We start from the raw sequence: 125,310 nt of genomic DNA, 5'->3' as shown, positions 1-125,310 counted from the left end.
GAATGAAAAAAAAATATTTTGTAATTAATTAATATGATTAATCTATTATTGACCTGTCTAGTTCCGGAAAGGAGGGGGCCTTTGAGAATTAGCTTTGGCATTTAGTGGCCTTGAAGTCAAAATGGTTGAGAACAACTGCTTTTTGTGTCCTACAAAAGTAAACAAATATGTCTTTAAAAACCAATGGGTGAAACTTACTAATACTACCTTGAATGGCATAGACCCAACAATATGCTAAGTTATTGAGTGTTTTAAAATGTCTCTTCAATTTCAATAGTGTCATGCTCTTGGCAGCCAAAAATTCATACAAAACATTGTGATTGGCACAAACTATGTTTACCCTGAACCGATCATTTTGTTAATGGTTTTTGAAGATGAGGTCTTGTCATGCAACCTGTCCATGTTGGCATCCAATTATCTGGCTAGCTCCTACAATGAGATGCATTTGGGCCAAGTTGATGATGAGGTTGATGCCAACAACAAAAGATTTATATGAAAAAAAGCATCCCTTTTAAAAGTTGATAGAAATGACAGTCAATAGTCGAAAAGTAGATATACAATGCATGATTAAAGGGTTAGTTGCATTTTACCACTGCTCTAATTTACATCCTCTAAAATCAGGAAGGTCCGGGCTTGCCTGTTCCCTGCAACTGGCATTGCAGGTGTGAATTATGTTTTTATTTATTTTTATTATTTAAACATCTTAGAACAACAAAAAGGTAAATTACTTTTGATCATATCTGTCAATACAGAATGAGAACACAATAAAACCTGTACACATATAACTTAAATAATAAACAAAATCACCAAAAATACAACAAAAACAACAAGATATAAAATAAAAAGTTGAAGGGGATTGTTATATAAATCCATATTTGTCTAATACAGAAAGTATTTTTTTGGATTTTCATACATTTCAGTGTATATAGATACACAGAAAGTTCCATTTTAAAAGACTACATATGGGGTGGTGTTATTAAAAATGTAAATTTATGTATAAATAATTTACAAAAGCAACAAATTATTTAGAACAAAAGATAACATTTTCTCATTAAAGGTGCACTCAGTATTTTTTCCCTATTAAAAAAGTTTTACTCCTAAAGAAATTAATTGTAATTTTGAGACATATGTATAAAATCATCACTCATATCAGTAACCTTATAAAAGCTGCTTTATTCTACATGTGGCAGGGGCACCCTCATGGGGGCTGCCATTTTATAATCACATGACCAGCTTAATACTACTCAATCTCAGTAACCGTCTTGTTATTGGACACTTTCACTTTTGGATTAAATTAATCATGGCTGATTGTGAATAGTGAATTTCAACAATGGCATCTGTAACTGAAAACTATTGATTTTGAATGATGCTGCACCCTCACCACTAGGTGTGTCCAAGTAGACAGACAAAATTTTGCTGAGTGCACCTTTAAGTGTGAGCAGAGGCAGCATGGTTAACTGTCTGACCAGCAGGGGCAGAACACAGTAGTGATACAGAAGCACTGAAAACTCTTCAGGTTCAGCTGAAGATGCACAGATGCACCCACAACACTGCCCAGAGCCCCAGCCATGCCAAGATGAAGCTTCAGACATGCAGATGTGGCTCAGCCATGAGTTCCAGCAGCTGTATGCCAACTTCACACTTACACCAATTACTAGCACTGCTATAACACACTGAACAAAGAAATATAGCCACAAAGCATATATTACCCCTGAGAAAGAGAGAGACTAAATTTTTTAAATGTTAAAAAGTTATGAAAACGAAAATGGTAAAAGACAATAGCAAAGACAATTAATTAGTTATTAAATGATTAGTGATCTAGTGACTTATGTCAATCATTTGGTTTGTACTCAAGAATGTAACCACATACTGTACTCGTGGGTGGGTGTTAAACACTACAAACTCATATTGGACAACCACTAATCTAAAACATGAGAAGGACTGTGTCGTCGTCTCTGGTGTTTATGTAGCAGTACAGCCACACGGTGGATGTGAGTTCAATGCAAATGCATGCCGTGGAAAAGCTTGAAAAGTCACGCACGCAGCTCCTGCTGATGTGACGAACTAATCACGTACTTGCCTCACTCACTCACTTTGACAGACAGGTTATTTCATTCTCTGCTCAGACAATGGGCAATACATAAAAAATAAAAAAAACATTGTAAAAAAAAATAGCTGTTAAAATGTACTCTGAAACGTTTCAATATGCCACCTGTCTCTTTATCATAATGAGTTTGACCTTTTCAGCAGCCACTGACAGTAATCAGTTCTAGAATGCCCATGAGTGCTTTAAAGCAATGAACAATGATTACGCAACCTCATAATCCACTGCTACTTACAAGCATGGGCAGAACCACTGGGTCTGCTCTTCTTTCATTGTTTTCCCCTCTCACACAAATTGATTAGCTGAAATAATTAATGGTGTAAAAGTTAGAAGTTGTCTCATTGTGCCGCTCCCATTGTAATTCTTCTACACTTCTGCACTTCAATCTCCACGCAATTAATTGCTACAGCTAATCAAATATGAGCTCAAACATACAATAAACACCAGCAGATTCATGGTCCTACTCAGACTAAAGAATTGGAAATGTGTTAATTAAAAAAGAAATACATGCACAATTGAGTAAATGGATGGAGAAACAACAATACCTTAATTAAATGAGAGGAATTTTTCAGTTTGATTTTTTTTTCTCCCATGATTAATCCTTCACTATTTGTCACTTTGTCAATTCTATCTCCATCACTTCCCCATATGCTTAGCAAATCTCATGTGCAGACTGCAGAGTGAACATATTTCTAAACTGTTTTTAGCACAACCCCTCCCCTCTCTAAGCAGTATGTGTAGGCTTATCAGTTAAGTCAATTGTGTGAGCAAAAGTGCCTTTTTCATTATACAAAGGGCAGCAATGCCACCATAAATAAGCATCAATTTAATTCAGGAACACATCAAGACACAAGCTTACACACATGCAAGGGAATGTGCACACACTGGTCTTAAAAGGGATAGTTCACTAAATATTTAAGCGTTGCACTATTAAATTGAGGTAGGACGTAACCCTAAATATTTATGGAAGACTCTGACCAGGCGTAATGGATGGAATAAAAAAGCAGACTCACTTAATGATGTAAATGAGCTCATGTTTTGGTTGACAGGCTTCAGTCCTTTAAACATATACAGTATTATGATGTTTGCATTTAAACTTGTTTACATTTACGGGAGAAAACATTATGTAAAAAACTTCAGCATGATTCATCCAATCTAATGTGCACTTTCCTGTGTGCGGTGTCTAGTTTCAACATATATGAAATATATAAAATATTCAAATGAATAAATGTCTATTTTTCCAGCCTGTTGTATTAGTATTTATTTTCCCTTTTTCATTTTTGATACAGTTATTGAATATTATTATTTACATAAGCTAATTAGCCTATATCATTAATGAATTTTTGTTTAATTACGTATTTGATAATGGGGGATATAACTTATTACAACTGAAAGTTATGTGAGCAAACCTGAACACCAACCGTAACAAGATCAAGCTGAAATACAGGTGAAACTCGAAAAATTAGAATATCGTGCAAAAGTTCATTAATTTCAGTAATTCAACTTAAAAGGTGAAACTAATATATTATATAGACTCATTACAAGCAAAGTAAGATATTTCAAGCCTTTATTTGATATAATTTTGATGATTATGGCTTACAGCTTATGAAAACCCCAAATTCAGAATCTCAGAAAATTAGAATATTGTGAAAAGGTTCAGTATTGTAGGCTCAAAGTGTCACACTCTAATCAGCTAAACACCTGCAAAGGGTTCCTGAGCCTTTAAATGGTCTCTCAGTCTTGTTCAGTTGAATTCACAATCATGGGGAAGACTGCTGACCTGACAGTTGTGCAGAAAACCATCATTGACACCCTCCACAAGGAGGGAAAGCCTCAAAAGGTAATTGCAAAAGAAGTTGGATGTTCTCAAAGTGCTGTATCAAAGCACATTAATAGAAAGTTAAGTGGAAGGGAAAAGTGTGGAAGAAAAAGGTGCACAAGCAGCAGGGATGTCCGTAGCCTGGAGAGGATTGTCAGGAAAAGGCCATTCAAATGTGTGGGGAGCTTCACAAGGAGTGGACTGAGGCTTCAAATGTCGTATTCCTCTTGTCAAGCCGCTCCTGAACAACAAACAACGTCAGAAGCATCTTACCTGGGCTAAAGAAAAAAAGAACTGGTCTGTTGCTCAGTGGTCCAAAGTCCTCTTTTCTGATGAGAGCAAATTTTGCATCTCATCTGGAAACCAAGGTCCCAGAGTCTGGAGGAAGAATGGAGAGGCACACAATCCAAGATGCTTGAAGTCCAGTGTGAAGTTTCCACAGTCTGTGTTGGTTTGGGGAGCCATGTCATCGGCTGGTGTTGGTCCACTGTGCTTTATTAAGTCCTGAGTCAACGCAGCCGTCTACCGGGACATTTTAAGCACTTCATGCTTCCTTCAGCAGACAAGCTTTATGGAGATGCTGACTTCATTTTCCAGCAGGACTTGGCACCTGCCCACACTGCCAAAAGTACCAAAACCTGGTTCAATGACCATGGTATTACTGTGCTTGATTGGCCAGCAAACTCGCCTGACCTGAACCCCTTAGAGAATCTATGGGGCATTGCCAAGAGAAAGATGAGAGACATGAGACCAAACAATGCAGAAGAGCTGAAGGCCGCTATTGAAGCATCTTGGTCTTCCATAACACCTCAGCAGTGCCACAGGCTGATAGCATCCATGCCACGCCGCATTGAGGCAGTAATTAATGCAAAAGGGGCCCAAACCAAGTACTGAGTACATATGCATGATTATACTTTTCAGAGGGCCGACATTTCTGTATTTAAAATCCTTTTTTTATTGATTTCATGTAATATTCTAATTTTCTGAGATTCTGAATTTGGGGTTTTCATAAGCTGTAAGCCATAATCATAAAAATTATATCAAATAAAGGCTTGAAATATCTTACTTTGCTTGTAATGAGTCTATATAATATATTAGTTTCACCTTTTAAGTTGAATTACTGAAATTAATGAACTTTTGCACGATATTCTAATTTTTCGAGTTTCACCTGTACATGGCTGTTTAACACTTCTGTGTACAAAAAAAGTTGGCTGTTTATAAATACAGGTAAACATCAAATTATGCGACTACGCATTACTTTACGGAGAGCTTACAACCTACTAGTTAAATTAAGCACTGAATTAGTTTACAAACTAACTAGTAGCTACTAAGCCCTTAGTGTGAACTTTACATCTCAACTTAAGTGAGACCTTAGGCACAGCTGGTGCAACCCTGCCCTGGTCATCATTCATTAGAATTTTATGGACCTACTAAGCTGAGATATTAAGTCTTCATTTATGTCCTGCAGTAGAGAGAAAGACAAACACATCTGAGTTGGCATGAGGATGTGTAAATAATTAGATAATTACATTTTTTGGTGAACTATACCTTTAAGTAAATTTATTTAACAATAAATCTCCACCTTTGACCAGCAGATGGTAATATGCATGAAGCATGCAAATCGTTTAAAACAAAAGAAGAATGTGGATGTGAAAGTGGACTAACTTATAGTAAAAAAAGGACTTAAATATTGATCTGTTTCTCACCTACACTTATCATATCACTTTTAAAGATATGTAGGCCTATTAAACCACTGGAGTCGTATTAATTACTTTTCTGCAGCATTTATGTGCTTTTTGGATCTTCAACGTTTTGGCCACCATTCACTTGCATATTGAGGACCAACAGAGTTGAAATATTCTTCTAAAAATCATTGTGTTCTAAAAATCATGTGTGCTCTGCAGAAGAATGGAAGTCATCTGGCATGGCATGAGGGTGAGTAAATAATGAGACTTTTCCATTTTTTGAGTAAACTATTCCTTAAACTGCCAAACACACTTTCAGGTATACATGGTCTTACACATACACCTGCAAATATTGTGCATACAAAGACTATTCTCTAAAGTAAACAGATTTGGCAGGAATGATGGGAGCAAGAAGAATGGGAGAAAGAAGAAAGCGCTTATCTGTTTGGGAGTTTAGGTGTCGACGCACACTAATTCTAAGCAGGATATGAAATGCTAGATTTCTGCCATGGTTCAATAAAGCTGCATTATTGCTTTTTTAAATATTTTGTAGCAACACATGAAATGGCTATTGAACTCCACCAGACAGTCTTAAACAAAATAAGGTCAAAATCACTCGTTTACATTTACGAGAGAGAAGAACGTACTTTTAAGCGACTCTTCAGCATGAAACCGATCTAACGGTGCAATTTTCAGTGTCAACACATTAAAAATATATCGATATTAAAATGAATAAATGTCAATGTATCAAATCTACTTTTATTACGTATCGTATTTTAATGGGGATATAATTTATTGCAGCTGACAGTTACGTGGGCAAACTTGAACATCAACCGTAACCAGATCAAACTGAATTCACGATTGTTTAACACTTCTGTGTACTAATTTGAAGGCTATTTATTGGATCAGTACAGGTAAAAGTCATATGCGACTACGCATTACTTACACGTCCTACTAGTTAAGTGTTGCCTTAAGAACAGGTGCAGTGTAAATTAAGCACTGACTAAGTTACAAACTAACTGTTACTAAGCCCTTAGTGTGAACTTTACGTCACAGCTTAAGTGAGACCTAACGCACAGCTAGTGCAACTCGTTCTTAATTCTTTTATTTTGTTGTTAATTCATTTTATTTACTTGTAATATTTTGTAATAATATTTTTGTTGTTTTTTATATACTGTTTTTGTTGCAATTATTGTTATCATTCTCTATTTAATTATTGTGTGATTTTGATACCAAATATATATATATTTTTTTAAACAGCTAGTGCAACCCCACTGAGCGCTTGCGCTCGCTTCCTCAAATGTCGCGATACCGAGCGTGATTCGCCCCTGTTAACACGCATAGGAAACCCTGCGCGGCCCTCTTCCTTTTGCTGTCCACAAGCAAGGTAATGTATTCTCGCTGTGTCTGTATGTTGTAAAGAGAATTTTAAGAGTCGTTTAGCTCTAGTTCTCTCCCAGATCCACGACGTGTGTGTGTTAAATGATATTCATATTTTAGCCGGTCTGTCATTAATTTGAAATGGAGATGTACAGTTTATTGAAAATAAAGATGAGATCGCATGCTTGTCAGGCGCGATGTTCAATGGCTGCGCCCATGCAAATGCATTGAGGCCTGGCCTCAACATGTCTCGTTTAACTTAAATCGTCAGTAGTCGATACGGAGTTGTTATAAACTGGTTGCATATGCTCTTTTAAGTTAATTGTTTGTAGTTAATAGATGTGGGCTGTGCCCTCTTGAATGTGTTTTTCCGCGTCGGTATGAACGTGGTCAGATTGCTAACACGCTAGTGTTAAGTCGTGTTAGACACGTATTATGTTTTTGTTTTTTTAATCAAGCAGATAATGTGGCACTGGCGCGTTTGAGTGCGTTTATTTTGAAAGTTTTGCTTGTTTTGGTCATATAAAATGTAATTCCTGGCTTAATTTGAATTTGCCCAATGTATATTTCGCATATTAGCTAGCGGAAACTTTATTTTGCATGTGGCTAGCTCTTTTTAAAGAACCGTTGAATCGGCGGCCAAAATTTATTTGTTGAATATATTTTGCCAGATGCCAGGTGGTGGTGTAACGGTGAAAGACGTCAACCAGCAGGAGTTTGTCCGGGCGCTGGCAGCCTTCCTCAAAAAGTTAGTTACCTCTTTGAATCTTGTTCATTTTGCCAGTGTCATAGCCCCACATTGACGCATTGATCCTCCATAGGCTTAGAAAGTATTTGGTTAAATGTATTACTGATCATTTTAAAACCCATTTGTGGATCCACAGGTCAGGGAAGCTGAAGGTGCCAGACTGGGTTGACATTGTTAAGCTGGCCAAGCATAAAGAGCTGGCTCCCTGCGATGACAACTGGTTCTACATCAGAGCTGGTGAGTGCTGTTCCACTCACAAAAATGTGTACCACCTTGTGACACCTGAAATTTTTGTCGGTCCTCTTGATATCATTCCTCAGTGTATGAGCCTATTTGGGCTGGAAGTATTCAATGTATAGCATTGCAAATAAGGCCAATGTAACCACTTTGCAAAAGCTCTGTCATTAGATTTCAGATGTGTTGTTACTAGAGGTTGCGCTAGAGTAACATTTTCTTCGTCACTCTGACAGACTGAGTTGTAAAATTCCCATCATGGTCTATTTTTATTCATCATACTAGTTTTAATTTTCAGGGGTGTAGCATCCACTATAATGACATATACCTGACAATCCCCAAGTGCAAGTCTGGAAAAGCCAAGGAGTGCTTGGATGAAATTTCTGTCAATCAACCACACTAAAACATGGGTTTTAAACTTTACAGGTTACGTGCAGCTATTAAAGGAAATAACTTTTTTTGGCCTGACTGCTTTCATAATAAATTTTCACATTTCTGAAGCTCTAATACAGGAGCTCTAAAATATCTGACAATTCTGTTCTAAATGTAATGCTTGTGCTTTGATGAAATGCATGTAATTTGCAGAAGTGGTGCACTGCCTTTTTCAGGCTTTCATTTTGTTAGAATAATTTTTGCATTTTATTATAATAAATTAACACACTGATCGTGCAGTAACACTAACGTATTGACTAGTATGCTGTCATTAATTCAGAAACTGTCCTTGAAATCCAAACATGATCAAAAGAACAGATATTACCAGGTGTTGGTGATTGTGCCTGTTAATATACATCTTAATACTACTAGGCAGTAAGGGCATGCACACAGATGCACTTGGTTAAAATTTTGTTTTCTTTTTTTTTTTCTGTGAAAATGACGCACAGCATTTGAAATATTCGGTCACTGTTTAAAACAATTATCAGTAAATGGAGAATTTTTGGTTCACACAACCCCTGATTGTTTACTAGAGATGTGTTACAGCCTCAGTTGAATTTACTAAGACCCCAGACACTGGACATCAAGGGTGCTGGATGTGCATCTGTAAATGTGGTCAATGCACCATGTTTGCGCTTTTTCTGAGAGCTTCGTAAAATATTGAACATTTTTATGATCAAAAAATTGTATCTCCCTCCAGCTCTCACTGCAACACAGAATGGCTGTTAGAGAGCATTTCCCACAGGTGTCAATTCTTAACATTCTCCGTCCCCTGGCCTCGATCTCCACAGGCACCACTTGGCAAACACCCACATCACCACAATAATCTGTCTTTTTAAAGACCGAAATCATTTTCATGGAAAACTGAGTTGCACTGTAGCACAGAATTTTGACACCGAGCATTAGTGGGGTGTGTGTGTGTGTGTGTGTGTGTGTGTGTGTGTGTGTGTGTGTGTGTGCGTTCATACTTTTATTTTAGAATGTCACCCCCCTTTAATTTATCCTGTTGCCCACACTTTACCGAAGTTGTGTTGATGTTTGAAAAGACAATTGAGCAATGCGCAGCCCTATTTATATCTGGAAAAAAATCCTGACATCATTATACATCTGGAAAATCTTCTGATTGATGCATGAAAAGGTATCAATCCCAAGCCTTAAATGCTATCTATCTGTTATGCAGTACATTTTTAATATTCTGATCCCTTAATTCACTAAAAGCATATAAAAGTCTGGATTATCTTAAGTTTAGTTTTGTTAGATAATTTCTTATAATGGGCAATGATTTGTAATACTGGCTGTTTAATCATTGATATTGACCATGATGGGAAAATATTGACCTTGTAATTATTATAGGCCACATTTTCCTTATGGTATTTTGATATTGGCAGCAAGGTTAACCCTGACGATGGAGGTGGGCTTATTCATATTTAGTGCGTTACATTAACACTGGTGTAAACCGTCTTTGTTAAACCTTTTTTCTGTTTGATCCTGTGTTGATCAATGATGATCCAGTGTAATGCTTTTTGGCTACTTTTTGGTTTTTTTTGGTCAAGGTGTAAGCATAAGTATGAAGTGTTAATGACAAAGAGTCTTTCAGAATCTGTTGGATTACATTGGTAAAAGTGAGCATTTGTGGCAGGCTTGGGGTAAATTGATTTTCTTGTTAGTGCATGTCAGCAGTTACTGTGTATACTGCCAAACTAATATTGAATTTTTAACTTCACAAAATACCCACTGGCACACTTAAGAAAATTGAGTCAAGTATAAGTCCACCCATGTCTCTATTCTCTCTCAGCTTCCACAGTGCGTCACCTGTACCTGCGTGGAGGTGTTGGTGTGGGCTCTATGACCAAGATCTATGGAGGGCGTAAGAGGAACGGTGTGTGCCCGTCTCACTTCAGTGTGGGCTCCAAAAATGTAGCCCGTAAAGTGCTCCAGGCCCTTGAAGGCCTTAAAATGGTAGAGAAAGACCCCAATGGGTGAGTATCCCCTAGCAATTTTCAGTTGTCTGACAATAAAGTTGACGTTGAGATTCTTCAGGATGTTTTAAGGTTTTTTTTAACCTTCAACTAATTTTCAATCATTGTCTCCCAGTGGGCGTAAACTGACCCCTCAGGGAACCAGAGACCTGGACAGAATCGCTGGGCAGGTGAAGACTTTTGTTTCATAATTATTTGGGAACATAAATTTGGTTCCTGCATGTGATTTAACCTATCCTTAGTTTAAAAAGCACTTCACTTAGCGTCTCAAGGGTTTGGTAGATGTTTTGACAGCCATTGCTTTATTTTGTATATGGACATGAAACTGTTAGCAAAAAACAAGCTCATGAACATCCTCCAAAAGCCTCAGCTTGTATATTGCCCATGTTGCTGCTCCACTCTCCCTGAAAGCTGCCGCTGTGCGCCAATCCAATGCTGGAAGTAAACAAGGCGATTGAATTTCATGTTCGCTGGGCTGCCGTATGGCAGCATTCTATTCTGCCTGATCCCCTTAATGAGCTCTATTTTGATGAGTTAATGTGATTTTTGTGGTGCTTGCCTTGGCTGTATCTTCTGCCATTTCACTCTTTCCAGAGCACTGTTGATATACATGGCTTCTTATTGATGGCTAGAGCAAAAACAATGTCAGTGTGGAACAGCATGTTTGCTCTAATTTCCTGGCTAAGATCAGGACCAGACCTGGAGAGCCTGCTTGTTGTTTTAAGCAGTTTGTTTTAAAATGTATTTGTATTTTTTTAAATGGAGGAATTGGAGGAAATATCCAGACTTGTTTTCCATTGTTTATACTTCTTGTTTTTTTGTTTTTTTTATAGGTTGCTGCTGCAAGCAAGAAATCTTGAAGTGTAAAATAAAATGGTCAGAAACCCACAACTGTGTTCGGCTTTTATTTTTGTATTACTTGCCTTCCATTGCAAAAGCCATGAACTATGTTGGAGTACTAAATCATTAGCTTAATGTGTATAAAAAAAAGGGTTTGGGGAAATATTTCATATTAAGCAAATGCTTGATGCCTTAAATGCGGCAGAGGCTTTTTTAATCATTTCACATTAATTCAGTTTTGTTGGTACATCAAATACTTACTGTTCATAAGACTAAGAACATGATGAAAGAATGGATTCATAACATCACTTTTTTTTGGTAAGTATGCTGATGGATATTTTCATTGGTATAAGTATCTTTATCTGCTGCTAATCCCAGCTAAAAAAAAAAAGAAACTTCCTCTAACTTTCAACTGCTTTTAATTTTCAGCAAACATGTATATATTTGTATGAAAATAAGATTAAACTAATAAAGAGACCAACTGAAGTTTCACAGACGTGACTGTGAATTAACAGTCAGTATCTGGTGTGGCTACCAGCTGCATTAAGTAATGCAGTACATCACCTCATGGACTGCACCAGATATGCTAGTTCTTGCTGTGAGATGTTACCCCACTCCTCCCTCCACCAAGGCACTTGCAAGTTCCTGAAGAGAGTTTATTTTGTCTACTGTTCTCAATGTTAGGGGTTTAAAATAAATAACATTTAAAAAAAAAAATGGCAAGTGTAAAGACAAAATACGTTCAACTCATTTATAGTAAACATGAGGTTAATGTAAAATCTCGACTAGTTCCTGAGTTCAAGACATTTTCCAACTCTAAAAAAGTAACAACATTTAACCTTTTCAGGGGTTCTCGGGAACTCTTCGTGGCCCTGGGTCAAAGATGTCCGTCTACATTGAGGCAGGGTCACCAAAAATCCAATTACATGATGATTGACTCATGAAATTATTTTCTGGTAATCCCGTTTTATAGATTCGCCATATGGAGGCCCCACAAAGTATTTGGACACTTAGGCTGAACTTGAAAATGCATCAATTCCTTTGCATTTGAGAAAACCTCAAACCAATTTGCACTTATTGAAAAGAAAGACAACATAAGCACACCTGTAGTAGACCAATTAACAAAAATAAGCTTGTTAGGTTTTAAAATGTACAATAGAGAGTTGGTTTCAAATTTAGACAAATTATTTGGTCGAATGATGATGGCATCATTAAAGATTTCCAGTGTTTCAGTTTTTAGCTTGCAATCCTTTTGTTCACAGAACGTCTCGACAACATCAAGGCATATCAACAAGTTTCTGTAAAAGCTGTGATGAAAGTTTCCTCTAGGTTTCAGCCACCAAAGCTTTTTGTTCATCCAAACTACTAACGTCGATCTGACGTTTTCTTTTCAATTGCATCCCATAGGTGCTCAAGGCTCAGGAAGGGCCATTCTAGGACATTCATTTCTTTTTGTGCAAAGTATAGTAGGTGGCTGGTATGCTTTGGATCATTATCCTGTGTCTTAAATAATTTCACCACTGATGTTTGCATTCAGAATTTCTCTGTACAATTCAGAGTTCATTTTTCCGTCAATGAACACAAGATCACTGACACCACTGTACGCGCAACACCCCAGACTGATGTTTCCACCTCTGTGCTTTACAGTAGGCTACCTTTTGTACCCTCTCCTTCTGTACCCATACTCATTGATTCTGTTTCGAATCGTCTGCAAACTATCTGGTTATTCTCATTGATGTGTGAGGCAATCCTTGCATCTGTTTCTTGCCATTTCTCTTGATTTTACTCACAATTATCCTGTCCAGTGCTGGCTGTCTTTCTGGGTCTGCCGGTGCACTTTGTGTTATCATTCACAAGTCCATCATTTATTAACTTTTTTGCAATATACTCAATTCCGGAGGATCATGGGAGATTTATCTGGCGAGAGCACCTATGTAGAAAACGTCAGATGTTCTTGTGAGGTGACTGAAACCTGGAGGAAACTTTCACCACAGCTTTTACAGAAACTTTTTGATTCTATGCCGTTGCCAGAGTTCTGCGAACGAAAGGATTACAAATTGAAAACTAAAATACTTGTAATCTTTAATGAAGCCATTATCAAGTGTCCAAATCAATTTGTCTTAATTTTAATTTTTATCATTTAAAATGTAACATGCTTCTTTTTGTTAAATGTTCTGATTGAAAAGTATACTTATGTTGTCTTTCTTTAAAATAAATGAAAATTGTATTTTTAAGTTCATCTTAAGCATCCAAATACTTTTTGGGGCCTGTGTGTGTTCTGTAGTCTTGGACTTACACTGTAGGATATGGATGCAGCATAATTTAAACACATTTTAAATTTTTAAAATACTATCTGACGGCTTTTGTGCTTTTTTTTTTTTTTTTTTTTTAAGTCTTTAAAGAACTGTTACCTGACAAAAATAGGAATATAGGCCTAATTAAAATGGGTCTCAGTAGTTTTGTTGTTGTAGAGAGACGTTTCATCGATAGACTGGCCAGTGTGGTGGTGAGTGAAATAATTATTTGTAGTTGGGACAGCAGATATTTTAATACAATACATAAGTACATAGTCAGAATGGAATATTGTGGCATGTACATTTTCTCGATTCAGCCATTACCAGGTGTGAGAAAAAAAATAGTTTTGGCAGGTCACTACTGTCGATGAACACCAGGGGGAAGCAAAGCTCATTATTTATGTGAACTGCTGATGATAATCAGAACTGCATCAAAATCAAAAATGTGTCCTGAGACCCACGCATCAAATAAATTGGTAGGTATTTAATTCAAATAAAATAAAAAAAATACCATGACTGATTATGGATGTGGTGCAATGCACAGAATCACCCTTGTCATTTAATAAAACAGAAAATTAACATGATACTCCTTTAATGTTAACTACACCTACAGAAAAGGAAAAACAAGAATGTATGTTTGCATTGTAGGGATTTTCCTTGGGACGATTTGTGCTTGAGAGAGCTGGTTTGTGTTGCTGTTTATTGCGCTTGCTTGACTGAATGTTTGTTTATATGATGGAAATATATCTGCAAATCAACGCTGCAGCATTGGTGTCATTCTCTGTCCACAGTGCTCAGTTTTATGCCAATTTATCTATGACTGTATGTACACAGAATCTCCTCTTTACTCAATCAGTCAGCATAGTGTCACAGAGCTCTTCATTCATCTCTCAATAGATATTCATCTGTTACCTTTTCATATTTATCCATCTCTCTCGCACCCACTCTGTTTTTTGGACACCAGCTGTTTTGGAACACTTGAACCCTTCCCTCCTTCACCTCCCCCTTCTTTCTTTCTGTCCTGTAATTTGGAAGCAAGGGCGAAAGATAAACATGTCTTCGAATGATAGAGCAGTATGTAAAGAATGCTGGCTGAGGTGTTGATGTTTGTTCAAATGCTACTGTGGGAGTGGGTTTTGTCTGAATGCAAGTTTGGCCTCCAACAACAGTGGCAACTCTGAGCCCTTGCAGCCAAGATGTTACTATTAACTTTACCAGGGCATTGTTTTCATAATGGAACCTGTGGGTGTATACAGAGCAGAATAAAAAATGTAATTACTGCAATTAAATCTTTGAGATTAGATAAATAATTATTGTGCTCCCAGGTAATGGAAAGCCTGTTAATCGCAGCAAAATTTTACATTGCCTAAAAGCTGCCTGCATATGCTCTAAAACCCAGACTGTCTGGTGTCTGCAATTTTTCTCTGTGGATGTGTTGAGCTGAGGATTGCAGGGCTGTTCCTGTAAAATAGCTGTATTATCAGTGAAGTCGCAAAGCCGCTCATCACCCTTCTTATCCTAACATTATAGACTTATCTCCACTGAACTGTTTTTCCTAGAGGATAAAAAAAATCTATGAGACAGGGTGGGTAAATACAAGGATGGAATGCGTAATACATTTACGCTTAAATCTGGTGTTCCTGTTAAACAAAGCATTTACACACTTCCTCCCTTGTGTGTACAAGCCACCCTTTAGATCTGATGTTACTTCCCGGATCCATTCATGCAGAGGTCGGTCTTTTCATATGTTGTTGATTTTTGTGTAATTTTTTGTATACTCCCTTCCTCCTTCCTCCATCCCTAATCTAATTTGACTGTCTACTAGTGAGCACAAAGTCATTGTTGTTGGTTTTGAATGGCTACATGTAGAGAGAAAAGCAAACCCTCTGAGTAGAAACACTCTTAGAACTCATTATCTAAACTAACACTGGCAGTGCCCTGAACTTCCTCATCTACTGGTCACCTCTGACCCCGAGTCTGTCTGCTTCATGGAGTTTCTTTTTCTCTCTGACTGTTTTGTCATCACTTTTTTATATCTCTCCTCTGGACTGTCCCAGAAAATCACAGAATATGTGTGGCGTCATTGCTAATCTACCCATCATATACTGTTTGTGTTTGGGGCAGGTGGTGTGGTAAGTCCTGGTGTACTTGTGCATTAATCATGTGTGTGTGTGTGTGTGTGTGTGTGTGTGTGTGTGTGTGTGTGTGTGTGTGTGTGCAAATGTGGCTATGATGATTTCTTGTGTGCATGTGGCACAGCCTCAGGGAAGACAAGCCTGTGTTGTCTTTACTTAACGGGCACATGGCAAGGTCTGTCCCTTGAACATAACACTTGTTTTGAGGTCAAAAGGTGAGCAGAGAACAGATGCGGGTTAGATAGACTGTGTGTGTGTGTGTCTGTCTGTCTGTCTGGCACTTGATCTGTGTTCATACAGTTTTAACACCTGTCAAAGTATGCAGGACTTCTTAAAAGAAGAAAAAAAAAATTAAAGACCCCATGATATTGCATTACGGGCATAGTGCTCTGTCCTGTGTTGATGTATTTCCTATTGAAACTGAAAGTTTGTTCGTCAAAGCCACGAAAAATGGTTAAAGGAAAAGGGTGTAATTTCTGTGCCACTAGCATCACCAAATGTAATTGTAAAAGTAATGAATGCTTTTTAATAGGTTTCCCAAACATTCTCCCATCCTTCATTAGTCAGACAAACTAGGGTGACCATACGTCCTCTTTTTCCCAAACATATCCTCTTTTTGGACTTGGACTAAATGGAATTTAAAAATTGACAAAAATGTCCTGGATTTGGTTTTGTATTCATAATGATGTGCTCTACAGCTTGTCTGGTCACACAATAAGAGTAAATGCTTTAGGTATCATGAACTAACAATAAGCAATATATTTTCTACAGCATTTATTCATCTTTGTCAATGTTAGTTAAAAAAAAACAATTGTTCATTATTAGTTCATGTTAGATAATAGTGCTTAAACTAATGTTAAATAAAACATTTTATTTGAATAATGTATTAGTACATGTTGAAATTAACATAAACTAAGATTAATAAATTCTGCAAAGGTACTGTTCATTGTTAACTAATGTTAACATACAGAACCTTATTGAATCGTGTTACTTCTAGGCCACATAGTCTGTGTGTTTGATACTGCGCATAGTTTTCATTTGTAACCATCATTACTTGCCATCTGATTTAGGATGGACCCCACCTCACCTTTGTCTATTGATGGACTACACTCTTGAAATGGAATACATTGACTATAATTTAATTGCCAACAAAAGCCTTCATCAGCCAACTAACAAAGGATGCATCAATGTGAATTTCTGCAGTTAATCCAGGATGGACTTCAAAGCTATTAGTCATTAATTTTAAAGTAAAATTTTTTTTTTTTTTTAACACGGGACCTTAACGCTTACTTAATTTACAAATTTAAAACCATGACTTGCACTGCACATAAATAACTATCATTGGCATTATATTCATGTTGTTTAGCATCCCACAGTGAGCCTGGTTTCTTCCAAGGTTCTTTATATCCATCAAAAAACATCTTATGGAGTTTTGTGTTCTTTGACACAGTCGCCTTCAGTTTTCTCACAGGGAACCTAAATACAATTATTATTGAATTTCTATACACAATTTTCAATCATATTTAATCAAACTACACAATGATCACGCAAGACTTTATAGATATTACAATTTCTTTTTTTGTTAATGCATGATTTCCTGTAAAGCTGCTTATGTGTGTTGTGAAAGCACTATACAAATAAAAATTCTTTGACTTTCAGCTGAAGAACTTTCAACTCACTGTCCCAGAATTCACAGTGAGGTCAGTCTGAATGCACAGCGAATCATACAGCAAGTTGTGAGATAACATCCAGTATGTATGCTTGTACACATCATTATTAGAAACATCTACAGTCTAAAGAATAATGTTTTCAAACCCACCTCTTTTTTGTTACTGTGAATACCCAAAAGTCACACAGGGTTATTGTAAGGAGTTGTATCTGTCTTTACTCCTGATTTAATCTCAAACACTGATAAATAAATAGTTCTGCTGTATTTCTCTCACCTGCACCCCCCTCCACCATCTCCCCATCCTTAGTTAGCTCTATATATCACTTCACCTCTCTTTCAACTCAAACCACTGTTGACTATAAGCTCTTGGCTGCTCTGATCCCAGAGTATGTGTGGTCTATCTTAACAGAGTGCGGTTTTATCTTAACAGAGTCTGACCCAGAGTCCTGCTCTCATTTACTCCTATCAGCCCATTCCTCTACCATTCAACCTGCAGACAATACATATCCACCTTCCCACTCCTACATGCAGGAATATGAATTTTACAACATCCCTGTATTAAATATTTACTCAAACATTGTCCAGAGGAATGTGAACATAAGCCATGCACATACCTGCAGTTATTTATTAAGTCCCTGTCCAGATCTCTGCAGTTGTTGAGGGCAACCCAAAACTGGCACGCATGAGTAAGGATTATTGGAGTGGGTGCACTCTCTAGAAATGCAGGAATGGTGGATTATTTATGGCAGTTGGAATGGTCAGCGCTAATGGTATGATATGTTTCAAGCAACCTTGAACTCTAGCTTTGTGTTGAAAACCAAAACCAATGTCTTCGACTTAAAGCAATGTTCTCCCACTTTTCTTGCCTCTCCTCTCCCCTTGTATCCCTCACAGTTCAAGCATGCTGCTTGTAAAGTAGTTGTGTCTTGATGTCGGGTGGTTGGAAAAGGTTGAATTGTCTGTGGGGTTTTTGTGGGTTGAGTGGTTTTTATATTTCTCCCCAAACATTGCCACATTCTCTATCTCTAAGGCTGTGTATACACGATGCGATTTCTGACACTCGGGAGGTCGTGAGCCCCTGCACACTTTATATTTATTTACACCACCACCACTCCATACTCAACTTTACGAGTCAGTTTATCTGATAATCATACAGATGCAGTGGTACATGACACGACTTAACGACTTGGCAATTTCAAAAGCAATCACGTAAATTTTCATGCTATTTAACATTAAAATACATATAAAGCCAGAGGAGGAGATTGCTTTAATGTAGCTTGCGATTTAAAAAAAAAAAGACTGGCATGGCCAGGGGCTGGGTCTGGCTGAAAACTCATCTGCCGATTAAAAAAATAAAAAATAAAAAATATATATATAATTATAATTGTTATTACAAATGCAGTACGACATTTGACAGATTCAGAGGGAGATTGTGTGATTTCACGACTGCATACATTAATCATAATGTCAGTGTGTTGCTGCCAGTTACTGCATGATAATAAATCACACAAAATATACAAGAATATAAAAGAAAGTGCGGAAAAGTTGTGCACCATTTCTGTCTATTCCTTGGATTTAATTTAAGTACAAACATGATGTTTAGTGCAGAATTCCGAGTAGGCTACCTGTTATTATTCAGCTAAAGATGCAGGCTACGTCTTTCTCAGCTGTTTCACTTGCATGTTGATAACAGACATTCTGAAGATGATCCATAAGTTCTTGCTCATGTGAAAGTTTAAAAATCTTGTTTTAGCACAGCGGTTGATTGATAGGTACAACATTCATCAACATTCAACATTCATTCAAGTCCTTGGTTTCACCAGACTCACGCTTGGGAAGTTTAAAAAAATATCATCATATCCTCTATAGTGTATATACAATTACTACAGATGCTACATACCCCCTAAATGTAGCCCTAGAACTTAAACGAATGCAAGTATGACGAATAAAAATAGACCATAATGGAAGTTTTACAACTCATCCATCAGAGTGATAAAGATTGTTTTATAGCGCAACACATATGGCAAATTATTTGTTTGAAGGCCTTTATGTAGAATCCTTCTCAGTGATGTGGTCGTGAATAATAGGGGAAAAACTGTTTTAACTACTATTTTCTCTAAATGTGTAAACACTTCATGTGCAACTCACCTTCATTGATCGTGTGAGTTGTAACACCTTTTCCTGATTGGCCAATTTCAGGTAGATTGCATAAATTGGCTTGTTCAACCGCACACACACTTCACGAATTCATGTCGACAGCGCACACATTTTTTAGACATTAAAAAAAAATATTGGGAGGTTGTGAGCTGTTCGTAAGCTGCTTAGCTCAGCTCGTTATTCCTTTCACACGATGTGAGCCGTGACCACATGAGCGTCAACGGTTGGGAGCTCGCACAACAGGCAAAAATTGCACTGTGTACACCTGCCCTAACTCTCTATCTCCACCTAGGTTAAATATTTTAAAGAAGCACGAAGAAGCAAACTTTTCAAGCCACAGGTTTTGCAGAGAGGAAAATGTTAGATTTAAAATGATAAAACATAGATTTTCTGTTCATAATTAAAACAAATATTTGGACACTATTTGGTTGTCAAACTTAGTGGGACATGCCCATTGTTAACATGATGAACTACAACTGTGGTCACTCTAGGATACCTGTGTGAACATGAGGTGAACTGACTTCACTAAAAAGTATATTGAGAATGGTTAGTGAAGTAAGAAAAAAAGTAATTGTCCCCAATGACTTGATACATAATTTCACTTCTTTAACACCTTCTCTAAAGAACACTCTACCCAGGCTTGCTAAAACCTGAAGTTGGGTTCGAGTCGACCTTTGTTGAGTTCGAGACTTTAAACAATCGAGTCCGAGTCCAAAAGGGGCCGAGTCGGACTCAAGACCGAGTCCATAACAGGCAGAGTCTGAGTTGAGTCAGAGTCCGAATTAATATGTTCAAGAACCTGAATTTAATTGTAACTGTAATCTCAACATGTATCAACATGTAACAATATTTTAAGCTCATTTTAACCTTCACAACTAAGAAAAACTATTTGTCAAAATAAATGCAGAAAAAAAACCTAGTATACTGCTGAACAAAATTCAAAGTTGTTTCAGAATGAAAGCATATACTTTTGGTGTTTGAAGACATAACTGTCCTTCAATACTCTTCTTATTGCATTCTGTTGACATTTAAATGATTTGTTGCTTTCCCATCCACACAAAAACACACGAAAGAAATTGAAAGCTGCATGAATCATGTGGAGTGGTGGTGGCGTTTTCTGTTGTTGTATTTAATTTCATGGGAATTATTAAATGTTTTAAAATTAACATTTTAGATAAAACTAAACCAAACTGAATGGGCAAAGTAAAAATGACGTAGAAATTAAAAACTAAATAAAAATGTGAAACTGGTTGTGATGATTATATACAGTACTACACTTCAAACTTTTCAGTCCTCCTGCTGTGTCCAGGTGTAGCCTACTTCCCTAAAGTCAAGATCATATTTTTGACAAACTCTTTTCTTTTCACATTATATTTAGTATGGATAATAGGTGAATATAGACTTCTTCCCTCACTTGTGTTCCTCATTGTATTTTATTACTTTTTTGCCATTGAAACGCAAGTGCCAGCTTTACAGGTAACACAGAGAGGTTGTGCTACAAATATGTGATGGACAGAGTTGTACAATTTCCATCATGGTCTTTTTCATCCATCATATTAGTATAAATGTACCTGATACATAGTACATTTTATTTTCAATTAAGTCAACATTTTCAGTTAGAAATTACTTTGCATAGGAAGCGTGAGTGATAAAACATATTCTATTTAATAATTTACAGAGTTGGGGAACATAATTTTTAAAGTCTACTTATGTTATTGATATTCCTGGATGAGAGCAGCAGAGCACGTCTGGCGAATGGCGATCTCTTTTCCGCATACACATACAGCATGGGCACGCGGGCGAGTGACCTAAAAAAGTACTTTGAAATAGAGCGTGCTGCTGCTCTCAGCCAGAATAATCACATATAAGCACATATTTGCATGAAAACTGATGTGCAGAATTAATGACACAGAATATATGATAGTACTAACTTTAGAGAGCACATCAATATGAAGACAAAGCCAAATCCCAGACATTTAGAGGCAAGTTTGAAATCCTGGCCGGACTCTTTTTTTCAGGTCTGAAAAAGAGGATGTATGGTCACCCTGTTACATTATTTTTTTGTTAGTTTGTTTGTTTGTTTTTCATTGCATCACAAATGTCATGAACTTGTCTGAACTCGTAAAAAAAATCCTATGTCCGAGAGGCTCGAGGTGAAGTCTGAGTAATAATGTCCAATAAAAATTGAAAAAGTCAGAACTCGAGTACTCCAACTCTACAGCATTGCATGCTGATTTTGGCTCTTGAAATAGGTTTGAGTGTATACCAGCATTCGCTCTTTTAGTTCTTCTTGGTGCTGGTACCGACACTCTAGGAGCCGTGCCTAGATTCATTGCTAGACTCAACTGTCTCTGGTACAGAACCTTGTTGTTTTGTGTTCCCTAAAATCAGTACAGGTTCACCTATAAGGGCTTCAGCAGCTGATAAAAGGTCTTCAGGGTTCATATTCTCTGTCTCTTGCAGACTAGGATATGTAACCTCTTCTAGTACAACAAAATCAGGATCATAATTCATAAAATCAACATGCTCAGAAACAGATTCTCGCCTCGATTGTGGTGTTGTGGGAGAACAGGTTTCAGTCACCTCTGTCTCAGGAACAGGGTTAACACAAGGGCGTAAGTCAACTCTATGGACTCTCTTTATAGGACCACCCTCAAGAGGCTCAATGGTATGTGTAGTACCCTGCACATCTATGACCCTGTATACAGCAGGACCCCATGAATCCTATATTTTAGAAGGTCTGTGGCGCAAGTATACCTGCTGACCCACATCAATCACAGGGCAATAGTCCTTGTCAGACAAAAGGGGCAAGTCACTCAGCAACCTTATGTTCCCTTGCTTTTTCATGAGCTTCTCTCAATCTGTATTGGTGAATCACTAACAAATCATGTTTCCTGTCCACAGTTTGCTTTTGACCTAGCAGTGCATCTACTGGAAGATGCGGGTTGACTCCAAACAGCAAGCGATGTGGTGAGAATCTAGTGGTTGCATGTGGTGTTAAACTTTTAACATTTCTGCCCTTATTAGAATGTTATCGTTCAGGCACACAATTTTTCATGAACCACTCTTCTAGAAGGATCTTGGCAGTGGATACAGCCCTCTGATCCTTGTTTAGAAAGGCCTGTGTGAACTTTGTGAAAACATCAGTCACAATTAACGTATTCTCACGGCCATCAAAGACAGGTAAAATCTACTGCCACTACAACAAGGGGCCTTGAAGCAAGAAATGGCTTCATAGGAGGATGTATCCTTGGCGGTGGCATCTTGGTTAAGATGCAACTTTGACACTTTTTGATCCACCACTCCACATTATTATACATGCCAACCCAGAAGCATTGTTGCCTCAACAGGTTTAGTGTGCGCTCAATGCCCTGATGTCCCATACTGTCATGAAGACTTTCCAGGACCTGTTCTTTTAGACATGAGGTAAGAGCAGCTTTCGATGTTCGTCATTTACAATGCGATAATGCAAGCCATCCAGCTCTCTAACACACTCCCACTGCTTTGTCAGTAACAGTACAGACTTTGATCTCTCGCGAGTGGTGGGCTTTTGTTCAAATTACCAAATGGTTCTGAAAGAACTGAGAGTGGGATCTTTTAATTGAAAATTCTTCAGTTCAGCTGTTGGATAACTCGGCAGATTACGCGTACTTCCGTGACGGTTACTGACTTTCTCTACTTTTTTCAGAGATAGCCAACTTCAGGGCGAATAGCTCAAGTTCCCTATCTGTCACTCAATCGATGTTGTGTCAATGTAGTAACACTAGGGGTTGCCTTTGGGAGCCCCACACACCGCTGATCTTTGAGAAAAAGCCAATGGGAATTGGAAAGTGTATAAAATTAGCTGGCTCTCAACCACTCATTCAGATTTTCTCTTCAAACCTGAGCGGTTGTGTTTCAGCACAATGGATTCCTCTGCCGATCCATTCACCTCTGCAAAGCTGTTGGATTTATGGCGCATTACAGTGGCTTCTCCCCGTCTTGCACTGGTGAAGTGCAGAGAATGCCCCTGGGTGCTTCAGCTGTCTAAAAGAGTGTATTTTTTCTCTAAAAGAGAAATTTCCTTCTAAAAGAGTGTTACTCACGGAGAGTGTCTTTTTAAAGATGCCTTTCCGTTGTGTATAATTCCTGGTTGCGGTTGTAACCGCTCCGCTTCCAACACCCAAGATCGCTGCCTCATTTGCTTGTGCGCTGCCCACGCGGTGACAACGTTCGTGGACGGGTCATGTTCTCACAGCGAGAGAATGACTATGGCAATATTGCAGTCATGGCTTTCCTTCCTCAGAGGGAAAGCCACCCAAGCGGCACCCTGCTGCAGTCCTTCTACTTACGGGTTTGAGGCACCTGGAGATGGTGAACAGACCCCTCCATCTCCTGGTGCAGGGCCGGGAGGAGAATCCTTTGTTGTCTTTTCTTTGATTTCGTTGCATGCCCGATGGGCTGCGGTAACCACATTTTCAGAAAAAGAGTGGTTCACTCATTCCCTCAGTCACACATCCGGTGTTCATGGCCGTCATTATCACGACCACTGGACACAAACTTTTTATGGCAGGTATGGTGCCGTGGAAGCGGGACTCCCACCCCTCCGCACCCAGCTGTGGCACAAACACTCCACACCAGGGTGGCTGTGAAGAACGGCGAGGATGGTTTCCCTACTCCCCTGTTGCTGACCAGTCCTATGGTCGGTACCCGGAGCCAGGTAAGTGTATCGACCTTGCGCTTCCAGCTCTGCCCCACCACGATGCCCTACCTGCCGGTACGTCTGACGAGATTGTTCCCTTGATCCCCGTAGCCCGGATCTTGGAGGCGTAACTTGCGCTCCCCAACCCGTTGCGATGGCTGACCAGGACTGTCCAACTCGGCTATGCGATTCAGTTCGCCAGGCAACCGCCCCGGTTAGCGGTGTCCGGCTTACCTCAGTGAAGGGTGAGAATGCCACTAACCAACATGCAAAGATCTCGACCCTTCTACGGAAGGATGCGATAAAGTATGTCCCTCCAGCCAAGATGAAGAAGGGGTTCTACACCCCCTACTTCATCATACCAAAGAAAGGCGGTGGGTTGTGGCCAATCTTGGACCTGCTAGTACTGAACCTGGCCTTGCACAGTCTCTCGTTCAAGATGCTAATGCAGAAATGCATTTTAGCGAGCGTTCAGCAAGATTGGTTCGCGGCGGTAGACCTGAAGGACGCATACTTCCACGTCTCAGTTTTACCTCGACACAGGCCCTTCCTGCGGTTTGCCTTCATATATATATTTGTATAACTCCTTTCTCCAAGACAAATTCCTTGTATACGTAAGCATACTTGGCAATAAAGCTGATTTTGATTCTGATTCTGAATGAACTCATCAACATGTCTCCCATCTTTGCTTAAATCACCACTAAATGGTGAATGTGATGTTCTCTTGACACCTAAACATAAGACCTGGTAGGCTCTCAACTCAAATCGGTGATAGCTGCCATGGTCATGCTTTCTGTTGAGTTCTTGAATCTGTCCCTGAACATCATGCATACTACTACCTGCACCATGGTCATCATCAGTGTTTTGTAATGCTGGACTATCATCATCTCAGTTCAACTCAGAAAAAAAAAAAAAGTGTCAGTTCACTTGTGGGCAAAACAATTAGTATCTTAATCAGTCTGTAAAGTTGAAACCAAAAGATATGTTGCTGAATATCTGTATAATATTTTTATGTTCTTTTGTAGACAGTCACTGGGTAGGTGTCTCATCAAACAGTACCCCCGTGGAATCAGCGGAAATCAGGTGCTCTCTTCTCTCATGCAGCAGTCTTGTCACCTTGCCCTGTCACCTCTGGCCAATATCTGTTCACTGGACAACTGCACCACTGAAGACCCCTCCACACTGTGTCCCACAGGCACCTATCTTCACCTCTATCTGAAGGCTGTTTATTAAAAGGATAAAAAATAAATAAAAAAAACAGCCATCAATGGGGCTGTATTATATATAAAAAGAATATTGAAAGAAAATATAGAAACTGAAATCCGGCAATGGAATCTAAAAGAAAATACGGTATTATGAAATACAGTGATGGTATACGGTACAAAGAAATACAGTAGAGGCTAACGTTAAAAAAAAATTATAAATAAGGAAACAGAGCATTATCACTTTGATACATGTTTATATAATTTATAGTATTATATGCATTCAAGTACTTGCTTAAATACTCACAGTATGCTATGCCTTAAGCACATGCTTAAATACTCAAAACATTTTATGCATTTTTAACTAGGCTTTAAGGACACGTGTTACAGTTTAAAACAATAGAATTCTCATTACAAGTGTTTTCAAATGTAACACTTATTACACTTATTGACGAAATTGGAAAACACTTTGGACTATAAATAATTAAATAAGATATAATTATTACTTAATTTACATACCCAGATATAACCCATAACAAACTGTCTGTCTATCATGGAACATGATAATAACAAATAAATAATAATAGCATAAGAGATGTACACAATTTTGCTGAAATTAACACATTTATAATATTTATGTAAAATTCAATCAAAATTTTGAAAATAGACAATAGGCATTATTTGTGATGAGGCTGTCCAAGTATTTTGGAACTGACACAACAGGGAATTACCACATATTTTGGCCAGTGGCAACTGAACTTCCTTATATACAGCCGATGTACACTATATATCACTAGTTTCTTCCTCTGCATTGCAATACCAGCACATCCATCCCCGACCTTCTTTCTCATCTGGCCTGCTACAACTTATTTGTGTCACCCCTTTCTCATCTTCATTACTTTTCCCAACCTGTGCTTTGGCATGTCCTGTTATTTCTTACCATCAGCTGATCCAATAATCTGGCAATTGGTCTGTTTACAGGTGAAACTCGAAAAATTAGAATATCGTGCAAAAGTTCATTAATTTCAGTAATTCATCTTAAAAGGTGAAACTAATATATTATATAGACTCATTACAAGCAAAGTAAGACATTTCAAGCCTTTATTTGATATAATTTTTATGATTATGACTTACAGCTTATGAAAACCCCAAATTCAGAATCTCAGAAAATTAGAATATTACATGAAATCAATAAAAAAAAGGATTTTAAATACAGAAATGTCGGCCCTCTGAAAAGTATAATCATGCATATGTACTCAGTACTTGGTTTGGGCCCCTTTTGCATTAATTACTGCCTCAATGTGGCGTGGCATGGATGCTATCAGCCTGTGGCACTGCTGAGGTGTTATGGAAGACCAAGATGCTTCAATAGCGGCCTTCAGCTCTTCTGCATTGTTTGGTCTCATGTCTCTCATCTTTCTCTTGGCAATGCCCCATAGATTCTCTATGGAGTTCAGGTCAGGCGAGTTTGCTGGCCAATCAAGCACAGTAATACCATGGTCATTGAACCAGGTTTTGGTACTTTTGGCAGTGTGGGCAGGTGCCAAGTCCTGCTGGAAAATGAAGTCAGCATCTCCATAAAGCTTGTCTGCTGAAGGAAGCAAGAAGTGCTTAAAATGTCATGGCTGCGTTGACTCTGGACTTAATAAAGCACAGTGGACCAACACCAGCTGATGACATGGCTCCCCAAACCAACACAGACTGTGGAAACTTCACACTGGACTTCAAGCATCTTGGATTGTGTGCCTCTCCATTCTTCCTCCAGACTCTGGGACCTTGGTTTCCAGATGAGATGCAAAATTTGCTCTCATCAGAAAAGAGGACTTTGGACCACTGAGCAACAGACCAGTTCTTTTTTTCTTTAGCCCAGGTAAGACGTTTGACATTTGAAGCCCATGTCCAGGACCCGTCTGTGTGTGGTGGCTCTTGATGCAATAACTCCAGCCTCAGTCCACTCCTTGTGAACCTCCCCCACACATTTGAATGGCCTTTTCCTGACAATCCTCTCCAGGCTACGGTCATCCCTGCTGCTTGTGCACCTTTTTCTTCCACACTTTTCCCTTCCACTTAACTTTCTATTAATGTGCTTTGATACAGCACTTTGAGAACATCCAACTTCTTTTGCAATTACCTTTTGAGGCTTTCCCTCCTTGTGGAGGGTGTCAATGATGGTTTTCTGCACAACTGTCAGGTCAGCAGTCTTCCCCATGATTGTGAATTCAACTGAACCAGACCGAGAGACCATTTAAAGGCTCAGGAACCCTTTGCAGGTGTTTAGCTGATTAGAGTGTGACACTTTGAGCCTACAATACTGAACCTTTTCACAATATTCTAATTTTCTGAGATTCTGAATTTGGGGTTTTCATAAGCTGTAAGCCATAATCATCAAAATTATATCAAATAAAGGCTTGAAATATCTTACTTTGCTTGTAATGAGTCTATATAATATATTAGTTTCACCTTTTAAGTTGAATTACTGAAATGAATGAACTTTTGCACGATATTCTAATTTTTCGAGTTTCACCTGTAAGTGCTTATAGTAAATGTGCATAGAGCTGGACAGAGCGTGACTTGGTATAAGAGCTTTTATGTTCCAGGTTCTGTTCTAGTGGTCATCTAAGGTACTCCAGAGCTCCACACTGGGGCACTGAGACTGCTGTCTGGATACAGAACACAGACTGTCCCTTGCTTTTTAAGTAGAACACTCAGGAGAGTACTCGCATGGAATGCTAATGCAACAGTCACAGATTATTAGGACAGTGACATTTCGGGACAGTACTCCAGAAAGGACACATTGTGTCACTGTTCTGAGATTCATTGCATGCCAAGCTGTATCCTGCAACACCCTATCCTGTTCTTTTAAAGGGACATAAAAGACTTTCAAACACTAAATAGTACTGTGAATTGGAAATTAGGTATCTGCTACAGGTTAGTTCTCCAGATTTTACATTGGACATCAAGTGGCAACCCAACATAATAAAATAGCTAATTGTGCAAAAGTAAACAATAATGTCCTTAAAATAAAATATTCAGATGTATTATATTGGTAATGTTAATATACTATTAAATCAATATAATAATTAAATAATTCAGTATTAATCTCAGCAACTAATAATTCACTGCATGAAACACATTGTGGTCAGCATGTTTATTTTGCAAGTAAACAAGTTTTTATTGTAGTCTGGGTCGTATTTTCTTTTAGCTGGCATAGATTTGTTCACGATTTTGTTCAGAAATCAAATAACCTGTCTATGTTGGCTTCTGTTTAATTTGGCGAGCTTCTTCCAAGTGATAGGTAAATTTCCACCAAAATGCAAAATTGTATTGGATACACTACCTTTAACGTCAACAATAAAGGATAAGGGAGGCATTTTCTCCATCCTTTTAAAAGCTGATGAGCATATTTGTTTTGTGGTTATTTGCATTTAACATTCTTTTTCTCTGCTGTCTAAGGCCCACAAAAGGACCCACAATTTGAGAACCACTGAGTGCAAAAACAAGGATTGGGTCACGATTGAGCAGCAAGGCAGACGAGGAGATGCGGATCTAAACGCAGTTACACTTTATTAAATAAACAAGCAAGAAAAAACACAAAGGAAAACCCTCAATGGAGAAATAAACATAAAACTAGAAAACACAGGCAGGGAACACACACCAGGCTAACAACATTCAACGAACGACAAGGAGTGAACAAAAAGCAGGGCTTAAATACACAGTGAGTGATGACAGATGAGACACAGGTGAAAACAATGAACAAAATGGCAGTGATGATGGCAGGTGGATTCTGGGAAGTGTAGTTCTAAACAATGACAAGTGAGACAGTGGAGCTAAACAAGGGACAAAATTGAAAACTATGGAATGCAAGGTGACAAAAATGAGGGCAACAGTGAAACAAGACAAGGAATTCCTAACAGATTGTTACACTTGGATTTAAAGTGGGCCTACATCATTTCTGTTCTTTCTACAGCAAGCCAAATTATAACTTAGTATCTCAGTTCATCCCATTGAGAAAGTCATATACATACTGTGTCATCAGAGACAGACGAAAGGTCTGAATCTGCTTTAGTGCTGCTCATATGTAACAGACAGACATTTAGTTTTTTTACATTATGCGTTTGCCTGGGGCTGTTCACCTCTACAGTAATAGGGGGTCTTGCTTTCCTGCCTTTTGATATACTGTATGAATGACCCTCTTTTTCATATTTCATCACAGCCACACTTTTTTCTTACAGCCGTGTCTCATGTCTTACTGTGTTTTAAATCTGAAGCACATCACACACAGCATATCATGAATAACAATGCACTGCTTCTTTTCATTGCCCTATGGGAGTAATGGTTGGGTAGGTACAAGCCTCTGCCCATTAAAGTGTCCTGCAACCTGCAAGCATAACTGCCACTCTGCTCTTCTTGCATACACACTCCATCTATCCCCTTTTTTTTATTTTATGCAACAGCATGTTTTATTCTTTTTGTTGGCCAGTTGTGCAGTTTCCAGGCTTGACTATGGAGCATGTTGTGTCTTAGAATGCAGATTATGTCAGTTAACACATTATGTCAGTTTGTCACAATTAACTAATTTGTTTGCTGTGTTTGTGTATATGTTTAGGTTTGAATGATGATTGTTAAAATCGAGAACTAGTGTTTTTAAAGGAATAGTTCACCCAAAAATGTAAATCTTTTCATTATTCACTTACCCTGATGCCATCCCAGATGTGTATGACTGTCTTTCTTCAGCAGAACACAAATTAAGATTTTTAGAGGAAGAGCTCTGTCAAGTCCTTATTATGCACGTAAACGGGTGCCAGCAATTTGATGGTCCAAAAGTCACATTTAGGCAGCATAAAAGTAATCCACACAATTCCAGTCAATCAATGAATGTCTTATGAAGCGAATCGATAGGTTTATGTAAGAAACAAGTTGATAATTTAAATGTTTTTAGCTTTAAATCAGCGGGCTCTGATGCTGTTTGAAATGGCTGAAATCTCACGTGATGCGAGTTCTTCTATTGTAAAGAAGCGCTGCTTCTGAATTCTCACATGAATTTGCCGACACGCTTACATCACGCGACAGCTACATGATGTGTGAACTGCTGGAAGAAAGTTTTAAAAGTAAAAAAAAAATGTATTATCTTTTTCTTTACACAAACATATCGATTTGCTTCAGAAGACACTCATTGATCGTCTGTAACATGGATTATTTTTATGCTGCCTAAATGTGACTTTTGGACCGTCAAAATGCTGGCACCCTTTTACATGCATTATAAGGAACCGACAGAGATCTATCTTCTTCTAAAAATCTTTGTTTGTGTTCTGCTGAAGAAAGACAGTCATACGCATCTGGGATGGCATCATGATAAATGAATAATGAGAGAATAAAAATGTTGGGGTGAACTATTCCTTTAAGCGCTAATATCAACACAGGTTCTCGGATGAACACGCAACCACAGTGAACAAGCTTCTCTCATGCACTCAAACATGCAACAGATGTCAGTTTTTTCACTAATATGACCTTCATTTTGGGTTCTTTCTCACCAAAATCTATTGTGCTTGGAATATTTGCATATATAGCATGAGTCGAATGAACCTTTATGTCCATTTTGAAGCTTGACAGTGAATAACTATCCACTGCCATTGTATTAAAAAGACGGACCGGAATATTCTTTACAATTTCTCCTTTTGTGTTCTGCAGGAGAAAAAAGTATTTTGTTACAGATACAGAGTATATTGTTACAGATTTTTTGTTTTTGTTTATGTTTAATATATTCCTTTAATAGGTTGGTGAGAGGTTAGCTAATTATTGTGGTGTATTTCTCAGCCATCTTGCCTTAGCTATGAAGTCTTCATTTTATATAATTGTATATAAAATGAATATATCCATAGTTGCATATTGCATGTTGCCATATTGCAACTATGGCAACATGCAATAGTTTATCCTTTTTTTTTTTGTTTTGCCTTTTTCTGGAAGTATTATTTTGTCTAGAAATGTTGTATGAAAGGAATATCACACTGGACATTATACTGAATACCAACATGACAGTAATTCAGCTGTAGACATGAGGCCACAACCATATCAGCACTTGTTTATGTGATATTGCTTAATTAAAACTCTTTCAAGACCTTTCTAATTACATTTAAACTACCATTCGGGTCATTCCTTTAATGCCTTCCATCCTTTAATACTTACCATCTGCCCTTAGCAGCTTCATTAATTAAAAAGTGCCCTCGTTAGTTCCCTTCCCACCTCTCAAACACTTGCATTGTGCCCTGCATTGTACCACTCTTCATAGTCCAGTTTTGACCTGCATTTAATACCCTTTTTGTCCTTGCACCTTTCCCCATGTCCCCTCTCCATCATTTCACCAGCCAAAAGGCAGATTGTGTTTTGGAAGAGTGTAATCTGCTCATTCTCTCTCCTCTATTTCCATTTAAATATGCTGTTCACAACTGAAACCCAGCCATTTTGCATGCTGATGAAGGACGGATTTACACGCTGTAGAAAAAATTGACTAACAGACAGGAGGAGGGGCGAGAGAAGAGGAGGGAACAGGGGAGGTAAAAAAAGAAGAAAAGGAGAGAGAATTGAGGAAAGAAAAAGAAAGTGTGTTTGTGTTTGTTTGCTTTTAAAAAGCACTCAGAGAAAATCTATTATTTCCACTTATATACAGATCGATTGTTCCTGCATTTTCATCCTTTCTCTTATATTTCTGTCAAGGGTAGAGCATGCTCTGCAGACTGCAGTGTGAAGTCATCTCTGTCCGGAAAGTCAGAGATGCTGAGTCAGATTGCTCATTACCACAGGGCATCAAACAGGATCTTTTTGCCAGAAAGCACTGACAGTGTCCTCTATGACAGAATAATCAAACTATTGTTAATAATGTCATATGATAATTTTTGAGGATGAGGATGTGACTTGGTAAGAAAGTGAGTCAGATTTTTTGGAGCCTTTGAACAGAGTGTGTGTGTAGAGAGAGAGAGAGAGAGAGAGAGAGAGAGAGAGATTGTGAGTGAGTGGGGGGCTGGCTCAGAAGCTTGGATTGTCCCTGGTTGCCAGATCAAAGGGACAGAAACATAACTCAAACCAGCCAAGCCTGATAAACATGCCCACAATAACAAACACTGTCCTGTGGGACGCTGCTCTCACCATATGCTGAATATTGATTATGATTTTATTGATTCATGCTCCCATGCATAAGCACTAAATTAAGTATCAATCCTTTTCAAGTAATTACTGCAGTGAGTGTACATTATGCTTTCCTTGGCTCTTGAAAACAGTGAAGAGTTAATAATAATAAGTCCAATAAAACCTCTTCTTTGAAAAAATAATATACCCCAAATTTTTAATTTGGTTAGAATTTACTCAACCTCTTTTCGTTCCAAATTTGTATGTCTTTCTTCTGCAGAACACAAAAGTAGATATTTTAATTAAAATCCTGGTCTTCATGAAATATAAAAACAATGCAAGAACTTGCTTTGTTTTTAGCGCCAAAACACATGAGCCACTGCGAACGAGCTTCTCTTATAGTGCTCATGAACATTATTGTATGCCTTCAGAAGACTTGGGCCATGATTCATGAATTGCATGGACCACTTTTATGTCACATTTAAGTCCTTTTTTAAACTTGAAAGTGAATCACTATCCACTACCATTGTACTGAAAAGACGAGGATATTCATTAAAATATCTGCTTTTGTGTTCCACAGAAGAAATGAGGTTATCTGAGTTCAGAACGACATGAGGGAAAGTGTAGTGCAACACATTCGGAATGCAGTAAAGCACTAGCTTGAGCTTGCGTAGTTAGAAGTGTCTACATTCACATACTTACGTAAAGTATGTTCCTTATGTTTTTTGACTGGAAAAGGGAACAGTGTTTGAGTAAAAGTTGCAAGACCACAGTTTTAAGAGTGAAGACCACGAGAAGGTAATTAAGGAGTTAAAAGCTCAAATTTTGTGTATATGAACCCTACAGAGCCATATAGTTGAGCATGAGAGTTTTAAAATCAACATGAAACTTGACAGGAAGTTCAATGTGAAAAATTTAGTTAGCTTTAATTATGAAATGTGTTGCTGATCTATGCAGCAGAGAAGTCCAAGTCAATCTATTTCTGCCGGCAGCTTGGGTGAATCAGCTGATTCGTTAATTAAAGGAGCATGTGCGCATTCCACTGCACTGCCACACTTATCCTGATGAGCGTGCACACCAGGAGCTTGGCAGCAGAGAACATAATGCTAAATCATGGGAGCATAGTTGCACCCTCCCGTATGACTGTTATAAGCTGGGATTTCCAACACTTTCACTGTTCTTTCTTGCTATTTCTCTTCCTAAAACAGAAAGTGGCATGAATTGGAGCATGAATTGGAGCTGGTTGAATTGATAAAGTGCTGAAGTTGCATGATGACTAAATGTGTGAGTGGTGTTTGGGGGTGAGTCTGGTGGTCCCCCTTAAGGGAAGAGACCACTCAGGGGAGGTGACATCAGTGGAGTTTGGCACTGAAATGGGCCTCACAGCACAGATGGGGCCCCACTAACCAACTAACTTACATGAACAGCGACACAGCCTAATGGACACACAGGTGGACAAAAACTGCTATGATCTGGCTCTAGAGAAGCCGACAAGGAATCTGAGCCCAGAGAGCGCTTGGCTAAAAATACACACTTATTTCTGCTGTTTATTGCACTTGTTTAATCGTTATATAGAACAGTGGCTGAATGTGTTGTTCAAATATTTGTGTGAATGTTTTTTTGGCCAGTTTGATATGTCCACAGATCAGATGGCATGTCTTTCTTTGTGCTAGGATTTTGAGAGATTGTGGCTGACATGGACATGTTGATACATACATTGGCTACATCATTAATACGCTTTCTAGGTATACAGTCATGCTTTGGTTCATCCACAATTACTTCTTAATTCATTGCATGGAACTTTATTATTTCTCTTGAGAGTGAATTGCAGAATATATTTCACAGAAGCAGCCTTAAGCTCAAACACCCCCATCTATTCTACCACACACTTCTTGACTCCATGATGAAACGCACCTCGGGCGTGTTGCAGGCGTATGTATGAGAAAAAGAGAGTGCTAAAAATGGATAAAGCTTTATATTCTCGAGGCACAGTGAGTAGGAATATTTCAATATTTTTTCAGTTAGAATTTTTTCATTTACCGTATAAAATTGCGTTTGAGAAGTTGTTTACTGTACAGTTTTTAGATTAGAGTGTAAGTTTCTATATGATGTTTTTTAGTTATTTTTTAAACATTGAGTCTAGACTTCTGAGAATTTTATTAATAAAATTATTTTCTTTTCTAAACTTTTTCCATATTATATCTCAAACTGACAACTAAACAAGTGTTTAGAAAGCAGGGAAGATTTAATAGCACACTATAAAACCATAAAGCCATAGAGCCATAAAGTACCCAAAACTCCACATCTGTCCATCAGCTGTGTATATTTAATGTAAACAAATAATAAAGTTTTATATTGTTTTTCATTCTTACATTAATAATGCAAAAACGTAATACACTGTACCTGTGTTTTGTGGAAAATTTTGCATGGAATACTATATTTACATTTAATTATATAAATACATTATTTAGCAGACACATTTATCCAAAGTGACAATTAATTTAACAATACAGTAGCAATACACTATGCAAATTTTGCTATACAATAACAATACATCATTTAACAATACAGTAACAGTAGTCATACTTTTCGAATTGCATAACAGTATATGCCACTATGGACAGTAACATCCTGATGTTGATATTCAAGCATTAAATGAAAGGATGCATCCATTTTCACATGTACAAAAAAACATTGCTCTAGACATTACAAACCATGTAAGTTTTAAACAAAAGGTTTTATTGAGTGAACTGTTTCACAGTTCATTTAAATGTGTCATGTAATTTAGATTTACAGTAAACTCAAGAATAATAGAGCACAGAGACAAAGACAAAGGCTGTTATCGAGTTTCCATTGTGAAATCTTTATCGGCACTGTTTACTGAGAGCATTAACAAGCTGCTTTTAGTTCACGTCTTTTTCTGTGCACTCTGACCTCTCTCATGAGTTGAGGTCAGCTCACACACATGCCGCTCTGATATGAGTGCTCTATAGTTTATGATAATCAGCTCTGTGTGAGGAGAAAGATGTTAAGTCAGGCTGTGGGCAGAAGGAATGATAGGCTCAATTGTTTCACTGAATGCCACCACGAAGAAGAACCCTGCAGCCGAAATATCAGCATGTTCGCCCACTTGCCATGACTGGCAAAAATACGCAAACTTTTAGGGTTGAATTCTGACACTATGCCACCATGATCAGCGACTGTAATGGCTAGATCTGAAGGCTCTGTATGTACAGCTTGAGGGTTTAGTGTGGTGACAGTCCTTCCTGGAAAGAGAGCAGAATGTGGATCTGTCCCATTTGTCTGTTGGGATACTCTCAGCCCCAAGGACCATATGCAGTATCCCCTTACATATGTGGATGTTAATTCCAGTGTAGGAACTTTAACATTAATTTTATAACATATCATAACTGTTCATTCCATTCCTTTAATCTGATTGGACAACAGCCATTCCATGAGTGCTGTAATTTAGGCTGTCCACAGTAGTATTTTCTAGTATTCGGTTGAAAATGCCTTGATTTTGCTACGTTTACACCTCTCATCCACACTGGAATGCCATGTCCTTCACCGAAAACAAAGGCAAAATGCTTTCTATTACCACATACTTTGGAAAACGATGGTGTGTGGACATGACATTAGTTTAACAGCACTACTTCAGCTTTGTTTGTTAGCAGAGCAAAAATAGTCTATATAACTAGTCTAATAAACTAATTAATCTTATTGTGTCTAAAATGTAAGTTGTTAAATATTAACGTGTTATTTACTACCTCATGCTCACATGCCGAATCACAGCTGTGCTGATATACAAAAGAACTCCTGCTGATATCATTTTGGAGACATTTCTAACTTTATATACATATCTTGACTGCTTTATCTACCCATTAATCGACAGTGGTGTTTAACCTGCACCATGGGCTTTAAATGTAATTCTGATATGAAAAACATTGTGCAATTTTCAATGAGTAAGAGCAATTTTTCACAGCAGTTTTGCATCGCTACATTGCAACCAAATATTATGATTCTCTGTATCGATTCAGCTCTTACTTTATTGTACTCTTGTTTATTTTTCTTGCTTCAATGCCAAGTTTGTCTACAAAAAGTGACTTTTTAATAAGCCATCTCTGTAGATAGAAGATTTTCCATCACACCATGTATTCAAGTGTAGAGTTGTACCAAAAATTGCAGCAATGCAACTTATAATAATAACTTAATAAAATGTAACACAATTATGATAAAATTGATTTGGAGTGTTAGCAAAATCCTGTGAAAAATGCGTCTTTGTGGAAAAGCAACCAATAAGAGGAGACAAAGACATTAAATAAAAGAGTATGTGTGTGTGGGGGGGGTAGTGCATTTACTGTATATAAATGCACATGAGCACATTTTCAAACAACCTATAATTTCAAAAATACTGTAAAAAGCACATCAAATTCAATCTTGCTCTGTCCATTATCCCCTCGGTCTGTCTTTGCTCATTCTCTGCTGATCTGCTTGCCTGGAGTGCAGTCCTCCTTCCTCTCTCTTAAGCCCCAATTTATTATTCTGTTTCTCTCTTCTCCGCTCCTCTGTTCTTGTATCCCTGTTGTTCCCTGAGGCTCCATGCTTGTCACACCCTGACACAAGAATCAAAGGGTGCTTCCAAACTCTGCTCTTTGCTTTTAATCATTTCATTATTACATCACTCTATCATCCCGCCATAAGTATAGATCAGATCATGTTGTTCCCAAAGCGTACAAATCATAAAATTAAGAAACAGGAGTCAGGATCAGAAAAATTTACCAGGGCTTGGGGCAAAAATTTCACCAAAAGTGATAAAAATGTCAGAGATATTAAAATTGTCCACTCCAAAAAATAAAAAAATTCTATTGATTCTATTGAAAATCAAAACTATTTCACCTAAATAAAAATTTACATTTTTGACACTGAGCACTTCAATTTTAGATAACTGCTACATTCTGGCTACTAAGGCACTGTTGTTTTCTAAGAGCAAAGTCTGTACTGTAGAAAGGTCACAGTGTGGGTTTCAATTACTAAAATGTTCTCCTGTCCTGGCTGAGACCAATAGTAAAAGTATGCCTCGCAACTCTATACCACCTACAACAGAGGCTTAACTGATATGAGTCTGCCTCATCTTTGGTGTTGTGATTACTCGTAAATATGCTATGTCGGGAAGAAGCAACCCCTTCACAATATCAGCATTGCTGTTTTCCTTGAAAACTGATTTAATACACTAAACAACAGGCTTATCTGATTGTATTTGCTGGTGTTATGGGATGAGCAGTTTAATACTTTGCTGTGCTGTCATGACCCTGGAATAGCTCAAAGTAATATTGATAAATGACACAGCTGAACATCACACTGTATGTCCTGTGCTAACCTTTATTTCTGAAGTAAATGGGTGGTTCAAACATAAAAGCACCACCTTCCTCTCTATCTCTCTCTCTCTCTCTCTCTCTCTCTCTCTACCTCTCTCTGTTTCTTTCATCACTTTGCCCTAATCCATTTCCAATAACCTCACCTCTTATTGCGTTTGATATCACAGGCTACTTGCTCTTGAGGACCCAACTCTCACCCTGAGAAAGCAGCTGTTTTGCACCAGTTATCCTAGGACAACACACATTAATCAACATACATGTATCTGTAAATGTGCCAGTATTAGCTGACTGGCTATTTTTCAACTGCAGTCCTTTGGCAAGATGTTATGAGAATCATTAAAGTGATAAACTTTACAAACATAGACAAAGCGCCTTAAAATACAGCTACAGCAATGAACAAGAATTGTAAAGACAGAAACACAAACCAAAAAAGCAAAAAAGCAGCAAAAACATTAGTACAAAAATACAGCAACAACAACACCATTTCTGCACATATAGTCATGCAAACATTTCGAACACAACAAAACATAGACAAGCAATACAAATCACAAGCATTTTTGTTACAAACTGACATGGTGCCAAAATAAACACTAGTTATACAACACTGATTTATAGGACACAATTATATTTGAACATTACGAATGGGATACAGAGATGTGTGGTTTAAACTGGTGGCAGGACTGGGATTACACTAACATATCGCTCTAGACACACTCTCATTCACAGGATATCTGAAACACAGCCCAAAACCTCAATGCTGTAGCCTATATTTACCTTTTTATTTTTATTAATTTATTTATTTTTAAGAAATTCCCACACATTTTGTGCTGTAATTTGCAAGTCATAACAGATTAAAAATGCTTGAAAATAATTTACTGTTTGTGTGAGTGCGTGTTCGCGCGGTCACAATAGGATGAATCTGTATTGTTTAAGGAATCATACTTCTTAATAATTTTACAATTATCCATTGAGATAACGTAAAAAAAGTACAAAAAACCTCTGCTGGCCGTGTACGTTTACTCCAGCAACACTTCACCCAGCTTGGTAAGCGAGAGAGGGGAGGGGCGGACGGTCACATTTTGTGCAAATATATCAACCGAAGTCTCTGCCACCCGCATCAAATTTCTTGCGGCAAGAAGGACAGGGGAGCGCACTGTTGTGTGTGAGAGAGTGATTGTGTGGGGCAGTTTGAACCAGAGGGTGAAGGATCTGTACCGACCTGAGACGGACTGAAAAGAGCGCGAAGAACTTAAGCTACGCTACGTGAAGGAAAGCCGCTAATTGAAGAGGCAACTATGGAGAGAACAATGTTGGGACATCTCGCGGTTTGCTGCACCTTGCTAGCCCTGCAAGGTAAGTTCAAATACAACCTGAATAATTATATAATAATAATAATAATAATAATAATAATAATAAATACAGCCAAGTTTGACCTGCTCAGTCTTTTTTACATGTAAATTCTAAGGAAATATATAATATTCCTGGTTAATTTGTGAGGCATTTTAAACGGCCTGTTTGAATGTGGAGTGGAGTAAATGTCTTGGTTAGGCGCAGGTTACCTACTTATTTTCGCAACAACCTGTTTCAACCTGGCCGCAAGCTACGTTGAGGTTAAAAGAGTTGCAAACAATATTACAACTTGGTCACGAACATGTGTAACATTTGCCCTTTTGAGAGAGAGAGCGAGAGAGAGGGAACTGACTATCTTCAAGGAAGCACATCTTAAGGGTCCGTTCACTTCGAAAGTGTCCTTGCGCCAAAAAGCAACCGTCAAAGACGTCCGTGTTGCCCATATTTGAAAACAATTAAAAAACTGTGGATGATGGACACATGACCCTAAGACTCTTTTCTAAATCAAAGAGGTTGTTGTCTTTTTTGTGTGTCTATTTTATGGGTTTGTGGACATTGAGGGTCTGTCAGGCTATGGTTCAAGGGTTAACGACCCGGACAAATCTTGGTCTTTGAGGAAGGGAGGGACGCTCCTGCTCAACAGTGCACTTGAGAGGGGCGAAAGAGTGCGCTGTCGCCAGACAGACGCGCTTTCTTTCATCAGGGTTCGTGTGCTTAGTACAGGCTGCCTCTCTCATATTGCATAGCCTATGGGCGGATGTGTTGATATATTATCACTTTTTAAGCCGCTCTGGGTAGTTTTTGAAGTCGCTATGTTGAACGACTTAAATGTAAACGTAATGTAGCGAACTGTGTAACATGTTGATAACTTTAACTGCATAACGTTACACTTTGACACTGCTGTCTCCAAATTTGCATTTATGATAAAATTAGGTTAAAATAGATCATTTCCATTTTAACATGAGCTTATGATTTAAAACACCCATATAAAGCGTTCTTTCTCTCTCCTCTTATCTGTATCCACCCCTCAAAAAACCCTCCCAGACAAGCATCTCTCCATCCCAGCGGTACCCGCATTTTATCTTCCAATCTCCTCTTAAGACTCTCTCACTCCCCTCCCCATTAAAGCATATGTGCTTTTTCTAGCATTCTCACCTTCTTTCAATAGGGCAGATATCTGCAGTCATTTTTTTTTTTTTAACCCAACTAGCTTTTCCCAGTGCACCATGCCATTCTTCCGTTGTTTGGGAGAAAAATATATTCTGGCTCTGCTCATGTCCAGAGTGTGAAAATATGTGTGGAGCAACAGAGAGAGATGAAGTGTTTCTTCTGATGAGCAAGCTCAGGTCTCCAGGGTGCTGCATGGGGTTTAATACTCTGATCAGTGTGAAGCCTCTGTTGCTTTTAAAACTGTCTGCCTCTAGTGAGAAGTCTGAAAAGCCGGTCTCGAAAGTTCTTTAGTTCTTTTTCTCTCTCTGTCAAACATAAATCATTTAAGTTTTATTTAATATTTATTTTGTGCAAACTTTAATTGGACACAGTTGTACATTATCCACTCTATTTTGCTGCCCTACTATTTTGCTATACTCAAAGGAATTCTATTCTCCAGCTCATGTTTGAGACGAATGTATTGCATGGGATCTGTCCAGCAGTTACAAGTATGCCAAATTGCCAATCAAGCCAAATGATGACATCTTAAAATCGGCAGAGTTAAAAATGGCTACATCTCCACAATCATTGAATGACATCTTATGTTCTTCCAGATTGGAATGCGTCAACAGGAAACCCAATTTTAATGATTTTATCCTCTTTCTGGGCATACATTTAAATTGATTTAGACTCTGTCACATTTAACTGCGAAACAGAAGCTGCTGGAATTCTGCCCGTTAATTTCAATTTGTTGCCAGCCCAGAGGGAACAGCCTCTGTTACCGCTCTCATATAATTTGTCTTATCTTTTCCATAATGGAAGGCTCAATGATTAGCATATAAAATGGTTCCTGACTGGCCTCATATTTTGGTCACATGACCTTTTTTCTGTAACCACCCTCACTGTCACTTTCAAAGCAATACCCTTTCAGATGGTATTTAGACAGTATTATTTGCTTTTTCGAGCCCCAAGTGTGTATCCTTAGGTGGTATCAGCACACCATCTCGCTGAGGTGTGGCAGTGTGTGTTTGAACGCAGTAGGATGTCACAAGGTGGCAGAAAAAAACTTCCAGACAGCTTGTCCGCTTTGGAGCAGCAAACAATGCACTTCCCCTCTTTGTCTATCACAAGCTTATTTCCCCCACTCATTTCTTTGCTTAAATTTCTCCTCAGTAGAGAAATCAGTAGAGCCTCCTCAACTACAGTGGCATCAAACGCGAGCACACACTCGCATCACCCCCTGCCGCCAGCAGTAATTATTATGGTATTAGGAGGCTTCAAATTAAAACCTGCTCTTTGTGCTGGGCCAGCAGATAAAAGCCAAACTTTTGTCTGAGGTGGCTTCTTGGAGCTCAAAGCTCCTATAGGTATCTATCAAACCCACACATGTACAGCTAGACTTGCATACCCATTTAAGGTTACACACACACACCTGTACACCAATGCAAGCCCACTGGCTAACACACATTGTGTAACTGTGCAAATCCAAGTTGCTACATTGTGCTAGTAATGATGGTGGGTAGAGCTGGTAGTGTATGATTCAGATCACTGCTGTGGGCCCCAGCCTCTGGAATCAGCTTTGTGATTCATGCCTGTAAGGAGGGGGAAGTCACTGCATGGAATGAGAGGCATTCAGCAGGGGACTGGTTACATCTCGCCCCTGTTAGGGGTATAACAGTTATGACCCGGACCAGATATGGAGAAAGAAGACCAGGAGTCGAGAAGTTCAATTAAAGAATCAAAAATTTACTGAAGTATAGTCTGCAGCGAAATTGGTAGAGCCAGCGGCAAAGTCTCACGAGGAGATCGAAAGCCAACTCGTACCTTACACAAAATCTTACATCAATTATACCATTTGCAAGGACGTACATTCCATTATTTTACTCCTGATTGGCTAAAAGACCATAAAGTCACAACATATAGACAGCTATGCGGCCTATCAACATTAATCAGCGCACTTGTCGTCCGAGGCCGAGATTTACATCTGAAGTGATCTCGCAGATGGTCGTGAGCGTCTTCGAGTCGGCCTGGTGTGCATCCCTGTGTTCAAAACCTGGGTAGAAAGTCAAACGCACACACAAAACACTGACGAACGACAGTTCTTCTCTGGGCACAAGATAGCCAGAGCACAACGTTATCAGGCCATTTAAACCAAAACAGAGAGATAAAATATTCACTCCTCGGGCAGAGGAGAGGGGTAGAAATAACATACATTTCTTCCCTAAAGAAATAATAAGAGAAAATCACACTTCTACTATTCAGGTATTATTACATAGGACTTTAAACCATATAATTAGTCATGGAAAGGTAACAATCAAACACAGAATACATCTGGAACCTATGTTTAACGCATTCTCCCTGCCCTGGTGTTTCCGCCCGGTTGGAGAGCATCACAGATAAGCTTATCCCCAAAAGACCTTCAGCCTACGTGCAGGACAGAGAGAAAGTCTCTGGAATGTTCCTAAAAGAGACTAGTTAGCATTCAACACACATATGATTCAAAGTATATTTCAGTTATGCATAAGAAAATAGAATTGATTATGTGATCATGCATATAGTTAATTCATCACTTTATTAAAGAAGTTAAGCAACAGAATACAGATAGATATTGATATAAAAGGATATATATATATATATATATATATATATATATATATATATATATATATATATATATTGATGTATCTGAAGAGACAAGGGATTTTGACCCTCACCCTTCACCCCCCTGACACTTCAACCCCCTAGATTCTGTCTCTTTCTCTCTCGTCTTTCTTTTGCCGCAGATGGACGCACAGGCTGCCAGTGGAAACTTGTCACGTAACCACAACACACTGGTTTTAGTCCAAAATCACAATATGGTACTTTGGTGCTAGACCATAAAGCACTTTTTACACTTAGGCTACATTTGAGCAGGTTAATAGCCCCAGTTTAAAAATTACCTCTAGCATGGAACTTTTAGTGTGCCAAAGATTGCTGTGTGCCATTTGTAGCTTATATAATTACTCAATCACTTTCTAACGTAACATGAGTTTTACACCTTAGAGCAGGGGTATCAAACTCCGTTCCTGTAGGGCCACAGCCCTGCAGAGTTTAGTTCCAGCCCTACTCCAAAATGCCACCTTGTAATCTTCAAGCACTCCTGAAGACCTTGATTAGCTGCTTCAGGTGTGTTTAATTAGGGTTGAAGCTAAACTCTGCTGGACTGTGGCCCTCCAGGAACTGAGTTTGATACCCCTGCCTTAGAGGAAAACCAGAGCCAACCTCAATGATTCTTCAAACACTATTAATAATCATCAAAACAGGTTTGGGCTTGTTTTAAATGCTTTGAAAGTCCTTCACGAAAGCTAAAAGTCTAACCAAGTTTTGGATGGTTAGACCCAATGGCGGCAGTCCTGTTGGCAGCAGGTTTCCAAAGTGCTCACTGGCACAAAGTAGCAGCAACCTCATGCTGTATTTCAACTTGAGGTGAGCTCATAAAAAGAGTAACAAAGCAGCCAGTCTTTTTATCTTAATATCAAAGCCACAACAGTTCAGACGGTGCTGCAGATGTTACGCACACAGACACAACAAACACAGACTTTTAATGGTATGGATTAGCTCTGTCTGACTCTTTCTCTGTCTCTCAGTTTCTCTTTGTTTTCAGTATGGTGGTGTTATTTACAGATCAGTGGGTGACCGCATTGATGTTTTTGGTGATTTACGAATTCCTCTATTGTGTTTAACATGCAGCTATTGTGCATGCTCCGGCATATATAACAGTCTCTTATATATATATATACATATACATATACATATACATACACAGAGGTTGACAGGGAGGGCAGATATCCGTGCATATAATCAGGTAGGGGATGGCAGGAAATAATTTATTCATACTGACTAAGTGAGCCCTTTCACTTTGAAATTGTAAACACCACTGCTGATTATTATTTCACTATTTCATTATTTCAAAAAAGGAAACAGGACCCCTCAGTCTCTCTTTTCGTCCTCTCTGCTGCACCCAAAAAACCCAACAGCCCTCCTGTCTTTAATGAAATCAGGGCCCTGCCCAGTCCTTCACCATTCAAACACTCTGCCCAGACTACAAAGCAACCGGGCAGGGCAGAGACAGAGATAGAAGAAGCCTGGTAGCCTGCTGCCCTTTGATTTTTCCAAGGCTGCAACTTTAAGGCTGTTATTTGTGGCATAGCAGAAACTCAGACAAACAAGAGCGTGTGTTGGCTATATTCTGTACAGGATGTTAAAGTGGGGAACAGAAGAATATGAGGGATAAGTCTTTGAAACATAGCCTTGAATGTGGGGCGATGTTGGTGAGAATGAGAGCATTAGGGGTCTTTGGGGAGACAAGGTTAAGTGCGGCTGATCTATTTGGCTGTAGAGATCGGCAGGGTGATTGGCCAACGCAAATGCTGAGGCCTCTCTCAGGCATTCCTGATGGATTCAGAGATGATGGGTTTCCTTCTGGGGAAAATATTGCTTTTTTCTGAGAGGAACTTAGGTCATGCTATAATATTGGCCATCTTGTAGTAGATTGCAGCATCTCCCTTAGCTCTATTAGACTCTTATCGATCTGGAGATGGGCATTAGCTGTTCTGAATTGATTTGTCTATCCTAACAGTGTTTGGGGATTTGGCTTATAAGAAATTTTTTCTGTTGATGTACTTTAACATCTTGTTGTCTTGTTTGTATCCCTTTAAAAAAAATGCATCTAAAACCAGTCTAAGCTGGTTTACTGTTCTCGCTCGCCACCCAGCCTGGTCTCTGGCCTGACCAGTGGAAAAGTACGCAAAAAACCTCTGAAACCAGGCAACCGACCACTCTGACCCAACCCAGTCTCTAAAGTTGTAATAATAATGAGAAATGACAAAATCCTAAGAAATGCTATGAGTTGGCTCTTGCAAAATGTACAAATGTTACTCCCATAGAGAAACGTTTTTTGACAAAGTTTAACAGCTAGCCCAAACTTAAAGCTTATCATATAGTCTAACCCTGGGGTTGGCAACCTTTTTGACATGGAGTGCTATTTTATTCCTGTTCAGTGGCTGTGCCCCCCACCCCCCTGCCCAAAAAAAAAAAATATGGTCATTTATCATCCGAAGTCCACTTGTGAAAACGTTTCTGTAACACAGTTAATGATGGGCAAGGAGGAGGCGAGAACCGGCTTGACGATATAAATAATTTAATGGTAAACTTAAAAGACAACATAAACACACATGACGGACATGTCCACTAACGATCTCTCTCTCCCGCACGGCCCTCTGCAGTCAGCCTTTAAACCTCAAAGATGCATAATTAGTCTAATACGAGACCGGGTGTGTAGTATCACGACCCGGCCCCGCCCTCCGCCCTGCCACAGTTTCTTTTCAGCAGTTAAAAATGTTTGCAAAGCCCAATGATTATGATATAATAATGATCCTGCATGTGAATTTTCACACAGCAACTTGTGAAAGTGCTTTAATGAAAGAAAACCTGTCCTTTTGTACAAAATGACTTAACACAGTTAACGTCACAAATTTGCTTATTTGATTACTCATCACTAAATTGTGTGGAATCTTAAATATTTCTTATATTAAGTCATCGTAATCATGTAATCACTAGCACGCAAGCAACAGTGAGAGGAGCAGGCTATTTTTTTATATAAATCTAGATGTTGATGTAATCCTACCTCATGATAATGCAGCGTGTTTTTATCAGCTGAATTGGAGGCTAAACACTTAAGTGTGAGGAGACTCGCGCTGCTTAAGCAATCCATTCACACAGCCAATCAAGTATTTAACTTTTTCATTGAATCGCACTTGCAAAATCCTAAAACTTTATTTCCAGGTTTAATTTATATAATTTATATTTTGAATAGAATTTTGAACCCAACGATGTGGGTTTATGTTTTCTCTTTTAATCGTTTAATGTAATTTTGAGTGTGACCATGGTTTAAGAAGGCAAAAAGAAACAAATGAAACACAGAATGCAGTCATATGAGCCTGACTGAAGCAAAGCAGTCTAGTTTACTCACGCGATTAACTGAAAGTGAATCGTCGCCGGCTCGTGATGCGTGAATAGATTGCACGCGCTGCACGAGTCTGTTGGGTATACTGCAGTCTCGTTAATTTTATCAAGATGTAGATTGAAATGCATGTATAGAATTTATATAAATAAAATAGTGTACTCCTCTCTCGCTGTTGCTGGCTTGCCACTGATTACCCCTCTGCATGCCAATGGTGGCACACGTGCCATAGGTTGCCGGCCTCTGGTCTAACCCTTTACTCAAATCCTAAACCTAACCATGATTTTAATATGAAAATTGCTGCTGAGTACCATGGAAGAAAGAGAAACATCGGGGGTTTTGAACAAGCATTCTTATGATTTTCCCTTAGTTTATCCTCTAACTCAAACCCCAAACCTACACCTAACCATAAAGTCCAACCTCTTAGCCAAACTTTAAACCTACCCATGATCTGAATTGGCAAATAATTTGTGTTTACCACAGAAGAAATAAAAAAAACGTTTATGATTTGGAATGAGACAAGGGAAGCATAGCTTATTACAGGTTATTGACATATATCACTCATTTGTTTTCCATAAATAAATATGGAAGGAATTACCAAATATATTCATAGATGTTTCCTTTCTCAAAATATAGTGGTGGATATTGGGCAGATAAAATTGTATGCTTATATTGTATCGATCTGAAATTCTGTTTGTTAATTGGTTGGTCTTTTGGGAATAAAAGTAATTCCTTTTCATACATCCTAAGATTTCACCATCTTTTATTTGAGTTGTCAAGAGACTATGTTGGTGTGGCCAGGCTGGGAGACCAGCTAATACAAGCAAACCAGCTTAGGCTGGTTTAAGATGTTTTATTCTCTAACATGGATTGATTTCATATGGCCTTTCCTTGAACCCCTAAAGCACATAACTCCTGGTTTAAACTTTGCCAGCTTCACCCGAAATTACTGAAGACACAGAGTCATGGTGAAACAGAACTCTTAAACATCCCTTTCCTCATGTAGACTGTGCCCATTGTCCTTATACTATCAGCTGGCAAACATTCCCTGAGGAACAGTCTTCTGACGCAGGGGAGAGAAATGCTTTTATAGCCCTCAGCTTACGGCTGTTTGGTTAGTCAAACGCACCCCCTGGCTGAGGTATTCACTGCCCCACACTCGAGAGACACTTCAAGATGTGCTCTAGCTGAGGATAACACACACTCACAAAATTTTTTTTGTGAAGCTTGATCTTTTTTTAACTCAATCCAACTAAAAATGCAGCAACAAGAAACACACAAAAACACATAGTTAGCTTGATTAAAAGGATGATTCACCTCTTGTTGTTCCATACCCATTCTTTCTGACATAGAACTCAAAAGGAGATGTTGGGTAAATGTTAACCTCAGTCACCAATCACTTTCACTGTATAGAAAACAGATGCAACGAAAGTGAATGGTGACCAAAGCCCAAGGTATGCTTTGGATAGACGTGAACGCTAGGTGTCTGCGAACAGGATGTGTGATGCAAATTTCGTCATCAGCAGAGCCTTGAGCACTGAACACATACAGCCTGATTTTTCTGACCGTGTGCACTCTGAATGCACAGTTTGTGCATGTGCCTGAAATTATTTGCACTAATTAGTGGGTTCAAAAGGTGGCAACACTTACAATTATGCCATTGATTTCACAAGGAACGCAAATGAAGACAAAGATAGAAACAGTGAATATAAATGCCAATAGCATGTATGTGATGAAGTCAGGAGATACCTGCATTTGTTTAACTCTTTTCTAAGAGAAATAGTCCAGTATCTCATTGTAGTCGTAGCACGCACTATACTTTAGGTTATAGATTGACATTCTGATTACCATCTTCTTTTGTGTTCCATGTAAGAAAGACAGTTATACAGGACAACAAGAGTTTGAGTAAATTAATATAGAATTGTAATTATTTGGGTGTCCTATTCCTTTAAGAAAATAATAAAAAATGGCTATGTTATTAGACAAATGTTGTTTGATCTTCCTTGAACATAACACAGATACACCCTCTCACTCAACTTTATGTATCCACAATTTAAATATATTGTTTTGGATATCTGGCTTGCAGATTAATTATAATTTAGTCGAAATGTTTCTCCGTGGCATGTGTCTAACATGAAGGACACATTTTTCTTGTGATACTATTTTGCTGTTTTTTAATCTGGTTAATGGTTAGCCGAGCATTGTTAACCTCTTCAGTGAAAATGGTCACTGTTTGACGAGCTGCCTTGTTGCTTTCACGGTGCTTGACTGACGGAACACTGCAGGGCCCTCCAGTGAATTTACTGTCCTCACAGGGAGGAGAGGAAGGAGAGTTCTGCCAAAAAGAGGAAAATAGATTAGTTTAGTGCATTTGTGAGTGTACATAAGACCATTTCATGATGAATGATGCTGCAAAAGAGCATAGTAGTTTCTCTTCATGTAAATCTGTTTATAAAATGACCACATTGCTGGATTTGAAAATAACATTGCATCGCCAGAGGGTTTGTGTATGTCAAAGAGTGGGAGGGGTTGGTGAATCTGCAAATTGTGGGTTCCTCAGACTTGGATTGGGTGACGGATTGCATTTCACTCAGGAGACACATGGTCAGGTGATTACCTGCAGGAGAAGAATGGTTTTCGTCTTAACAAACATCAGCCCCCATAACCTGCTCTGTGCATCTGTAACTTAAACTTTGCTTTCCCATTACTTTAAAATTGACCTGCACTAGAAGAAGTCTACATTTAACAAAAAGCTGGAAAGCCTCAAATAACAGATTTCTTTCTCTTTCTTCTACTTATTCCTTCCTCCTCTCCTACACTTATCCTGAAACCCTTCATCCCTTTGATTTAGATTGGTGAGTGTAGTGTTTGAGTTTGTGGTTAATGAGTGTCCCAGGCTGATAAACAGGACGGTGGTCTGACGGACCCTGAGGACCTCAGTGCCAACTCTAATTCTATTGCCTTTCTGATTGACACTCAGCTTGCTAATCATATTCAAGCCTGCAGGGCTTCAGTTCGCATTGGTTTGCCTCAACATAATCCTAACCAATCAGTGATTTCCCTGCACACTACTCCAGCATGACTGACAGTTAGCATGGCTAAATTTCATATCAAGTTTCAGGCTCTGTATCTGGTCATTTCATAAGTTGTATGAAATCCATATGCTCTGAAATGAAATCATATTACTAGCCAGTAATCAGTTTTGGATGTAATTTTAGTTTATAAAACAAGGCACGTGGGACATAGATGAAGTTTGTAAGACTCACTTTATGCTTCTACTCCAGTGGGAGTGATACGGTATTCTAGCAGAAGTTCATACTGTAATATACACGTCAATTGAGTTTGGAGGACTAAAATATAGCACAAATGAAAATCCAGATGAATATGTCATGTATTATCAAGAGAAATGGGCTTTGTGCAATCAAATTAGGCTTTTGTGAGGCCCAGTAATTCCTTTGCTTGCTTATCCTAGAAGAGTTGAAAATCTCTCTTAAAAGACAATTATATAGACAACAGTGGTATTTGGCTTATGGTTGATTAGTTCAGTTTATTAGAAAGACAGAAGATTATTAAATGATTCTGAAAAACACAGGACTTGAACTCTTTGAGACAGACTTAATTAGACAGTGATTTTGGGATAGAATCTGTTGGGCATATGTTTCAGGGACATTGTTGGGGTTGTTGGTGTTTGGGCCTCCTGGTCTGCCGTATGTGGTGTGGAATGCTTTTTGAGTGAGGGCAGTGGCGGCTGTCACTCCCCACCTCAGATGAAAATTTTTGGGACAGCGGTCAGTCTGACCCCCCATTCCCTGCCAAGTAACCATAGTGACGATCACGTGGAATTCCCTAGTCAGTTAACCGTTAGACTGGGAGTAGGGATGGGAGTGTGGGCGTATATTGACTGTGTGATGGGGAGGGCTAACAGAGGAAGGACAGAGGACATATGTTCATTAAAATTATCCACTCTGGATCAGATGGGAGATTTTTACCTTCCTCCCAGTCTCTTTGAAACAGTGCTTGTGTTTCTCTCTTGTGAGTGTGATACTGTATCTCATTCGGCTAAAGGCAACTTTCTCACACTACATGGCCTTTACCTTTTGTCCTTCATTCTTTCTCTCTTGCTTTGTTGATGCGACTCTTTTTCTTTTTGGAAAAGCCCCTTCCCTCTTTTCTCATCTTTCACACTCTTGAGCTGCTCAGTTACAATATTCTCTAAACAGTGACAACATACAACAATAAAGTAGTGAAAGTCATGAAGTACTGTAATAATCATTATTACACTATTCTCTGGAATACTTGATTCTGATTAGTCAATCAAATTATATATATATGTGTATACATACACAGTGCATTCATAAAGTATTCAGACCCCTTAATTTTTTTCATATTTTGTTATGTTGCAGCCTTATTCTAAAATGCTTTCAATAATGTTTTTCACATCAATCTACACTCCATACCCCATAATGGCAAAGCAAAAACCATATTTTTGATATGCCATAAAGCCCAGATTGGTGGAGTACTGCAGTGATGGTTGTACTTTTGCAAGTCGGGTTCTTGGTCACCGCTTACCAAAGCCCTTCTCCCTCGATTGCTCGGTTTGGCTGTGCGGCCAGCTCTAGGAAGATTCCTGGTTGTTCCAAACTTCCATTTAAAAATTATGGAGGCCACGGTGATCTTGGGAACCTTCAATTCAGCCAAAACATTTTTGTAGCCTTCCCCAGATCTGTGCCTCGACACAGTCCTGTCTCTGAGCTCTGCAGGCAGTTCTTTTTACCTCATGGCTTGGATTTTGCTCTGATATGCATTTTCAGCTGTGAGACCTTATATAGACAGGTGTGTGCCTTTCCAAATCATGTCCAATCAATTGAATTTGCCACTGGTGTACTCCAATCAAAGTGTAGACACACCTCAACGATGATCCAGAGAAATTGGATGAACCTGAGCTAAATTTCTAAAGTGTCAAATCAAGGGTCTGAATATTAATGTCAATGTAATATTTCAGTTTTGTCTTTTGAAAAAAATCTTTTTAAAAAAATTAAGGGATCTGAATACAGTCTCTCTCTGTGCCGGTGGTGTGGAAACAGATTGAAATCTCTTTAGTTAGATTACGTTATCATTCGAACTGTCTATGTTGATAAATAACTAGTCAGTCACTGTGATTTGACAATTTTGGAAGCTGGTCTGGTATAAATTGGCCATATTATAATTTTTTTTTATATATATATTTATTATAATTATATTATAATTTTTTTTATTATTATGATTTTTTTTTTCATAAATTTGCCATATTGACTGCAGACTGTTGTTGTTATGACATCACAACCAGCTCAGTTTGCTGCCATTCCACATTAAAACTTCGTTCCGGTGCAGGTGCAAGACCCCTTCGCTTTGTGCTAGGGTCCTACAATGTAAAAAATGGGAAGTTCCTTAGTTTCCTTAGAGCCATTTTTCTTGATCTTACTCTTCAAATTAATTTTGTTGGTGTATCCTAATGTAGTAATGTTGATTCAGACCTATCAAACAATTTAATTCAGATGTTACCACATTAGGTACATTTTTTTTGGTTAACATTTTTACAGTATGGCGCTGTGTTACAGAAGCATCTTATTTAAAGTCTTAGGAATTGCCAAGATAAATATAATATTTATCCTAGCTGAAATCACCATTGTTACTAACAGGTAGGATTCTAGATTTAAGGGGCAGCCACACTTGGCTTTGAGTAAGCACATTTGTTTTTTGGACAACACAACAGACCAGGATAATTAAATAATACATCACAATTAGCAAATAATATTACATTAAAAACGTTCAAATTAGAGCTCTCAGTAGATTCAAATTTGTAATCACAATTAATCTCAGATTTTGAAAGTGCTGAAATTTGACTGTATATATTGCATTCATTTCCATCTTTGGAAAGAACAACATAAAAGAACAAAACAATATTTCACAATAATGCTTTATTAACATTTTCCAAAATCCACAGTACAAAGACAGAAGTTCATTAAAATGGCACCAATATAAGTAACAAAACATTTAACAAATTATAAGTGGGATGTTCATTGCAACGTGCGTTAAATTTCTTAAACCCTCATCCTCGACAATATTGATTGTCATCAGGCTGTCTTTTCACTTTGAATATGGCATACACATATTTGTTTCAAGGCAGCAAACACCGCACTGAACTGCATAAGAAAAGCTTTTAGCGCTGCCACTGCGATACGCAGCATAGGAAGACATTTCTTTGCATGAGGTTGTGTTTCCGGTCACCCTTGTATGGGAGTGAATAGAGTGCAACGTATACTGTGACCGCCCCTTTTGGATGCTTCTGAAATACGACCTTCTGATCACCCATCTTCATTTATTTTACATTAAATGACCTTACTTATAATCTGAATCATTCAGTTTAATGGGCCCTCATTAATTCTTTATTTCAAACTTTTATGATCCAAACAATCAATCTGTCTCTTTATTTCTGTCTTGCATGTACACAGATTTACTTACACTTGGCCACAAGTACATGCTGGCTCCTGTACCTGTGCAGCAGTTAAATGACAGGGCTTCATTGTTAAAACATTCCTCGGGCTACTGGAATGCAGAGTTATTAGACACAGCGAGAGAGGGATTGCGGAGAGGAGGAGGAGGGATAGAAAGAAGAAAGAGGGACTGGATTGGGGAAAAATTAGATGAGAATGAAGTGATGGAGTGGGACAGATTGAGGTACAGAAAGGGAACATATTGCAGGTGGAGAAGAAGACATTGTTTTTCAGGGAGCAAGAGAGAATTCTGGGTGATTGAATGTCACAGGTCACTTTTATTTCCCATGTTTAAGTTTATGCTGACAATACAGCTGTTGGGAATAGCAAACTAACATACTATTCTTGATATTTCTGCAGTATGTGCAGTGTTGGGCAAGCTGCTCCAAAAATATAGCTAGCTAAGCTACCAACTACTCCAATAAAAATGTGTTAAGGTAAGCTAAAAGCTACACCTCAGAAGAAGTAGCAAGTTACACTTCAAGCTACATGCCAAAAGTACGGCATTTTTTCAACCAGATGGACAGTGCACACTGTCATAGACAAAGCATCTAAAATACTAATCATATTATGTTTAGCTAAGCCATGGTACAGTATAGTGCAATACAGTATGGTGCAATATGAAATGTATGTGCATGTAAAAACAACAAAACAAAAACATGTCAGTTCATAGTTATACATGCTACCTATACAAACCTATGTGGTCAAAATGGAAAAATCACAATTTTTACATTTTGGTTTTCATATTTATACTACTACCTCTACAAACCCATGTCCAATTGAACATAATTTCCTTTGCACATTCCTGTATAAAAATTCATACTATTCATCTTGTCCTGTAATTCTGTTTCTTTCTGTTGTATTTCTCTATGTACAAGATGCTTCTGATCAGAGGCCAAATTCTTTGTATGTGTGTGTGTGTGTGTGTGTGTGTGTGTGTGTGTGTGTGTGTGTGTGTGTGTGTGTGTGTGTGTGTGTGTGAGCACAACTAGGCAATAACGTGATATCTGATGGTATCAGATGGTAATACCATGATACTTTGAGATACAATTGCCATATTTATGTACTATTCTGTTTACATGGTGCTTCAAAGTACTTCAAGGAATGCCATGGTACTATTGTGGTAATTTGATATATGATTACCATATTCAAATACTGTACAATTTAACTTAATCATATGTCTTAATATGGTGCCCCCAGGTAATGGAACATGTCCAAAAACATGGTAATGCCATGGTACATTTTTTATGTGTTTTTGTGTAGGCTATTCAATGTTTTGATACTCTTTTGGTGGTAAAATATCTTTACCTGCAGGGCCGTTTACAAGCTGCATGTGTTGAACTTAATAAAGACTTTCTTCATCACTGGCAAATTATAGGAAACATTTGCAATTTTCGTTTCCATTGACTGTAGATCCACAGCAACCAGCATTATCTTTATTTTCCGTATTTTAGAATATTTTGTGAGCATTTTGGCAAGTGAGAGCACGCACCAAATGATTCAGCAGTGCGTGCGTGAGCTTTCTGAGTCATTCGGATTGAAATGCTAACCGATTCAGACCACTTTGCTATCACAAATGACCAATTCATTGTATAGAACCAACTCAGATGAGCGATTCATTTGTTAGTCTGACATCTTTAGTTCTGATTCAAAACAGGCGAGAGTAGTGTTGTCAAAAAAAACGGTACCAAGTCGGTACACAAACACGTTTTTACGATACCAGAATTTCTGAAGGTACCGGAGTACCGAGTACCGGGTCTACCCGGTACCCATGCAGAGTCGGGGACTTTCGAACGCTCACAACAAGCAAAAGATGCCGACAAGCAAAGCTGCTGCAGAGCTTCAACTGAATCTTGTCGAAAAGAAAAGTGGAAAAAGCCAGGTTTGGGAATTCTTTGTATTTGAGGCTGATGAAAAGGGAAACATCATAGATCAGCAAAAACCTATTTGTAAACGGTGCTTTCGCAATTTTCTGACGAAAGGAGGAAACACATCAAACTTAATAAAGCACCTGAAAGACAGACACCTGGATTTATAAAGGAGTTGAGTTTGAAAGCATATTATCATTCGCATTAGGGCTGAAACGATTAGTCGACATTATCGACAACGTCGAAAATAAAAAATTGACGAGAAAAATCTTTGTTGTCGAATAGCCGTTTGATCTCATTTAACGTAACATGAAATCATATTAAACTGTAATAACGCACGAGAGCAGCACTGCAGTTTACGCCTGACTGAGGAGAGAAAGAATTACACAGATCACAGTTCAGATGCAATCTGAACTTTCACAGCTTCATCTTATGTAGACATGGAGTGGTGGTGGTGTAGGTCTAAAGCACAAAATATGGTAAGCAGAAGGTCGCTGGTTCAATCCCCACAGCCACCACCATTGTGTCCTTGAGCAAGGCACTTAACTCCAGGTTGCTCCGGGGGGATTGTCCCTGTAATAAGTGCACTGTAAGTCGCTTTGGATAAAAGCGTCTGCCAAATGCATAAATGTAAATGTAAATGTAAATGACCCCAAATATTAGGGAATTATATAAAAAAAGTACATTCAGAAGCAGTCTCGTTGTGGAATAAGCAGAGCCGGAGCTCTTTAAAGGAAACATCCCGGCATTACAAATGCAGTTATATTTAATGTGTTAATGCTTTATTAAAGTTCAAATAATACAGAAGCAGGTCATGTTAATAACTATAAACTCAGAAACTGGCATTTCTCTGTGTGGTCGGTGCCTCTTCTATGAGTTGCGCGAATGTCCCGATCTAAGGGGGAGAGATTGAAATTGCACCCGGCTGAGAGAGACTCTGCCTCGGGGACGCTCATCCCTCGAGCGCTGACGCTTAATGTAGTCTAGATTAGAATGCGATGGCTCACGACTTATTTAATCATAATATATGTCACTGTGCATTTATTATTGTGAAGAAAAATGGCAATATGCAGCTTTATTAATAAGAGAGCACTTTGTGCATTAGTTTGGAAATTGTTTTTTATTCATTCTATTGTATTCTTGCTTAGTTGTTTTTTTAGTACTTGGTAAAAACTTAAAAGTAAAAGTTGCAAAAGTTGAAGCAAATCTTATATAAGTTTTCAAAAATACTTTAAGCATACATTGTACAGTTTTGTTATAATTCAAAAATAATATATTTAAATGAAAGTTTTGCTCAATGACATATTTCTGTTCTTAGTTCTGCTGCTAATGTTTTGTTAACTTTGTTAATAAAAGAGTGTTGTTTAGTAACCTGTTTTTGTGTTTTTGCTTTGGTACCGACTACTGAAATTTTGGTACCGTGACAAAACTAGGCGAGAGTAAACACCGGTGTGACGTGATGTAGCGGTGTATCTTTTTTCAAAGCTTCGCCACTACTTAATAAAAAATAAAGCTTCGCTACTGAAAAACTTTGATTTAATAACTAGCAAAGCTATTTATAGTGAAGCTTCTGCCCATCACCGAGTATGAGTAGTATGCATACTGAGCACATCATTCCAATTTTCGATATGTGCCAAAATGCGCTGTATACAACAGAGTGCACTGTGCTGCGTACTGTATCCCACATGCAATGCACTCGACTTGACCTTCCATTTCAAGTGTGATGGATGAAGCTGAAGTAACATTAACTGCAATTTCTAACATCTCTTTCCTGACTCATTATATAATCGGACTGCTGGACGTTAAATCATCTTGATTAAATAAAAAAATGCAAAATAACCATTGTCATTTCCAAAATAATAACTTTAAGCCACTTGCAACGTGATGAGGTCATGTGACAAGAAAATTGTGCTCTACTATTTGAATAGTTTGCCTTGGATTAAAGCCGACTGTTTCACTTCCAATGTAAAACAAAATGTGTGTATAGTGTTTATGTTGACATGGAAGGTGGTCACTATCAAACAGAGCCATGTGAAATGGCCATTTTTTCATTCCAGAAAGGAATTTGGATTTAACTGCATTTAAAAATAGGAAGCGGAATGTTTGAGATGTCTCAGCCTAGCGATAACAGTACCTGCTGATGATTGGATCTGCTACGGATCAGTGTGTTTGAGAGAGAATGAAAGAGGGTGGGGAAAGGCGGGGGTTGCCTGTTGGTGCACCCATGGTGAGCAAACCAATGTCAGGCATTATATCTCTGCTATATGGCCAGGTGGCATCAACCAGCAACATGTCCTGGCACTAACTACCAGATGCTCCTGCCAACACACAAGATGGTGTAATCAACGTCAAAGTCAAACTCCTCTTCTCCAACTATCTGCTCTCGCCCTCCCTAGAATCCACGCTTCTCTCTCCATCTGCTTCCTGCATATGCTGGGCAACTGGGTTGAGGTTCCAAACTCATAAAAAGAACAAAACATTGTTCCGAATTTTTATTATATACACGATCAGCCACAACATTAAAACCACCTGCCTAATATTGTGTAGGTCCCCCTCTTGCCACCAAAACAGCTCCAGTGCACATCTCAGAATAGCATTCTGAGATGCTATTCTTCACTACAATTGTACGGAGCAGTTACCTGAGTTACTGTAGACTTTGTCAGTTTGAACCATTCTGGCCATTCTCTGTTGACCTCTCTCATAAACAAGGCATTTCCGTCCACAGAACTGCTGCTCACTGGATGTTTTTTGTTTTTGGCACTATTCAGAGTAAATTCTAGAGACTGTTGTGCATGAAAATCACAGGAGAGTAATCAGCAGTTACAGAAATTTTCAAACCAGCCCATGCGAAGCAAGCTGCCATGCACTGTGTCTCTGACACCATTCATACATGTCCAGCATTAAGTTTTTCAGCAATTCGTGCTATAGTAGCTCTTCTATGGGATCGGACCAGACGGGCCAGCCTTCACTCCCCAAGTGCAGTGAGGCTTGGGCACCCATGACACTGTCACTGGTTCTCCGGTTGTCCTTCCATGGACCACTTTTGGTAGGTACTAAACACTGCATACCAGGAACACCCCACAAGACCTGCCATTTTGGAGATACTCTGACCCAGTCATCTAACCATCACAATTTGGCTACCTATGTATACTTTTGTATGTTTTTAAACTTTTCTATAATTTCTCCATAGTGCTCTCTCTTCAACTGTCTCTCTTGATCTTTCCATCTTTCTCTCTCTGGGAATGCTCATTTAAAGTGTTAGAGTTCTGGATGGAGTGACAGAGAGGGAGAGAGACAGCTGGACACGCTGCTCCAAAGATCCGCTTACACATACCGCTGACATGTCTGACTGCAGTCTCTCTTTCTATGCCTTCCTTCCTTTCATTCCACCTCTCTATTTTGCTCGAACCATTGCTCAGTTTCTTTCAAACAAACTCCTTACTGTACACACACAGGGTTATGTGTTACGGTAGAGTTGCCGACTTGTGTTCGTTTATCCAGAGTAGCGTTCAAGCTTGACCTCAAACACACAACAATGAAGTCATGAAAACAGCGGCTGAAACTTCTTTGGGGCAGTAACTCTGAGCCCCTCACCATGCACACACATATTCAGAGGAAAACATTTTTAAAGGCATAACTTCTAAAGCCCCTGCGGTGTCATTCATTTGTTAATAATGGAGCGGTTCGCTCATAGAAAATGATGCTGACTGAGTAACAGACAGGCAGGCACTGCCCCAACACCCATCCCTCTCTCTGTACCCCCCATTTTTAAGGTGACAGATGGCTGTTTCTACCCTCTTTTACCCTCATTCCGTTCTCCCTCCTTCATTCCTAGCTGAACAAGGACCTTATCTTCTCCTACCTTGAGACCTTCATAACCCACCTTCAGCAAACACTTTTAAACACACTTTACCCAAGAGTTAGGACATAGCTTGAGGCCCTGCATTCTTCATTTTAGCACTGGAGGTCTGAAAGGATTTAGTGACGGAGGTCTAATAGAGCAGAGAAGAACAAGTTTCCATCGCTGACACTTTTCTCTCATTCTACCACAAACTGTGTACAGCTCCAGGCTCCGCAAACACAGTGTGTGTGGGCCAGGTTTTGTCTACATTGTTGGGACCAAATGTCCCCACAGAGATAGTAAACCCTGAAATCACCTAAATTGTGTGGAAATTAAAATGTTGAAATGCTGAAACATTTGTGTGAAGGTTAGGTTTAGGCATAGGTGTAGTTAGGGGATCAAAAATAGCATTAGCTCAGTCTAAAAACAATATAAATAGATGGAAAGTAACCATCACGATAGAAAAATTGAGCAGATACACTGGAACGTGTCTTCATGTCAGAAGACACGAATGAATCACAACACAGATGAAAGACAGATGACATCACGCTCCTTTTAATGTTTGTTTTTATCATGTTTTCCATTTGATTATCATATTTTGAGCTCTGAATCACTCTTTTGCTCTTTAAATGTTATCTTTTGCATTTGTTGTTCCAACCAAGTGTTAGCTCTCCACATCTCATCTGCTTTTCTATCCATTGTGTGAGAATTAGAGTAGGTATAATGAGAGACAGAGGAGGGTAGCAGTAGCCTCTGTTCTTTTCACTCTCTTTCATCCAAGGTTCCAGCTCACTGCCCTCCTCTATGGCTCTCTCTCTCTCGCTCCCTCCCTCTCTCTCTCTCTCTCTCTCTCTCTCTCTCTCTCTCTCTTTATTCCTCCTCTTATCTGCACATGCTCAGTGTTCCAACCATCCTATCAGAACAGTTGAAGAGGAAGAGTTGGTGCCAGGGGCAGTATAGCATCAATTTGTTCTCAATTTTTTTTTCTCAATTTATTTGTACTATATTGAGATATAGTTGTATCACACACCAATTATTCACTAGAAGCAGTAGTTTTAACTCCCCTGATAATTAAACAGTAAGGCATTGAAACACCCCTTCTCGCTCTCTCTGTCCAGCTGGAATTCTGATTAAAGAGATAATTTGTCACCTGCCCATCCCAGTGATAAAAATCAGTTAATTTTGGTTCATGCAATGCTGGTTCTTCCGTCTTCATGTCTTTGTTCTGGCTGCATTCTTTGTGTTAACACTTATCTGGTTCTCAGCAGACCATGAATTCTCTGTCCTGTCTCCACCCCCTCCATCCTCTTCAAATTTGTGATGTGTTTGCTTGCAACTTTTTCTAGTTTTGTGGTGGTGGTATGCATCTGCAGTTCCATCTGTGTGATGGCAGTATTGTATGTGTTTGTGTTTTCATTGAGGCAGTAATGAATCAGTCTTCCAGATGCTAAAGTGTGTCACCTTTTATTTGTTTTAAATCTGCAGCAAAAAGCAGCATGTGCCGTCACCAGTGCCCTCAAATGCTAAGAAAATGTCAGACTTGTTTGAAATCTAGTCATCTAGTTGCCAAGTGTTTACTGTCCCAACTGGTGAGACAGCAGTAGTGAATAGCAGCCAATGAAATTATGAGAGAGGAGTGCAAGAGTTAGCGAGTGCCTGGGAAAAAAAAAAATCAAAACATCAAACTGCATCAAACTCACGCCTCCCCAACCACGTCTTATACATATGTGCAAAGTAGAACAAAAATTACTAAGTCTTATAGACAATCATTTCAGGATTGTAGCTGCAGTCAGGGAGGAGAATGATCTTGCAATAGAGTGTGACAGTTCTGTTCTGGAAGTACAAAAACCCATAAAATGTTTCCATAAGGAATTGCTTATTAACGATAACTTATGAGATCTACAATGATCTCTGAGGTTGTTAATCGAAGGTATATGCTGCTGAAGCCATCAGCCTGTGTCAATTCAAATACATTTTTAATTATCGATTTTTATAGCGGAATTTGTCCAAAACGGCTGATTACGTTCTATTGTCGCACCTACATTAGTAATCGAGTACTTGTGTAAGTGCACACCAACAAGATAGATAACAATAAATCTGTGAGCTCAGAAACTGTGTACAAGGTGAAAAATTTATTTTACATGCAGATTTAAAGGGAAATAAGCATATAATCTGAAAATGTAAAAAAGAGAATGCATGAATAGGCACGCCGATATGAACAGCATGCACACTAGATGCTCAGTTAAAGGTACTGCACTAAAATAACTCTGCTCTAATAATTCTGCTCAAAACATCATGCTTGTGAATAATTAAGAGAATCTGTGCACCTGTTTTTAGCACTTTATATTTAAATTTTTTTAGCTTTATTATCATTCAGTGATACACAGACATAATGATTGTATGTCCTCATGAAATCAGAGTCTCTCCTCGAAATTCAAACACAAAAGAGACGACCCATTGTAACTGCGAAGTGTCTCTCTTGTACTGTACGTTTTGTAATCAGATGCAACCAAAATGCATTTTAATACCAGTTTACACATGAACTCAGTCGAGGAGTGTGTGGTCCAGCATGATGTAAAACAAGACTGCGAGTCATATTTTGTATGAATAGACAGGATGTCTACATTTCTGTGTATTGCCCACTTCCTGACTGTGTGTGATATCAGAATCTCAGCATTTTACATGCAATTGTTGAGGGAAGAAATATAAATCCAGGAGTTTGTTGTGTGTATTCTGAAGTGCTACCTGTTATTGTTTTAGAAGGCTGAGGATATGGGATATCTAGATATCTTTGTACACCTCCCCCCACCTCCACAACATTTACATCTCCAATTTTGTGTTTATGGACTTTTCTCACTCTATAATTACATGGCTCTATCCATGACACTCTCCACCTTTACCTCCCCCTCATTCTATCTCTCTGGTGATCCTACAGGCTGAGCTGTGTTATGTCTGTAATGCAGATAAAGGCGATCTTCAGTTCACATTGCAGATCGCAATCTTGACTGAAGCTCTACCATGCCGAGTTCATTTACAATGCATTTACAACTGTTCACTAAAACCTGGGTGTTTTACTAATAACCATGCTTAGACAGTACTTTTCAGGGCTGATTTTGGTAAAAAACTAAATTGGAAATTGACTGTCAAATTCACTGTAGAAAGTGATAACATGATATTGTGATTTCAACGAGCAATTCTAACCTTGTTTAGATAGCTTTGTTGATATAAGATAAGGTAGTCAGGTTGATTCAGAAATGTTAAATTATATTTTTTGACTTTTTGACAGGAATGAAGGAGGTAGAACGGAATGATATAAAAAATAGGAGTAAAAGAGGGTAGAAATCAAACCAGTTAATTTAGACACTACCACATTTTGTAGGTTGAAATTTGTATTCAGTGTGTGTAAACAGAGCTAAGAGTACTACATTCTTATTGACAGCTGAATTCATAATCAAAATAGCTAAAATATTTAAGAAACAAACATGCAAGGGGTGGATAACGTGTAGAACTTAGTGAATGGTGGGCATTCAGATTCTCTGGAAATCTGTGAGTTTCTGTAGAGTCACATGTTTAGATTCCATGTGGGCCTGCACATAACGATTAATATCTCAGTACCTTACTGTTCCATCTTTACAGTTTACATATCAGCTTTTATAGATCACTCATTACTGCATCCGGTTACATTTCTCTCTGTATACTGGGATTGTTGTCCTCTACCACAAATTCAAACATGAGTTTACTGATGATAATTAACTATTGAAAAGGTGTAGCAAATCTATGATATTGGACTTATTTAAATGCTGACTGAATTGTAATCAAGGTAATATAATCAATTAATAGTTATTAGTGTTGTGTACTTTTAGAGATGTCTGTTGTTTCATCTTGTCTAGTACCTCTGTTTATTGTAAAGAATGCCTATGACGGAACTCACTGCAAGTCAATTTTCCCTCAGGGATAAAGAAAGTGTAGTGTTACTACTAAATGGCTTGGAGTGGTAATATGGCATATTGAACAAAAGGAGTGTGATCGGTTTCTTCTTTGATGTCTTAACTCTGAACTCCAACTGATAACTTAACTGATAACCTCCAGCAGTGTCAGCTTGTACAGCTAAATCAATCACTGAAGATGTGATCCACGAGAGCACAGACCTGTCCCTGACCTGACCCCACCCGTGAACCTGCCACCCCTCTCACTTGTCTATCCTGTCTCCCTCCACCCAAGGAGAGACGCCCTCCTCCATTATTCTCTACCCCTTAGTGGCCATCCTGCAAAGGCAATTACTCCCTGCCTGTAACCTTGTTGACATTCCATTGTTGTCCACCCCGCCCTTCAAATTTAGGGCTATTCCCAATGGATACAGAATAGGAAGTGTTTATTTGTCTTTGTTAGCATGTGTTTTATTTTTATTTTTTATGAATATATAGAAGGGACAGAAAGGGCAAGTGGAAGTGTAGGTTGAGTGTTTGTTAACAGGGTGATAGAAGGCAGATTCGAGTAGAATGTTCCACACAGGCTCACTGGGAGAGTTGGGTAATGCTTTGGGGCACTGCTTTCCTGACTCTGTCGGGTAACAGCCAGGGCACCTTTTCTTTGCTGGCACACACATGAAATATGTGTCTCTCAGCACTCCTCTATCTACACTATATTTCTATCTATATATTTCAGTGCTATCATTCTGTCGGTTAACATCAATTTGCATGGAATCTATGCATATGTGAGTAGCTGACGCATTAAAAGGTCAAACTTTTTATCAACATCAAAATTTTAGGTTAAAATGTATTTTAATTTATAAGAGTAAGCATATATCTTCAATCCTGTAACTGGTCACCATTTCTTTTAAATTTTGCTCCATTTGTAATCAAAATTTTGCCGTCACAAGTTCATTTTAAATGGTCTTGCAGAGTGATAAAATAAATTATAGAAGTATAAATATTCCATGTTGTCTCTCATTACTGTAACATGATCATTTGGAAAGTGATGTTTAAAAATAGTTTGGGATGGAGTAGACCATGTCAACATTCCTGAAGTATTTCATGTCAACTATCTACTGTATGCATGTCTTTTATTGATTGATTCTTACAAACACAAGTGTCTGTGGTATGCATAGATAATAAGGTCACAAAACAAATACGCCCACTGTCCAGGCACAGATAATGCAGAACCACTCAATACAGTAATGTGGTTACATGCCTTTACTCAACACGTAAGTGTTTATTATCTTTTGAGCGCATATGCATTACAGATGTGAGTTACGTTAACATGCAAGTTCTTCCCAGCAGTCAAAACTCACAAAATAAAACAGACTTCTTCGGTTGTTGCATTTTGTTGCGCTACTAATTTGTTGCAGTGTGGTTCTTTTTGATTGTGGAATAGTGAGGAAAAAGATCCTTGTCTCGTCCATATTGCATTTTTCTGTCACAGTGAATGAAGGTCTGGGTGTGCTCCTCTGTGTGGAAATTCAAGTCAGTTTTATTTGTATAGTGCTTTTTTTCACAACTGAATAATTACTGAAAAGCAGCTTTACAGAAAATAGTGCCTTAATGCGACTTAAGCAAGGAAGAAACTAAGATGTTTTGGTGGAACAGGGAGGGAAAAACAATAAGAGTGCAGTACATATGTCAAATTTTATCTGGTTACACAGTATGTGCTACCCCAGTCATATGCAGGCCGAGAATAAATCTGCTGATGTTTTTCACATTTTCGGCACTGATTTTGTGAGACAATTTATGTCTGCCAGATGGATTTATACATGGTAAAATGTGTTAAACAGAGCTGAGAGGCCTATGTTTTTGTTGACAGCTAAAGCATAAGCAAATCAGTTACAATATTTACTAAACAAAAAGGAAAGGGGTAAGGAATGTTGAACTTTTAAAAACAATTATAATCTTGTTGCACTCTAATCTTCGTTTTTACTAGTACTTGTCTGATGCAATTGGAACTTCATGTTAGCACTTTTCATGTTACTGTCTCCTTACGATGAATCGCTTATGTTGTAACCTTCCTCATTTTGTAAGTAGTTTTGGATAAAAGTGCCTGCTAAATGAATAAAGGTCTATGTAACTTTGTGACCTTATTCACACTAGCGCCATCATTGATTTTTAATAGGAATGACAACGAGGCTGTGAGGGATAGACTTACAGACTCTTCAATGGCACTAATGGCATAAAGCTATAAAAAGCTCCTAGATCACATCTGATTTTCCATAACTCATGTTGTCTGTAGCCCTTTGTATACTGAATGTTCTTGGACAGATATTTTAGTTTTCTCTGTGGAATGATCCATAAACACTTTAAACTGGAGGAGAGCCCATTGAAGAGACTGTAAGTCTATGCCTCAGCCTCATTATTATTCCCATTAAATTTAAAAGATGGCACTGGCGTGAATTCTTCTGAAATCTGTGGAGTTTTCTGCGCTGTAGGGTTCTGCACTTGCAAATTCCGTGAGCCTGGTCATATGTTTATTTAATACATGATCAAATGATTTATGCAATGCAATGATTAAATTGTATTTATTGATGAAATTGTATAATTGTAATGGCTGATTAATAGTCTTTGAAGTCCATCCTAAAATTACTAGAATGATCCAGGCAGATGTAAGTGAAGCGCCCCTCCATGTCTGGCTGGCGTAGGCTGTAGTTGCAGTAGGCATCACTCAGCAACACAGATGAGATGGGAGTTGGTTGTGTGTTTTTACGGTTACATATTTTAGCGTCCTCTGCAAGGTGACCCACTGTTTTAATCAATTAAAGTGGCTCATGAGACCTTGACAGATAAGACACTGAGAGGATAGAGAGAGAGAGACAGAGAGACAAAGTACAGTAGAATGATGGGGGAGAATGGGAATCTAGGGGATAATTGATAAAAATGCTAGGCTAGGTTGAAAAAGTAGAATCATTAAAGGTAGAGTGCACTGCGCCGCTAATGGGGATCAGATGGATTAGCCGACCATGAGCTACATCGATCCCTCTGTTGTCCTCTCTATCTTGTTTACATGCTGGCTGCCCTGATCACAGAAACAGAAACGGCAAGAGCTGTAAGACTGTGTGACTCGATGCTTGACGATCCTGAAATGATTCTCTTGACCTGCAATCAGATATTTGCAGATACTTCAAAGTGTGCTGCAATACAATTAGATTCAGGAGCCTGCGATCGATATTCTGATATTCTGTGCCTATTTTACACAATCATTTACATTTTATATAAAAAAATGTTTTGCCCTCAACCAAAATATTATTTGATTATTTTATTCAGCTCTCTGTACGCGCTCACACGGATCCTGTCAATGGAGCTTGCACTTGCGGGAAGCCCGGTTGACACGTGCCACACAGATAGCAGAGCACAATTTTGCTTCAAAGACCCTGCGCACATCCGTGTTCCACATGAAAAGCATGTTTAGCTCTCACAAAGTCAAATGAATGTAATAAGTTTGCTTCATCGTCTGACGGAAATGCTTACAGACGTGTCTGACATGAGATTATTAAAATTAAGGTACATACTAAAAATGTCTATCCATATTTATGCGGTGTATCGATAACTTTAGATTGTTGGTCATTGGATTGATGCAGCGATCCAGATCGATGGATCATTACACCCCTACTCGTTACCATCCACTTACCCACAGTCATTCAAAAATATGAAGCTAATCGTCCTAATAGGGCAAAAAAGAGATACTGTACTTGTACTGTATATGCATCTCTTAGTCCGACTTCGCAAAAATCTGACTGGTTTTAGTCTGACTAAAGCATACATGTATACATGACATTTTAAAAAGATGAATTACTGTAAGTAATTGAAAGTGCTTGTAAACATATTGATTGTTCCATGGTACTTTTTTTGACAAGGAGATTTATTTATTTTTAAAAACAACTCGACTCATATTGACAACTGCAGAGTGAATGAAACAGCAGAGGAAAGATGAAAAGGTGTGTGTGTGTGTATGTGTGTGTGTGTGTGTGTGTGTGTGTGTGTGTGTGTGTGTGTGTGTGTGTGTGTGTGTGTGTGTGTGTGTGTGTGTGTGTGTTTCTGACCTTTAGACCGTCAGTCTACTGTTAGCGCTGTCAACATTGTAAACAAACTCACTTTATACTGGAAACAGGCACAGAGAGAAAAAAAACGAGAAAGAAACAGAAGCAGCGGGAATTAAAGAGATCATAGAGGGAGAGACGTGAAGCAAGAAGCAGAGAAAAGAAGAGAGATATTGGAGTGGATGGAGGTAGGGAGGAGGAAGGCAGGTGGAGGTCTAACTGTAATAGCATTGCACCCTGACACGGCTAAAACCCTGACCTGCTCCTCTCCTCCCCTCGCTCTGTCCTTCTCTCTTTATCAGCCTTTTCCCTCCCCTCTACCACTCCTACTCTCCTTTAATTATAATGTAAATGGAACTGGAGCTTTCATGCTTTAAAACGAATGGAAAAGCACCATAAGTATCAAAGTAAATCATACTACTTGTTCACTATAGACCATTTTAAGGATGTAAACAGTACGAAATGAATTGGAAAGCTACTGACCCTGAAGCATTGCTTTTATCATTATCGGATCCTTTAAATAAGACTGAGTTAACATATTTTCTCATAGAACATCAAGTGTTTACCTGAAGTGACTTATCCAGATGTGTTGTTGATACTGAGCATCTGCGCAATGTGAATTTGTATCATAGTTTAGATGCTCAAAATTATTTCCTCAGTGGAAAGATTGCACATATCCAGCTGTCTGGCTTCATTGCAGAGGTTCATGTATCCATTTGCGGTCGCTTTTTCAGAGGTCTACACACTTTAATTTCCATTAGTTCCAGTCATCCAGAGAGCATCCAGCCACCGAACAACATGGTCCACATTTTAATAATTGGGGTACAAAGGGACTAAAGGCTCCATGGGGTAAAAGGCTCCAATTATTAGATTTTCTTTCAAAACACTAAATAGCATCAAAAATGACCACAGTACAAACACCTGTTTGTCACTATACACTGGAAAAACTTTGTTCCATTAGATCTTTGTGTATGGTGTCTAAAAGTTGATTTTGAAGCAATTTTATCTAATTTTTATAATTTTTTAAAATGTTGCAAATTTAAGTAGCTGATGAAATTCCTGGAAATGATTACATTTCTTTTGAGACAAAGTTTTTTTTAAGGTCATTAAATAAAAGTTTTCAATAACTGTCCAAAACTCTCCTGTTGCAGGGGCAAAAGCCCCCTATTAAACACATTGTTTTTCTTGGGGAAATAGATTTGTTATGAAAAATATTCAAAGTGGGCTCGCATTGACTCATCCAATCATATTAGAGATTAGTTTGTTGATAGAATACTCGAGATGTAATAAAATGCCAAATGTGTTTGAAATTAACAGGGAATGGTTGACTTTTTTCTGATGTAGTTATTTTGATAAAGCATCACATACAAGATATCACTTTAAACCCCCTAGGGGTCTTTTATCTCATGCGAGGGAGCCTTTTACTTTAAGTGTGAGGTAAAAGGCTCCCTCACCATATTCTTTTTTTAAAAACAGAATTTCTAAAACATTAATCGTGTTAAAGACACTGTTAAAGTCACTATGAATGAAGTGCCTCCCGCTGTTGTTTTAAATGTGTTTTAAAAATTAGCAGGAAATGTTCAAGTGTCAAAGACATCACATCATTAACCAAGGAATAGTCCTTGCAATGGTCTATAGTCCAAGTTCTCTGAAGTATTATGTTGGATTTTTGTACAAATATTCTTGTCATTTTTGACTGATAATTGTTCCCTTCCAGTAAGTCGAGAACCAATGCAACAGGATCATTATGTCATTGAGTTGAATGGATCAGATGGTTTTTGTAAAGTGGGTCAACCAATTCATTGAAAAGATCCAACTCAACAGATTATTTTAATGAATTGGACATCACTACTTCTATCATGAACATGCCAAGGGATTGCTAGTTTGGATGACAAGATTTTCAATAACAGCATAAATTTAAAGCTATTGTATGGCTTGAGAAGACTTGAAATATAGCACACAAGTCATATTGGTTACTTTTAGGATAATTTTATGGTGCATTTGCATCCTTTTTGATGCTTGAAAGCTCCAGTACCCATTCACTGTGATTGCTTAGAAAAAAGTAACCAGTACAAGAGTGTGAGAAATAATAATTATTTTTTAAATGAAATAATCCTTTAAAACTCCATCTAAATTATGCTTCACGCTATCTGATCTGAGATTTACACAGCTCGCTGCCTCTTGCTATCTTTCCCTGACACACACTGCGGCCAAAATGATTGGGCCTCTGGTAAATGGACCTCACGAGATCTCCAACTGTGTTCATTTCGCCTGTTTTTACAGGACCAGTTCGACAAGGCTCTTATTGTGTTTTACCATGGAGACGTGAAATGTTATGATAATGCTCTCTTTTAATCCTGTTGGATTAACACCATATCATTTGATAACATTTTCACCCTTACTGACTCATGGGTGAAGCTGTTATTATATGCATTGCAGATTTAATTATGCATAGTAATTTAACGTTTATCGCTCTGCCCACAGCAAAATCCCTTTCTATGTCTAGTTTCTACTATCCTATCCTAATTTTTCCCACTTTTTCTAACCTGGGAAAGGGAAAAGAAAACTACACCAGCTTGACTTTGGTGACAGGAAATCAGGGATGTACAGTCAATCATCAATTTCCTGAGGGACTGTAGTCAACCCACCCCCCCCACCCCCCCACCCACCCCCTCCCCCTCGTTCCTCTCTCTCTGTCTCCCCTGCCAAACTGAAGCTAATTAGAGGAAAAGGGATTCCTGACTAAATAGAATGGGGCTGCTGCCAAACTGTGTACAAGATGAGTGAGAGAGAGGAGAGAAAGGAAAACTGTAGGGAAATGAGAAAGAAATAATATTTTTGAAGCTATGTTTCAGAAATAAACCAAATTAAGAGGTCCTGGTGTTGCTTTTCTAGAGTCCTGGAGGCTTTTTACCCTTGATTGTTAAGGAATGTAATGGGTTCAGTACAAGTTAACCTCAATTGACAGCAGCATAATGTTGATTACCACTAAAATCTATTTGAACTTTTTCCTTTTTTTGGCTTGCAGTGAGGCACTTTCAATGGAAGTAAATGGAGCCAATCCGTAAATGTGAAAACACTCACTATTTCAAAAGTATAGTCACAAGACATAAACGATATGTGTTTAAACATGGTTTTAGTGTGATAAAATCACTTACTAAAACTCACAACGTTTTCTGTGTGAAGTTGGACCTTATCTCAGAATGAACGTTACTATAACTATATTTGTAAAAAACCATGCATGCAAGCTGACACGTGAGAAGAAAGTGTCATAGAAGCCAAACAAAATGACATGGTTGCATCAGAAAATAACTTTTCCTGTTGTATTTGCTTTTTAAAACACTATTGTTTAGGAGTTGGTTAACGGTAAGCATGTATATTTTATTAACCTCTCATGTGCTTTTTGAACACTGTTGGTTAGGTTTAGGCTAAAGATTTAGGTTAGGGAAGGACATTTTACTCATTAAAACCTCAATTTAAAATTCACCTTCAAAACCTTGTCTGATTACAAAATTATTTAATTTAGTCTTTGCGCACTCTGCTGGACATTTCACTAGGGAAATTGCAGCAAAATATGTAATGAAGCACAGAATTTTGGACATGGTCAAGACATTTTCATGAGATCAGGCTGGTAAAGTTATAACCAATATTTTGCGTTTGTTGCCATGACAGTGTAATTGTAACGTTAAGCAGGCGGAGGCAGATGAGGAGTGAGGATCTACACGCAGGTTTATTGAACAATAGTGAAAACAAGGCAAACAGGAACAAAGAAAACATCCACGGTGGGTAAAAAAAAACGAAAACACGAAAAAATTCAAGGGCACATGAACTGGGATGAACACGACAAGACAGGCACGACAACCACTTCCAAACATGAGCAAAACATCAGAACACCGAACGACAAGGGAATGGAGGAACAGCGGGGTTTAAGTACACAGACATGATGATGACAAAATGACAATCGGGTGAGCACAATAACACAGTGATGAGGGCCGGGAATCATGGTGATTGAAGTCCGTGACGGCGACACGAAAAACACGGGGCAGACAACCAGGGATCGTAACAGTAATGGCCAAACTTCTAAAAAAATATGATCTAAACTGCTTTACAGCTCCAACAATACATACTTTTTTTTTAACAGAAGAATTTATATGAATGCTTTTATAAAATTATAAGCTTCACATTTCTACCTTTTAAATCCTCCTAAAATTGGCCCCATTCACTTCCATTGTAATGCAGGTGACTTACTATTGACCTATATAACCTTGATTTTTGCTTATTTTTTTAAGAAAAGAAGGGGATCGAGAATATTTTTTGTGGTAATCAGCAGTATGCCACAAATGAAGTAGATTAAGCTTAATTTTTATTGAACCCGGAGCATTCTTTAAATCCACTGAATCTAAGCACAGCACAAATTTTTGATTAAACAAAGTTATTGTTTAGTTTATGATTGTCTGTCTATTTGATAATCAACTGGCAGTAACTTTCTTGTAACACATTGCTTTACACTGTGTACAAAACTAAATGTGATATACGGCACAATCATCTCAGAAAAGTGAGCCGAAAACATTTCTATAAATGTTCTATTTTCAGTATAATCAAAATATGAAGAAGAGGTTCAAATGGTTTATCGGGGCCTTACTTCCTCATTTTAAAGCTGTCTTCTGTTCAATAGTGCCTGTGTTTACTTGTGCATATATGGAGTTTGTGTGCTAGGCATTCCCACCCACCCCCATAGCCCCCCAAAAGTCAGCTGCACCTTTGTCCAGCTAATAAAGCACCTGAGTATGAGAAATGTGGAGCTTAAGGAGTGGAGGAGAGCAAAAGAGAGGGAAGGGGCAGACAAAGGGAGAAGTGTTGATATGAACTGAAGTCAGGAGACTAGTATTAAGGCTGACATGGGTCCAGAGGGCTGATGTATGTGTGTGGCCTGGTTGGAAGAAGGCCTTATTTGTTTGAACTTGGCGAGTTCATAATAACCAATATTTAAGAACACAAGGTCATGTGGATCAAGAAAAAGTAAGAAAAATAAAAGTAGAGAGCAACCCCGAAAGAAAGAAAAATCACGAATGAGATTTAGTTAATTTCTACATTGTTTTTCCTAGACACCGATGAGATTAAATTAAGAACAAATGGAGGCTTTTCTCCTGTTTTTCCTTCTGAGAAAAAGACACTAGTAATCTCAAATACAGTTCAAAAGATTGCTTAACAATGTCACTGATAGCCCATTTCCACCAAAATGGTGATGGTTCTCGTGCCAAGCCTGTGCTCCACTGGTTCATGGCCAGGGCAATCTGGAGCCTTTCGTAAGCCGGCCATGCTTTTCCACTGACCAGAACAGTGACATAATGGGTTGCACGACTACCTGCCCATAAACAAACATGGCATGTCACAACAGTGTTTGTTTACACTTAACTCTTGTTTTTGAGGACAAATTTAAAGATACAGAGTAATGCAATCCAACGTTATTACATTGCTTAACAAAATTGTCAGAGAAGACATCTACTCTAAAGATGACAGGTAATATAATTACGTTATTTTGTATGAACTTATGGTTTAACTTGCTAAACTCTGTCAACTTTAACAGTGAAATAATTATTAACAGTGGTGTAGCACTGTGGTGTGTAGACCAGCAAGCTTTTGGAGCCGTGGAAATGCACAGAACAGTTCAAGAATTTGCACCGGCCCAGGAACACGCCCCAAACCAGATCAGTGGAAAAGGGCTAAAAGTGTGCTTTGATTTGCCAAAATACCAATGTGGTATTACCTTTTGGTGGGTAACCAAAAGTCAGAGATTTCAATATAAACTCAAACTTTTTTCGTCAAATTCTTTGAAGACCAATGTATCTGAGCAATGCTGTCCACAGGCATTTTATGGCTTATTACTCTTTCTGTATTTTAAAATTGCACTAAAATGTTTCAAAATTATCTGAGACCAAGTTGATACTCGAATGAGACATGACTGAGAACTCTATGGAGTCTCCTGAGCTATATTAAAGCAACATTTGAGCAACATCATTTTCTCAGGGACTATAGCAGACAAATTTGTAAATGATTCACATTTATTTTCATTCCTCTGAAACACATTTCCTGCTGAAACCACCTTCTGTTGATATAGTCTCATTTCAGCCAGGATAACCTTTTTTCCGTTTGGTTATCTACACCCTAAACATACAAGTGTGTATGCTCAATATTTATAAATTCATTTTTCTGTCGTCCCTCAGAGAAAATTGAGCCAAACAAAGGCAAGGTTGGGACGGAGAAAGAGAGAGATGGAGTGTGGAGGGAAGTGGCTCTTGATGGATGGAGAGAGAGAGCGAGAGAGAGAGAGAGAGAGAGAGAGAGAGAGAGGGAGGGCAGCGCTCACCATCGTAACCCTTTTAGCGAGATTAACTCGAGCCATAATGTCTCTATCACGTGGCCCTACTATTTATCTTCTGACTCAGCTCTCTGTATCTCTCCATTTTTTCCTTATCCTTCTATCTCATTAATGTGTTTCAATGGCAAGGCAGAGGTGCCTGTGTTCCGTCTGACCGTCCCCTGCATTTTGGATTCAGCAACTGTAGTAGCTGCTGAATGCCTAATTTTACGTTTTGACATCTGCAATGTAAAGGTGTTTTGCACATTTGTGTCCCCTTTAAAAAAAACATTACATTGCGTTTACAGTGTACAGTGTACATTATAAATAGATTCACCCTGCGCACTTCCTTAGATGGTCTGAGTTTATTCAAAGTGTTTGCATGTTCTTGCAACCTGCTCAATGACCACATAAATAAACAGAGTCTGAAAAAAACGATATTTATGTATCTATTATGCAACCAACATAACATCACTGAAGATCTGTGTTACAAGTTATACTTTAGTTTATTCTTCAAGATCGAATCAAAATGAGTTACTTATGCTGCTTTTCACTTTTTGTTAGAATTACAGTAATTATGAGATGACAACTTAGAGATTCTGCTCAGAGCTGTTTGCGCCCTAAGACTCAGAAATCATTTGTTTCTATGGCAAAGCAGCTCATAATGCCACAATGTATACATGTGTGGAATATTTATTTAATTTTTTATGAAATCAAGCAGAAATATATGTAAACTACCGTTAACTCTTGAGGCTTCTGCCATATTGTTGTTTTTTACGAGACATCACAACAGTCAAGTCGTAGCTTTCATTCAATTCTGAGTTTACAATGTGCATTTACAAATTCTACAAAGATTTGAATGGTTTTTAAAACTCAAAATCTTGTAACTGCAGTAATTGAAATATGACTTGAATGCACCATTAAACAACTGTGCATCTATGCTACTAACAGCATTACTTGTCAAAAACCAAGCCAATGTCTTACATGTTGCCCACCACCTTGTCTGAAAGAATTACTAAAATACCCTGCAACTGCAAAAAAGAAAAGAAAAAAAATCTGCATTTGGCTGATCAACATACGCAAGTAGTATTGTGCCTCTCCTGAAGCAAATACAACTCGCACAACCTCACCCCATCATCCATTCCCACCTTAATGCCTTCACTATTTTGTTTTTCACATCTCCCTCCCCCTTTCTCTGAGTTCTCCTATTTAATTCAGTTCATTTTAGATGTCCATTACTGGCAGTTCCACCATTAACTGCCATCTACCCAGGCTGATTGCTCTGCAAAACAATGCAGATATCTGCTCCTGTTATAGACGCTCATTTTTGCTATAGTAAATGCAGACAGCCACTAAATTGCAGCATTCATATTCTCCTTCCATTTAGACATTTAGACTTCTCTGTCTTTTTATATTTCCCCCATTTTCACCCATTCATCTCTTGGTTCTATTAGGCCATCTCTCCACTCTCAGATTTGTCTGCCAAACCCCCAACATATCTCATCTCCCTCCCTAAATTTAATTCTCACATTCAGTCCCACTCAGGGAGCCAGAGTTATGAATACGTGGCTGGTTATTGCACTGCCTGGGGGCTGGTGAGGTGAACAGGAGAGGGAGAGTTGTCCCTCAACATGAAATATTAACTGCTTTTTTCATCTCTGCCTCTTTGTTGACATCCCCTAACAAGAATCCCATCTCTTTATTTTTGACATTGTCATGTGAGTTTCATTCCAGCCCCTTAGAATCAATCTCAAAGCAAAGTTTCTAAAACAGGACATTTTAAACTTTTCAGACAGGCCCTGAGATAATCCTTCTTTCCGACCACATAATAAACTATGAAAAAAAAATTGTGACATGTATATATGACATATTGTCCACCCTCTCTGACCTGGGCATCACAGGAACTGCGTTTGGATGGTTTGAGTCGTATCATACTGGCAGATCGTTCAAGGTCTCCTGGAGAGGAGAGGTGTCCAAGACACACCAGCTGACCACTGGGGTTTCTTAAGGATCAGTGCTTGGAGCCCTGACCATCTCAATATACACAACATCACTCGGACCGGTCATTGAGGCACATGGCTTTCCCTACCACTGCTACACAGATGATATGCAGCTCTACCTGTTTTGCCAGCCTGATAACCCTTCTGTCTTAGCTCGTATCTCTGCCTGCCTCTCTGAAATTTCGGCCTGGATGAAGGAACAACACCTTCAGCTCAACTTTGCCAAGACAGAACTCATCGTGATTCCATCCAACCCATCTGTTGACCACAACCTTGCTGTTCATCTTGGTTCAACTACACTAACACCAACCAGAACAGACCTGGACCTGGGAGTGGTGGTAGATGACCAGCTTAATTTCACTGCATACATCTCATCAACTGCCTGGTCTTGCAGATTTGTGCTTCAAACCATCAGGAAAATCAAACCTTTCCTGTCTGAATATGCTACACAGCTCCTGATCCAAGCTCTGGTCATTTTATGACTGGAATATTGCAATGCTCTGTTGGCTGGCCTTCAGCTAACAAAATTAAGCCAATGCAGATGGTCCAGAAGGAAGCAGCGCATCTGGTCTGCAATCATAAAGCCATAAAGGGCTCATGTCACCCCACTCTTGATTTTACTCCATTGGCTAACTGAAGCCGCCCGCATCAAATTCAGTGCTTTGACTCTGGCTTTCAGGACAGCCAATCGAACTGCACCCTCTTAATTAAATTAACTTCTTCAAGTCTATGCTCCAACTCACTCTCTGTGGTTTATGGATGAGCAAAGCCTGATGCTCCCATCACAAAGTTGCTCAAATTCTATTTCACTTTCTCTGCTTCTGTGATGGAATGAACTTTCAACCTCCACACAATCTGTTGTTGCCTTCTCAACATTCAAGAACCAGATGACAACATATCTGTTCCACGAGTACTTAACCAACCCACACTAATTGCACTTACTACTGCACTTAATGTACCAAAAATGTTTTTCTTTAAAAAAAAAAAAAAAAAAAAAAAAATATATATATATATCATTGTCTGTCTCTTTCTTCTGTGCTAGCATCTTTACTACTCCAGCCACTGTGAGAATTTGCAGATGTTGTTAATCTTTGTATGAAAAATTGCTTGCAATGAGTCCCATTTGTAAGTCACTTTGGATAAAAGCATCTGCTAAATGACTTAATGTAAATATGAATCAGATTTGTTTCATTTCAGTAAACAGATATGCTTCTATATTTAGTGTTGTAATGCAAGCTCATGTATCAAACAGATGAGCATTTTCTCCCAGGAACTGAAACTAGCTTGAATACTAACTAAAAAGAATAAAACTTAGTGTTATTGCAGGGGATATATTTGGTCTAAATTATTTATTCAAGATTTGGTGCATGTAACCATCTTTGACAAAACACACCAGCTAACTAACTAGGCTATACATTATAGATGCAGAAAAGTGTATCAGATAGCTTCTAATATATCCAGTACATTGATTTAGTGTAGGATGATGGACCGCATACTTAATAAACACACATTTTATTTCATCATCTTATAGATCATCCTAATGCAATCCTTATTATTTCCATACATGTAGTTTCCAAGTTTTCTCTCTCTCTCTTTCTCCTGTGTAGTTGTTAGTCCAGTACTCTGATTGAATTGATTTGACTCATGACCTTGTTGTCAGGGTAACCGCAGTAGCTGGGCGGAATGCTGTTAGGACAAAAGACAGAGAGTGAGCTGAACTTGTAAGCTACTTCACAGTGTTTATCCTCAGAGAGACTATTTACCTATTTGTACAACAACTAGAGTATACTGGGTTGACATATTGCAGTATATAATTTAAGTTGAAGTATGTAATTCTTGCACCACCAAACGGAATTGCAAAAATAAACTTCAGTTTACTGAATACCCTTTACATCAAACACAAACAAACAGCAATTTTCAAAGAGCCACAAAGACTTTGCTTACAGTTTTTGAGAAAGTTGACCTATGAATGGTTAACATATAGTTGTCTCTGTATATTAAGCTGGGAAAGGAGAAAACATTTTTACATAGAAATAGTTACATACTGCAGCATTAAGAAAGAAAGAGAGAGAGAGAGAGAGCATTGAAAATTACATGTATTGGCATAAAACCAAGCAAAGGTGAGAGAGAGACAAAACACCAAGATTTGTTTAGCAGAGCTCCTGAAGCACAGAGAAGTGTGCAAGGTTAGTTTTGTTGAGTCAATAAATGCTTTCAGTATGGCTCACTGTGAAATGTATGTTAAACAGCCAAAAACATGCCTAAATCATAACAACATAACTGTAAATACAAAGGTCGGCAGTACCAAAACGAAAACAGAATGGCAGGGAGAGATACATGAGATGGTGGAATGTAGCGCTTAGCGGGAGCCACAAGATAAATTCACATGCTCTTTTGATGTGCTCTATTAGCAGAGGACTCTTGGACCACACACTCAACCAATACACTCAGTCTGGAGTCTGTAAACCTCCATCAGTTAAGCTTAAACGCTTAGGTTAAATATATAAACCTCAGTGTAGTGTCAGTGAAAGTGTAAGTAAAGTGTAACCTGGGACAGCTGTGCTCCAGATGTGACCCCTTTTTCTCAGTTTCTGGCAGTTAAGGGCTCTGTTCGGACCACATTATAACAATAATTATCAGTGAAGTGATTTGACCTTTGATTTTAGAACAAAAGTTTAAAAATCACATGATTCCTGTCTGCTTCTGTAACGTTTAGTAACTGTGTGTGGATGTCCCAAGCAGCCCACACAGAATGCATTTATATACAGTGTACAGAGATTTAAAGCAAGAGCTCCTCCATCAAAGAGGGCAGAGTGGAGTGACTCAAGATCACACAGTTTCAATTTTGGAACAACTGGTGTCTATAGGTGAAATGTCTTCCTTTGGTGTTTCTTCCAAGTTGCAATCAACTTATTTGTGGATTGGGCAAAGTTTTGTTTTTCAGTTTTTCATTCAATCTTTTATTTTGTCTTTTCGGCTGCCTTTATCGTTACCCAACCCCAGATTCACTTCTTGTTCTGGCCCACTCTCTCCTTTTTTGTCCCTCTCTTCCTTTTAGTATATGCTTTTCGTGTCTATCTGTCTCTGTTTTTTTCTGCTCACCCCTGATCTCTTCTTTTTGCCTTGTGACTATGAGTGTGTTTGCCAGTGTGTATAAAAGAGCCAGCAGCTGCCGTTTGTGCACTTGCACCTGTTCTTGTCTCATCATGGCAGTGATGACTGATGTCAGGCCTTACATGGACCCATCATGCCCTTCTCCACCCCCTACACCCATTAAACACAAACACACACAGTCATAGTGGGCCAGCTAAAGTACATCTACTGTTTGATCATTTTGTATTTGGCAGCTTATTTTAACATGGCAGGAAGGAAGTTCTTTAACTTCTGCCCTGTTCCAGCTCTGGGGTTTCACACATTACCTTGATTTTTCATAAGTGTTGTATGACTGTTTTACCCTTCACATATTTCCTGATGTTTTTTTGTTTTGTTTTTATAGCCTACATGTTGACTATGATTTCATAAAACAGTTTTGTTTTTAGTTTACACTTGTGATGAAAAGACAGCTATTTCACCTAATTTGGTCAAAAAAATTTGACTTTATCTAGTTACAATCTCGCTTTTATGTTAGATCAAGTGGCAATCCAACACAGTACCACAGTAATGCAAAGGTAAACAAAAATGTCCGTAAATTTATACATTGATTTTCATCAAAATTCCAGCAGAATGTATAGGCCCAGCAATATTCTAAATTATGATAAATAAGATATTATGCAAAATAAGAAAATTGACAGTTCCCTTCCGAGGGAACTCGCACTGCGTCGTTGAAAACGACTCTTTGGGGAACGCTCCTTAGCGTGCGCCTCTGAAGTATGAATGAAACTATTCCAATCTTGATTGGTGTTGCGTCATGACGTAACATGTGACGGCATAACCGGATGCATAAAAGTGACGCCGGCACACATACACATCAGCTTTCGCTCTTCAGCAAGCGCTCTATGTATATTGTTTGTCTTATTTGGTGTTGTTTGTCCTATTTAAAAGAATTATGGCCACCAAGCAGTTCAAGAAGTGCGTGCACCCCTGCCCTCGTTTTATTACGGGTAGGGACACGCACGATTTGTGTGTGAACTGTTTGGGAGCGCAGCATGCACAGGCAGCTCTCGAGGGATCTGCCTGTGTAAGTTGTGAAGCACTACCCATGAGAGTGCTGCGCTCCCGGTTGGCGTGCTTTGATGAGCACGGTCAGGCTCGCGTTCCCCACGGTTCTGGTCCCGCGTCTGTTGAGGCAGCGCGGCGATTGAGATCGTGGGGTTCGCAGCGGGATCTTGCAGATGAGAATGAGACTGCTGCGGCACTTTCTCATTCTTCATTTGAGGATCCCGAGCCTACTGTGAGTGGTGCAGAAGCCCGCGTCGCGGCTTCTTCTGCCCACGATCAGGTCCCAATGCTCGAGCTCTCTGCTTCCGAGGAAGTGGAAATGCTCAGCATTGATGCGGACGACCGTGAGCAGCCAAGCACGCCGGTTTTCGGCCAGGCTTTTGAGGAGCTGATTCAGGTTGTGACGCGTGCTGTGGCCAGACTTAACATTAGCTGGCCACAAAATGAGCAGGGAACGCACGTCGGAAGCAAATTAGACGAGCGTTTCCTGCAGCACGCGTCACAACCCCAGCGCCGGGGTTTGCCGTTTTCCCCGATCTCCACAAAGAGATCTCGAGATCGTGGGATAAACCACATTCGTCCCGTGTCTCCACCCCCAGTGTGGTCGATTACAGCGACGTTTTAGGGGCACGGGATATGGGCTATGGGAAGATGCCTGGTGTGGAGGAGGCTTTAGCCGGTTACCTCTCTCCTGAGTCGGCATCTTCCCTTAAAACCCCGGCGCTGCCTAGTAAGCCCTGCAGAGATACATCTGCATTAATAAGCAGGGCTTACATGGCGGCAGGTCGGGCTGGTTCGTGCCTGCACTCAATGGCGATTTTGCAGGCGTACCAGGCCGATCTCCTGAAAGACTTAGACGAGGGGAGGGGCCAACTCCCGAAGATATCGCGGAGTTGCGCAGAGCCGCAGATCTGTCTCTCCGGGCAACTAAAGAGACGGCCCGCGCTATTGGCCGCTCTATGGCAGCTATGGTGACCACGGAGAGGCATCTGTGGCTAAATTTATCGGGAATAAAAGAAAAAGACAGAGCTTTTTTGCTTGATGCCCCGCTCTCGCCCTCTGGCCTGTTCGGCGACGCCGTTACATCGGTCGTCGACAGGTTTCAAGAGGCGAGGAAACAATCTGCGGCGTTCAAGCAGTTTCTCCCCGTAAATCCAAGTCTAAGTCAAGTAGGGTGGGGCAAACACATCAGCCCCAGCCTTCAGTCAGCTCCTCGCACCGCGCTGAGCAAAAGGAGAGCGTTTCCTCTAGAGCCCCTCCTCCAGGAGCTTGGCAACAGAGGAAACGCTCCCAGCGGAAGCCCTCCAGCCAGGGGCCGACCTGAGGGACGTCCTTAAGGCTAGGAGGGCTTCGGGAAGAGGTCCTAACCGGGGTGTTAGAACCTCGGAGGGCTGCCCCCGCTGCAGAGCAACCGAGGTTGTTCTCGCAGCGGAGTCCTCAGGAAATCGGTGTTGGTTTCCCGCCGTCTCTGACGCTTCGGGCCACACCAATCTCCAGCGAAAGCACACCGTGCCGTTCGCGTCAAAAAATAAAAAACACACATCAATTGTGGTCACAAGCACTGTATCGACCAAATCCTGCCGGTATCCCGCTTCAGGAAGTCGAGAACAGTGCTCGAAAACACCCGAGACCAGCCTCGAGAGGCTGGTTCCCTTAGTAGATTTTGTAGAGGCATGGAATCATCTTCCCAACATATCTGCATGGGTCCTGCATATAATAAATTCAGGGTACAGACTGCAGTTCGGGCACCGCCCCCAAATTCTCTGGGGTGGTGCAGACTACAGTGGTTCCGGAGCAGGCTCAGGTGATGGAACAAGAAGTGCAATCTCTGCTGCTGAAGGAGGCCATAGAACGTGTTCATCATTCAGACAGGGAGTCCGGTCTTTACAGCCGGTACTTTATAGTTCCAAAAAAGGATGGGGGGTTGAGGCCGATTTTAGATCTCAGAGTTTTGAACCGGTCTCTGAGGAGGTTCAGGTTCAAAATGCTTACTATTCCTGTCATCGTGAGTCAGATCAGATCCGAGGACTGGTTTGTCACGATAGATCTAAAAGATGCCTATTTTCATGTATCCATCCTTCCATGTCACAGGAGGTTCCTGAGGTTCGCTTTCGGGGCGAAGCTTACCAATATCGGGTTCTTCCGTTCGGCCTAGCACTATCTCCCCGCACATTCACCAAATGTATGGATGCAGCTCTTGCTCCACTGAGACTTCAGGGCATCCGTATACTGAATTATATCGACGACTGGCTCATTCTGGCCCAGTCTCGAGAAATGGCGGTTCGGCATCGAGATGTCGTTCTTGGCCACATTCGAAGTTTGGGGTTGAGACTCAACACAAAAAAGAGTGTGTTACAACCATCCCAGTGCACAACGTTTCTGGGCGTTGTGTGGAACTCTGTTACGATGCAGGCACGCATGTCTCCTGCACGTATCGAGTCCCTTATGGCGATGGTGTCCGGGTTAAAGCTAGGCCAGGCCATCACTGTAAAGCAATTTCAAAGACTGCTGGGCCTCATGGCAGCGGCATCCAACATTGTACCGTTGGGCCTTCTACACATGAGGCCCCTCCAGTGGTGGCTGAAAGCCAAGGGGTTTTCCCCCAGCGGGAATCCATTTCGTATAATCAGAGTAACGCGCAGGTGCCTTAGTTCTCTGCTAATATGGAAGAAACCTTGGTTCCTGTCCCAAGGGCCAGTGTTGGGAGCGTCATGTCGCCGGAAAACCGTTTCGACAGACGCCTCCCTCACTGGCTGGGGCGCGGTCATGGACGGCCGCTTTGCCAGGGGTCTGTGGCAGGACCATCATCATTCTTGGCACATAAACTGTCTAGAGATGTTGGCTGTGTTCAGGGCTCTGAGGAGCTTCCTTCCAGACATCAAGGGTTACCATGTCCTAGTACGTTCGGACAATACATCAGTGGTAGCTTATCTGAACCGACAAGGAGGACTCAGATCGCGCCCTCTGTGCAGACTGGCGCATCAGATAATTCTTTGGTCCCAAGGGAAAATACTGTCTATCAGAGCAATGTATATTCCGGGGGTTCAGAATCAGGGAGCAGACATCCTGTCGAGGCAGGGGCTGAGGCCCGGGGAATGGAGACTTCATCCAGAGGTGGTGAAGTTGATATGGGACAAATTTGGACCATCAGAAGTGGATCTGTTCGCGTCTCGAGAGACGTCCCACTGTCCACTTTGGTTCTCCCTCTCACATCCAGCCCCACTGGGGTTGGACGCCATGGTACAGGCTTGGCCGAGGCTTCGCCTGTACGCATTTCCCCGATCGCTCTGCTCCCGGGAGTCCTGGAAAGGGTCCGCCAAGAGGGCATCAGTCTACTTCTGGTTGCCCCCATGTGGCCGGCCCGAGTATGGTTCTCAGACATAATTTCACTCCTGATAGCTCCGCCATGGCAGATTCCTCTGAGGAGGGATCTGTTGTCTCAGGCGGGGGGCACAGTCTTCCACCCTCGTCCAGAGCTGTGGAAACTGTGGGTCTGGCCCCTGAGGGGTTCAGTACCTAAATGCTGGTCTATCAGCGGGGTGGTTGAAACCATACTTAGCTCTAGGGCTCCGTCTACTAGGAGATTATATGGCCTCAAGTGGAATGTGTTCTCCACTTGGTGTAGAGAACATGAAGTAGATCCAGTTAACTGCCCGGTGGCTTCAGTTCTGGAGTTTCTTCAAGATCGTTTCTCTGCGGGTCTCTCCCCTTCCACACTCAAGGTGTACGTGGCTGCCATTTCGGCGTTCCATGCACCACTGAGTGATGGGCCTCTGGGGAGGCACCAGCTGGTCATTCGTTTTCTCCGTGGTACATGGAGGATGAGACCGACAACCAGGTCCAGGGTTCCTGCCTGGGACCTGGCGGTGGTTCTCGAAGGGTTATCCCTGGCCCCCTTCGAACCCCTTCAGTCGGCTTCGCCCAAGGACCTGACGTTCAAGATGGCTTTTCTCTTAGCTATTACCTCTCTAAAGAGGGTGGGTGATCTTCAAGCCCTGGCAGTGACGCCAGCTTGCTTGGAGTTTGCCCCTGGCGGAGTTAAAGCCATTTTACACCCGAGACCTGGCTATGTGCCTAAGGTGCCGTCTAACACGGCACGGTCTACGGTCCTGCAGGCTTTTCATCCTCCACCTCATGTGTCGGCAGAAGAAGAGAGGCTCCATTTGCTCTGCCCTGTCAGAGCTTTGAGCGTTACCTCGAGAGGTCCTCTTCTTGGAGGAGGTCGGACCAACTGTTAGTGTGTTTTGGGTCACCTAAGAAGGGGCTCCCTGCCTCGAAACAAACCATTAGTAATTGGATTGTTCAGGCTATTATCTCGGCCTACAAGGTGCGCAATTTGCCTTCACCTTTGGCCGTGAGGGCTCATTCAACTAGAGGCATGGCGTCCTCTAGGGCTCTCTTATCGGGAGTACCCCTCCAGGAGATCTGTGAGGCAGCCGGTTGGGCTACCCCGCACACTTTCATCAGGTTTTACAGTCTGCACCTCCCTAGTACGCCTGGCGCACGTGTGCTCTCGTCCTAGCTGAGTGCCTGAGTTCAGTTTCACCCTAGGGCAGGCCTTTTTTCGGTGCGTGGCCTAGTGGGCATTCGTTCCCCAAAGAGTCGTTTTCAACGACGCAGTGCGAGTTCCCTCGGAAGGGAACGTCTCGGGTTATGACTATAACCCTTGTTCCCTGAGAAGGGAACGAGACACTGCGTCGTCCTGCCACGCCCCTCAAGGCCTGAGAGCGGCTTGCTTCATCGCTAGGCTAATGTGTATGTGTGCCGGCGTCACTTTTATGCATCCGGTTATGCCGTCACATGTTACGTCATGACGCAACACCAATCAAGATTGGAATAGTTTCATTCATACTTCAGAGGCGCACGCTAAGGAGCGTTCCCAAAGAGTCGTTTTCAACGACGCAGTGTCTCGTTCCCTTCTCAGGGAACAAGGGTTATAGTCATAACCCGAGACGTTTTCTAAAAACAAAAGCATATGTCAACATCATAGCCTGTACAAAGCAATGGGCCTCTTGTGGATATGACTTAATTTTGCTCTGTTTTACCTAAACAAATATCCTAAATTAACTGGTTTAATTCAAATAAAAGTTTTTTTGTTCTAAATTTACATGACAATGTGGGTTAAACCAATGTAAAACGAAAGCAGGTTATCACTTTTTCAGTGGAGTCTGTCGAAGTTTATTAATACTTTTTAGTTTCTTATTTACATTAAGTATTATTATTAATTGAACCTGACAGCACTGACCTGCAACCCTTTTTGGGTTAAGACAGAGACTATTTAGCAGAGATGGGCCACTTCTATTAAAATGAATGGGTGAAATTGGAACATCCAACCAAGAAGCTCTAGTGCTCAATGGTCAATGGATGTAGAAAGGAAGTCCCGCCATACAGGTAAAAGAGCCAATCACCTTTTATATATAGACATCGCCTGTCAATCAACTCGCTAACACACGTGCGCATTAGCTATACAAGCCGGGAAAATTGTGTGTTTTAGCAAATTATGAGGTAAAGAAGCACAATTTATGATAACAGTGTCACCAGATTTTACTACTAATTTGAAATGTGTGCTTTGATCGTAATCTTGACCAACCGTTTTTTGAGATTTTGGCCTTTCTCCATTCAAGTAGATAGGAGCTTCACTGGCATGACTGGATATAGTTTCACAGGAGCATTCCAAATATGGCCGACATGGACTGACTTGCTAAAAGGTTTGGTTAAGATCCACTGGTGTAAATAGCTATACTGCAAGATGGGTTTTTCTTGAGTCTTATGGCTTTAGAAGTGAATTTCATCCATCTGAAAATGCTGCCAGTGTGGTGGTGCTGATATTGTTCCCTCCCACAACGGCTGAACCCCCTTGGCAGTCCTGGGACCCTGTTGCCATAGCAATAATGTTCATCGCTGATGAAGTTGTGCCATAAAAATCAGCAAGGTTAACATTTTTCCTGTGTGTAAATAAGTGTGGGTGGATGTTTTCCAATGAATATTCATGTACTGTTAGTATCTGAAAGTATACTTGCTGATTAAAGTCCTGTATGCGTAAAGTCAATGCCATTTTAATTTGGACTAGAGCTTGTTATAGAATCTAGTTGCCGTAGATTTTAGCTGTTTGGTGGCATTATAATATTTATACTGCCCTGAGGGGTTTATTTCAACAGGGTTTGGTGCTGCTTGAGTTCACTGTTGTGGGTTCCAAGTTCTGTGAGTGACAGATGGAGAGGCAGTTTTCATACAGAACCTATGGATTTCATGAAACTGCTCAGCTGTGCTGACCCAATGTCACATGCAGTTAGATGGAGAAGTTCATCCAATAATAAGTCCTTTTAAATCAGAATCCATTTCAGGATGTTATTTCCAGGATTGGAATTAAAAAAAGATGCTTGGAGGAAAATGAATAGCGTGAAAGTTCATGTTTTATGTTGAAAATGAAGTAAATTGAAAGTGGTCATACAGTTATGGAAATATTCTAGTAGAGTAAAGATCCCTTCGGAGCACTGTTTGGAAAGAATAACCATAGATTTATTTCCAGCAGGGTCACTGCTAAAATTCACAGGGGCAAGAATTTTGTGTTTGATCCGAATGAGTAGACTATACCATAGAGGACCTTAGTGAGCCCCCTCATCACCCGTACACCAGTACAGGTATGTGAGTATGTTTATGAGCGACTCGAAATCCGTACTATCATTAAGATCATAGCTTCTGGGCTCCTTTTAAGAGCCTGTTTAATCTCAGTTGCAACCACACAAAACCAGTTACTCTTGAGTATATTTACAAGTCACGTGCATTCTCGCACTGTATAATTCTCTCTTGTATCTATGTGCAACATCAGAATTAGTCCATTGATCCACTTTTCGCACTGATCTTTTATCGACTTGGGTAGAAATTTATATTGAAAACGGCAGCCAAATGTGTAATGAAGCACATAATTTCAGTTTTGTCAAATGTTGCAATGTTCCAATAAATTTCATGAGACCAGGCTGGTCTATACAGAAGCTTGTACATTCTGCTAATTCATATAAGCTAATACAGGGTTGGAACAACATTAAGGGCTGCTCATTTCCATCCAATTGGCCTTTTACAGATAAAATAGTGTGTGTTATGTCGTCATCCTTAAAAAAATACATTGTCGCATAAGTTTTGGTTTATCGCAAAAGAAATCCGCCCTTAAGCTATTTCCATACAGAACTTTTGTGTATTGCAAATTATGTACATTTCACAGCCCATACGTTTCCCAAATTTTGTCCGCAAATCTTTTTAAAATGGAGAGCATATTGAGACAATTTATTGAAATTGGCCACCTTACTGGCATTTTAAGTTCTCAAATAATTGTAAATAATAATAGTTAGAAATATCAGAATACAACATCGAAATGGAGCAGCTGCTCATCTGATAGAACTGCAAGTAACTGCCCTTATGCAATGAAGCTCATCGGTTTGGGATGCTGTGCCAAGTCATTGGTCCTGATGTTGCGCCCATCACAGGTTGCCACCGGTTCCGACCTGAAATTAGATCACATCGCCATGTTCAAGCTGGCAACCTGAGCCGAGTACAGAATAGTGGGGAAAACTTTGGGGGTTAGTAAAATGAGCATCCATTGATGTTTATATGCACAGCTATCATAGAAAAAAAATATGCACCGTTATATCAAGCTGTCAAATATAGCAGAGGCCAATGAAATTGTGCACCGTATTCCCTTGTCGCACCTTGTGCCACATTTTTTAGGTGCTCTGGATGGCACGCACATCCCCATTGTTCCCCCGCGGTTGACTGCCTCAATTGTTTTAATCACAAAAAGGGTGGCTATCAATTGTTCTCCAGGCACTTGTAGATGAGAGGTGCATGTTACAAGATATTTGTGTTCGCACTCCTGGAAGTGCCCATGTTGCAGTGTCAGATCTGTAGAGGTAAGACTAATCTCAACACTGTAAATTTTGTTATGGGACACTGTCGTTAATGCTGTTTTTCCGCAACATTTGAAGTAACAACATAGAATTTGTGCACTAAAGTTTAACGAAAAATAGTTTATGTTGACACTGGTGAAATTTCCATAAGCTATATTAATATTTTAATGCGCCAAACCTTTTTTCGCAAAGAAATCCTTTGATGGAAATGTATATTTTGATTCTGATAGTGGGAAATGAGGAGAAACAGTTTTAGGAAATGTTGCAAGCTGGATTCGAACATGTTTCTCACAGCACATGTGCTAACCACTAGGCCACAGATCCAAAAAATATACTTTATATTATAAACAAGAGCTAAAATGAGTGATCAAGGGGATTGCTTTACAAATATTATCTCCCCATTATACTCCTTATATGCTCAGAGGACCGAGCTGTTACTATTGTATGAAACCTCATCAGATGGATGGCTCATGTCATCTCAGCTTCACACACAATGCGCCAGTGGTAACGTTGGGTCAGACTGGATGAACTTGCTAATGCTAGCTGCCTTGCTAACAATTAGGTTACATCGGACACCGGATTGATTCCATCAGCACCGCAAGACTTCATGACAACGGTTGCGCCCTCACGTCGTCTCTAAGTGCGCAACAGAACAACAGTGATGTGGACAACAGCTCTAATTTTTCTGCGCTGTAATCTTGAATATTGTTCTCTAGCAACAAACATGCATCATGTCTGCCCTGTCCCGTCCACACGTGTTGCCTCTTTTCCCTGCATGTGTGTAGACATGAAGCGCCGCATGAGTTAATGTGGTTTCAAAGCACCTTTTAGACCATAACATTTTTCCCTTCTAAATGTATCTTTATTAATCAGCGTGCTACGAGCCTTTAATAATAAACAAATCGAATAAACAAATCAATTTCTGTACTCATTTTGTGAAAATGTATTAGATGTCTGGAATGGATAAGGTACCAAATTACTAGTTGGTAGACTAATCTCTCACTTTAATGAAAAAGTTTTTCTATATTTTCTCTCGGGACACCCCTGAACCCACATTCAGCATAATTCCACAGTCACAAGGGCTTCTATGCCCCATACTTGTGTATCTGAATATAAAGAAATATAAAAAATATTTAATTTTAATCTAAAAATATTCCAACAAATACTGGACTGCTGTCACTATGCTTCAGAACAAACAGATGATCTTTTAACATTCATTTTCATTTGATAAACAGTAAAAGATGGTAAAATTGGTAAAAGATCCCACAGACCCCACTGCTTTGGCCGTCTCTGGACCCCCTGTGCAGTTTTGATAGATTATTTAGATTTTTTTGAATTAATTTTTTCTTCTTTTCTTCCGTCAACCTTGAAATAAAAAAAAAAAGTAAGTCCAATGTGTAAATGTATATCGTGATAAATATCGATATCGAACAATATGAAAAAGATTATCGTGATAACAATTGTGGCCATATCACCCAGCCCTAGAATGCATACTGTATACTGTATATATAAAGAAAGGGAAAGAAAGAGCACACCTAAAAGGAAAAGATTGAAAAAGACAGACATTGAGGGTTGAAGTGGAAAGGCAGGTGTCTCTTTTCACCGTGAGCATCTGCTCTCCCACTATGTGTGACTGTGTGTATGTATGATTCATTCTGTGTGTATGTGAAGTATAGTATTCAGCTAGCCTTTGAGGCAGATCTTCAGTAGGACTCTGTAACAGCAGACTTTGTCTGTGGCAGTTCTCCATATCTGTGAAGTTCACAACGACTGGCCCAGTTCTGTCTAGAACTCTCTTACCACCAGCTGACATCATGTATCCAGTACTGAAATGATCCACCTATGTGAAAAGTACCTTGCACTCTCTTGACTTGTCAAAATGCAGTATTCCAGCATGATGCGGTTCATAAATACTGAATGTAAGGGTGTGTATGAGTGTGTGTGTTTGTGTGTATAGTCTTCTCAGTGTGAGTGTTTCTTGATGTGTCTGCTGCACACAGTCAGGATGTCTCCTGTCCATCTGTCTCTCTCCGCTCATCAAGCTTGCTCACTTTCTTCCTTAAATCCGATTATCTTTCCCTCTGTGACGACCACTTGCTGTTGCTCGCACACACCGTGCGTGCCCTTGACCATGCCCCAAACAGCCCCTGCTGAGGTGGAGAATGAACAGAGGAGCCACTAACTGCCCCTTAATTGCCCCTCTGTCTGTCCAGCTGATCCCCTAGGCAGAAAAGGTGAGTAGGGGACAAGTAGTATTGATTAGAATAGTTTGAACAGAGAGAATGAGAGTTTTTAATGGAAGGATTAATTGTTTATTCATACTCATACATGCCTAGAATAACAGTCCCAAACCATTGTATCATGTCATATCATGTTCTTTCTCTCTTATTAAATCAGGTCTGATTTCTAATGGATAGGTCTTTGACCCATGAGACGTGCTCTGTTGCTACATTGCATGTGGTCATTCATAGTGCTTGACAACTCCCCTTACAAAAAACCAAAAAGGAGCAAAATCAGAATCAGAATCAGAAAAAGCTTTATTGCCAAGTAGGTTTTTTATGAATACAAGTCAGTGATCCACCTGCAGGTGGAGTCAGGCACACTTAGCTGGGAGAGCTTCTCCTGGAGCAGAGCGTGGATGATGGTGTTAAAGGCAGAGCTGAAATCGACAAACAGAATCCTGGCATAGGTTCCTGCGGAGTCCAGGTGCTGGAGGATGTAGTGGAGGGCCAAGTTGACTGCATCGTCTACAGACCTGTTGGCTCTGTATGCAAACTGCAGGGGGTCCAGGAGGTGGTCGGTGATGACTTTGAGGTGAGAAAGCACAAGGCGCTCAAAGGACTTAATCACCACAGAGGTCAGGGCGACGGGTCTGAAGTCGATTAGTCCTGTGGTCCTTGACTTCTTGGGAACAGGGATGATAGTTGAAGACTTGAAGCAGGCTGGCACGTGACATGACAAATGAGGTTGTAATCAGGTTTTTAAGGTGAATTTTAGATGGAGTTTTTAATAAGTAAAAGGCTGTTTACTTATTTAATAAGTGGGGCGGCTGTGGCTCAGGTGGTAGAGCGGGTTGTCCACTAATGATTCCCGACCAACACGACTCCACAAGCTGAAGTGTCCTTGGGCAAAACACTGAACCCCAAGTTGCTCCCAATGTCAGGCTAGCACCTTGCATGGCAGCTCTGCCGTCATTGGTGTGTGAATGGGTGAATGAAATGCATTGTAAAGCGCTTTGAATACCACTCAAGTTAAAAAAGGCGCTATATAAGTGCAAACCATTTAAAACAAACCTCTCTAATCTACTAAACTAGATATTTGTGCTTCTAATAAGTGTCCGTGCGTGTTGATATCAAACACACTGAAGAAGATCAGGAAGTGCTCCCATGCTTGTTTGTATATCTGCTTTTTAAAATGTTTTGATCTGATGGTTATATCTTTTTAAAACCACTTGTAAAGGGCAAAGTTTAAACTCTTGTTTTAATGCAGCGGTTGATTGACACATTGCTAAACTGCTGCCGGGACACGTATATGACGGATTAGCGTTTACACCTATCACACCACATGTGATGCATTCAGATGCGTTTTTGACCAAATACGAATAGGGTTGCAGCGGTATACCGGTTTCACGGTATACCACGGTTTGAAAATTGACGGTTATCATACCATGTACATTTGCTTATCTACGGTACTGAGAAAAAAATGCAACCGGACGGAGAATCTCAGAAGCGGAGAAAATGTCTGAGAGAAGCGAGGGGGTCTGACATGAGTGTGTGTGAGTTAAAGCAGTGTTTCTCAACTGGTCTATTCGGACTGGGTCGCGGACAGCAGGGAAATAACAATGCCATGGTTCTCCCATTGAAGATAATGATAATCTCGCGAACAGCTAAAGCTGACATGGTTTAATGTGGGTCACGGCTCATTTATCGTAAAAGCGTTTTTATTTTTTATTGGATATTTCAGTTAATTTGCATTGGGACCTAACGCGTCTCCACAAGTGTTTAACATGCTCAGGGTTGCCAGATAAGAAACGAAACACCCCCAGTTTGAGATTTGTACTTGCGCAAATTGGAAATATTCCGCCTAATGTTATGTTTATTTTGTGCAATCTGGCAACCATGCACGTCTCGCTTTCTCCTTTGAACAAACTTAGCGATCTGTAGTGCAATATTCTGCTCAAGAAAAAGTGTTGTAGGGCTACTCTGTGTCAATTCTTGAGGCTGCTTGTGATGTTTGGTGCTACTAATTTTGCAGGTAAACCTTCTCGGTGATTAAATATAAAAGTAGATCTCGGCATCATTGACACACGGAGGGGTAATCATTGACATGCGATCAGAAGCAAGCCAGAGACGAATATATAAATGTATTTTTTATTTAGAAACATTGAAGTCCCTTCGCACCTGTATGTTAATCTAACTCTTGCAGTAATCATTTATCATATTCATGCAGTGTGTTATTCAGTTGTGTGCTGAAAGTCAATCCATTGAGGAGACCTGCATCATGACTCTTTTAGCATGTTAACGGGTAATGTTTAAGAAAAAAAAAATAAGTATGTAAACGTGTAAAGTTTTAGAAAAAAAAATAAGTAAACTCGCCCGCATTGCGACAAACATTAAAAGTTCTATACATTTATTTTTTTATTATTGTTATTAAAACTGAATAATAAATTAACAGGGAAGTAGAGATGGCAAAATAAATTTATAATCTCGCCTTCAGTTTTTTAATGCCTGATAGAAAAGTATCTACATACAGTGGGTACGGAAAGTATTCAGACCCCCTTAAATTTTTCACTCTTTGTTATATTGCAGCCATTTGCTAAAATCATTTAAGTTCATTTTTTTTCCTCATTATTGTACACACAGCACCCCATATTGACAGAAAAACACAGAATTGTTGACATTTTTGCACATTTATTAAAAAAGAAAAACTGAAATATCACATGGTCCTAAGTATTCAGACCCTTTGTTCAGTATTTAGTAGAAGCACCCTTTTGATCTAATACAGCCATTAGTCTTTTTGGGAAAGATGCAACAAGTTTTTCACATATGGATTTGGGTATCCTCTGCCATTCCTCCTTGCAGATCCTCTCCAGTTCTGTCAGGTTGGATGGTAAACGTTGGTGGACAGCCATTTTCAGGTCTCTCCAGAGATGCTCAATTGGGTTTAAGTCAGGGCTCTGGCTGGGCCATTCAAGAACAGTCACGGAGTTGTTGTGAAGCCACTCCTTCGTTATTTTAGCGGTGTGCTTAGGGTCATTGTCTTGTTGGAAGGTGAACCTTCGGCCCAGTCTGAGGTCCAGAGCACTCTGGAGAAGGTTTTCGTCCAGGATATCCCTGTACTTGGCCGCATTCATCTTTCCCTCGATTGCAACCAGTCGTCCTGTCCCTGCAGCTGAAAAACACCCCCACAGCATGATGCTGCCACCATCATGCTTCACTGTTGAGACTGTATTGGACAGGTGATGAGCAGTGCCTGGTTTTCTCCACACATACCGCTTAGAATTAAGGCCAAAAGTTCTATCTTGGTCTCATCAGACCAGAGAATCTTATTTATCACCATCTTGGAGTCCTTCAGGTGTTTTTAGCAAACTCCATGCAGGCTTTCATGTGTCTTGCACTGAGGAGAGGCTTCCGTCGGGCCACTCTGCCATAAAGCCCCGACTGGTGGATGGCTGCAGTGATGGTTGACTTACTACAACTTTCTCCCATCTCCCGACTGCATCTCTGGAGCTCAGCCACAGTGATCTTTGGGTTCTTCTTTACCTCTCTCACCAAGGCTCTTCTCCCCGATAGCTCAGTTTGGCCGGACGGCCAGCTCTAGGAAGGGTTCTGGTCAGTCCCAAACGTCTTCCATTTAAGGATTATGGAGGCCACTGTGCTCTTATGAACCTTAAGGGCAGCAGATATTTTTTGTAACCTTGGCCAGATCTGTGCCTTGCCACAATTCTGTCTCTGAGCTCTTCAGGCAGTTCCTTTGACCTCATGATTCTCATTTGCTCTGACATGCACTGTGAGCTGTAAGGTCTTATATAGACAGGTGTGTGGCTTTCCTAATCAAGTCCAATCAGTATAATCAAACACAGCTGGACTCAATTGAAGGTGTAGAACCATCTCAAGGATGATCAGAAGAAATGGACAGCACCTGAGTTAAATATCTGAGTGTCACAGCAAAGGGTCTGAATACTTAGGACCATGTGATATTTCAGTTTTTCTTTTTTAAATAAATGTGCAAAAATGTCAACAATTCTGTGTTTTTCTGTCAATATGGGGTGCTGTGTGTACAATAATGAGGAAAAAAAATGAACTTAAATGATTTTAGCAAATGGCTGCAATATAACAAAGAGTGAAAAATTTAAGGGGATCTGAATACTTTCCGTATACACTGTATGTAGAGCAATATAATACTTTAGGCAATTGCAGATTAGTCTCACTAGTCACAGATGCACTTCAGAAAATTGAGTACACAACTATTTCTGGGCAAAAGGTACAAAAACCAAATCAATGCAGAACATTGTATCTCAAAAGCAATACAATGTGGCCCCCTATGCACTACTTAAAGCCTGATGTGGCCCCTTTACCAAAATAGTTAAAAATTTTAATAATTACACACATCACCTTTACCAATCTGTTTCAGGATTTTACATGAGTAAAAGAAACTGTTATATTTTGACAAAATGTTATAGTTTCATATGAAATAATCTAAAGGTAGAATCCATTAGACCTCATTTTATATCAACAGTGGCAGTTGTGGTTAAAGTTTCAAGATGTGTTTCAGCTAGTATTTATTTTTCATAAATACATATATTTATTACTATTATCATTTAAGACTAGCACACTGACCTAACCATGGTAATGAGGAGCCTTTCCTTCTGTGTGTATAAATATGTAATATTAGATAACAAACGGGATAATAATGGGCTCATATATGTAAATATGCTCTTCAATTTTTAAAAGGGGGAGAGACAACTTCCTGTAGATTTTGGTGTTACATCGTCAACAAAAATAATGTCACTTGATGCATGTCCTTGTATGGAAACCCATGAACAAAACTATGCAACATAAAAGGAAATGCAACCCAGGATACATTAAATACAGGTTATGTTTAATCTATGGCAGGTCGACACTTGATGTCCGATGTAAAATCTGTCCTGAAACAAAACCAGTTGAGAAGCACGGAGTTAAAGGTACAGACAGGAGCCGTCTACAGTATATGTTAACTGTTAATAATCATAGGACATTACTACAAAAGCTCACACAGCTGATGTTATTTTTCATTTAGTAGTTAATTTAACATGTAAACTAACATGCTTTAGTTATATAACATGTTATAGTTACATTTTTATCATGTTTATAATTCTGTTTATTATAATTCTGTTAGCTTATTATTTTTTCTATTTATTTATTTTCAAAAGGGAATTTTTTTTACACAGATGTACCAAGAGTGGATGCCGCAAAAGTGTGATTTACATTTACATTTATGCATTTGGCAGACGCTTTTATCCAAAGCGACTTACAGTGTGCACTTATTACAGGGACAATCCCCCCGGAGCAACCTGGAGTTAAGTGCCTTGCTCAAGGGCCCAACAGTGGCATCTTGGTGGTGCTGGGGCTTGAACCCCTGACCTTCTGGTCAGTAACCCTGAGCCTCAACCACTGAGCCACCACTGCCCCCTGTGATACATACACCATACATACACCAATAAAATAAATGGTTTCAATTATAATAAAGTGTTTGCTCAAAAATAAATAAATAAATAAATAAAATAGCCCTTCTGTTTTCACTATTAATAGTAATTGTGTAATACTGTATACCGTGAAACCATTATATTTTCTGAGACGGTTATCATACCGTGAAAATCGCATACCGTTGCAACCCTAAATACGAATTAGTTTTTTTTTTTTTCATTTTAGACCCTGTTTAGACCTGTATTTAGTGCTGACCACATGTGATCCATTCACCAAAAATGCATCTTAATACCAGGTGGAAACAAGGTCACAGTTTCTTCAATGGTTTGTACTGTTTAAATTGGTGTTGATCGTTTAGCTTGTGAAACAATATGCATCAAAGCTATATAAAAAAGTGGGAAAACTAGAAAATGTATTTTCAACCAAACAACATTTTGTATGGACATAGCTTAAGAGGGCTAATAGGTTAGGGGGAAGTGAAATCAAAGGGGCTTGTAAAATGAGATGATATGAAAAAGGAGCATTATTTTTGACTAACAAGTAGAAAACAGGAACATTTTGTAGGGGAGAAAGAGAGATGCACTCTGTGAATGTCAACACATTGACCTTTGAGCCCACCATTCAACACTGAGGTCACTGAAGTGTTTTCTGTCAATCACCAGAGGAATGTCACACCCACTCTGTCTCACACACACACACACACACACACACACACACACACACACACACACATTAAGACATACACAGGTGCTCTGAATTTTTCAGTGAGACTTTTCAATGGTAAAACCATGAAACTACTGGATATACACAAAGTTTACACTCATTATGATGTGTGTTGTCCATAACAGCTCATTCCCAGGCCATTTGTAAACATGCAAATCTTGAGTATGGGCGTTAATGTTTGTGCCATGTGCTAATGTTGTGCTATAGTGCCTAATGAGGGCTGCAGTCACTCTTGTTTGTTGCTCCACCTCCACAGGGATGTGAAAACACACTGCCAGAAATCTGAATGTACATGAGAGTGAGCGGAATGCAGAGAAAATTATGACTGTGGGGATGCTCAAACTAGCGAACAGAGCCACAGTGTTTACACTTTTCAACAAAATAAACCTACAAATTACTTGGGCCTACTTATAGTTGTCTTGTATATGCATATTAAGCTGGGAAATTAGTATTTTAACATTTGGTTTTACCTGAAAGTGCATTACCCTGACTGGAACTCTATCATGTGTGTGCACTGTATGATTACTGGATGTACAGTATATGTACGGCTGAGTTCTGCTAATGCAAAACTCTTCTGCTAAAACTGTCCCTCTGGATCTGACTAGCATGGTTTGGTTCCTCTGTTGATTTAGTTTTAAGGAAGCATGCAGCTTCTCTTCATTTCAGTGTTTGTGAATAGCTCTGTAATTAGCTGCCATCTGAACTTGGCAAGTTCTAGTCCCTCTCAGCTGTTATGGATGCAGAGACAGGACCCAAACACAGAGATAAAATTAAAGGGATTTATAAAAACAAAGGGTAAAGCCAACATAAACTCCCACAAGAGAGGAAAAAACAAACATAAACTACCCTATATGTGTAACAGACAACCCAGGCTGGGGCAGAGGAGAATGCGACACAGGACCGACATAGGGGAACAAACAAGACTGGAGACAAGACAAACTGGCACTGGAAAGCATACTCGAGGAGAGTAAAATAGGTAGAGAAATCAAACTGGTTAACAGGGGACAGGTGAGGCAAATTACTTAATAATAAGCAAACAAGGAGGTAGGGTATAACCTAAGACAGAGAGACATGTGGCGATATATAGAAACAAAACAAAGTCACATGCTCTCACAAGACAACAAAACATCCGAATGTCATGAGCACACATCTCCAAGACAATAAGGCAATATACGCCCATGCCATCCGACAATCAAGAGGATAGCATCAGTAGGAATGCCAAACAAAGCGATGCCACGCATTCTCACACAAAACGAAACCAGAGCGTACATTGCCAGGCAAACGCCACACGATACACACATTCCCGACACCTTAGACCAAAGTGACCGAACCTCAGCACAACATGAAGACAGCTCGCGACCCAGGTGTGTAACGCGACGCAATGCGCACCCGTGATGCGAGTGCATGCTGCCAAGATGACATAAGCTCGACGCACCCACGTTAATAACTGACAGACATAGAACATGAGTGTCCAGATCTATATTATAAATTATGCCTTGAAAACTCAGTAGTGTGTTTGCATAACATCATCTACTGTACATGCATTTCACTTGCTGTGTAACACTTGGTATTTAGCCCTTTACATGGTCCTAGTGCCCAATTTTATAAGTGCACATGGTTATCTATACCAGTAGTTCTCAACTGGTGGTTAGTGTCCCAAAACTAGCACTCATGATAAGTGAAAATAATACTTTAGTGTACTTTTCTGTGATAAACAATTTTGGAACTGAGTTGGGTCGCCACTTGATGTCCAATGTAAATATCGGTCGTGAAGCAAAGCCAGTTAACGACCACTGATCTAGACTCTCTCTCTCTCTCTGTCTCCTTATTTCTCTCTCTCTCTCTCTCTCTCTCTCTGTCTCTCTCTCTCTCTCTCTCTTGCACCTGGTTCTATGCAGATGGGCTTCATGTATGGAGGCGGCAGGAACACAATGGCCATTTCAGAGTCACAGCATGTGGATCATTTCTCCCTGCATGTGACTCTGTGGCTGGTGCAGCGACAAGCCATCTGGCAAATTATTCACTGCTGCCCATCCAGCCCTCATTCTATTCCTAAAAAAAAAAAACTCAAATTCTCAATTAATAGTCATCATTGCTATCAAATGTATAATCTTTTTTTCCCCCCTCTCTTGCTTTCCGTATAGTGTGTTTGGCTTCAGTCACAGTGAAGGTGACCCCAAAGGTGGAGGTGATCAAAGGAGAGAATGTCAAGCTGCCCTGCAGCTATACCATCTCTGAACAAACCAGCCAGATAGTGGTCCTGTGGCACATAGTGAGTACATTCAGGCTTTATACACTTACAAAATGTTAACCTAAAAATGTGCTTCAAGTGGTGTGCTTAATAACATTTTTTTGGGGTTTTATCAGGTAGAGATAGCTCCTTTAGGTAACAATTACAGGTTACCATTTTGTGTGTATTAGTTCAAGCTTTTCATATTTTATTTATCATATAACAAACTGTAACACATTATTAAAAATGTTTCTTTTCTTTTTTTATTTTTTTACACCATTCTCAGGAGACTTCAAGTGGAAGGAAGCAAATAGCTTACAAGACTAACAAAGATTCTGGTGTTGACGCTGGCACACCATTAACAGACCGCCTTACCATAGGAGATGACTTTTCGCTCACAATCTCCCCAGTCATGGTTGAAGATGAGAGGAGATTTTTCTGCCAAGTGAGCGGGGGACCTCTGGGGGTCTCTGAGGCTGAGACTCAGGTCAAGGTTTTCTGTAAGTCTCTCCGAAAGATAATCTAGAACTCATTTATTTGGCATAGACATGACAACATTAGCCTTCTGGAGATCTTGTTTTATTTGTCTGATCACAATAGTAAACCCAATATTATCCTAAATAGTTATTGCTCTGTTGTTTTCAAGTCTGTATTTATAGAGTATAGTCCAGTTGTTATCCAAACCTAATCCATCCTCCTAACTTTATTGGTTCCACTTTATATTAGGTGACTTTAACTATAATATGCTGTATAATTATTGTGTACATACTGTACATGTTTTTACACTGAACTTGCATTTAGCGTGACTTGCAGCAAATGCAAATTTCACAATAATTTCCCAGAGCAACAGGTAAATACATTGGATGGTATATGTAATTTTGTTTTAAGTACCTAGTTATTAAAGATACCTGATAAAAAGTGGGACCCTTTTAATCTGTATGAAGCCTTTCATTCAGTTATTTTCATATGTTCCTTGAGGTTCACTTATAAATGTAATAAAGTTTTTTGCACAAAAAAAAAACAGTAATTCATTAAAAAAATTTTTTTTTATCATTTTCCACCCTCATTTCAACACTCTGTCAGAAACACTGGGTTTTGGTGCTGCTTCTCCTTTTAGGCTTGACAGTAAATGCCGACTCTTATATTTGGCTCTCTGCTATTGACTGACCTATGATCTCTCTGTTTATCAATACTGGGCAGGGCTACTGAAGTTATAAGGTAAATTAGGCATTGATGTGTTGATGTGGAGGTGGTCAGATGCAAACATCTACCACAGTGTGGCATCACAATGAGGATGACGTAGAGAACGAGTCGTTTTGGCAGCTTAGTTTCAACAAATGCTCTTTTTGCAGTGAGAAGGAAGTTCTGAGTTCTGAAACTTACAAATATGTTTTATAGTACAATGACCACATATATATCAAAAGATCAAGGAAGATTTGATTCCTCATGTCATGACCCCTTTAAACATTCAAAGGATAAAGTAGAATAAGCACTGAAAATCATTCTTCATGATAGTCTTTATTAGCTTAGTACACCTATGTGTCACCTGAAGACTTACTGTGTGTGTCCACTCCTCTACCAATGTTGAATACACTGAAAGGGACATATGGCCAGCTACACTTACCCCTATTCATTATCCCTGGGTGTTGTTTATAAATTGCCCCAGGGTCAATTATGGCGATAAAGATTGCATTTGACACTACTGATTAATAGAGTGATTGCACTTGTCACGTTTGATAGATGTCACTTTAAGAGCTATGAGATTGAAAGAGCTCTATGTGCATTTACCACTGTGCAAATGACCAGTGACCTCAGAGCTGAGCATCTTGTCCTTGCCTATCACTGACCACAGATCACCTTCAAAACGGCGGCAATAAGACCTGATGCTGAAAATCCATAAGCCAATGTCTCAAACCGTATGTAAGGAAGGAGCTTTTAATTAGTGAGGTCTGTTTTAAGGGGAAGTCTGAGAGGATGGGAAGGTGCTTTTATTTGAAGTCTGCATGCTCATGTATTGCTGGTTGCCACGAAAGCAACATCCGGAACCCTGAATAGTTTTAGATGGTCTAAATATGGCACCCCCTTTGTGTACCATACAATTCATAAACTAACTAAATATAAACTGAAAATTTTTTGCAGTAGAACTGCAGCTGGAGAACTGATGACTGTAAAATTGTCAACCCTGTAACCTTTCAGATGGCATGATTATATTTCGGCTTTGGTTGCGTGGGATAGACCCACATGTCACAAGCATGCGTGTATTTATGTGTGTGTGTGTGTGTGTGTGCATACAGACAAGAGAGAGTAGCAGAACAGACGCTTTGTTCATTTTCCACCCTAGACTGCACTGAGAGAGCTGTAATGGCTGTAATAATTGAGAATGATAGCAGTGGGAATGAAAAAAAAAACAATAGCATAACCTCCCAGGAGAGGACCTATGGCTAATGGCAGCAGATGGAAATGTCCTTGTGTAGAGAGGAAGAGACAGATATCGCCATGCAAAATCACTCATTCTTTGTAGCTGGTTTAATGTATCTTAAGAGAGATTTAGATTTATGAGCACTGTTTTTGTTTTGTTGTCTAGTAAATATCTAAACATCCTTACTTCACGAGCATTGCTTAAGAAATTATGTATTTTGCTTACCACTTGGCAAATAGTTAATTTTTTCTTGTTTAAAGCATAAATCTAACCAAATTTTGTTTGGTACAGTATATGCTACAACAACAAACACTTTTCCATTGGGGTAAGAAAAACAAACTTCGTTCAAGACATATTCTCTGAATACTTATTATTTTACACAGTTTAGCAACTCAAGTAAATGTATGTTTGGACATTGTAAGAAAACAAGCCAACAATGCTGATTAAAAATCAATTTTGCAGCAACAGAGATACTTTGCTAACTTAAAGTTAATTTGGGAAAGGGCACAGAAACAAAAAGAGACATAGACAATGACTAAGGGCTTTAAGAAGAATGGAATGGCTGATAATGTTATTAAAAATGATGTTGATGTTTATTTTTGTACCAGATGACAGCTGGGAACAGTGATACGGTGACCTTGCTTGTGAATTAGGGGGTGGGGGAGTGGATACAGTGTGAAAAGTGTTTTTGTAAATGGAGCAGAGATGGAATCATAGTTTGAATGTGCCTTTTTTAATTTGTAGATATTCATATTTTGCTGATTTGCATGCATTTATAATGTTTTAGGATATACTATTGATTGCAAATTGCAGTGGGTGCATGCATGATTCTGTGAGGCTCTGTAATTTGTTAAGGAAACCATATGTCAAACTTAACTTGATTTAAGTTATTAATACAAATAAACTTACAGTAATAGCACATTCCTTTTCCTCTCACAGATGCTCCAGAGAAGCCATTGATAACCGGAAATAATCAGGCCATCACAATCAGTCATGACACTACCTCTTCCTCTGAGGTGAGGTCTTTAATTCTGAGATTTTATTTCACCCAAAAAAAGAAAATTCTTTCATTACCTCACCCTCATGTTGTTACAAACACATATGACATTCTTTCTTCCATAGAATACAAAGGAGATGTTAGGCAGAATGATAGAAACAGTGGCTATTCACTTTCATTGCGTCTTTTCCATACAATGAAAGTGAATGGTGACTGAGGCTTACATTCTGCTTATCAACTCCTTTTGTGTTCCATGGAAGAAAGTCATACAGGATTAGAAAACATTGGGGTGAGTATATTATGACAGAATTAACCAAGTGTTATTTGCTGTCTGTTTTGGGGCAATTTTATTGAAAATTTGGTCAAAGATCTCTTAACTATATACTGCACTGAGGCATTTCTGTGCTATATGTTTGTTTAGGTGGGTAAGTGCACCAGTAGGAATGCTCACCCTCAGCCTCGTATTATCTGGTTTAAGGACAACACCCCTCTACCTGAATTAAAGGACCAAAATGAAAGTAAGTACAAAACCTGAAAGGATCAGCCTAATCAATCAATGTGTGCTCTCTGTGTTCTAAAAACACCAATGTCAATAACGCTTTCCCGTCCACTGATGCAAGAGAAACCGTGAATGTCCTACATGGCATCTGTTGACTGATATATAAAACAAACTAAAGTAAAAATAAATAACTAAATAAATAAAATATTCAATATTTTTCTAAATGTTTTTTAAGCAGTGAATTTGATCTGGCATTATAGAAGTTTATATTGTTTGTTAATATCATTAAGTTACAGTTCTCCCAAAAATGTATATTCAGCCATAATTTGTACTCAATCCTCTTGCCCCCCCAACCCTTTTCTCAGAAACGTACATGATACTTGGTGTAGTGAAGGAAGCCTCAGGCCTGTACACTGTGACGAGCTCTCTGTTCATGCAGCCAGTAAAAGCAGATGCTAATTCTGAATTCCACTGCACAGTGGAGTACAGCATGCCGAACAACCTGATCAAACAGGATAGCTCTGATAAGTTCAAACTCTCATTGCTCTGTGAGTTCAATGCACACATGCACACACTCAATAATGACCCAAATAATGCATCAAATGTACCTTAACTGAATCTCAAACTCCTTGTGCTGTGTTCTTCTCCAATCAGATTCAACAGAGAATGTGTTCTTCAAACTCTTGAATCAGGGGCCAATCAAAGAGGGGGATGAGGTAAAGATGGAGTGCAAAACCGATGGAAACCCTCAGCCTATATTTGATTTTTATAAAGAGGTGAGACTCCGCTTTGATCAGTTGCTAATCTCAGTTTTGTATAGTGCTTTGACCAATCAATTTACATTCTCTCACTTGTCAGGATGAAATGCTGAATGGCTCGGAAGGCAATCTAACATTGAACGTGACTCGGGAGGATGCTGGAACATATAAGTGTGAGGCTCAGGACTTTGATGCTCTACCAGAGGTTGATCTTATAAAGACACTCCACTTCAAAGTGCATTGTGAGTATCAATTCCACACAATATTGTCTTATGTAAAGAAAACCCTCACATCAGCAACAAAGCAAATAGTACCATGATGGTAGAGAGTGTAGAGTTATGTAAACATATTGACTGACCAATTGTTTAAAATTTTATATAGCAGAGCATTTATTGTTTCTTGATATCTTGATATTTACAACTACTTTTTAGCTATTTTATGTTGAATAACATTTTTAAGGGAACAAATATAATTTTTTAAATTGAGAAATTAATTTCGAGGCCTGGGTGGCTCAGCGTGACTCAGACGCTGACTACCACCCCTGGAGTCACGAGTTCGAATCCAGGCTGTGCTGAGTGACTCCAGCCAGGTCTTCTAAGCAACCAAATTGGCCCGGTTGCTAGGGATGGTAGAATCACATGGGGTAACCTCATTGTTGTCGCGATTAGTGGTTCTTGCTCTCAATGGGGTGTGTGGTAACTTGTGCATGAACCTACACATTGTGTTGTCCGTGTTGTCATGCACAATGAGCCACGTGATAAGATGCGTGGATTGACAGTCTCAGAAGTAGAGGCAAAGTTGTCTTCCGCCACCCGGATTGAGGTGAGCGACCGCGCCACAATAAGGACCCACTAAGTAGTGGGAATTGGGCATTCCAAATTGGGAGAATAGGGGATCAATAAAAAAAAGAGAGAGAAATACATTTCAATGAATAGAAAATGGCATAAATGGACAACACACTGTGAGGCAAATTTGGTTGCGCCACTTAAAACCTTTGTCTTATTTACAAACCCCATCTAGTTTACGCAGGTGCAATTAGTGCTGAAATTGTGTGGTCTTGGTAATTTAAATGAAGTCATTGTCATTCGCTTCTGTGCAAAAATGCCTCCTTTCTATGTAAATTTGGCTTATTGTAGATTGCGCTTCATTCACAAAAATTGCTAATTCTGCCAGAGGAAAGCAGGTGGTAAAATGATTTTAAATTAAAAGAGATGCTTGTGTACATTTTCAATTGATCTTATCAGCAGTAATTAATTAAATAATGATCAAATGTCAGAGAAGAGTGTTATAACCTGGGACATATATAGATGCCCGGTCCAGTTAAACTTACTTTCGGCATGTTAAAGAGATGATTCAGGTGTCTGGATCACAGGAGTGGAGTGATGCTGTTCCGCCTTGCCAAAGTGTGTCAGATAACAGTGGTTTGCTGCATCCTCTGCTATTGCACTCCATTTTAGCTTGCAAGATAGGAATTGCACGTGCATATTATGTTAAACTGAGATTTTATTTGGCTCGTTTGCACCATTGCCTGATGTGCATAATTCCTTTACTTATAATTCATGCAAATAACCAGCACTTTTACCGGGTGCAATTCATTCTTTGTGAATTCCCCCCCTTTGTGTTTTATTTAGTTAGAAAACAAATGCCCTGAAAAATGGAAAAAAATTCCTATGAAAATCAATTTCAGGACCAAATGTTGGCCCTTTATAAAAAAGTGTCTGACACTGGTTTATGTGTTTGTTGGTTTTTGTATCACTCCTATGTATCAAGTCTACATTTATTTATAAACACACCCTTTCTTTTGTCAATCTGCCAGATCTTGACCCTGTGGTAGTTGCTCCAGAAGGTCCTCTGCTAGCTTCTCAGGGAGATGTTGTGGAGCTTCAGTGTAAGACCAAGTCTTCAGATGAATACACCCTGCAGTGGAAAAAGGCAAGTCAACAGTCCTACATCCTTTTTCTATTTTGATACATTCTTTGTGTTTCTACCAAATATCTAGATATTGCATCTGCTTTTAGTTATACCTACTCTTTCATTAAGGTAGAATGTGATGGTACATCTTGTTTATTGGCTGTTCGAAAGCATGGGTGATACAAGATCATGAAAGCACACATTTTGTCTCACTTGTCTGTGTATATACACTAGGACTCTAAGGTGCTGTCGCAGTCGGGTGTGTTGACTTTGCAGTCAGTGTCTTTGGCTGATGCTGGTGTGTATGTATGTGTCGGAGCTGTACCATCTGTGCCAGGACTCCAAAAACAAGCCAGTGTCAATCTTACCGTCTCAGGTACTAGCATAATACACAGACACACACACAGCCCATTGTCATAAAAAGTTTTATTGTGGTTTACAAATATTAAAATTTTCATTGCAGGTCTATATGATGAATTTAACAATTGTTAATAGAACAATTCATTTCTAGGTATTTATTTCTGAATTAAAAACTGCTTGTCAATGCAAAGCAATGCAATGTGATAACATGATGTCATCGATGTCAAAGCAGCTTGCAGGAGATGGAAAAAATATGCCCAGATATTGAGTAAACTGTAGGCTGTCAACAATCCAGTTATACCAGCTGGTTTCTGATGGCTAAATAATATCTTTAGATACAGGTTGACGTTCAATGCCAGAAGGAAACAAAGCATCCTGTTGTTTTGTGAAATACTGTTTATGGTATCCCTGCTCAGAGTAACTCACAGGGATTCCAAGACTTTGAAAATATTGTCAGCACAGTGTAATATCTGATTCTGACCAATAAGGCTCCACAGTCATGTTCTGGAAGTAAAAATGTCCCTAGCAAAATGTATATTTAGCTGTAATGTTTACACATTACACCTTTCAAGACACCTCTACAATGAGCAACTCTGAGGTTGTCAAAGGATGGTATTAATTTCTACTGAAGCCATATGTCAGTTTTATACTTTTTTACAGTGTTATTTCACACTGTAAAAATCATGTCTAATTGTCAAATTTACTGGTTAAATCTGACCTACTCACAAATTCTGAAGTGAGCTCCATCAGTCAGAGAAATGTCTGTTACCATAGAAATGTCAACCGAATTGTTGTGAATTTGTCCAAGCTAGCAGAGTCTTGCAAGGTAATGTTTGTTACCTTCTGACCTACCTATAATTAGTAAATGGAGGATGTTGCACTCTGTAAAAATTAGTAACCTGCAGTTGTAAATTAATACATTATTTCTACTTGATCTAACCCTTAAAAGTAATTTTGCAGTAATATATTCAGGTTGATTCTGTGATGTTAAATAATATTTTTGAGTTGAATAAATCCAGTTAATTTTGATTTTACAAAAAGAAGCACATTTTTTAGTTAGCAATTTTTTTCAGTTTAACATTAGAACAAAAGACTAGTAGTAATGTAGTAATGTTATAGCAAGAAAGTACATTAAAAGACACACAAAAAACCAGCTGATTCAATCACATCATTCAAAATGTTTTATGACATATAATTTGCTCATCATGACTACACAGTCTTATTATACCTGTCATTTTTCAGATTTTTAAATACATTTTCAAATACATTTGCTTACATGATGTAATGTTGTGGTTACTTTCAGAGCTGGTGATTTGATTCAAGGCTTAGAACTTTATTTATTTTCAGATCATTTTGTTTGTTAATTTTATTGTGCTCTAGATTTTCTGTTGTGTTGTGGCTTATTTCCGTATTATTACCATAAATGTATTTTCAGCTTTTATTTGCTTTGCTAATTTGGCCACCATTGAAAATGAATGGAAATTACTTCCAGAACCTATGCCACTGAAACTGTGAGCAGTCAATGTTGAGCTCTTTTTTAAAACTAAAATCTTACATAAGCTATTAAACACTTATGTACGTTTTTCACCTTGCAGTATGTGATATATACTGTATAAAGAATAGGCAAGGTGGAAAACATTCCTTAGTTGCTTTCCTGTTTTTATACTATAAGCCTTAATGGCATTTATAGTAATGGGTGTAGTTCACAGCTTTTCCTGCTTTTGAGAGTTTTTGAACAGAAGGGAATGCTAAGCTATAAGATCAGAGGGGCATTTATAAAGTGTTCCATAAATTCTCCCCAGTGCCAAGCACATGGAATTTGATGTCATGAGTACTGCATATATCAGGATGTAGTTAACTTTCGTTCAACATCGCTGAAAACAGAAAAGTTGTTATGATGGATATGATGATGTTATGATGGTTATAAAGATAACTGTTGGGATAAGACATTGGGCTCTTTTTTTTTTTTGAGCGCTACGTGCCACAATCATGCACAACGTCTTATCCAATTTTAGTGAGTTCAAATCCAGGGCATGCTGAGTGACTCCAGTCAGGTCTCCTAAGCAACTGAATTGGCCCAGTTGCTAGGGAGGGTAGAATCACATGGGGTAACCTCCTTATGGTCGCTATAATGTGTGGTTCTCGCTCTCGGTGGGGCGCGTGGTGAGTTGTACTTTGATGTTGCGGAGAATATCGTGGGACTCCACTATGTCTCCGTAGTAACACGCTCAACAAGCCATGTGATAAGATGCGTGGATTGGCAGTCTCGGATGTGGAGACAACGGAGATTCATCCTACGCAACCCAGATTGAGGAGTCACTACGCCACCATGAGGAGTTAGAAGGCATTGGAAATTGGGCATTCCAAATTGGGGAAAAAAGTGGAGGAAAAAAAATTTGAGATTGAGATTTGTGTTAAACTATCTATAGGTGAAGGACTATTTTCTATTATTGATTAATGTTTATATTTCCATTTGTATTTATTATCTAATTTGATATGGTATCAAAATCGACCATTAGAAGTGAAATGCGTGCCGATACAATCACTGTTAATAATAGCCATGATTTGTGTGTAGATAAAAATGATTAATAATACATACATTCTCTATAATTTAATGGTGCCTACATCCAAATTCTGATGAGCATCATATTTTCCATGAATATAAAAGGAGTATGTCACTGTCATAGAAATAGGCCCTAGAATCAAGGATGCAGTTAATGCACAAAAGAAAGTAATTTTCAGTTCTTCTAATTCATTGAATACAGTCCGTTTACACTACCAACTTCTTATGGATGTACTGTCTTTGTTTATATCGCTGGTGCTTGAGGGAATGAACTATAAAATTGGGTGCATATTGTGGAATAACCAGAGAAAACCTCATAATTAAACTGCTCTTCATCCCGCCAACTTGCTCGTTGACTTAGCACACGTGTGCATGAAAATACCAAAACTTTATGGCCATGCCCAATGTCTATGCGCTTATGACTTCTGGCATAGCGCTGCACTTAACTCATGAGCTGGCATTTGTTCAAATGACCTGGTGGGTGGTTTAATTCAACATTCCCTTCTTTGACTGACCTTCTTTGACTGACCTGATTGTGCCAGAGAGCCACAATGTTTACACTTCAAGGATATCAACCAAGTAATGGCCTTATCTTTGTATATTAAACTGTGTTTAATATTTTTACATTGACAAATGACACACACCACCCTGAGTTGTGTGAAAGATTTTACAAATGGAAGAAGGTTAAAAGTGAATTAAGAATTATCAATTGATTAGAAAGATCCTAACCTTTTGTTCTCTCACTCCGTCTTTTACACTCTGCTTTCTTTTCTTTCTTTCTATTTATGTTCTTGAAGGTAAACCTGAGATTGATGCTCCAGTGAATGGCTTTGTTGCCAAGGAGGGAGGAATGGTAACACTCAACTGCTCTGCTCTTGGTTATCCTGCTCCACAGTTCTCCTGGACGCCCTCTGGCAAAGTGGTGTGTGTGTGTGTGTGTGTGTGTGTGTGTGTGTGTGTGTGTGTGTGTGTGTGTGTGTGTGTGTGCATGTGAGGAGAGGGTTTGGGCGGTTTACGAAGAAATGTTTTTACGTTACAAACTGGTAATTACAAGGGTATTATGCTATAAATGTGGTTTATGAGGACATTATGTTTTTTGAAAATGTAAAAATGCAGAAAGTTATTTGTTAGTGTTAGGGGATAGAATCTATAGTTCGTACAGTATAAAAATCATTATGTCTACGGAGAGTCCTCATAAGGATAGCCACACCAACATGTTTCTGTGTGTTTGCTTAGGTTTACATGGCTGGTTAATGACTCAACCTAATCTGTATATCAGAGAAATCTATAGTCAGTGTATACAGTATATTCATCTGTATGTTTGTGTGTGTGTGTGTGTGTGTGTGTGTGTGTGTGTGTGTGTGTGTGTGTGTGTGTGTGTGTGTGTGTGTGTGTGTAGTCAGTGACCGTAGTGGGGAATAAAGTGATCAGCACAGTCACTCTTGGAACCACGGCTGCTGTTTTGAAGGATGGTGTCACGTGTGAAGCATCTAACAAGCATGGAATTGACAGCAAGAAGTTCAAAGTGTCCTTGAAATCATGTAAGCATAGTGTGGCTATGTTCAGAGTGAAATACTAGCATAACTCTTACATAATAATATCCGGGATATGCTGTAAACTGCCTACTATTTTGGGCTGCACTATTATAAAAAATATAATTGTTGATTATTTCCCTTGATATTGTAATCGCAATAATTAATTATTAATTTGATAAATAGAAACATTAAATTCATTTTTATGGGGCAAATTTCAAGACATATTTTTTATGTAAGCTAATTCTTCAAAAACAAGCTTAGAACTTGAATTAATTATCGCTGTTATATTATAATAGAAGCCTTCCAGTTTTGTTCCACCATTACTGATTATGTACGAACATGTCTGCGATTGGTTACAAAGCTCAACCACTGAAAAAAAAAAAATATTAATGTTTTAATTGAACGGGAGTAGGGGCCTGGCTATCTCAGGGAGTATTGACTACCGCCCCTGGAGTCGCGAGTTCGTGCTGAGTGACTCCAGCCAGGTCTCCTAGGCAACCAAATTGGTCCGGTTGCTAGGGAGGGTAGAGCCGCATGGGGTAACCTCCTCGTGGTCGTGATTAGTGGTTCTCGCTCTCTAGTGGGGTGTATGGTAAGTTGTGCGTGGATCGCGGAGAGTAGCATGAGTCTCCACATTCTGTGAGTCTCTGCGGTGTCATGCACAACAAGCCATGTCATAAGATGCGTGGACTTACTGTCTCAGAAGCGGAGGCAACTGAGACTTGTCCTCCACCACCTGGACTGAGGTGAGTAACCGTGCCACTACGATGACATACTAAGTAGTGGGAATTGTGCATTCTAAATTGGGGAGAAAAGGGGATAAAAAAATAAATTCAACTGTAGTAGATCTAAATTGAACTCTGTAATTGACACTTTTTATGATTAGTTAATTGCAGCGGCTGTAATTGTAATCTCGATAATTTTTTCGATGAATTGTGCAGCCCTACTACTGTTGTTTGTTTTTTTTATTAGTATGCAGTATGCACACTGTAAAAATTGGGTAAAATGCTATTATTTCTAACTAATCAAACACTAAAAATTACTTATTTTGTGTGTTAAGGTTTATTTAGACATTACAAATTTTATTAAATTATTTAATATATAATAATGTTGAGTTAAAAAATTATAAAAATAAAGACAGTTAATTTGGATGTGGCCACATGAAGAACATTATTTAGGTTATTGTCTCACAACCTTATTATGTAGCATATCATGGATATATGGTTATTTTGCTTCTTCAATCCAATATTGTGTAAAAAAAAAATGTAAATTTGTTTTTTTATATTTTAGCTGTCTTGTCAAATCATTTGTTAATAAGATTTTAATACAATATAGGTTAAAGGCTTAAAGAAATAGTACACCCCAATATGAAATTTTGGTTTTGGGGTAAACTATTCCTTTAAGGTTACGTGTCTCACAATGTGCTTTGTCTGTATACTGCATTTTGGCAAATGTAGCAAGATATCAGAGTACTCCATGCACAATATTTGCATATTGTGCACAGTATGCAAACTGCATATTTTGAGTAGATAGTAAGCCATTAAAATACAACTTGTATTTTCACATACCCAGATTTACTTGCAAAGTCTCAGCCTGCATTCTCTAATCCCATGCTATTTTGTTACCTCTTTGTAGATCCAGCGACAGACGCAGTAGACAATACCGCTAACCGAGGTAGACACTTGTCCCAGCTCCTTCTGCTACTCTCCTCCCTCTCAGGACTCTTTCTTGTATATTCTCTGTGATCTAGGTCTCCAGCTCTGTAAATTGTATATTCTATACTGTTACCAACCACTGTGCATATTGTATATCGTATTATGTATGTGATCTTTGTATGTCCATCCTAAATTTTATGGACGCTGCACCTTTAACCTTTCCCTTGTTTGGGACAATAAATGACTCTGTTCTATTTTACTTTTCTCTCTTTCCTTCATCTCCGTGTCTGGGGTGTCTGTCTCTTAATACTGTCCTGCTTTCCTTCCATCCTCGAACGTGTGGTGAGGTGCTTAGTTTGTGTGGTTATTGTGTCACTCTTGTGTGTGTGGGACATATTCTTGGAGCAACATCTTTGTTTGTACTATAGAACAACATTCCTATCAACCAATCACATTTTAAGAATAGGGAAAAGGGTAGGGCCAGGTTTAGGCTTAAGGTTGGGGTTAGGGGCTTTTCAACCAATCATTTCCCTCTGATTGTAGTGTAATCAAACCCATATGACTTTCACTCTTTTGTTGAATATAAAAGATGTTAGGCAGAATGACAGTCTCAGTCACCATTCACTTCCATTGCATCTTTTTTTCACACGGTGAACGGTGACTTCATTCTGGATAACATCTCCTTTTTTATTTTCTTGGAAGAAAGAAAGTCATACAGATTTGGAACAACATGCGTAAATGATGGTGTTAGAGTTATGTTTAGTGATAGGGTTAGGAATTTGATCCTTTGTTATGATTGTTGTGCCAAGACCAAATATTGATGTTGATCCAGGTACACATCTTAGCAAAATCACAGTATGTTTGTCTCCATCTCGGTGATGGGCTTCGTTGTGTCTATGTGGGTTAATGGTGGATGGTTTTTGTGTGTGCTGTTCAATGGGACTCAACTTTCTTTTTTCCATAATGCTACTCGAAGGAAACCCTGTGTTTAAAACAGGTCTGTATAACCCCTGCTGCTATTCCGTCTTTCAGTGGATGTGCGTGAGAACAAGAGAGATTGTGTTTGTGCTTTATTAGTAATTTGTCCAGGGTGTAAGATTGTGTGTGTGTTTGCATATTGGTTCTCAAATGTATCACTTATTACCCTATTGCTCTTGCACTTACTGTCGACAACAACAATTGCTTATTGTTCTGGTTTACTTCCTCCCCACCCTCCTCACCGGCCCCCTTCTCTTCCTCTTCCACCTAAACTCATCACTTCACCAACGTTGTCCCCTCTTTCTCTATCTCTCACAACTCTCTTTTTATTCTCTTCTCTTTTTATGCCCTTACAACCCATCTCTCTCATTGTCCTTTACACTCTTGGTCTTCTCAGCGGAAAAACAGCAGGGAGGTTCAAGCATAGTTGTGATCGCCGTAGTGGTGTGTGTTCTACTGCTCCTTCTGTTGGTGGCTCTACTCTTTTTCCTCAATAAGAATGGCAAGCTCAGCTGCGGGAAGAAGGACAAAAAGGATGTGTGAGTAAAACAAGAGGACATAAACAATGTTAACTAATAATAACATTTTTGGCCAGGTTTAATGCCACATTTATATACTGTATAAACATTGTCACATATTCTTTATCTGTCACTCGTGTCTGTAGAGCATCTGGGGAGGTGAAAGGTGGTATTGTGGTGGAGATGACGACCAATGACAAGGGCAACGAGGATTCTAATCTGCTAAACAAAACTCCTACAGAATAGGTGAGGGGTCAAAAGGCAAAGTTCAGTATAGTTCTGCAACATTCCTATGGTCATGGAAAACCTGGAAAATTCCAGGCTTATAAAAGAAAAGAAAACCCAGCTCATAGATCTGTCTGAATAATTTATTGGCAAATCAGTCTGATTCAAAATAGAAATTTCTATAATGAATATATGTTTCTATAGTTATGCACTGCTCTAAGATGTTATACTAGATATTGCACTTATTTAGAGTAAAATTAGCTCACAATCCATAGTGCTGTATGATTTGTGAGCATATCATTCACTTATATCACCCCATCTCAAAGAATTGGTCAAACTGTTTTACAGTTCAGTCAGAATGATTCATTAGCAAGTCAGGCTAAATCAAAATACTATTTTAAAAAGGCTAATGCAGTAATCACAAACCACTGGAATGGCCAAAAGGATTTATTTATTTTTTTAAGGTTCTACCTGATATAACCCTAAAAATGTGTTTCACTGGTGTACTCTAATGTAGCAGGTTAATTCAGGCATGTTCAATTATATTTTTAACTTGAATCAAACCAGTTAATTTACCACATTACCACATGAAACACAATTTTAGGTAAACTTTTTTAGTGTAGTGAGGGTTCAGTGATAGGGTGACCATACATCACATTATTTTCCAGGACAGCCATGTATTTTACTGCAAACTTAAAAAATACTGGACAATTTTCAGTTGGGACACATGAATACGGTCTTATATAGAATAATATCTTGTTACTCCAGTGAGATGTTGTTTGTGATTCTTGAAGTAGTTCATTACATATCAGCTGACTAATAAATACATCCACAATTATGACCAGTGGAACATCACTTTAGCTGAATGAGCCTTTTATTGAATGAGTCTAGAAAGCAAGTTCATTAACAACTTTTACTCTTTATAGTGTTTAAGAGAGAGACAAAAAAGAGATACAGAAGAACAAGATCACCAGAGGAGGAGAGGATTTTCCTTTCAAGAAAATAAAGCATGATGGAGAAGAGAGAAGATGAATTCATTTTAGCTATACAGGTTGCTTTGGGTTGGGGGGAGGGGGTTATAATTTTTAAACTATGGGTGGGTTTCAATTTAACGGGGGAGGGGCAAAAAAATCTTTTGACAAGTGTACAATTTTGTGTATAATTATATAATCAAGATATTTTTTGTCCATAAATAATGATATAGAGCACAAAATAACACCATTCATTGTGTCTACCCTGAAACGAATCAGAAAAATGTACCCACTGTATGTTGCTGTTGTTCATGCTGTGCAGTGCCCTGGTTATGTCTATTAGATCATGGTGTTGCACAGTGCAGTATAGCCCTTTTGCATTACAGACTGCACTTAGCCTACTGTCTAAATGTAACTGCATACATGCCATTATTCTATAGTATGACCTTTAGCCACTTTGGGCATGATCTGCATGGAATATATGAATATGTCATCACATACACTGTAAGTTTGACAAATGAAATGATCAAGCTCTGTCATTCATATCTGCCTTTGTGAAGTCCAACATTTCCATTTTTGCTTCAGATATTTAGACCGTGCCTACTTGGCACACAATGTGTTATTCGCATGTCTTTCACTATATTTTGAGTAAAAACCAAAAGCCAGGGGATGTATCAAAGAAATAGAGGTGAGGTGGGTCATTAATTGTAAAGAACTGAACACCACTAAAACCATTTATCTGAATGCACACAGCCATTCAATTCAAGTCTGAGAGTTACAGCTAATCAACTAATTTCCTCTACACTGATTTGGATTCCATTCTACATCCCAAACATGTTCAAAGACTTTAACCTAACTCCGTAATTATTAAGCATGTTAGGGGGACAGGTCAGGACTTTCTTGTGGGATTTATTTTTTTCCTCTAAAATAACTCCTGAGAGAGTTAAGGGTTGATTAGTTTATATATTCTCACCTTTACATTTCTTAGTTTCTTTTATGGCTTATTTAATCTTTTAAGCACAAATCATAATGCAGAAACTTTCACAATATACTTACTTTTCTTTTTCCTAAACACTGTAATCTTCACTAGGTTATCATTATTTATATTTAGAGAAACCTGTGAAATGAAATACCTTCGGCCTTTCTCCAATCTTAAGTGTGTTGCTCTGTGCCTAGCTGTTTGTACAGTAAAACTCCAAGACTTCCATAAAAACATTATGCCTGTAAATTCCACATGGAAGGAGATAAACAAGAACACCTTGTAAAAGTTGAGGGACAGGGACATCATTTCTCTACTGTTGTTAGAGTGATCAGCTTTTTTGTTATTTATCATTATTTGTATTAATTGCAATTTTCATTTTGCCTTCGTCTGTTTTTGAAACCAAAAATATTAGTTATGAAAAAGACTGGGTGTAAAAAATAATTTCTGTAAGCCTGTATATGATGTTCTATGTTTTTGTGTTTTGCATATACATGTTTTTTTCCCCTCAGTAAAAGCACACTCTTGTTCAGGTGAGGCACAGCTGGAAGATTCTATAATCACTATCTTCAGAACACACTGCCATTGTTTTCCCAGACCCTACTGTTAAACAAATCTGTGAGCCTTGTTATTTTCTTCTAATAACAGATTCACAGTGAGCTGTTACTTGAGCCGGGTTCTCTTCCAGAGAAATTACCAGCTAGAATAAGGACAAGTTTCAACTGTTTTCAGAACTCTGATGCCCACAGACAAATATGCACACACAAATACATACAGTGATTCTCTGCTCCAACAAAACTGATTACCTACAATTGGATAAGGACATGGAGACGTATGCACAGAAATGGACTCATAACTCTCCATGTCTTATATAAAATGTAATAATAACATTTATTATTGTTTTTACCTACTGAGTCTGTGTATGTAGTTGAGAGTGTTCTAATGAATTGGCATGTATTAGTTGACCTCTAGACACATGGAACATTAGCTAAGAAACTCTGAACTTCTCATACACTGGAAAAATACAGTGGCCAATTCAATTATGTTTTACTTTTATCTTAATGTTTTCACATATTGGCTACTGATTGAATTCAGCCATGGCTATATGTTTATCAATGCAATGTGATTTAGTTTAGTTATGGTCAATATTTACATGCCAAGATATTTGAGCACCCACTTTAAAATAGTGTGAAACAAAAATGTTTTCTTTTTTTTGTGTGTGTGTTTTTTTTTTAGGAGGATATATATGTGTTAACTACTGAACATTGTGTTTTCTACAATTTGACTGGTCTTGCAAGAACGAACACTGTTTTAAATATGGATTGATACTGAGTTGTTTCTGATCTCCATGTATACTGTATATTTTGTGGTACTATTTTGTGAACTTAGTAGCTTGTCTGTGTAGAGTTTATACTGCCAACACATATGGGGAAAAAAAAGAAAAAAAACATACTGCATGTCTCCTGTTTTGTGTTTTGTTGTGTCAAGAGCTTAGTCTACATGCCCAGTTGCTCAGGTAATATGATAATTTAGTGGGGGGAAATCAATTGAGTACGTTAAACAATGTTACTCATTATCCAATTAACACTTTTGTTAAGTTTCCCTTGGGTTTTCTCTACTACCAATGTCAACACCCCAATAATCAAATCAAGCAAGTATAACCCTTAAAGGAAACCCTCGAACCAGAAACCCTGGTGATGGTTCACAGTAAAAAGTGGTAACCTGCCCTTGGCGTAGATTTGTTGCATTGCATCGCTAAAGATATTTTCAAATATCAGTGTGCCAGCAGGTCTTTAAAGTAATAAAAATCATTGTTAATATCCATATTTCCTCCCACAAGCCTTTGTGTTAAAGGTGAAGATGTCCTAGCCTTAAAACTTAGTCAGCTGCTTACTGTACCAAGACACCATTTTTGGGAATTCCAGAAATATCTGCTTCGCCCCTGGCCTTGTTAATTCTGGTTTCTACCTGCCACATGTGTATTGTTACTACAAGTCCTTTTTTTTTTTTTTACACTGAAATTTGCATGTAAGTGGAAGTATATAAGTAGACACTAGAATGCCAGACATTGACTTAAGCATAACTGATCTGCTAGCGCTGTCCACATGAGTTTGAGGAATGAGACAGATATGGGCAAATAGCAATTGCAGAGTCTGAAATCATTGATTTTGACAGTTCAATCACTAATCATGAGTTGTTACCTGCCAGGCCAAGCATTTTTGCATAGAAACAAATTCATTGTAATGCTGTTTGATATCTAGAAATGAAAAGAAGACAAAGGGGAAATTTAAATCATAATTGTTGGAAGTACAAAAGAGATAGAAAAGGAAATAATGCATTCTAACAAATAGGCAACAGGAGAACAAACCTCTAAGGACAATTCCATTAGATCTATATATTTTTGTAGATAGAATTAGAAAGGATGCTTGGAGAATGATTTGAATTATTAGAGAGAGAGAGAGATGTGAGTGAGTCAGCTTTATCATATACTCTCAGGCACGTTGTTATGCGTTTCATTTAGTGAATGAAGTCACTGATGTCTGGATCCATATAATTGATTTTACGATGATTCTCCCTCATCAAAGCAAGTGGCTGTCCATCTTTTCCCCAATACCGATCCACCCTGTGCATCTTATAGTATGTGAGTTAGTGATTGTCACTTTCCATACTATTTGTAAAAGTGTTGTGATATATATATATATATATATATATATATATATATCTATATATATATATATATATATGTGTGTGTGTGTGTGTGTGTGTGCAGGGTTGGGAAGGTTACAGAATAACCTACATGCTGTAAAATGCAATTTGTAACATATTCCGTTAGATTACTCAAAATCAGAAACATAATCTAAATACTTTGGATTACGTCTTCAGCAATGGCAGATTTTTTCACTTGTCTTGACTATAAAAAAAAATAAAGTAAGAAAATACACTTCACTGTAAAAATACATTGTCTGAAAAAATAAATAAATATTATATGCACTTATACATTTATCTTGTTTTAATACAAGGAAAACAATAATTAAATTCTCATTAAGAATAATATTTTTGCTTTAATTTCAAAGGTCTTACTTGAGTCATTATGCTCTAACATGATTTTCTCTATAGAATTCATTATAAAATATAATCATGTCTGGTAACAGGCATTTAGTGGCAAGAAATAGCATTTAAGCTTAGCATAAAGCTAAATGTTCACATGACATTTTACACAAGATGAATGTTTCTGCAGCTCCAAACTTCAAAACCTCACCAAGGGAAAATAACCACATCCTTTTCTGATCGTATGTGGATTCTGTTCATAGAATGAGGCAGAAAATATATTATTTGTAGCATTCTATACGATGTTAAAGGCTACATTGATTAGTATTTCTTGTCAAATAAATACCCTAACTGCATTATAAACATTGAAAAGTCATGTAATCATGTATTTATTGGATTTATGTTTCATCTGTCAAAGCGTTTCTGTTTTTTTGTTTTTTTGTTTTTTTGTTATTTATGATGTAGAAACATGATGTAGCTCCTCTTTTATACTCCCAAGGGAAATTTCCTCAATGATGTCATATCCACCTTTTCACTCACAACAATGTGAACTTGTATGAATGAAACAAGTAATAGGAAAGTGTTTCACCATTGTTCAGACTCTCCTCGGATTGCATCATTTATATAAATAAATGTTTTCCAACTGAATAGGCTAAATATTAAGTTAAACAAATTACATTAAAATGCAAAGTAATCTCTAAGTTCAGTTCAGGCAACCCTGCCTTAACCTGAATTATGCCACTTAAGTCAGATTTTGCACAGAGCAGCTTCATGTCTCCTTGGTGATAATGAAGCTAATGTCCTTTAAACAGTCAAATATACACTATTATTAAACCACTTTCTGGAATACATGATCTTGATTAGTCAATTGTGGAATTCTGCAGTCAAATATTTTTGTATAATGACCGCTAAACTGTTCAGCTGACCATTGTCCCTGGCAACCAGTCTTCTGCACTGTGCTTGTTCTGTCTATAGCACTCAGATAATGAAACAGTTTCAACTCAATCTTTCCCATCAATATTTCATGGCCAAGTAGCCATGTAATAATAAGTAGGATAATGTATACACAAAATGTTATAATCGTGTCAGGCTGACTGTACATTATCCCACATACCTTTGAATAGACAGTACACATCCTATATTATAATGTGCTGGATGTTTTAATACATTAATCTATACACAACATTTTTGGATTGCACAGAGAATAACGTTCAAAATGTTGGGAATGATGTGATTGTGTGCCTGTATGTGGACAGACATTGAGCAACAAGACAATCCAGCTGATTAAAAATGTGAGAGAGTTTCTCTGTAAATAGGGGCAGCCTATTTACAGAGAATTATTGTCTGATGTATCACAAGCACAGGTTTTACTGGCCTGCTGTTATATCAGCACAGTTGTCTCTGAGATTTATCTCACACAAAACACATGAAATGGGTGCTTGGTGTTACTGAAAATAAAATAAATTATATATTTTCTGATAAAACATGCATTTTTGGATAAAGGTCACATGTACTGCTCTCTTCGCCATAAATATCATAATGTAAATAACCAGATCCTCAGGTATGCTTTCACAGTGCTGCTGCCCACACACTGTCCTAATACTGAAGGCTGTATCTCAGTCATTAGCGTTTCATCTTCTCGCCATAGTTTCTTTCGCACATTTTTACCCACAATCCCATTCTGCCATAAGAGGGAGTATTGTGGCTTGATTTCTTAGGGATTTCTCCTAGAAACTGCTATGTGCGTGTGCACTAAATTTCTTTAAATAAAATTAACTGTATTCCACTAGTTACGATTTAAATAATTGGTAATAAGAATACAGTTACATTCAAAAAGTATTTTGATTACTGAAGAGATTACTTTGCATTTTATTGTCATTTGTTTCATTTAATATTTAGTCCTTTCAGATGGAAAACATTTATACATATAAATTATGCGATTTAAAGTGCACTTGAACAGCAGTGAAACACTTTCTTATGATGTGATACATTCATACGAGCAGACAGATAAGTTTGAAGCAAGTTTGGAGCAGCAGAAATAGAAATAAACAATGTGTAAATTGTCAACTTTACGATAAGCAAAAATGCTATTATTTTATATAAGATCATATTAATTATATCAAGAAAATTCATCTTACGTCATCATTTCTTTTTTCCTAGTAAGACCTTTTATATTAGGGCAAAAAATCATATTCTTGATAACATTTTTTGTATTGTTTTCCTGTAAAAATATAAAAAAAATCCTTAAAACAAGATCAATTTGATTTCTCTTGTTTTAGAAACAACACTGCATAAGATATTTAGGTTTTTCAGAGAATGTATTTTTAACATGTGTATTTTGTCTTACTGTACTAGCAGAGCTTTTATTGTCAAAACAAGTTAAAAATCTACCAGTGCTGAAGAATTAATCCAAAGTATTTTTATACATTACTGACCTTGAGTAATCTAATGGAATATGTTCCAAATTACATTTTACAGCATTTATTCTGTAATCTGTAGTGGAATACATTTCAAAAGTAACCCTCCCAATCCTGTCCGTAACAGACCCTGCTTTGTTAGGGTCGGTAGAATGTTATCAAATCAGCCTTGAAGATTAGCTAAATTATCTCGCTTTGCTGCTTCAAGTGAGAGATTTTTTTAATTAGCCTCTTTGTGATGAGTCTATTCTGTTTTTATTAGATTCTGTGACTGATGAGAAGAAGTTTCTGTGACATCCAAACCAGAACGACAACATTTAGTCAGGAATTTTTAGTCAGCCCTGGGAATGTTATGGTTTTCCAAAAGTATTTGTTAGAGCATAGAGGGAGTTTCTCATGCAGTAAAGGAGAGATAGCAGAAAAGTCTTGACAATACTCACATAGCTGAGTCCTCACCTTTAATCAGTTAGGCCTATATTGCTTTAGCAGTGCACTCATGATGCCCTGTTTGACTCTCAAGGGTGTATGTGTGTATTCCTCCCCAAGTCTTACACATATATCATCCCAAAAAGAACAATTTACATTAAAAAGGCTTTAGGTTATCTTTACTTCCATTAAGGATGATGCATAGGATACATTTGGGCGTGTGTGGGATTACTTTTATATAGCAGGAGTGTGTGAATGAATTTGTGAGTGATTTTTGTTCCCTTTCCTTACTTCCTTTGTAGTTTGCAGACCCTGGTAGTGCCTGTTACTGCTCTGGTCAGCTGCTGCTTTCTCTTCACTACACCAAACGTCCTCTCCCTGAATTTTGTTTACCAAACGTAAGGAACAGTATATAATTAGCAATTATAGTCAACTTTTTTTTCAGATTGCTTTACAATACAGCACAACAGTCTTGTTCCAGAAGTAAAAAACTCATTCACTCATTTTTACCATAAGGAAATAGATTTTTAGCAATAAATTTAGAAACCTTTAGAAACCAATAGGAATGACGCAATTGAGTCGGTCTCTCTACAATTTCAAACCACTTGTTTATATGAAAATACCTGTATATTTTCAGATGTTTAGTTTCTATACTAACCAACCAAAAAAAATTATTAGTTTTATATTTTTCTATTGTCAATTTGATTACTTCATTTGCAATGCTTCATGTGATTGTAGTTCATTCTCTCTTGAAAAATAAGCCTTTATTTTGAAATGTTTCTGTGTTGTTTTGATGGTAGCTTCTCACTTCCAGAAAAGCAAGTCACTGTGTGACCCAATGTGATTGTTAAACCATAAAAGGCTGCTTTTTACTAAACAGATATGTTGTCTGTATGTGTTTCGCACTACAAAGAGAATTAGCACTCTGCTCACTGTCGTCTGTGCGTGCGTTGTTCATGTTGGTGTTTTCCTTATATGAGACAAGGAGCACAAATAGGTACATTTTAAGTCCTTTTTATCTAGAGACTGGCAAATTGTTGATTCAAATCCCCAAATTACTAAGTGCCTTTGTACCAGGTGACCAATATTTAGACTTTTTTGTTTGTTTGTTTTTTGTCAAATTCAATCATTCCAGTCTAATTTTTGTGTGACTTTTTTGCGTATTTTTATGTTAAAAATATCTGAATATCGGGAGTCACCTGACACCATGCGAGCTTCGGACGTGTAAATGTGCACTCTGTGCACTTTGCTAGTTTTAACACTATTAATGTCATAAACCAGTGAGATTTGATACACACTCTTTTCCATAAATGTTTTAGGAGGACAATATGTCAAAGAATTCAAAATTCTTGGGCTCTGGAGACATTAAAAGACGTGCTCAAGCTGACAATCTATTTTTCTATTTTGCCAAAATGTCAGATGTTAATGTGAGTGGATTGTCTCTCTCCACCTGGAATGTGAATAGGTCGGGGCACCCCATAAAAAGAAGGAAGGTTATTTCTCTTCTTAAGTGTAAGAAATATGATATAGTGTTTCTTCAAGAAACACATCTTTCCCCACAGGAAGCTGAATAGCAATGTTTTAGCAATAATATTCAGGGGCAAAGTCTTATTTTGGCCAATATTTACACACCTAATGTTGATGATCAGAGCATTTTATAGATCTTGAAGGGATGTTGCAAGCCGCTCGCACCCCTCATGATATAATATTGGGAGGAGACTTCAATCTTTTGATGGACTCAGTCCTTGATCATAGTGAAGCAAAAGTGTGTAAGCCCCCTAGAGCATCACTGATGTGTAAAAATCTTGGTCTTACAGATATTTGGATATCTGGTAGGAACTATAATTTTTTTTCAACAGTCCATAATATTTATTCTAGACTTATCCAAGATCTCTCATTTCATCTGTTGTTGATTGCTCAGTTGGAAACATTTTAGGCTCAGACCACACCCTGGTGAGATGTTGCCATATATGGAGAAAAGGAAATCATATAGTTGGTGCTTTAATGTATCCCTTTTGCAAAATCCTGAATTCCAATAAATGTTAAAGGCTTAAATCAATGTTTATATGGAGACCAACTGGTCCTCAGTATCCTCTGTGTGCATGGCTTGGGATGCACTTAAGGCGGTTCTTAGGGGCTGGATCATACAGTATGTCTCATTCACCAAAACATCCAAAGTATGAGAACTCGTGGAGTTGGAAGGAAATATTAAAAGTGGATTCAGACCTGAAGCACCGAATGTCGTTTGATGGCCTCAGAGAATTGACCCGATTGAAATACAGATATAATACTATTTTGTAACGGAAGGTGGAGTTTTGACTATTCAGGGCAAGACAGTCATACCTTGAGTTGGGGAACTAGGTAGGAAAACATCTGGCTAGGTATATAAAACAGAGAAAGTCTTTTTCTACCATTCCCTCAGTGAAATCTGCTGATGGTGAAATATTTACCTCAGATATTGATATTAATAATGATTCTTAATCTTAATAGATCCACTGATGAGGATATTAGAAACATTGTGGAACCATTTGAACTCCCTAAATTGAAGCCTGAGCAAATAAATTCTCTTGATTCTGAGAGAATACTTGGAGGAGCTTGGTGAGGTAATAAAGGCCTTGTTTACAGGCAAGGCTCCAGGGACAGATGACTTTGCCGCTGAGTTTTTAGATCTTATGTTACAGAACTAGCTCCAGATTTGCTACAAGTTTATACAGAATCATTAAAGAATGGAAAGATTCCACCAACCATGATGCAAGCCGGATCATTCTAATTCTTAAAAAAGACAAATATTGAGTGTAAGCATACTGTCCAATTTCATTGATCAAGCTAGACTTTAAAATATTGTCAAAAATGTTTGGTAACCGATTAAGTAAAGTTATGACGTCTCTTATAACATTAGGCATTTCATAAAAATCATGTGGTCTAGATAGACACGTTACTTTATAGACACAAACTAATGGATTAATTTCAGATTATTTTACTCTGTATAGGCGCTCCTGGCAGGGTTGCCCTCTTTCCCTGTTTTTGTTCTGTCTTGCCCTGGAACCATTAGCAGCCGCAGTAAGTAAGGAGGATGATTTTCCAGGGGTGGTGGTAGGAGGTGTGGCGCATAAGCTTTTGCTTTATGCAGATGATATTTTATTCGTCTCCGACCCCACTAGATCTATGCCTTGCCTCCACAGATTTATGAACTCATTTTCTAAGTTCTCGGGATAGAGAGTTAATTGGTCTAAATACGAAGCTTTGTCTTTGACAGCGTAATGCCCGGTAATGGCTTTTTAGCCGGGCGCCTTCCCAAACAGGGCTTTAAGTATTTGTGTATTTTATTCCCAGCTAATTTGTGTGATTTAGTTAGTTAATTTTTACCCTTTGATAAAAAAGGTTTTCGAGCGATGTGGGCTGGTGGGCTTCATTATATTTATCTATGATTGGGAAGGTTTAAGTTATTGAAATTAATTGTATTCCAAAATTCAACTACCTGCAATTTCAAGCAATTTGATAGCATAGCGAAGTCCTTCATTTGGAATGGCAAACGTCCCAGATTACATTTCAGTAAGTTGCATAGGCCGATTGACAAAGGTGGGCTAGGCCTACCCAAGAATTTGTTTTATTATTATGCATTTGTCTCATTGGTCACTTCCACCTGAGAGATCCTCTCCCTGGTTGTGTATTGAACAGGAAGTGCTTGCCCCTATTTTGCAATTGCAAAGCCCTTCTTTCAAACTAATCAAATAAGTTAAGTTACACCCTGTTATCTTGCATTTGCACTCAGTATGGACAAAAGTGTCTGGAGTGTTTAATTCAGACATTTATTTAAATATTGCCTCAAGCATATGGTTGAACCCAAATTTATGTATTAATAAGTCCTGTTTCTGCTGGTCAGAGTGGATTGTGAGGGAAGATAATAAACTCTGTGACCTATATGTAAGTTGAGTGTTGAGATCCTTGAAATTTGGTTCAACATTTTGGGATTCCCAGATTCTCAGTTCTTTAGGTATTTACAGCTGTGCCTCCTGCTCTGTACTATTTTTCGGAGTAGCATACACCCCCCCTAAATCTGCAGATACTCTTGGAGTGGTGATTACTGCTTTTGGAAAAGGTCATGTGGCATCAGTGTATTACTCCCAGCTAATTCAGAATCTGGGGGATGGAGCTTTCACTTCTGTCAAGAGATTATAGGAGAAAGATTTAAACTTGGTATTGGAGGAAGGAGTGTGGGCTAGGATTCTAAAAAATGTCAAGTCTGCATCTAGAGATGCAAGGGTTCGCCTTATGCCATTCAAGATTTTACATTGATTCAATTGTACCCCCTCTATATTTTATAGACTTGGTCTTAAAGACACACCCACCTGCTGGCGATGCCCATCAGAAAATGGAGACACAACCCATGTTTTTTGGTGGTGTGTTAAGATCCAAGAATTTTGGTTCAAGGGTCAGAGTTTTATGTCTTATGAACTGGGCACTCAAAATTCATTTTGCCCCAGACTCTGTATTTCAGTCGATTGGGCCGTCATAAATATAAGGCATAAATACTTAACTAATTGGGTCCTAATCAGTGTTTTGATCGGCAGGAAAATTGTTTTAAGGGGATGGACGTTGGCGGAGATGGGGAGTGTAGCGGCTTTTGAGGATGTATTATGTAGAAGGCTGGGCGATTGGGATTCATTTGATATTTTATATATTTTTTGTGTCTATAATCATGTGTGACCACACGGATGTTGTTGAGGGTCAGGGTGGGGTTGGAGATTGGGCAGGGTAATAGTGGAGATCAAATGTTGATTCTAAGTATATATGATTTGCTTTTCTTTGTTATCTATATGAATCAATAAAAAATGTTAATCAGAGAAAAATCTGAAATCAGAAATCTGAATATCTAAAAATATCTGAGTAACCTTGTTTGTGTCACTCTGACAGAGTAAAGCTGCCTCTACAGTGTTCTGCCCCAGGGTTCTGCTTATGTTCTACGAGAATGCTGTGGAAAGTGCTTTTTGAAGTCTGAATTCCTAGAAGTGCCATTATAAACAGCAGATGACAGGTGGTGTCAGTACTTTGCACGTTTTCATGTACTGTGCATGTTTATGTTTCAATATTCTCTGAAGTATATATAATCACTCAAACCTTTTGTTGTACACTTGTATAGTTATGTTACATTATAGAAAATATTCTGGCTATTTTATGTTATTGTAGAAAGTGTGTGACAGGTTTTTTTTTTTTTTGTCCTTGGGCTACAAGTTCTCTTTCGGCATTCCTTCATAGTGCAAGCCAGACAAACACATACATCTTGTGCATGGGAAACTCTTGAGTCTGTGAGCACTCTGGGTGAGTTTGCACACGGTGGTGTCCATGACTTCTCACACAGTCATGCCTTTTGGTAATGT

General features: G+C 38.8%; 2 protein-coding genes across 3 annotated transcripts; both read left to right on the top strand.

Moving 5' to 3' along the window:
• The first annotated feature begins 6,962 nt into the window (after positions 1-6,962).
• On the top strand, positions 6,963-11,272 carry LOC127658013 (40S ribosomal protein S19-like). Its single transcript, XM_052147075.1, has 6 exons — positions 6,963-6,995; positions 7,660-7,736; positions 7,873-7,973; positions 10,198-10,381; positions 10,497-10,551; positions 11,215-11,272. The coding sequence occupies exons 2-6, from the start codon at positions 7,660-7,662 to the stop codon at positions 11,239-11,241; spliced, it is 444 nt and encodes a 147-aa protein (XP_052003035.1). The 5' UTR covers positions 6,963-6,995; the 3' UTR covers positions 11,242-11,272.
• Positions 11,273-38,927: 27,655 nt separating this feature from the next.
• LOC127657848 (basal cell adhesion molecule-like) lies at positions 38,928-115,282 on the top strand. Of its 2 annotated transcripts, XM_052146791.1 has the most exons (17): positions 38,928-39,206; positions 97,588-97,715; positions 97,960-98,173; positions 101,032-101,108; positions 101,511-101,607; positions 101,954-102,136; positions 102,243-102,364; positions 102,447-102,588; positions 104,163-104,278; positions 104,492-104,633; positions 107,978-108,102; positions 108,580-108,721; positions 110,351-110,389; positions 111,347-111,367; positions 111,746-111,887; positions 112,013-112,112; positions 113,018-115,282. In XM_052146791.1, exons 1-16 carry the CDS (start codon positions 39,149-39,151, stop codon positions 112,110-112,112), a joined length of 1,848 nt encoding a protein of 615 aa, XP_052002751.1. In that variant the 5' UTR covers positions 38,928-39,148; the 3' UTR covers positions 113,018-115,282. The 2 variants fall into 2 exon arrangements, with proteins under 2 accessions (XP_052002751.1, XP_052002752.1); XM_052146792.1 differs by lacking the exon at positions 111,347-111,367.
• The last annotated feature ends 10,028 nt before the right edge of the window (positions 115,283-125,310 follow it).

This window comes from Xyrauchen texanus, chromosome 17, assembly GCF_025860055.1.
Source record: "Xyrauchen texanus isolate HMW12.3.18 chromosome 17, RBS_HiC_50CHRs, whole genome shotgun sequence".
Classification (NCBI taxonomy): Eukaryota; Metazoa; Chordata; class Actinopteri; order Cypriniformes; family Catostomidae; genus Xyrauchen; species Xyrauchen texanus.
The sequence above is the reverse complement of the archived record's forward strand: the minus strand, read 5'-3'. Positions and strand labels throughout refer to the sequence as shown.

Bases quoted from the DNA above. Each gene is read 5' to 3' on its own strand.
- LOC127658013 (XM_052147075.1), top strand. From the start codon at position 7,660: ATGCCAGGTGGTGGTGTAACGGTGAAAGACGTCAACCAGCAGGAGTTT. The intron at 10,382-10,496 runs GTGAGTATCCCC...ATTGTCTCCCAG, and splicing joins GTAGAGAAAGACCCCAATGG to TGGGCGTAAACTGACCCCTC. The intron at 10,552-11,214 runs GTGAAGACTTTT...TTTTTTTTATAG, and splicing joins TGGACAGAATCGCTGGGCAG to GTTGCTGCTGCAAGCAAGAA.
- LOC127657848 (XM_052146791.1), top strand. From the start codon at position 39,149: ATGGAGAGAACAATGTTGGGACATCTCGCGGTTTGCTGCACCTTGCTA. The intron at 102,137-102,242 runs GTGAGTTCAATG...TTCTCCAATCAG, and splicing joins GTTCAAACTCTCATTGCTCT to ATTCAACAGAGAATGTGTTC. The intron at 104,279-104,491 runs GCAAGTCAACAG...TATATACACTAG, and splicing joins ACACCCTGCAGTGGAAAAAG to GACTCTAAGGTGCTGTCGCA.